At 39.6% G+C, this 111,554-nt stretch overlaps 2 protein-coding genes across 4 annotated transcripts; one reads left to right on the top strand and one right to left on the bottom strand.

Moving 5' to 3' along the window:
* Nucleotides 1-20,592: 20,592 nt before the first annotated feature.
* LOC134287788 (protein YIF1B-A) lies at nucleotides 20,593-69,209 on the bottom strand. Of its 2 annotated transcripts, none has more exons than XM_062850701.1 (5): nucleotides 69,006-69,209; nucleotides 63,290-63,762; nucleotides 63,104-63,227; nucleotides 54,988-55,250; nucleotides 20,593-20,947 (listed from the first exon to the last, which is right to left on the bottom strand). In XM_062850701.1, exons 1-5 carry the CDS (start codon nucleotides 69,049-69,051, stop codon nucleotides 20,723-20,725), a joined length of 1,131 nt encoding a protein of 376 aa, XP_062706685.1. In that variant the 5' UTR covers nucleotides 69,052-69,209; the 3' UTR covers nucleotides 20,593-20,722. The 2 variants fall into 2 exon arrangements, with proteins under 2 accessions (XP_062706685.1, XP_062706717.1); XM_062850733.1 differs by having other exon boundaries at nucleotides 69,018-69,208.
* Nucleotides 69,210-86,522: 17,313 nt separating this feature from the next.
* On the top strand, nucleotides 86,523-109,153 carry LOC134285296 (uncharacterized). Of its 2 annotated transcripts, XR_009996275.1 has the most exons (3): nucleotides 86,523-86,627; nucleotides 86,700-93,523; nucleotides 102,624-109,153. XR_009996275.1 is itself a non-coding variant. In XM_062845846.1 (2 exons), the coding sequence occupies exon 2, from the start codon at nucleotides 93,857-93,859 to the stop codon at nucleotides 95,144-95,146; it is 1,290 nt and encodes a 429-aa protein (XP_062701830.1). In that variant the 5' UTR covers nucleotides 86,523-86,627; nucleotides 86,700-93,856; the 3' UTR covers nucleotides 95,147-96,972. The 2 variants fall into 2 exon arrangements, 1 of the variants encoding a protein (XP_062701830.1); XM_062845846.1 differs by lacking the exon at nucleotides 102,624-109,153 and having other exon boundaries at nucleotides 86,700-96,972.
* The last annotated feature ends 2,401 nt before the right edge of the window (nucleotides 109,154-111,554 follow it).

Raw genomic sequence — 111,554 nt, 5'->3', positions numbered from 1 at the left:
CGTGACAGGACGTTAGTTGGTTTTGCAGACGAGGCAAACTTGCTTCACTTACGGTTCGTGCGGCCTGGCACAGTCGGTCGTAGTATCCTGACCGTCCACGTGTCACCCCTTTGTGCTCGGGTGTGCTCCCGCAGAATTCGTGCTTGCCGGCTTGGTGTTATTATTTGCTGTGGAAGATGCAACTGATAATCAGCATCGTTTTCGGCTTATCGCACGGAGTCATTGCACTTACAAACTTCGGAACCGACGGATTGTGCACTTCTCGTTTTGTGCTGTTCTGCGCGCACTTGTACGAAAAGCTGCTCCGACCGTTCACTTCGGCAACTGGCACACAATGAACGTTGTGGCCTTTTGTGAGCAGCTAGGCGGAAGTTAGCCTGACATGGCAGCGCTGGACAGTGACAGTTTGTGTTGTCGGCATAGTAGGCGCTCGGGACGAGGGGTATTTTGGCTTTTAAGGTGATAACATACTGCTCGCTTCGCTTAAACTAATTTACATTGGTTTTTATTATCCGCGTACAGCCTTACTATAACAAAATTACATAAATCTAGACGTAATCGTAACACAACCCTACCGAATGGGCTGAATTTTTCGTGAATCACGACAGAGATTCACGAAAAATTCATCAAAACTTTCACTTCCTCAAGAAGTGTGTTGGAGACTAAACCTGATCATGCTGACAAACTCAAACCAAAGACTAAAGTGCGAGAACCGTACGTTCTCCAGAGGTAGCGCTCAAACGTTTTAACTAAGCGAACATAATGCAGCAGCCAAATCTGCTAAAATAATATGATCAGGACGCCAACGCAACTTGGCCAGAACATCTCCAACTCAGTTCTTGTTTGCTGACCCAGCCGTTACCTATTGCGGTAAACATTCAAATGATCATTCTCAGAGTTGCTAATGGAGAGCTCTGCAAGATCTTACATGTAACAGTAACTATGGCTCAGTTTGAAATTGTCCATATCAGAATAGTTGATACGGCACGCAAAAAACTCTCAGCTGACGATGGTCAGTTGGGAGGTGGTCGTTTGTGTAAGAGGAAAGAGCGGATTTGGTCGCTCCAATCACCACGAGCCCATACAAGGGTTTTACCGCGCCCTTGGGTCGCGTTATTTAGGATCCGAAGATCGGGTAGATTTCATGGGATGCCTCTACGACCTAGAAGACTTATGGCTAATGATGGATATACACGCTTTGGGAGCTGACATTGAGACAACGTTTCACTCCTTTTGGATTCTCCGTTTGAGATTGGCGAGGTTTCGTGGAAAGCGTTGTGGGGCCTCAAGCCGAATCTCAGCTACGTGTTTGTGTTGCTTGCGCTTATAGTTGACAACTGCGTGATGTTGCGTACATGGCTCTTGTGGTTCGTTGCTCCTTACTCGGAATCGTGTTGCTGTCGTAGCGTGGTCTCTGGAGCCTCCCTACTGAACTTCGGGGTCCCAGTCTCCCTTGCCTGACGTAGGCTGTATTGTCGAAGTGAGATGAGCTGTTAAGTATAGTGTTACGTATAAGTACAGTTTAGTTAAGGTTGAACACTGAATAGGTCAAAGTAATTTAAAAGTGTACAGTACATGCACTGACATAAAGAGGTCGCCAAGCACGCCACCATCAGCGCGCCCCTCAGGGGATTCCGACAAACATCGACGCCAACCTCTAAACGTCACCAAGCAGCACACCTCTACATAGGAGACAGACGTCACCGCTTCGGTAATTCTCACGAGGCTACGCCAACTGAAAAGCACGACACGGGAAGACAAAAGCCGGGAAAACAAAAGCCACTTCGACCGCGTGACCGATCGGACGAAGTTGTCCGTGCTAGAAACCACCAAATACGACGCAGCAGTCGCACGACCATCTTTCCCATCGGTGCGGAGGAACAACGTTCCGGCGAAGATAGCGGAGGATTAACGTTCCGGCGAAGCTAGGTCCGGAAATCCGAGAATAGCGTAGGGCCGGAAACAAGGTAAGCAACTTATTGTCGTCAGAGGACCCCACTGTTTTAATATTGACCCGTACATACAGTTCCGACATTGTCTCCCACGTGCCGATAACGAAATTTGGAGAATAGAAGACCCCTGTCGATCTAGCAGATTAGCACGAAAAGCATCATCCCCGGTAGCGGAACGCTGAACCAGGAAGAAGGCTAGACAGGACGGAATACACAATATCCTGCCTGGGCGGTAAGTCAAAGGCGATCTAGAAGGGAACAATCAATCACTCGAGTTTTGATCCGCAGGCTAGGAATGCGGCGCGGAGCCTCGTGCGGAAGTGGAAGATCAGTCCCGTCCGTTAGGACTCAGCGAGCTTCAGCAACCCTTGAGCTTCGAAAGGCCTTCTACGAGAAGTAGGTTACGAAAGCGAGATAACAACATTCAGAGGCTAACGGTACATCGCATCAGGGCCTTTATTTCCAGGTTCCAAATAGCTAAGAAAACAAGCTCGCGGCTCGAGTTGAGGCTTCCGGTGTTCAGAGGCGAGAGGCTTGGCCACGGAACTGACGGCCAGTAAGGCGGAAGCTGCGAGGTCTGTAGGCTCTTCATCCTGCCAAGCTCCATCGATCACGGACGATTGCCATCGTTCGCGGAAAGGACGATTCGGTCGTAGGACGAACGGAGAGGAGAGCAGAGGCCGGTGCGTTTGTCTCGTCGACTGCATCGCCAACAAGATCGGGTGCGGAGCATCCATAAGCCGATGGTATCCACGACTGGATGGGTTCGGACCAAGGATCGGCGGGCCCAGTAAAGGCGCAATTTTTGGTGGCGCTGAACCGGAGCGAGGAGACCGGGGCGAAACGGTGGCGGCCGAAGAATGGGTGCACCCAAGGAAAAGCGTGAGTAGGCTAAGAAAATCATGTAAGAGTAGGAAAGAAAAGCGCGCACAGATAGAAGATCTTGTCAGTAGGTTGTAGGAAGACAATATGTCTAATAAATACTGTACGTTATAAAGCCTTAAAATTCGGATTTTGATCAGTTTTGTGTGCCCTATCTTTGTTGAGCTATCCGGGGCTGATCGAGGGCTTCTATTCCCACCCCCTCGACAGTTACCTGCAACAATAGTCGGGTGTATTTGGAACGCTTCCTAGTGTACTGTTCCGCGTAGCTGCCATAGCTTGGTCTCTGGTGTCGCCCTACTGTGCTTCGGGGTCCAGTCTCCCTTGCCTGACGCAGACTGTATTCTCGAAGTGAGATGAGCTGATCAGTATAGTCGGGCGTAGTTGGAACGCTTCCTGGTGTACTGTTCCGCGTAGCTGCCATAGCTTGATCTCTGGTGTCACCCTACTGTGCTTCGGGGTCCAGTCTCCCTGTGGATGCCACTTCCGAGGTTGACTACAGTTCCACGCCCTCTTCCTCTGGTTTTTGATGTTGAAGACGACGCGATGGGCAACCCGACGAGTCCCGGTGAAATTCCTTGCGGCTGGTCTTCTTTGTTTCGTGTCACTGGTGTTTCAGCTAAACCTGTAACTCCTAGGAAATCTATCAAACTTCGGCGCACCGAGCTGGCAATAGCTGCTCCACTCTCTACATCGCTACGCCTTAGAGTTTGTTGTAGTGTTGTCTCTGTGGTGATGGATGCTTGTCGGTTTGAAGGGTTTGGATGTGTTCTGCGCACGGCACCTGTGTTCACTTCCACTGTGGTCAATGTCGTTGGCATTCTTGATGCACTTAAAGACACTATATGCTTATAGTATCTTTAGTTGCACTGTTGTTGTTCACTTCACTCGCGGAGTTGACAGACCTTGGATCTAGCGCGTTCAGAACATCTGACAGTGTGGAACCAATTAACACGTTGAGCACCCGGTTCGTTTCTTGTAGGTGTTGCGGAGGAGACTTAATTCGTGCTAATCGGTTCAAATAATGTTGTAATTGTGAGACAGCGTGTTTGAGAAAGCCCACGTCTTTCTTTTTCTTTGCCGTTTCCAAAGCTGGGAGAAGAAGTTTGATTCGCGACTGACAAGTTTCAATATTCGTAACATCATCCATCACATGTGATGAGGCTGGATATGTACGTCCCAAATTCGTGTCTTCTGCCATGACTTCCCGTAACCGAATGCATTTGTTACGGCGGGTAGTTAGACCTAGACCCGTAATATGTCTCAAAGCCAACTCAAAATTGAGTTCCTCTTCACTTAAATGCACCGGATCAAAATCCATCATTAAAGTCTTCTAAATGAGCCAAATAATACGCAAACAAGAACTAATATAACTTTAGCCACAAACGGTTTACAAATTACTAATGGGTTTTTTAGTTGGGCGCCAAATTTCTGCCAGAAGTTCATCCCTAGTATTATACAACTTGGCATTGAAGGTGCCAACAACATTGGCAGGGTCTCATTCCGTCCATTATAAGCGATTGGTTAGTTGACGAATTCCGTGATGTCGTGTCTAGTTCCATCCGCCGTTTGCACCCCTCCTTTGACTGCTCCTTTCCGTAAATGTAGATCGGCGATGATTTTCAGATGTTGTCCTCCCAACAGCGAGCAGTTGGTGCCGCTGTCTAGTAGTCCGGTCAATTGCTTCCCGAGAATTGTTATTACTGCGTGCGGCCTATTGTCGTTTTCGGTGTTTATGATTATCGAATTTATTTGGTTGAGTTCCGGAAAGTCCGAGGCATCATAGAGATTTGGCGAGGGAACTTGCTTCTCGGCTATTGCTGGTTCCCCGCCTGACCGTTTCCCTGATTTGGTGCGCATGTGGGACAATTCCGCAAAGAGTAACCTTTCTGGCCGCAGCGATAACAGAAGAACATGGCTTGCGGTTTATCACAGTCTATGAACCTGTGACCTTCTGCATCGCAATTCCAGCATGACAAAGCTCGTCGTTGTTCTCCTTCTAAGGATCGTTCAATTGCCAATTTCACCTGTTCCTGCTGTTGTTGATATTTTTGTTGGATTGGCTGACCCGCTTGTAAATTCGACGGTTCTGATGAAGGACGTGATGGTTGAGGACGACGAAGCTGCTCTTTACGATCGAAACGTACTTTCAATGCATTGGCCTGCTGTATTAGGTTCTCCATTTGCTGGATGCAGCTATCTTCTTCCAGTTGTGAGCATCCTGGACGTTCTTGACCTCCATCTGGTACTAGGCTTTCCTGATAGCTCTCCAGCGCGTGAACCCGCCCAAATCTCGTGGGCTGTTGTGTCTGTCGCTGGATTGCGCTGGGTGTCGCGTAATTCGGTTCCAGTAGTGCATTTTGTGGCAACGGTAATCTGCGCTGACGATTCAACAACATTCTAGTTTCGTCAAACCCGTTACAGACTTCCACCATTTCTTGTAAGGATCGTGGACGGGCGGCTGCCACAATAGAAGCGTATTCCGTGTTCATATTCTTCTTTACTATGAAGTATCGTTCCTCCTCGGACATTGGAGGCGTTACAAACTGAAATAGTGCCGATATGTCTCGATAGAATTTTGCAAAGGATTCAGCAGCACCTTGAAAGCGAAAACACGCCTCTACTCGTAACATCTGTGCATAGCTGCAGATTCCATTTTGTTGTTCGTATCTAAGTTCCCAGACGTGGGGCCCGATACGGAAAATAAAATGTGCATTTATGAGGTTCCAGTGTACTATTCGTTACACAAGGTTTTAGCCAGTTTTATATTTTTTACAGTTATGTTCTCACATTTCAAACAGTTCATGAAAGTTTCATGATGATCGCAGATGTTTTCATTTCGTGATGATTTTTTGAAGTTTTACATAGAAATCGATTTTGAAACCTTCAGAGTCCATTTTCTCAATGCCTACTTTTTACATATGGGACTGACTTGCGATTCACGGCAGTACAGCAATTATAACTGAAACATGCAATGAAATCTGTTTTACTTGTGGTCATCTAAATTATGGATTGATAATGTGGATAATAATACTTCCCTTTCATCATGAATACCATCAAACACAATCACGAGATTTTGGGGTCCTTAATTCTCGTCGCCAATGTAACATTGATGAAAACTGTTCCGGATAGCTCACATGCGGACTGTATTTTCACGAATTCTCGTAGAGACGATAAAATGAAACACGCGATCGTACTCTTACAACTCGAATGAATATTTATTTGCGGAAATCAGTCGGTACAGTTGGTACCACCGCTGATGCGAGGTGGTATAGAAAAACAATGAACTGAAATTATACATACACTGCACTAAATCATATGCTTTTGTTTTTCGTTTTGCAGTAACATCCACCCCCGTTGAGCTTGGCTCAATTCTGGATCCATAGCTACACCTGCTTATCGTTGTCCAAAATGGGAAGTACTGCAATCTGCGTTGTTGGTCTACGATATTCGCCTGCACTAGTCCGAACCGTAACGACACGGACTACGCCGTCCTTTCCTGGATGCGTGTCAACGATTCGACCCAGACTCCACAGCAGTGGCGTAACGTTGTCCTGCTTCAAAACAACCAGCATACCCTTCCGAATGACCGCTGCTTCCTTGTTCCACTTAGCACGTTGTTGTAATTCGGTAAGGTATTCGTTGCTCCATCGACGAACGAAATCTTGCTTCCTCTTCTGAATGAGTTGATACCTGGACAATCGATTCTCCTTCACTCCGTCGTATGGCGGTTCTGGTATGGCAGTCAGCTCACGACCCACCAGGAAATGTCCTGGACTGAGTGTCTGGTAGTCAAGAGGATCATTGGATTGTTGGCAAAGCGGACGTGAATTTAATATTGCCTCTATTTGTATGAGCGAAGTGTTCATCTCTTCATAGGTGAGATGAGACTCGCCCAACACTCGGTGGAGGTGATATTTCCTTGACTTCCTTGGGCATAGAGTATCTTCGTGCCTGCCACACGATATACACATGCAAAATGGTCATTGGCAGAGGAAGCTCTCAGTTAATAACTGTGGAAGTGCTCATAGAACACTAAGTTGAGAAGCAGGCTTTGTCCCAGTGAGGACGTTACGCCAAGAAGAGAGAGAGAGGTGATATTTTGCGCTCTTCACGCCTGCCTCCCATAGCCCACCTTAGGAGGATTGAAACTCCAAACAATACTACGCGCCTGACAAAATTCAGCCATCTTCCTGTCCAGCATCTGTGACTGTAGCATCTCCTTCGCTTCAAGTCGTTCAATTCACGGTGAGCCCCAATAAAGTTCGTGCCATTATCGGATCGCAGCTCGCTCACGTTTCCTCGTCTGCCTACAAAGCGATGTAGTGCAGCTATGAACGAATCAGTTGACAATGATGTAACCAGCTCAAGATGTATTGCCTTGGACCAGAGACAAACAAAAACAGCTATGTACCCCTTGACTGGTGCTTTAAGACGTCCTTGCTTCAAGAATATTGGTCCAGCATAATCTACGCCAGTTTTTTTCGAACGGTTCAGCAACTGCAACACGGCACCTGGGGAGATCACCCATCAGTTGTTCTGTGTCTTTAGGTTTAACCCGGAAGCACCTAACGCAGCGACGCAGCACTCGGTTTATCGCTCTTCTTGCATTCAGGGGCCAAAAACTTCTCCTCAACGCTGCTAGCAGACCGTTCTGTCCTACGTGTAAATTCTCGCGGTGTAGTGCTTCGATGATTATTTCTGTTAGATGATGCTGCTCTGGAAGAATCATCGGATGACGTTGGTTGAATGGTAAATCAGAGTTACGCAATCGGCCGCCGACGCGCAACAGGCCACTCTCCTCCAACAATGGTTTCAATTTGTTGAGTTTACCCTTGATAATCTTGTCGGCCTTCAGACATTTGATTTCTTCATCGAATTTTTCCTTCTGTACAGCCTTCACCATAACTTGCACAGCAGCTTTGAAGTCGCACCTGTTCAGCCTGCCACTACGTCGTTCATCAACCTTTGCTCTACAGTTTTCCACGAATCTCGTAACGTAGCCAAAGATGCGTTCTAGCTTCCGGAAATCGCTGAATTTCTTGATTGTACACATTACTTGGTCGTCGTCGGGTATAATCTTCTCGCACAGCATCACTACTGAGCCGATGCCAGCGGCTCGCAAGAACGATGGACCCTTCCACCATAGCTCACATTGTTTCAGCACCTTCGGTTGCAGGCCTCGAGAAATCTTGTCTGCTGGATTACTCTTAGTAGGCACATATTTCCATTCGAATTTATTTGTCAGTTCACGAATTTGTGTCACCCGATTGGTAACAAATATTGGAGTGTCTGGTTTCATGAACTGCAGCCAGCTCAGGACGATTTGTGAATCGGACCACAGTACAACTCGATTAACTGGAATGTCCAGTGCCTTATTCACTTTTGTCGTTTGTTCTGCCAGAAGCCTTGCAGCGCAAAGCTCAAGTCTGGGCATTGTCATCTCAGCTGGGTTCTGATCATCCTTACGTTCAGCTTCCTTGATTGGAGTGACTCGCGATTTGCCGCACAACAGGAACATCTCAGCAGTACCATCTTGCTTAACGCTTCGAAGATAGATACAGCAGCCATAAGCTTTGGCTGACGCATCCGCGAAGCCATGAATCTCCCAGTTCACGACTTCATTGATTGTCACTCGCCTTGGAACCTGGACGTCCGCTAGTTCGTAGAACTCATTCCGCAATTTCGTCCACTGCGACATCAGGTGTGGTGGCAGCTCGTCGTTCCACCCTATGCCGCTCTTCCACAGTTCTTGCATTATGATTTTTGCCAGTACTACCGTCGGTCCCAGCAAGCCAAGTGGGTCAAAGAGCTTAGCTATCTCCGACAGTACCTTCTGTTTCGTCCAACGGTCATTATCATTCTTGAACGGCTTCACACTGAAGAAAAAGTTATCATCAACTGGATTCCAGAGTAGACCGAGAGTTTTAACTGCATCCTTGCCACCATGGATCTGAAAATCGATCTGCTTCTCCTGTTTATCGATAGGGATTCCTTCCAATAGTGCTGCATCATTTGCACACCACTTGTGCAAGCTGAACCCACCTTTTGCTAGCAGGGTCACTAGATCTTCTTGCAGTTCCTTCGCCTTCTCGATTGTGTTAGCACCCGAAAGTACATCATCAACATTTTTTTTTTATTCCTGTTTGGGTTTGTCATACAACATCATCAACATATACACCTTTCAATTGGGGCAGCAGGGACGGATGTCCTGGGGCCTGACGCACCCCCCCGCTTGCGAGTCAGCCGCGTAGTTGCCGGCTAAGAATAGGACTACTAACCCCAATTCAAGGTGTCAAGCGACCCGTGCCGAGGAATGAGTGATCGAGGGGGTGAAAAAGATGCTCGATCTTTAACGGAGCCTGTGGGGCACCTGGGCACCCCCCACAGTAAGCTGTCCCTTACCGCGTTAATGCAGAGCTCTGGCGTGGTGGACATTCTTTCTCGTGCGACTCGTGGGAATCAAATATGAGTAAACAAATTTCGAAATCAAGTGCAACAGGTAGTAGTGGTGCGATCAACCCCTTCGCAAGAAGCGGGTTGATGCGGTCTCCAACAAGGAGAAGCGAGGAGTCAGGTGCTGGAAGCTGCTTACGCAGCTCAAGCGTGGGAGCTCCTGTCCACTCCACGGCAAGCCAGCCGGCGGAGGTTATGGACGGAGCATGGTTGCTGAGGGCCATCAGCCAAGTAGCAGGAAAAGGACGGCCCGCATTGGAGGTAGCTGAGCAGCAGCTTGGCAAAATTATTGACTTCGCGACAACTAAGTCGAATATAAGTAAGGACCTGAAAACGGCCTTGCTTCGGCTTAGAGCGTCAGTTGATGAGGCCAAGCAGGAGCACGCGGTCGCGTTGCTGGCTGCGGCAGCGGCGGAACCCGCAAAGGAGAAAGCGTCTAAGCTTACGCAAACGGAGGCCTTCTCCTTCGCGGGTAGTCCGAAGAGTGTGGAAGCGAATGCTCGTGACAAACGTGACAAGCATTCGCAGAAGCGGGCGAGGCAGCCGTCAGGTGAGGAGCTGTCTGGCGGTGCCCGCAAGGCCAGGCGTATAATAACCCCGAAAGCCGGTGGTTATGCCGGAAAGTCGGACCCCAGCCAGGGTTCCCGGAAAGCTGGGAAGGGTGGGCCTGAAAAGGCCGGCCCGTCCCGGAATGATGGGAACAAGGGGTTGCGACCAATGGTGGGCCCTCAGCAGCCACAGAGCAGGGCGATCCAAGGAGAGGACCCTCCTTGGACAAAGGTAGAGCGGAAGAGGAAGAAGAAGGGGAATCCGCAGGCAGAAGTGCAGGTCGCCAAGCCAAGGCGTAGGAAGGCAGGTGCCAGGCGCGAAAAAGGTGACGCTATCGTCATCAAGACCGAACAGTCGAAATACTCGGACGTCTTGAAGGCGATGAGGTGCGACGCCAAGCTTGAGGGTCTTGGAGCCGACGTACGCAGTATCAGACGTACTCGTACGGGCGAAATGATCCTGGAGCTTAAGCGCGAGAAGGATCACAAGGGCGCCGCCTACAAGAGGCTGGCAGAAGAGGTCCTTGGTGATGGAGTGGAGGTGAGGGCTCTTACGCATGAGGCGACTCTGAAGGTCAAAGACCTAGACGAGATCACCGAAGCGGAAGAGCTCGTCACGGCACTGCGGCAACAGTGCGATGTTCAGGTGGCCGCCACAGCCGTCAGGCTGCGGAAGGGGCCAGCAGGGACACAGATAGCTCTGGTTCAGCTACCTGTGGCGGACGTTAAAAAGTCCGTTAAAGTAGGGCGGATAAAGGTGGGCTGGTGTGTATGTCACCTGACATTCCACGAGCCACCAGAGGTTTGCTTCAGGTGTCTGGAACCAGGACACAAGTCGTGGGACTGCAAAGGCCCCGACAGGCGCAAACTGTGTAGGCGATGCGGCGCTGAAGGTCATAAGGCCCAAAGCTGCACGAGTCCGCCCATCTGCATGATCTGTACCGGGAAAACCTCGAAAAACAGACATGCGATGGGTGGTCCAGGGTGCCCGGCCTTTAGGAAAGCCGCAGTGAACAACAAATCACAGTGCAGGTAACGCAGCTGAACCTGAACCACTGTGATGCGGCTCAGCAACTGCTTTGTCAGGCAGTTTCTGAGTGGGAGACGGATATCGCCATCATATCGGACCCATACCGAGTACCCGCCGGCAACGGCAACTGGGTCGCGGATGGGACCAGAAAAATGGCGGCGATATGGACGACGGGTAAATACCCCGTTCAGGAGTTGGTGTCTACTACCTATGAGGGCTTCGTGGTCGCCAAAGTAAACGGGGTCTTCTTCTGTAGCTGTTATGCGCCTCCGCGGTGGCCGATCGAGCAGTTCACGCAAATGCTGGACCGCTTAACGACCGTGCTAACAGGGCGAAGGCCGGTGGTAATAGCGGGCGACTTTAATGCCTGGGCCGTGGAATGAGGAAGCCGTTTCACGAACCAGCGGGGTCAGATCCTGCTAGAAACACTGGCCATCTTAGATGTCGACTTGGCTAATGTCGGTACCAAGAGTACCTTTAGTCGAAACGGAGCGGAGTCAATTATTGACGTGACCTTTTGTAGTCCTGGCCTAACAAGTAGTTCGAACTGGAGAGTAGATGATGGCTACACTCACAGCGACCACCTGGCGGTTCGCTACAGTATCGACTACAATAACAGCAGACAGCGGATAGAAGAAGAGGCGGCTAGGCCAAGGCCAAGCCCTCGCAGGTGGAAGACATCATACTTCGACGAAGGGGTATTTAGGGAGGCGCTCCGCCGTGAGCGAAACTTAATCGGTTTAGACGGCGACGAGCTGGTAGCGGTGCTCTCACGTGCGTGTGATGCGACCATGCCTAGGCGAGTCCACCCTAGAGATGGGAGGCCACCGGCTTACTGGTGGACCGACGCGATTGCGGACCTGCGCCGCGCCTGCCTACGGGCTAGGCGGCGGATGCAGCGAGCACGATCAGAGGAAGAGCGAAACGAACGGCGGGTGGTGTTCGCCGCTGCAAAAGCCGCGCTTAAGACCGAGATAAGAGCAAGCAAAAAGGCCTGCTTTGAGGGTCTCTGTCAAAGTGCCAATACGAACCCGTGGGGTGACGCCTACAGGATCGTTATGGCCAAGACGAGAGGTGTGATGGCTCCTACAGAGCAATCTCCAGAGATGTTGGAGGGGATCATTGGAGGACTTTTTCCGCGTCATGATCCTAGTCCTTGGCCTCCTTTCGTAGGACAGCCGGGGACTGGGGCTGGCGATGAGGAGAGGGTCACCGATGTGGAACTTGCGGGGATAGCTAAGTCCCTTAGCGTAGGTAAGGCCCCAGGTCCGGACGGAGTTCCGAACCTGGCCTTAAAAGTAGCTATTGCAGAGGCTCCCGAGATGTTCAGGTCTGCTATGCAGAAATGCCTGGACGAGGGAGTTTTCCCAGAAGCTTGGAAGAGGCAGAGCCTGGTACTATTGCCAAAGGCGGGGAAACCACCCGGAGACCCGTCGGCATATAGACCAATATGCTTGATTGACACGGCGGGGAAGGTGCTCGAAAAGATCATCCTCAATAGAATGTTGCGGTTCACCGAGGGCGAAAATGGTCTTTCGAGTAACCAGTACGGCTTCCGGAAGGGGAGGTCCACCGTAGACGCTATCTTGTCGGTTACAAAAACCGCCGAGAAAGCACTCGAGCCTAAGAGGAGGGGAATTCGCTTTTGCGCGGTAGTGACTCTGGATGTAAGGAATGCGTTTAATAGCGCTAGCTGGTCTGCTATTGCCGATGCGCTCTTGCGTCTGGGGATACCGGAGTACCTGTACAAGATTCTCGGAAGTTACTTTCAGAATCGTGTACTAGTCTACGACACGGAGGTGGGTCGGAAGTGCTTTCACATAACCTCAGGAGTCCCGCAAGGTTCCATCCTGGGTCCGGTGTTATGGAATGTCATGTACGACGAGGTGTTGAGGTTAGAGTATCCAGTGGGAGTGGTGATTGTCGGATTTGCCGACGACATTACGCTCGAAGTCTACGGTGAAACGATCGAGGAGGTAAAGTTGACTACCAACCACTCGATCAAGGTTGTGGAGGCGTGGATGCGGTCCAGGAAACTGGAGCTGGCTCACCACAAGACAGAGGTGACGGTTGTTAACAACCTGAAGTCGGAGCAGCAGACGGAGATCAGTGTAGGAGACTGTACTATCCTGTCAAAGCGCTCCGTCAAACACTTGGGCGTGATGATCGACGATAAGCTTACCTTCGGTAGCCACGTCGATTATGCCTGTAAAAGAGCCTCCACAGCTATTGCGGCACTGTCCCGGATGATGTCCAATAGCTCTGCGGTGTACGCCAGTAAGCGCAAGCTTCTGGCTAGTGTTGCTACATCCATACTTAGGTATGGCGGCCCGGCGTGGGGCACCGCGCTAAGTACTAAATGCTACCGACGGAAGCTGGAAAGTACTTACAGGCTTATGTGCCTGAGGGTTGCGAGCGCGTACCGTACCGTGTCACACGACGCTCTCTGCGTCATTACTGGTATGGTGCCTATCAGCATTCTTATCAGTGAGGACATGGAGTGCTTCGAAATGCGCGGCACAAGAGGCATACGCAGGACTGTCAGGATGGCCTCTATGGTCAAATGGCAGCGCGCGTGGGACAGTTCCACCAAAGGAAGGTGGACCTATAGGTTGATACCGAGGGTAGATAGTTGGATTAATAGGCGCCATGGGGAAGTCACATTCCACCTGACACAGGTCCTTACAGGTCATGGTTGCTTCCGACAGTATCTACACCGTTTCGGGCATGCGGATTCTCCCGAATGCCCAGTGTGCAATGGTTTAGAGGAAACGGCGGAACACGTTTTGTTCGTGTGCCCGCGTTTTCGCACAATGCGTGACCGCATGCTTGCCACATGCGGGGAGGACACAACTCCGGACAACTTGGTCCAGAGGATGTGTAGGGATGAGTTTGGCTGGAACGCCGTTTCAACGGCTATTACCCACATCGTCTGGGAGCTACAGAGGAGGTGGCGCGTGGACTCGGAGAATGGCTAGTCCAGATGCAGTACAAGAGGTGGTCCAGGGGTTCGGAGTCGGCTTCGTAGGTCATACCGGTGCCCTGCGGTCGAGATCGACCCTTACAACGATTAAGTGGCCGCGGAGAGGAAGTCCCGGTAGCGGTGCTGTCGTGGCGTCGGTCTACTGGGTTGGATCCAAGCCCGCGGTTGGAAAGGGGCCCCCGGCAAGGGTCGGGGCAGGTGGAGACCCTGCCGTCAGCAACCTACGGATGCATCTGATAGGACCTGAAGGGTAGTGATACCCTTCCTTTGCGGGCAGGTCAGATCGGGTTGCATGTGGGCATCAGTTCTTGATGTCCGCTCAGCAGTAGGGCGCGGGCGGGGTTGACTCTGCCCGCCTTCCGAGGACAAAGGGAGTGGCGAGGACCACTCGGGAAACTGGCTAAGCGCCAGCATGCTACCGTGATGGACTCTCCAAAGCGAGTCATCGATGTTCGTTGCTGCAGGCTACGCAGCTAACCTTGTGGGTGCGATGTGCACTAGCCCCTCTCTGAAGCAATACCTTCTTGGTGGTTCCGGAGAGACGTAGGGATTGGCGACCATAGGAATGGTTTAGTGGGTACGAGGAGAGAGTAGTCCTGGATTTTACTTTTGTTGTAGAAGACGGCCTGTCAGACCTACACTACCCTAACCTTCTGTTAGGGTGTCTGTTGAGCAGATTATCCCCCTATGGTTTAGAAGGAAAAAAAAAAAAAAAAAATACACCTTTCAATACCAATCTGCTCACCTGTGAGTGATTCTCCTGCTCGTCGAACGCCAACTGATTTAATGCACGTGTGGCGAGAAACGGAGCTGCTGCTGTCCCGTAGGTTACCGTCATCAACTCGATCTCTTGCAATGGCTTAGATCGATCGTCACGCCACAGTATTCTCTGGAACTTGGTGTCATGTTGGTTCATTCGTACCTGCCGGTACATCTTAGGTACGTCAGCAGTGAATGCATATTTATGCAGTCGAAAACGCAATAGAATCTCAAACAACGTGTCTTGTACAGGAGGACCAATCATCATCAAATCATTGAGTGAATGTCCAGAAGTCGTCTTGGAAGAACCATCGAAGACGACTCGAAGTTTTGTCGTAGAGCTTTCTGGACGGAATACGCAATGATGCGGTAGATAGTAGGCGTCGATGTTCTCCATTTCATTGCGTTCCAAAACCCTTGCATGACCCAGATCGATGTACTGTTGGATGAACTCAGCATATTGTTTCTTCTTTTCAGGGTCCTGATCCAACCGTCGCTCAAGTTGATAGAAGCGCTTTTCAGTTTGCGGGCGAGATGCTCCTAATTCACCAACCTCCTTGCGGAACGGCAGTTGTACCACGTAACGACCATCAGCATCACGCTCAAAAGTTTCCAAAAAATGCTTCTCGCAGTTGTCGTCACCATGTTCCGGCTCGGTGGTTTGGCCGTCAATTGACCAGAACTGCTTCATGATGTTCGTCAGCTCTGCATCTACCATGGGTTCTATCATCGCTTGGCAAGCACGAACTGTCGCCACTGCTGGCGAGTCCGCCACGCGGCCAGACACAAGCCAACCGAGCACGCTTTGTTGAAACACAGGAAGTTCATTGGAAAGTTTGATCTTACCTGAGAGCAGTATGTCGAAAAAGCTTTAGCGCCAACCAACATATCGATGCGCGATGGTTCGAAAAACGTTGGATCAGCAAAAATGATTCCGGGCGGTATTGACCAGCTGTCGATATCCTCCTTTCGTGCCGGAAGCGTTCCTGTAACGCGAGGGACCACCAGATAGTCTAGACAGAATTCATCTTCCGAGACTCTGGACCTCGCCTTCAGATGCACTTGAAACTTCACCGACGTACGTATTCCGTTGTATACCACCGCCGTCGCAAGCAGCACCTGCGCCGGATAATCTGCAGCTCTACATGGCAATATGCACTTCGCCACTGTCGTCGGAACCTTTTCCTTAGGAGCTTCGTCGGTCTTCATTGGCGCTACCGGTGGTTCTGCCTTCTCTGGAACACGCTTCTCTTCGGGATGTAGCATTACGTTGTGTCGCTTAGAACACTTGGGACACTTCACTTTTGCTGAGCACTCACTTGTTCTATGTCCTTTCTTCAAACAGCCAAAGCACAGTCCATGCTGTTTGGCCCTTTCATATCGTTCTTTAATGTCACTTCGTTTGAAAGAGTCACACTTTTCCACACTGTGTTTCTCCTCGCAGATAGGACAGGATTCGTTTTTCTGGATCACTGATGTATGCGCCTTGCTTGTCGCCGTTTGAGTAGTGCGAGAGGCAGGTTGCATACTACGGGTCTTCTGTGTAGGTTTTGCGTTTTCGCAGCGTTCGAGGACGTGCTGCTGGTTGCGCAAAACAGAAATAAGTTGCTTGTATTTGGGCAGCTGCTTTCGTTTCACATTCGACTCCCACACTTTTCGAGTGTCTGTGTCGATTTTCGAAGAAATCAAATTGATCATAATTGCTTCCGAAAGATCATCTAGCTTCAGATTGTGGAATTCCAGCGAACTGATACATTTTTCCACATCGTCCACTAATCTTTTGAGTTGCTGGTAGGATTCATTTGCCATCGCTTTTAAATTCAGCAGTTTGGAAATGGTGTCATTGATTAGCACCGGCAGATTCTCGAACTGTTCCGTCAAGCTACGCCAAGCTCCTTCGTAATCATTGTCACGAATAATTTGGGGGTCGATTGCTCCGTAGGCCTTTCCTACGAGCGCTTTGTCAAGATAGTGGAGCTTGGTAGCGGCCGAATCGGTGATGCACTTGTCTGCAATATCGCGGAACATCTGCTGAAACTTAAACCAATTCTCGTACTTGCCATCAAAACTCGGTAAAGCTGACTGCTGCAAGACTATTGTAGGTGCGAATTGCAACGCAGTTCCTCCACCACTTCCACTAGGTTGGTCCTGTTGAGCCGGTGCCTGCCCGACGGCCGCCTGAGTGGCAGCTAACTGAATCGCCGTCTTGGACTCCTCATGCTCTTCAATCATTTGGCAGACACCAATTCTGACAAATTCATACAGCTCCTCAAAGCTAACGAATTGCGGTTCAAATTCTGCCTTTTTGGACGGGTCGGTCAAATAAATTTTGTTTTGGTACTCATTGTACTCATCGTCCACTGTTTTGAGGTAGGTTCTCAAGGCGTGTAAGTAGTGGCTAGCTCAGGGAGGCTCTTACCTCGAGTCGGCGCTTACGCAAACTTTGGAATGACTCACTACACTCAAAGTGGACAACATCGGACAATATCGGACAACAACAGACAGTGGACAAACTATACACCTAAGGCTCAGCGTGAAAGAAATTACAAAACGTTCAGAAATTCATGTTTATAGTCTTAATTTTTATTTAACATAATAGGGAAAGGGACAATACTGGGGAAAAGGAGGGGGGGGAAGAAGAAAGGAGGGGTACCCGTTGCGGCCGTGCTGCTTTCGTTGGGGCCCTTTAACGTTTACGTTCATGCGGAGAGAGAGCTATTGCGAGGCATACCTGGTACACTGCAGACGACGATTCGACGTTTTCAATGGACGTAGGAGGGATTCGCGCTCCCGGGGAGGCACAGGCACGTTGACCTCGACGAGGAAAGATCTTGGCGGGGAAATCCGGTACGCCCTGTTGGTCACCGTGATCGAATACCGTTGAATGGAGCCCCTGGCCGCATCTGGACGTTGTCGCCTGGTCTTCTTGCTGCCTGTCGTCGTACTTCTGGGGGTGTATCGTCGTTCGCCCCCGGGTAATATGCTTCTGGTGCTTACGGCGGGGGTAGGACCACATCGGCCAGATCCTCAACGAGCGGAGGCGTACCTACCGGGCCCCGCTGGGTCTAGGCCTCAATAACTTCCGGTCGTACACTCCACAGCCGCTGGTGGCATGCGAAATGGCTTTGGGGCTCGCAAACTACCGGCACCTGGTCTCCACGTGGGCTGGTTAACGGGCGATTTCTTGGTATTAGCCGCTCGAGTATCCTTTGGACGTCGCACCGAGAAGGTTCGCTGGCACGATCCGGCCTTGGTTGATCAATTGGGGTTTGGCCACACTCCTTTTCGGGGATTACCACGTGGCCGGGGAAAACCAGATCCTTCGTCCCGGACCAGATGGGGTCGTTCCGAGGCGTCGTCTGGCCGGCTGGGGTGATTCCTTAACGGCGGCTTCCCCGGAATCGTTCCGGAAACGTGGCCCCTGCTACCAGGTCGGAAAGCGACTTCGATCCGGCAGGGGATGGGGTTAACTCTTCCGTATTGATAGACCTCTACGGGAATTCCACCTACTACCAGCGAAGCTGGAGAATTTTCACTCGCGGAACGGGCCCAGCAAAACTGCCCGGGTGGACTACCGTTCTCTATTTTATATCGGAACTTGTCCCGTATTCGTTTGGGGGGGAATCGGCAAAAACTGCGCGTGAGAATCACTGTAACGTTCGTTCTCTTCAAAAGTCCCGTAGCAACTGACTCGCAGACGATCTCCCAGGCTCGCACTACCCTCCGATCTTCCTGCTCTCTCCCGACGCTCTCGCTCATCTCCCGGAAATGGGAGAACGTAAACGCATAGTTCTCCGATGAGATGTGAATGGTGATGATTAGGTTAGTAAATTTAGTAAGCTTTGTACAATAATTTTAAGTGTAAATTGTGAATAGTGTTTTAAATGCCTATCTGTTGGTAATATTAATAATAATTATATAATTCAAAGGCCTTGTGCATGTTTGTGTTTTTGTGTATGGAGCCATCCTATTTTAAATATCTGAATTAAGAAAAACTAGCTTTCCCTACCAAAAATTAATCAAATTTTATTGGTTTAAGTAATTTATTTTCATTATTTAATTTAATTTAATTTATGTACAATTTGGAACCAAAGTTCCATTGTTGCCGAGTATTATCCGGTAACAGGCGTGAATGCTGAATTTGGTGTGATCCAGGTTGGCTGCTGCAATGGCCGCTCTAATTCGATCAATTTTTCCCCTGGCTGTTTCGCAACACTGTCCGTAAGCAGCGATGGATTCCGCCATATTGCTTTTTTCGCGCACCTCCACCTGCTCTTTTTTCTGCTGACTAATGGACGCAATCGGGGTCGACTTAGGGGTCGAAAACTTGTTTTGAGGTGTTTGATATTTAAGGCGTTTTCGAAGCCCTGATCGTGGCATTTTACATTTCTTTCCTCTTCAACTTCAGCTTTTCACACGATTCTTCACTCACTGTTCTCGCGGCGTTTCTTGGAATCAAAGAATCAGTTCGTTCTTGTACAGTATTTTTCAAAATGGCGTCGAATAATTTCCAAGAAACACGACAGAACTCGATCCAACTCGTTTCATGGGGCACGCGCCGCACGTTCTGAATCACTTTTTCGCCGAGGCGTTTCCACTCTGCGGCTCCGGAATCGACTTCTTCTTTCAACTGCGACCAGTCGAAATCACTATCCGGACACTCCGGAGTCTTTTTTCGGCAAGCCAAATTATATTCGGACGCTCCGAAATCACTTTCTTCCCAACCTGCTTTTTGCAAATCAGGATCACGTTTTCGCCGACTCGCTTCGCACGAATCGAACCACAATCACAAAATTCACTGTTTTTACGCGGTCATGCTAATCCGGATCGAATCCGACCAAAATGTTCCGGATAGCTCACATGCGGACTGTATTTTCACGAATTCTCGTAGAGACGATAAAATGAAACACGCGATCGTACTCTTACAACTCGAATGAATATTTATTTGCGGAAATCAGTCGGTACAGTTGGTACCACCGCTGATGCGAGGTGGTATAGAAAAACAATGAACTGAAATTATACATACACTGCACTGCTTTTGTTTTTCGTTTTGCAGTAACAAAACAGTGTTAGTAGTTTGAGGTCTGGACCAGAAGTGATGTTTATTTTTCTGTTTACCTAATGTCACCCTCCGCACAGCCTACTACATACAGTATCTACTCTAAGCAAAAACTCAAATCAATCGGTTTGAAATTGACTTAGTTATAGCGACAAGTGCCCAAAATAGGTACACCTGCCTAAACGGTACAAGACTTTACAAAAACTTTAAAGGAACCGAACTAACTTTATCATACAGGGATGATCAAACAAGCAATCCTTGAAAAGATTAAGGTGTTTTAACAAGAAATTCAAACATCATCATACCCGTTACTGCAGGTAAAGAAGCATATTCTAAGCAGCAAAACAAAACAAAAAATGCATTGAAAAGATTAAGGTGTTTTAACAAGAAATTCAAACATCATCATATCCGTTACTGCAGGTAAAGAAGCATATTCTAAGCAGCAAAACAAAACAAAAAATGCATTGAATGTTTTATTCGACATTGGAAAGAATAATAATGGCTTGATAGATAATAGAAATGTATTCAGGCGCTGTTCATAAGCTCATTTTTGGCCGAACTAAGGTCCGACGCGTGGATTTAGAGAAAAATCGATTTGCGATCGCTACGAATTCCCAGTTTAGACTGAATTGATAATAGGGGGATTCACTTAACAGCGTAAACTGATTAAACTGATTAAACGTCGCGATCACAAAGGCAATCTCTGATTATTTCATTCGCAAAATCATGAAACATTTCAAATAAGCAGAAAATCATGGCTTATGCAGGAATTTAATCTGTTTAGTGAGTACCCCTAATATGAATTAGTAACTTTAAATTCAATAGGCTATCTGACGACCTGACGATCTGAAAACTATGTTTTATCATATTTATCAGTATGGTTTGGAACAAGGCTGTGACACATCAATAAAATGCTCAAAAAATAAGAAAGTTAAAATAATCAGATTGTTATATTTACCAATATTAAATCGAGCAATTACATATTTGACTGATTTTTAATTTTGTTTATTGAACTGTGATATCTTTTATAAAAAGCGTTTGACTTACAAAATTCTACGCTGTTGAAGCTGTTACGGTTGGATCATTAGGAATAAGATGCATTGATAGCCAGAAAGCCAAAACTGGTTGAAGACCGGTAACCAAGAACAGGAAATACAACTTCCGTTTACGGCCGACAGTGTGCTCGAATTGCTGCTGTTGCTGGCGATAGGGGTCATAAGTAGGCGGATCCTGTGCCTGCACGGGTTCCGACAAAACTTTAGCCTTCAATGTGCGAAGCTGAAAATATAACGATAAAATTTATTTTGATGAATCATTACAATCCACTAATTTTCTCCCCTTTTGAGCCTTATGTTTGCTTCAATTCTGTCCACTTTGGCAATTAAAGCTTTACAGCAGGTAGATGCATATTTGTTCCATGTGACTTTTTGGCAATTGTAAGTTTTTTTTTTGCAGTTAATGCACTAGAATTATATTGAATTTTAGGACAGGATTGTAACACCGGATTGTAATATTCAGAAAAAAAAGTCGTCATATTCCATGGAAAAACTAATGGAACTTCAAAACCGCAACAAAAAAAAACCGAGTGTAAAACTACACTGAGGATACTGTTCGTATGTTTTTCATAGTTTACATCTTATGAATCAGTTATTGTCATTTTTTTCATCATTTCATAGTTCCCGTATGATTTTCATACATTGAAAAGCGAAATCCATAAGACTTGTCGTCAGACGCGCCAACTTGGTCAAATTATTGGGGGGCAAATCCTGGTTTTTGGGATTTTTTGTATGGGAAAATCGAAAAATCAATAAAAATCGTCAAATATTGGGGGGGCAAAACCATGCTTGCCCCCCCTAAGTTGGCGCCTATGCTTGTCGTATGAAAAATCTCATAAGAAGCATCGTATGAAAATCATAAGATATGTTATGAAACACCATTGCCAAAAAACAACAAAACCTTTTATTGGCTTCTAACCACTTCAACTTCCGAAGCGTCGATGGGCGTATGAGTAAAGCACGCACTCGCTAATCTTGACGTTCCCGGTTCGATTCCAGATTGCGATTTTTTTTAAATTTGTGCAAAATATTTCATAAAAATATGTATAATGGATCACTGAAATAACTAAAACGGCCGCTATGAAATGAACAGATAGCGCCACCGTAGCCTTGTGTGTTTGACGTAACTCGACTGCTGTCACTGTGTTACCGCCCATATACGGTGGCGCTTTTGTTTTGATACGGTGAGTAGCGGAAAAGACGGCTTCAATGATCCATTGTCATAAGACATAGTTTCACTTTTTAAACGTTATCGGTATGATTTTCATACGTAAGTGTTATGAAATTTATACAGTAACAGTATGACAATAATAGTTGGCGCTTTGAATTCAAAATCATAGTTCGTAACTATGATTTTCGCAAGAAATTCTTGAGGCAATAAATCATAGTTGATTCGTATGATTTTCGGAGTTGCAGTATCCTCAGTGTAGCTTAAGTTTAAATAAACAAAAAACAAAAAACGGCATTAGGATGATCCACCAATTGTTGAAAACTACCCAAATATGAATTGAATTCTGAAAATTCTATTATAAATCTTACTTTAGTAATTCGCGCTCTATGTCAACGTATACATGTGTGCCACGATATTTATTGCACCAATTTAGTTACAAAATTATACATACAGGGGATAGACAAAATGATCGGGACAGGCAAAATTTTCACTTTTCAAAAAATGTTCAACTAGCTGTAACTTTTCGTAAGGTGCATCAAATATTCTCAAATTTTTACTGTAAGTTCATCAACTAGTTGTGTATCAGTAGTCAAAATTTGGGAAAGATCGGGCCATTTTCCACGACGTTAAAAAGATTCTTGAAAAAGGTAAAATTATCCGATAGTCAACTTTGAGCTATTATATCTCCGGATTTAATAAACCGATTGCAATGAAATTTTGACCATACATGACTTATATAATGAACTCAAGAAAACTTTTGACTTAACTTGAAATTTTCAACAAGAGAAAAAAATATAGCGATTTTATTTTTTTCACGATTTTTTAGGAAATTGGTCTATTTTTAATATGTACAATCCACTAATTTTCTCCCCTTTTGAGCCTTATGTTTGCTTCAATTCTGTCCACTTTGGCAATTAAAGCTTTACAGCAGGTAGATGCATATTTGTTCCATGTGACTTTTTGGCAATTGTAAGTTTTTTTTTTGCAGTTAATGCACTAGAATTATATTGAATTTTAGGACAGGATTGTAACACCGGATTGTAATATTCAGAAAAAAAAGTCGTCATATTCCATGGAAAAACTAATGGAACTTCAAAACCGCAACAAAAAAACCGAGTGTAAAACTACACTGAGGATACTGTTCGTATGTTTTTCATAGTTTACATCTTATGAATCAGTTATTGTCATTTTTTTCATCATTTCATAGTTCCCGTATGATTTTCATACATTGAAAAGCGAAATCCATAAGACTTGTCTTGTCGTATGAAAAATCTCATAAGAAGCATCGTATGAAAATCATAAGATATGTTATGAAACACCATTGCTAAAAAACAACAAAACCTTTTATTGGCTTCTAACCACTTCAACTTCCGAAGCGTCGATGGGCGTATGAGTAAAGCACGCACTCGCTAATCTTGACGTTCCCGGTTCGATTCCAGATTGCGATTTTTTTTAAATTTGTGCAAAATATTTCATAAAAATATGTATAATGGATCACTGAAATAACTAAAACGGCCGCTATGAAATGAACAGATAGCGCCACCGTAGCCTTGTGTGTTTGACGTAACTCGACTGCTGTCACTGTGTTACCGCCCATATACGGTGGCGCTTTTGTTTTGATACGGTGAGTAGCGGAAAAGACGGCTTCAATGATCCATTGTCATAAGACATAGTTTCACTTTTTAAACGTTATCGGTATGATTTTCATACGTAAGTGTTATGAAATTTATACAGTAACAGTATGACAATAATAGTTGGCGCTTTGAATTCAAAATCATAGTTCGTAACTATGATTTTCGCAAGAAATTCTTGAGGCAATAAATCATAGTTGATTCGTATGATTTTCGGAGTTGCAGTATCCTCAGTGTAGCTTAAGTTTAAATAAACAAAAAACAAAAAACGGCATTAGGATGATCCACCAATTGTTGAAAACTACCCAAATATGAATTGAATTCTGAAAATTCTATTATAAATCTTACTTTAGTAATTCGCGCTCTATGTCAACGTATACATGTGTGCCACGATATTTATTGCACCAATTTAGTTACAAAATTATACATACAGGGGATAGACAAAATGATCGGGACAGGCAAAATTTTCACTTTTCAAAAAATGTTCAACTAGCTGTAACTTTTCGTAAGGTGCATCAAATATTCTCAAATTTTTACTGTAAGTTCATCAACTAGTTATGTATCAGTAGTCAAAATTTGGGAAAGATCGGGCCATTTTCCACGACGTTAAAAAGATTCTTGAGAAAGGTAAAATTATCCGATAGTCAACTTTGAGCTATTATATCTCCGGATTTAATAAACCGATTGCAATGAAATTTTGACCATACATGACTTATATAATGAACTCAAGAAAACTTTTGACTTAACTTGAAATTTTCAACAAGAGAAAAAAATATAGCGATTTTATTTTTTTCACGATTTTTTAGGAAATTGGTCTATTTTTAATATGTATTCCATTACTTTTTCAAGTTGTTGGCGGTTAATTTGTTACTTTCCTTCAAAACACGGCTATATATAAGTCAATTAGAGGGAAATTAAATGAACTATAATTTGCATCTTGAATTTTGAAACGATGTTGAAGTTTTTGATAATTTGGTGTTTTATTAGAAAAATAATCTTATCGTTATAATTTTCTTCCGTGTCAAGAATTTCAAGTTAGGTCAACGGTTTTCCATAGCTCATTATATAAGTCATAAATGGTCAAAATTTCATTGCATTCGGTTCATTAAATCCGGAGATATAACAGCTCAATTTTGGCTATCGAATAATTTTACCTTTTCCAAGAATTGTTATAACTTCGTGGAGATTCGATCTTTCCCAAATTTTGACCACTGATACACAACTAGTTGATGAACTTACAGTAAAAATTTGAGAATATTTGATGCACTTTACGAAAAGTTACAGCTAGTTGAACATTTTTTGAAAAGTGAAAATTTTGCCTGTCCCGATCATTTTGTCTATCCCCTGTATTTAACGCTTAAAAAATGATTGAAAATTGCGTACCGCTGATGACACGAAAACTGCATAATTGTTTAATTTGAAGAAATTACTGTTACGAAATAAGATTTGCTGGCAAATCGACCTCAAATATTAAAATCACATCATAGTTACCAGAACTATAAGAAATGGTTTAAAATAACAATGACATTGTTATTTCATTTATTAAAAAAAAACTAGCTATCCTCGGCAAACTTCGTATTGCCTATTGCATTTTTTGACGTTCCAAGTTCAGGTCCCTGTCGAGTCCCCGCTCAAAATGTATGAAAAATCGATTTCCAAAAACTCTCAATTTTTCCATGCCTCATAAACCTTCCTTGGGTGAAAACTAACAGAATAAAACTAAGACGACCAAATCGTACCTTCCGTTCGCAAGTTATGCGCGGTCCCACGTATGTCACTGGATTTTTATATATCAAGACCAACAATTGAAAAGGCCACATCAACATTTTGTAAACAAACATGTTTCTGTCTTTTGAACTCCACCCACACACATCACCACCACTAACAGAAAGCGCAAACATCAAGCTTTCTGTTAATGGTGGTGAGATGCGTGGGTGGATTCCAGAAGTCCCTAAGGGTCGATTTCTTCACCTCGGCTTAACCGGTAAGCCAGGCTTACCCATATAGTTAAACAAGGTTTAACGCTTAAGCAGGCTTAAGCCAGGGTGAAGAAATCGGCTCTATAAGTCGACAGAAACGTGTTACGCAATGTTGATGCGGCCTTTTCAATTGTTGGTCTTGATATATGTTGGCGGACGACCGGCAGAGACTCGGAAATCGGAATACACCAGGGAACCGGATAAAACGCAAAGAGAAAACCGCACCGGAGAATCACGTTTTAATGTTTTATTCGAATCAACTTTTTAATGAATACAAAGAAGAATGTAGACCTGTCACTTACATGTCATTGTCAATAATGTTGTTCAACTTTAGAAAAGAGTGTATTCGCGCATCCGACAGGGCTGTGCTGCCAACACTCCTCCTCGCGAATTCAGGCTTTATCTCCTTCATCTGCTCCGCCGATCAGACCCAGCTCCGCGGTAAATTTCTTGACTTTGGTTGCACCCAATGGTTTTGTCAAGACGTCCGCCACCATCTCCTCTGACGGACAGTACCTCAACTCGATCACTCCCGACGCTGAAAGCTCACGAGTGTAGTGATACCGCGTATCTATATTTGTGTTGGTCCTCTTCTTGTGTTGGTCACGAAATCGAGGCAGCTTCTGTTATCCTCGAATACCACAGTTGGCTTGGCCTGCTCCTCGTTCAGCTCCTTCAAGAGACTCCGCAGCCAACGACCTCATGCGACGCTTCAGAGAGCGCAACGTACTCCGCCTCCATTGTAGATGTCGCCACGCAACTCTGCTTTCTACTGACCAACTGATGGTAGCTCCTCGTAAAGGAGGAGCACGTATCCGCTGCAAGATCTTCTGTCACTGCTGTCTCCGCCCAGTCGGCGTCGCTGTAGCCGACCAGCTCGAACTTCTCTTCCGCTTTGCCTAACTTCAGCTTGTAATCCATCGTATGTACCAGGTAGCGTATGATTCTCTGACTCTCAGTCCAATCAACGTCAGACGGATGACTGATCTTACGACTTAGAATCCCGACGCAAGCCGCAATATCCGGTCGACTGTTAGTGGCAAGGTACAACAGCGAATCGATCAGACTATGATATTCTTCGTTGTCGCTAAGTTTCGTTCCGTTTAGGCTCAGCTTGAAGTAGCTCGGGTCCATGGGGTATTTGGATCCCTTCGCTCCTTCCTTTCTGTAACGCTTCACCAGTTTCCTGATGAAATTCTCCTGACTAAGACTGTAGATGCCGTTCTCGTCCGTGCGTACTCGGATTCCCAGAAAACAAGTAATTTCGCCCAGCCTCGTTATCTGTATCTTCTTCTGCAACGCTCTCTCGATTATGGTAATCTCCTCCTCTTGCACACAGGTCACCAGGATATCGTCGACATAAAGCAAAAGGTAAATCCATCCGCCGCTGGCCAATCGCTTCCGGTACAGACACGAATCGCTCCCGCACTGGTCGAATCCCAGTTCCTTCAAGATTTGGGTAATCGTCTGATGCCAAACCCTGGCGGCCTGCTTCAGGCCATATATGCTCTTTCGTAATCGGCAAACTTGGTATGCACGCTCCTTGGTCACTAACCCTGGCGGTTGCCGCATATAAATTTCTTCGCTTAGGGTCCCGTATAGGTAAGCTGACTTCACGTCTAGATGCTTGACTAACATTCTCTGTTGTCCTGCCCCAGCCAACAGTACGCGTTCGACTGCATGGCAACCGGGGCAAAAATCTCCTCATAGTCGGAACCGAAGCACTGGGTGAACCCCTGCGCCACTAGACGAGCTTTGAACCTCTCAACTTCACCGTCGGCGTTCAGTTTCTTCCGATAGACCCACTTGCTACTAACTATGTTACGGTTGGCTGGCGGATCTACTAACTCCCAGGTACCATTTGAGATCAAGGACTGGTACTCTTCTTTCATGGCTGTGAGCCACTCCTCCTTTTCGGGACCACCAATTGCTTCCTTAAACGTAGCGGGCTCGTTCTGTTCAATCGCTGCAAGACCTAACTCCTGTATCGCACTGGTAACACATTTCGCGTCGACCTCTGTCGCGCTCCTGATTGCTCTTCTCTATTCACATTACTTCCAAGCACTAGTTCTTCTTCGGGTTCGTCTTCCTCGGAATTCAATTCTTCGGCACTTTCATACTCCAGCATATCGTTTTCTTGATCAGGTGCTTCGTCGTTCTTCACTAGCGGTTCCAGTTCCACACTAGACTCAGTCTCGGACTCGACCGGTCCACTGTCATTTTTACAAATCACTTTTTCGTCCAAGTTCTTGTTTACACTCATGTCCTAGCTCATGTCCTCCACAAATTTCATATCGCGACTTATTGTGATACGGTCACTAACCGTATCAAGCAAACGACACGCTTTATGTTGGTTCAAGTAATCAACAAATACCATTTTTCGGGACTTCACTTCCATTTTTTTCCTTTTCTCCGCGGTAATCTGCACCCACGCTTCGCATCCGAAGATCCTGAAGTGCTCCAACGATGGCTTCCTGTTGTACCAGCACTCGAACGGACTCATGCCAATGGACTTGGATGGCACATGGTTTTGGATGTAGGTCGCTGTTAAAACTGCTTCACCCCAGAATCGCTGATCTAGGCCCGCATCCAATAGCATACACATTGTCATCTCCTTCAAGTGGCGGTTTTTTATTTATTTATTTATTGTGGTCAATCAAACGTAGACCAATTTCAACATATTTCATGCTTAATATCTATTTATACGTATTTTATATTTATAATTGTTATTAGTTCATTTTTTTTTATCATTCTACATATAAAGGCTACATCTATCTGCTATTTTATTTAGCTTCTACAATTTCGAATGTTTTGAAAATGTTTCTTCAACTGCGTTCTAGTCATATTTAGGTCAATCATTTCACAATGCCGATTATAGGTGTACAACATTTGATTTAACGGTCCATATTTTGCATAATCAGCATGATGACGTTCCGCTGTAAACAAATTTCTCTCACGTAGATGTCGGCTGGGAGCATAAAAATTTAATTTGGACAGTAATTCAGGTGAATCAGTACGCTGTGAGACAATATCAGTAACAAACGATACCATAGCGTAGTCACGTCGTTCTGTCAATGTCTGAATGTTGATCAGCAAACAACGTGCTTCGTATGAAGGCAGAGGAATCCTAATTTACGTAGTGCGTACAATAGAAACTGCTTCTGAATTGACTCTATGCGTTCTTCATGTTTTTACATGTAAGGAGACCAAACAAGGCTGCAATACTCTAATATTGATCTCACATACGCAATGTAGGGAGTTGTGGGGCAAGATGGTTATATGGGGCAAGATGGCCACCCTGTGTTTTAAGCATTAATTCGCAACACAAAAATATTTTCTGCATATATATATATAGGGTGGAGCGGGGCAAGATGGGTCACCTAAGGATGGATCACCATAACTTTGTAAATACAAATCGTATTGGTTTGTATCCGTCCGCTACTCTTTAATACACTAGTTAGCTATGCTAAAAGTAGATAAAAAGTTCATTAAATACAAAATATGATGTTAAACAAGCAGTTTTAAAAAGTGATCGATTTTGCGCCGTGAAAAAAGTGCGGGGCAAGATGGGTCACCTTTTATGTAATTCACATTTTCTCAACGATAAACGTCAAAATACAAGATTTGTTCCGCATTCATATATGCTCCATACCCATACTGAGTAATCAAGAGCTACTAGTAAATATTTTATAAATTTATTTGGAATATAAAAAACTTTACGATTTGAGTGGTCCTAAGACGACTTGAAAATCGATGTTTTCACTAAAAAATTATCATAATTTTATGTTATAACTTTGAGCGTTCATTCCGCTTGATAAAAGTAGTTTATGAGATAGTCTTGTAATAAAAAATAAATAGTTTTTGAATGCTCCAAAAATACGTTCAAAATTGAAGGTGACCCATCTTGCCCCGCGGCCGTTTATATGGAGATTATATGGAATGTATCGCATAAGAAAAATAGCTAAAAACCATTTTATTTTTTATTTCCAAGGAGAGTGAATAATTTTTCAATCAATGCTCCAAACTTTTGTATATTCTTGCCGGTCATCTAACAAAATTATTAACATAATCAAAACATGAGTAATGCGCCCAAAAATGGCACTGACCCATCTTGCCCCGCGACCCATCTTGCCCCGCCCCACCCTATATAAAAAATGATAAACGTATCGTAATCATTCGGGGCAAGATGGCCACCTGTGGTAAAGCCTATGTCGCCATCCAAAAACCATCCAAAAGCCATCCAAAAACCAATCTAAAACTGTTATTGATGTTTAGATATACTGAAAAACCACAGAAAAATGCTTTTTAATATTAGTTGGAGCAGTTAAAATTAACTGCGATGGTGATGATACCTCAGAATAACTTTGAAGTTATTTGCTGTTGAACGGTGATTGGTTTCATTGAATATTTTGGCGCAGGGATGGAAAATCATAACTAAAACCGCCATAAGAGGGTTTGTTACAAGATGTTGAATTACAGTATAATGCATGAAAAGAGTAGTAATGTATCTGCAGATAAATCGTTTCGAGATAAACAACTTTGCTGAAAAAATAGACCAAATCATAGAACGTTTTCAAAGAAATTTCCATCAATTTTATTTCAAATATTATCATAAAGAAAATGATGGCAAACACCACACCATCTGTAGGCAAAGCGTTGCGGATGATTCGACCTTGATTTAATGAACGTTGCTTAGCTAGTTGCTTAATGATTAAAGCACACTAATTGTAAAAAAAAATTAGCTCTGTGGCCGTCTTGCCCCGATGGGGTGGCCATCTTGCCCCATATGGCAAAAATTCTATGTCAAAAGTAGTATTTTTGAAATGAATTTATTTTGCATTCGTAGTGCAAAATGAAATGCTTTTTTGTGTTAGGAAGATAGAAAAGACATGAAACAAAGGGGATTAGTGTTAAATAGCCATATTCTAATGAAAGTATATGCTCCCAAGGCGCTTAACCTTAAGGTGGCCATCTTGCCCCACAACCCCCTATAATGTTTTTATAGTGTATGGATCCTGAAAGTTATAACCAAAACGTTTTATAAACGATAACATATTATATGCTCTATGGATAATTGTATTAGGGTAGGAAATCAAACTTTGAACTAGTCAAATTGTAATCTTAATTTGAACCATTTCGAAATTCATTAAAACAACGTACTTTATAGGCAAGATGTTAAACAGCTTTCCGTAATATAAACTGATAACATGGACTTTGAAAGCATTGAAAAAAGCGTTTTTGTCATGGAAAACAGGTAATTGAAAAATCACTGTGATTGTGATCACCCATTTCCCCCCAGAGAAAGCACATTTTCGGTGCACTCGTACAGCTCATGCATTGTATCACACGCAATATGTGAACACGTCAAATGAAAACTTATTTATCGTAGAATCGACCAACCGAATAATATTCCACATTATTTGTCATAAAATTATCAAATTTATGTAATTCTTACTTGTAGAATGTTATCTTAAGTTGAACCATTTGTAATCTAAATTTGAACTAGTAAACGGGGGCGAGCTTCCAGTGTTAGCCTGCAGACTGCGCTAGTGGTTGTTTTGTTTACTCTTGGGGGATGAAAAATTCCAAATTTAATTTCCAAGTTCCTGAAGAGTTTAGAACATTCTTAGTTGAAATTCCACTGCCTAATGAAAAATAGTTATGGGAATTAGCAGATCCATATGTTTTGCTATTGTTCAGCACGAAATTGGCTGTTTTGGGAGATGCTCGAGCTGCTGCCGCTAGTAGTTCAAATTAAAATCAAATTGGTTCAAATTATGATTACGATGGTTCAAATTAAGATTAAAATCATTATTGACGAATAATCGAATTATTCAATGAAATTCGGTGCAAATACAAACTTTTTACCACTTAACAGAAAGCTTATACCCGTGGCTTTCGTGTACCGTCAAGGCACCATTCACCGTGGATCTAAGAGGATTCGGGGCAAATAAGGGCTGTCATTTGACACCAGTCTTATAAACATTGTTGGTGCCGCTTTTAATTGCCTTCATTATAGGTTAAAATTAAAGCAATATCCACAGAAGTAGAATATTTTTTACAAAATTTGGTGATATAGTAAAATTAGTAAAGGGTAGTAGGGTCGCCTAATTCCGTGGTAGGTCACCATTCATTGTGGTAGTAGGGACCCATTCACCGTGTATGAGAAATTTTATTCTACTTTGTTTAAAAATGATCAAAAGAACCCAGCCAAGGGAATTTTCTTCGTTTAAATTCATTTCAAGTAATAACTTGCAAGATTTTATTAGAAAAACGAATGTTCATATTTTCGATTTTTTCTAGATATATAGGACAATATGGGGCACGGTGAATGAAGACCATTGATTTTTAGGGTACCCATTTACCGTGCCCTTTTGTTTCAATTAAAAAGTACGAGTAATCGTACTTTCTTGTTAAACTTACTTCGGTTATGCAAAATACATACCTGATATGAGAATTTAATTGCTTCTTGATGGAATAAAAACGTTACTACATTTAGTTTATCGCTTAAATCACCTTAGCGCAGTTTTCGTTTTTTCACTATGAATGCAGTGAACGAGCAGAAACCCGCTTCATGTAAACACACTTTAGTGTCAAAATGATACTTTTAAATGTTTCCAGTGAGCGTTTTTACATGGTAACAATACATTAGTGTTGTATTGGTGAAATTGAAGGGAAATTGTCATATCATTCAATCATAATATGGAAATAATGAAGAAATATTCAAAGGCACACGGTGAATGGAGCCCCCACGGTGAATGGCGCCTTGACGGTACAAAAGATTTTGCCGCAGTAAATCATTTCCATGTGGGAGAAAAAATCACTCAAAATTTGCGCTACTTCAGAAAGCCGCAATTTGGTTCAACTTTTGATTATCTACCCTATAATGTTCTACAAACGTTAATTTTGTGTCTAAAATTATACCCAAATCTCTTATTTTTTCACATTTTTCAAAAATTTGATTGCCTAGCTTTATTGAGACATCTGATGGACATCGTTTTCTACTGTACTTTATATGATTGCACTTTTTTACATTTAGTTCCAATAAACTTTTAGAGCACCATACATGGAAAATTTGAATTTCATTCTCAAGTACATTGGCGTCATCTTTATTTCTAATTTCTAGGAACAGCTTCATGTCATCAGCATATATAAGAACATTCAGTTTTTACCCTTCTTACACCCATAAGAAGGGTATAAATACCGCTTGGAAAACCGACTTTCGACCCGAGGCCCGCAGGGCCAATCAACTCAGCTCGAAGAATTGAGCAAATGTCTGTATGTGCGTGTGTGTGTGTGTGTGTGTGTGTGTGTGTGTGTGTGTGTGTGTGTGTGTGTGTGTGTGTGTGTGTGTGTGTGTGTGTGTGTGTGTGTGTGTGTGTGTGTGTGTGTGTGTGTGTGTGTGTGTGTGTGTTTGCGTGTGTGTGTGTGTTTGCGTGTGTGTGTGTGTGTGTGTGTGTGTGTGTGTGTATGTATGTACGTTACAAAAAACTGTCACTCACGGTTCTCAGCCGTCTGTTGACCGATTTGAGTTCTCTTGGAAGCAAATGAAAGCTACTACATCCTAGTAGAACGCTATTTAATTTTATTTTGATTGGACGTTCGGTTACCGAGATATCTTTCAAAGAGTGCTAGGGAGTAGTACAACTTAATTATTTTAGATATTTTTGACAAAGTGTATCACCATAAATTTCTCAGCCGTCTATCAACCGATTCGGGTTCTTAAGGCCCGAAACGAAAGCTACTGTATCCTAGAAGAACGATTTTGAATTTCATTCCGATTGGACATTTTGTAACCGAGATATCTTTTGGGGAGTACTTTGGAGTAATACAACTTAACTTTTTAAGAGGTCTTTGACAAAATGCTTCATAATAAATGAATCAGCCGTGTGTCAATCGATTTGAGTTCTCTCAGCATCAAATGAAAACTACAGCATCCTAGTAGTATGCTATTAAATTTAATGCCGTTTGGACATTTTGTTTCCGAGATATCTTTCCACGAGTACTAAGGAGTAATGAAATTTACGCTTTTGAGAGATTTTTGATAAAATGTATCATAATAAATTTCTCAGCCGTCTGTCAACAGATTTTTTATGATCATATTTGGTTTCACAAGTTAGTTATACATGAAAATGCAATTGCTACAAAAACATAAAAACTACTATCTCTTTGTAATATTTGAGCTTAATAAACAGTAGCAAAAATATCATGGAATGTATGTAGGAAAAGCCTTTTTACCCTTTTTACCCTTCTTACACCCATAAGAAGGGTATAAATATCGCTCGAAAAACCGACTTTCGATCCGAAGCCCGGAGGGCCGAGTCTCATATACCAATGGACTCAGCTCGACGAACTGAGCAAATGTCTGTATGTGTGTGTGTGTGTATGTGTGTATGTGTCTGTGTATGTGCGTTATAAAAAAAAAGTCACGCACGTTTCTCAGCCGTCTGTCAACCGATTTGAGTTCTCTTGGAAGCAAATGAAAGCTACTACATCCTAGTAGAACGCTATTGAATTTTTTTTCGATTGGACGTTTGGTTACCGAGATATCTCTCGAAGAGTACTTATGAGTCATACATCTAAACTTTTTAAGATGTTTGACCAAGTGTATCATAATAATTTTTTTGACCGCTTGTCGATCGATTTGGGTTCTCTTGGCACCAAATGAAAACTACAGCATCCTAGTAGATCGCCCAGAAATTTTTCCTTTGATTGGACATTTGGTTACAGACATATCTTTCGAAGAGTACTTAGGATTTATACAACTAAACCTTTGGAGATTTTTGACCAAGTGTATCATAATAAATATTCTGGCCGTCTGTCAACCGATTTCGGTTATCCTGGCACCAAATGAAAGCTACAACATTCTAGTAGAACCCTATACAATTTTATTAGGATTGGACATTTGGTTACCGAGATATCTTTCAAAGAGTACTTGGGAGTAAGGTTAACTTTTTGAGAGATTTTTGACCAAGGGTACCATAATAAATATCTCAGCTGTCTGTCAACCGATTTGGGTTCTCATAGCACCAAATGAAAGCTACAATATCCTTGTATAAGACCCTGAAATTTTATTTCGATTCAACATTTGATTACTGAGATATCTAACGAAAAGTATTTCAATAAATTCTTTTTACCCTTCTTACACCCATAAGACCGAAAAACCGACTTTCGATCCGAGGCCCTGAGGGTCGAGTCTCATATACCAATGAACTCAGCTCGACGAACTGAGCAAATGTCTGTATGTGTGTGTGTGTGTGTGTGTGTGTGTGTGTGTGTGTGTGTGTGTGTGTGTGTGTGTGTGTGTGTGTGTGTGTGTGTGTGTGTGTGTGTGTATGTGCGTTACAAAAAAAAGTCACGCACGTTTCTCAGCCGTCTGTCAACCGATTTGAGTTCTCTTGGAAGCAAATAAAAGCTACTACAGCCTAGTCCCAAGTAACATTTTATGTTTTGTTCGGCTCTACAAGAGATCTTCATGACCAATTTTTTAAAACTTGCAATAAAACTGATTTATACATCAAAACCTCTTGATAACCTCTTTAACAGAATCTTCCGGCTAAGTGGACCACTCTCGGAGAGGTTTTGCAAACCGCATTAGAAGTAGCAATAAACCCGTTTTAAAACCTAGTTGAGAAGTTTCCCATTCTCGATTGTTATTGTTTTTTTATCAACAAAACTATGACAGCTCAAGATGCAGAAAAGCTTCTTCGATGGCACGTAAAGTTCAGGAGGATGCATCATTCGTAAGTAGAAAGCGATCATTTTAAAGCAATATTTTAGTAGTTATTGTGTTGGTAGGCTTATGCGCATTCAATTTTACCGTGAATATTGGGGTTGCAGAACCATAAAATTATTGCGCTTCGAAAATAGTAAAAATCATCATCTTGGAATGATATAAATCAATTGATTGATTTAGTAAAACTATCGCGAATCACAAGAAAACTCAGCAGAGATAGTTTATTCATGTGAGCACGTTATGGAAATTATGGCAAACTATAAATTCATTGCTAATTTGAGCAAAAATAACTATTTTCCATTCACGTTAGCTAATTCTTCAATATGGCGACGACCATAATCAGCGAAAATAACACGAAAGAAAGTTTACTTTTATGATGACCGCAATAAACCTAGCAGTGTCGTTGTTTCGGCTTTTCCACCAACAGATGTCGTTCTTAATCGAACGGATCGCCATCTGTTGAGAGTTTTAACAGTTTTATTGTGGTAATAATGATTGCCAGAAGGTTTACATATCGGAGGGTTTTGTTTACTCTTAAAATCTGTCTTTATGCATATCTTCAAGTATACTATAAAACATTTCATCAATGGTTTTCATAAAAACAGTCATAAAACTGTGAGTTTTAATTATTGCTGTGATAAAACCCTAATAAAAATCAAACAAAACCAACCAGCAATGGAATTGTTACTTGGGAGTAGAACGCTTTTGAATTTTTTTTCGATTGGACGTTTGGTTAATGAGATATCTCTCGAAGAGTACTTATGAGTCATACATCTAAACTTTTTAAGATTTTTGACCAAGTGTATCATAATAATTTTTTTGGCCGTTTGTCAATCGATTTGGGTTCTCTTGGCACCAAATGAAAGCTACAGCATCCTAGTAGATCGCCCAGAAATTTTACTTTGATTGGACATTTGGTTACAGAGATATCTTTCGAAGAGTAGGGGGATTAGGGGCATAATGGACACCCGGGGCGAAATGGACACCCCTGTTTTTGCCGAAACCGTTGACTTTTATGTAAAACTTTCAATGCATAAGTGTAAAGGAACAAGACATTGTTCTATTTTTCAAAAATACCATTTATATTCCTTTAAAATAACCAAAATAACATTGAAATTGAAGTATGTTTTTCATATGATGGATTTCTTATAATTTCGAAGCAGCAGCAAATAAGGTATTACGAGTGATTGAGTGTGTCCACCATACAAACAAGTGAATTGTTAGCTTATCTACATGTACACGTAGATTTAGCAATGGATGAAGTATTATATTTTTGATCAGAACACACTGAAAATAGCAATTTTAATGTTGTAGTCTATTCGGGGCGAAATGAACACTGGCAATTAAGAATGGATGTACGCGCGTTGCCTACTGTTAGGCGTTTTAGAGAGTTTGAAAAAAATTCAATCCGATTATTTTAGCCCAAAATTTATTTAATTAACTTTGAAGTTATGTAAACTCGTCTAAGATGGAGTATTATATCTGTGGTATTGATCTGCGTTGGCAAATTACTTAACTGGTCAATATTCTCAAAGATACAGCATAAAATATGCAGGGGTGTCCATTTCGCCCCGTACCTTTGCTGCCAGCCCCTAAAACACACGGTTTTCAATTCATTATTTCTTCACAATAATGGCATTCTACCAGTTGTAAATGATTGAAATACGTAGGAAACAAGTTAAAGTTGTAAGCCAACTGATAATATGTCAAGTTTTTGTCTGTTATACAGGCCTAACATACTCATTTGCTTAGGGTGTCCATTATGCCCCTAATACCCCTACTTAGGATTTATACAACTAAACCTTTTGAGATTTTTGACCAAGTGTATCATAATAAATATTCTGGCCGTCTGTCAACCGATTTCGGTTATCCTGGCACCAAATGAAAGCTACAACATTCTAGTAGAACCCTATACAATTTTATTAGGATTGGACATTTGGTTACCGAGATATCTTTCAAAGAATACTTGGGAGTAAGGTTAACTTTTTGAGAGATTTTTGACCAAGGGTACCATAATAAATATATTTTTTTTTTATCTGTATTAACGAGATTTTTAGCCCTAGGCTAGTTCATCTCGGGATCCACGCTTTACTTCCCTTCCGAAGGAAGAACTCACATTTTGCGAGTTTTGTCGGGAGTGGGATTCGATCTCATGTCCTCGGCGTGATAGTCAACTGTTCTAACCATCACACCAGGTCCGCTCCACCCATAATAAATATCTCAGCTGTCTGTCAACCGATTTGGGTTCTCATAGCACCAAATGAAAGCTACAATATCCTTGTATAAGGCCCTGAAATTTTATTTCGATTCGACATTTGATTACTGAGATATCTTACGAAGAGTATCTCAATAAATTCTTTTTTATTAATCTATTCACTTACTTGTTATCTTGCATTAGTTTTTGACCAGTCTATGGGAAATTATTTTTCAATAAATAATGCTGACAAAGTGTATTGTTGTTTTCAATAAAATTATAAATAACAAATTACAAATACACAGGAATTTTATGAAAACTAACTATTGTTAAATGAAAGCTTAGAATTTATATATTGTGGGAAAAATGCATGACATGGCTTAATGTTAGATCACGGTCGTCTCTAAACACGTTATAATCGCTACCAAAAGCTTCTTCGTTTTTGACACTGTCACTCTAGCTAGTTTCAGTGCCCAGAATAACTGAATAATTTGAACTCAATATATTTTATGGATTGCATTCAACTTTGATGCGCTACTCATACGATTAAAGTTCTGGCAATAGATAACTATTTCAGTAGCAGGTGAGTTCTTAGTAAACAATGATAGCTTGTCAATTTCAGAAATTACATGATCATTTTTATTATTATTAATTATTGGTAATTGTTCATTAACAGTTAAAATACCATAAATATTCATTTCACTATCGTCATTATGTAAATTAGTAACAATACATCTGCTACATGTAAATATACTATTGTTACCTTCATCTAGGGAATGCGTCAAATCTAGTGAAAACACTGACAGCAGCAGGGTCTGTTCACTCGTGGTTCTGGATGATCGTCGGTGGTGCGGATACCGTTAACATGCACTGGTGTGGCTGCAGCATTTCTATAAGGTCTTTGGACTGTTTCTATGGGTCATTGAATTTGTTCCATTCCTAGAGGTTTGTCCATCCGAGAGGTAAGGGTTCCGTTCGTCAGCAGAGTACGGGTTCAGCACTTCTCCTCTTTGAAATCTTATAGTTGGTCTATATGGTGCAGGTGTAGGCCCCAAAAATGGCTCCTTTGCGGCGGCCAATAGTTCTTTATCCAATGCACAGTGGATTTTTTCTAAGAAAATGTCGTAAAATTGAATATCTCTGGACGCCGCTGGAATATCGTCGATCTTTTTTCGTTGAAATGAAGATTTTTCATGGGCAATTTGATGGTAGGGTATTCGTTCACAGCACGCGACGACGAAAGCCACTCCCCACTTGCTCCCACGTTTCAAGGTGGGCTTCGACCTGATAACGTGTTAAAAACCGACCATGAAATAGAGTACTTCACACCAACATTTGCCAAAAGTCTTACCTGATCAGATCTTTTTCTCGGTTACTAATAACTACCGTTTGGGCTCCAGCATGTGATCGGAATAACGTCTACTTGAAACAATTAGGTTTAGATTTTGATATAGACGGTAATTTTGCTAATAAAAATCTTACTATCACACTGCACTCCTTTCTATCCTGGCTTGAGCGTTATTGCTGGATTCCACTATTGTATTAGGTTAATACACTGGGCAAGATAGGTTTTCGACTGCACTTAAAATGCTTCTTAACAAGCTGACGGTTTCCACCAAAGTAAAATGAAAAGCCCGGAGTAGATCACACGATATCTATTTTTTACCGCTTCAAACAATACTGCATTGTATTGGCTGCTGCGAAAGAAGAATTTCATCTCATTTTTGCCTGACTCTCTTTGAGGCTTTCTTTCTCACCCCTCCAGATTATATGGGGGAGTCATTTTTTTTTTCATTTTTTATGGGGGAGTGGTGTCCTTGATTTTTTTTTGACGGCCTATCTTTCCCGAGCAGGAACGAATAACTAACACATAACTGAAGCATACCAAAGTCAGGTATCATACCAAGACAAGGTATTGGTCAGTTATCCAGGTATTGAAAATAACTTATTTTGGTATTTTGTAGGTATTGATACAATACCTCAATGAGTTATTGGTTTAGAGTTGAGGACTGCTTGAGGTATTATTCAATTATGGAAAATCGTTATTTGTATAGAAAAATCGCCGATTATTATTTAGGTATTGCAATCCTGATATCATTATTCACTAGTTATGCACAGAATACACTCCAGTTATTATTTGAGGTATTTTACCTCTTATGCAGGGCTAATTAATAACTCATTCAGGTTGCAGGTATTGGGTTTTCCATACCTGAGTTTGTTATTCTTCAGCTATTTTCTCCTGCTCGGGTTTCCCCAAATTTCCAACCATCGATGTGGGCATGTTTAAATGAGATCTGTAGGTGGAACTCACAAGTATTATTTTTTTCGCGTGCAACACAGTGTCACATTTCACATCGAGATGGCGCATTCAGCATTTTGAAATAAATGAAGCTTCATTTGCACGTAAAGCTTCAATACTTATGCTGGGCTTACAATTCGTTTTACAAGCTCGACACCAAACCCCCGCGTGTTCATATAGGAAACGGTTCGTGTCTGCGCTGATTTGACAGAAGCGATCGCTCGCTTCGCTGGTCGACCGTTAAATTAGGGAGGGACAGTTTTGGATCGCCACTGTCACGTCGGTTCGTCGGTGATCAAACCACTGGTCAATTTTGGAACACAAAGCATGTCGCGCATCTCGATATCGACACGCTCATCCTTGTCGTTCACGCCAACGATCGATCCATGGCCGATTCCGGTAGCATTGACCTTTTCTCCATCTGCCAACATCACGCTCACGCCTTTTGTTCCACTGAACTCTCGAAAAAATCTTCCATCGCCAGTCATGTGACGGGACGCTCCACTGTCGATAAACCACCACGACGGCTCGCCGTGGCCGACCATCCAGGCAACGGGTCCATCGCTGACACTTACTTGCTTCGCTTTCGCTTCAATCCTTTCTTCGATTGACTCGGTCCATCGTGCTTCTTCGAGGAGCTCTCGGCAACTTCCTTCTTCCAAACACGACAATTTCGCTTTAGGTGGCCACTTTTCTTGCAATGAAAACAGGAACGTGTTTTCTTATCGTCGTTCGAGCCGCCGCGGTGCTTGCGAAAATCCGTACGCAAAGCCTTTTCAACGCCACGTCCACCTGCTGTAGATCCGCTTTTTCCCTCCGCTTTTCAGCCTCCGAGAGAAGCTTTGATTTCACCAAGTCGAGAGTCAGTTAATTCGCCGGCTGCTGCTCGACTGTTGTCGCTAGTGGGTCGTACGAATCGAGTAGCGAACACAGCAGCATCGCCACCTGCCACTTCTTGGGGATTTCTTCACCGGTATCCGCAATGCGCTGAATCAAGTCGGTAAACTTCTGGAGATGCTGCTCCATATCGCCTTCTTCTCCAAGCTCCAATCGTGTTAGCTTTTTGAGAAGGTACACCTCCGATCCCTTGTCGTGATAATCCTTTAAACGCATTCCACGCATCCTGCGCACTGGTGCAGTTTCGGACAATACTGGTCTGACTGTCCTCGATACATAAACAAATTGTGGCTCGGGTTTTCATGTCTGCTTTGATCCAATCCGATGTCACGGGTTGAGGTTTTCGATCCGAAATGACATGCCACAGCTCATCTCTAATGAGCATCATCTCGATCTTGAACTTCCAGGATTGATAATTCTGGTTGTTCAACCTCGGAAGCGAGAATCGCGGCTGCTCCGCCATCTTCACAAAGTTCTTTCGCTCACGGAATCACACCGACAAAACACTTTTTCAAACGATCACGAAACACTTTCCGGTACAACGAAATCGAAATCTTTCTTCGCGCTTATCACACCGAGCCAATAACCTGTTGGCAGATGACCGGCAGAGACTCGGAATACGCCAGGGAATCGGATAAAACGCAAAGAGAAAACCGCACCGGAGAATCACGTTTTAATGTTTTATTCGAATCAACATTTTAATGAATACAAAGAAGAATGTAGATCTGTCACTTACATGTCATTGTCAATAATGTTGCTCAACTTTAGAAAAGGGTGTATTCGCGCATCAGACAGGGCTGTGCTGCCAACAATATATAGATATTGTTTTCATCACACTATAATTATGCATCCATAACCCAATTGTTGAACACTGGCATAACCTAAACTGTTGGCATGACTGCCAGATTTTTTTTAACTTTTCCTAATCAATGGCGTTCCAGGGAGTTGAAGAGAGTCCCAGAGGTTTCCAGGATTCAGGGGTCTTTTTCAGTTATTTTTGCTTGTATGTAGTCAAATCTTTTGAGTCATGTTTACTTCTGGTCATGTTCTGTGAAGAGAATTGTCAGACAAAGAAGGCACAAAACAAGCAACAAAGAAGATGCGACGATTACTCTTTATTCCAACTGGTAGGGGGCGTCCACAAATGACGTAGCTTTTTTAAGCGATTTTAATACCCCCCTCCTCCCTCGTAGCATTTCGTCACAAATTCGGATACCAACCGTTGAACGGATTTGGATGAAAATGCATCACGCTATTGACAACCACTGAACAATTAGCGTGATGCATTTTCATCCAAATCCGTTCAACGGTTCTAAAAAACGGTGCTCTAGAAATTTTGAGCAATGTACTCCAAATACCTTGTCCTTAAGCGATTTTTAATACCCCCCTCCTCCCTCGTAGCATTTCGTCACAAATTCGGATACCCCCTATAAATGACGTAGCTTGTTAAACCCCCCCTCTCAACCAAATTATCATGGTAAAAACGTAAAAAAACGAAACTTTGTTTTTATATCAATTTTTACTTGTATGTTTAACGAATACTTATGTATTATGAAAAAAAAAACAACGCCGACATCAAGACCATAGAGCAACCAGTGGAGATTATCACCAAATCACTAAACCGCCCATCGTTCTGCTTGATGCCGAAGAACAGCAAGTTGAAACTCCCAATATAGTTAATCTTTATTGCAATCTACAAACTGTAATCTGTTATTCTGTAATTGCTTCAGCACTTCCTTCAGAGATCCCTCCAAGAATTCCTTCCGGAATTTCTTCTTAGATTCCACCAAAAGATCCTTCTGAGATTTCTCTGGGAGTTTTTTTTCTAAGGTTTTTTTTTAAGTTTATCCATGGTTTCCTTCAGGAGTTATTTTAAGGTTTTCTTCTCCACTCTTTCACCTGCAGTTTCTTCGAACATCTGTTCAGGGATTTGTACCGGAATTTATTTTGAGATTCCATCAGAATTTCTTCCTGGGTTTCCTAAAGATGGTTCCTTCTGGATTCCTTCAGGAGTTCCTTCAGGGTTTCTTTCAGGAATTCCTTCCGGAATTCACTCAGATATTCATTCCGAAATTTTTGCTAGAATTTCTTCCAACATTCTTTTTTTAAACCCCTCCAGGAGTTCTTTTTGGATTTCTTCAGGAATTCCTTCCTGGATTCTTCTGGGTGTTTCTTCTGGGATTCCTCGAAAACTAGTCCTCCAGTATTTTTTTCCCGGTATCCCTCCGTACACTCCTTCCAATATTCCTCTAGGATCTCTTAGAGTTCCGCGAGGAATCCCTTCACGGATTTCTCCCATAGCTCCTTCTGGAATTCTTCCTGGATTTTCTTTCTTAGATTTCACCAGGAGTTCTATCCGGATATCTTTTGGGATTTCTCCAAAAAATTGGGATTCCCTCAGAATTCCTTTCGGGACTCCAACAAAATTTCTTCCGTGTTTTCTACAAAAATTGAACCAGAAGCTCCTTCTGAGACTCTACAAATAGCTCCTTCTGAGATTCTTTCATGAGTTTATTCAAGATTTCTCCAAAAGTTTCATCTAGAATTGCTCCAGGAACTCCTCGCGAGATTTCTTTTGGAATTTGTCTATGATTTCTTTTCAAAATTTCTTTCAGGGATTCCTTCTGAGATTCCTCCAAATCCTTTTGGAATGTTTTCAGAAGTTTTCTCCTTCTCCTGTTGGGAAAACCTACAAAGAACACCATGAGAAATTCCTTACAAGCAGCTTTGTTAGAGGAGCTCCTTAAGAAATTGCTGTAGGAATTATTCGAGGAAGTCCTGTAGAAACTATATAAGGAACTCCTCGAATAATGCCATAATTCCAAAAACTTATTTTTTTTCCTTTGCAGCCTTGGTGGTGTACCGTGCCTTATAGCAAGCAGCAAACTATTGGTCGTGAGAAGCATTTGAGCGAAATTGTAATTTTTCTGCATACACAATACATTATTCTTTAAGTAGGATTTTAAACCATTTTCTCAGATACAGTTGTTGCGTCCGATAGCTGCATGTATTATGAACAGAAGACGGCGTTTATGTCCATTATTTGTTGTTTACATCAATGTGAATAAAAAAAATCATGCAATATATGTTTTCTTCGATTTTCTAATATTTAACGCAGGTAAAGTTTTTAATAATTTTTAAATACTGTTTTTCAAAAGGCTTAGTAGAAAGCTACGTATCATATCATAAACCCCTACCCCCCTATCGTCACACTTCGTCACAAAATCACCAACACCCACCCCCCCCCCCCCCAAAAAGCTACGTCATTTATGGACGACCCCTAACAGGTAATAGTCCTGTTCACAGGTTGAACTTGCTCGAAGTTGCTGCGTCTTCACACTACACACTAACTTTTGTTTACCGAACCCAGTTATATTTTTGACGAGATTATATTGTCGGGCCGCCACCAAACCGGACTTCGCACAATTAAGTCGCGACGCGACCCAACTCGCGACGTTTTTTTAATCATGTCAAAAGTAGTGCGCATCCTTCCCGTTGTTGTCAGCAACACAGCGCACTAGATGCGAAACAGTTGCGACACTTGTGGACCAAGAAAATGGTAATTTTTGATTGAATGTCTGTCTTGATTCCAACTGGATAGACAATAACAGCTGAGCTCTCGATGATCAGTTCGGTAATTAATTCCATTACTGAGCACTCAGTAATCCCGGAGTTTCAAAGAACTGTCAAAAATAACCGAAATGATTGTTATGCTATGACGGCGGCTCAGCATTTCTTTTTGAAAACCGTTCAGTAAAACCCCTCGCATTTAGCAGGTTGATTGCTGGGGAGCCCAGTATTTTTTTTATGAATTTCGGCTGCATTGAGACTGTTTTTCCTCTACAAATAGCTAACTATCCGAGTGTTTCTTGGCAATCTTCATCAATCAGGACATGTTTTCATTTCATAAAACGCTGAAACCAACTTTTTATTCCATACAATAAAAAAATCAACAAAATAAAAAAAAATGGTTCGGTTCGGTGGAGCAAAAATTGGCCGCCTGGACTTTTCCTTTTTGAATCGCATATACACTAGCTGGCTTTTCTACAAAAACATAAAATTAGTTAAAATTTTAAAAACACACAGTTTTTCGTTTACACCTACCTCACAATGTAGTATTTTCAAAAATTGTACATATTTTCGTTTTTACAGCCTTAAATCTATCAACTTTCACTGCGGCAGAGACAACTAAGATGGCGCGTACGTTGAAACTGTTTGACAGCTCTGCTACGAGGCACCAGAGTTTGTTCAGCACTTTTGAACAGTCGTCCGGTAATCAAATGACGACCGTTCAGTAAAAATTCAAAAGATTGCTGACTGATCAGTAATGATTTTTACCGAACGTTTTCACTGCAGGGGAAAAGTCAGATGTGCTGAACATATCAGCAATAAATTTTACCGTAGACAGCATATTACATATTTTAAAAAGTGATGTAAAAAGTAATGTTTGTTACTGATTTCAGTATAGGCTCAAGAAAAATACCGAGTGCTCAGCAATTTCGTTGTTTTGACGAATATATCCGCTAAAAAAAGTACCTAACATCGAGTATAGGATTAAGTGTGTAAGATCAGCTCGGTATTTTCCCCATCTTTTTACTGAGTTCTCAACAGCAGATTTAACTCGGTACGCTCGGTTGTTTATAATGAATTAGTCTGAGCGTTTGAATAGAACGTCTTTATTATACAGAGGTTAACAACGGAATGAAAATTTTCTAACTTGTTGATAGGTAACAGGTTGCTAAGCACATGTTGCAGCACTGGGTTGCTCGGTTGCTACTCCAACATCCCCGCTCAACCGAACAATCCTAGTTTTGTTCGAAGTAGTGTAAAAGATCCATTTGGCAACGCCTTCGTGAATATATCAGCGGTTTGTTCATTGCTGGGTACATACACGATTTTGAAAATACCTTCTTGAATCTTCTCACGCATAAAATTGTATCGAATGTCCACATGCTTCATACGCCTGTGGTCTCGGGGCTCCTCTGCTATCCGAAAGAAGGTACTCCGCGAGATGAAAGCTGCTGGTGTGAAGACTGAGGAAGAAGACGTCGTGTGTCAACTGCTGTTAGCCTTGCCGAAATCCTACGAAGCTCTGATAACTGCCTTGGAAACCATTCAACCCGATCAACTAACCCTCGAATACGTGAAGAAGCGACTATTGGATGAACAGGTGAAGCGGTCCGGTAAGTGTTCGACAAACTCGGAAGATACTGGAGAATCTGCCTTCGCCGGGAGAAAAGTCGGCTTCAAGTGTTACGGATGCGGACGTTTTGGACATAAGCGAGCAGATTGCCCCGAAACTCGTCAGGCCGAGAGGAAGGATCGAGAGAAGAATTGGAAGTCCGGCGGTAAACAAGGCTGCAGACAGAAGGCTGGAGCGAACGTAACAAGCGAGAATGAGGTGGCGTTTATTGCGACGACGAGTATCACTAACGGAAGCAGCGGAGCGTTAGTAGCAGCAGAGATTCGGAAGATTGAATGGTTCCTGGACTCAGGCGCCACAGACCACATGTTGAAGGACAAATCGTTATTTGAAGAATTACATCCATTGAAGCGAAAAGTCAATATTGCTGTAGCGAAGTCTGGCCAAGTGATCGTAGCAGAAACTGCAGGTACCGTAAGAGTGGATATGCTGTTCAACGGGAAAAAGCAGCCGGCCGTAGTAAACGAGGTGCTCTACGTACCGGAATTACAGTGCAACCTGTTTTCGGTGCGACGATTGGAAGACAGCGGAATGGCGGTGAAGATCGTCGGCGGTAAAGTGACAATAGAGAAGGATGGACGAATCGTGGGCACCGGTCGTCGAGCTGGTCAGCTGTATGCATTGGATGTATCCCTACGTTATGGTAACACAGCAGCGAATGCAAGTGCGATGGCGTCCAAACGCGACGGATTCGAATTGTGGCATAGAAGATTTGGACATCTAGGCACCACGAACTTGAAGAGTCTTTGGAAACACGAGATGGTAGAAACTACATCGAAGATTGAAGACTGGCCGAGTAGCTGCATATGCGAAGTTTGTTTGGCCGGACAGCAGACTAGACAAGTTTTCGAAGAGTCAACGAGTCCACGTTCAAGCAGATTGCTGGAAATGGTCCATTCGGATGTGTGCGGACCGTTCACCCCGGCTACTTGGAATGGAAAGCGGTATTACGTGACATTTATTGATGATTTTAGTCACTTCACCGCAGTCTACTTGCTGGAGTCCAAAGATGAAGTACAGGAGATGTTCCAACGTTACCATGCCCAGGTGACAGCATTTTTCGGTGTGAAAATTTCGAAGCTCAGATGCGATAACGGCGGAGAATACACGAGCAAATCGTTCCGTGATTTTTGTCGGGCCGAAGGAGTTCAATTGGAGTTTACCGTGCCGTACAGTCCTCAACAGAATGGAGTTGCAGAAAGGATGAATCGTACGCTGTCGGAGAAGGCGAGGTCGATGCTTCAAGATGCTGGATTATCGAAGTCAATGTGGGGCGAAGCTGTACAGACTGCTACATACACGTTAAACCGAAGTCCGACGTCGGCAGTTCAAGAAAAGAAAACTCCGTATGAAATCTGGTACGGCCGAAAACCAAACGTGGACAAGATGCGAGTTTTCGGATCAGTAGTGTATACGTGGGTACCTAAAGAAAAGCGAGACAAGTTGGATTCGAAGACTTCGAAGAATTTGATCGTTGGATACACAACGAATGGGTATCGCATTATGGACCCCAGAACAAGGAAGATCTTCACGTCAAGGGATGTAGTGTTCGATGAGCGGAAAGCTGTTGATGATACAGTGAAAGTTGTACAACCGATAATGATGTCGTACGAAACGAACGGAGAGGATTTGGAGGACGTGACGGAGGTTGAGGAAACGACAGAGATTCCTGTTCCAGAAGCTCCACAATTCGATGAACAACCCGTGAATGAAGAAGCTGAAGCAATTGATAAGGCTAACGAACCGACCGGCGCGCTCCCTTCGCAAATAGAACGTGGCAGCTGTCCTGCAGAAGTGTCCACGAGGCATAGCGGACGGGAGCGCAGAATCCCCGGTAAGTTCCTAGATTTTATTACTAGTTTTGGAACAAACTCTGGCGATCAAAGTTTCGCAGGTACCACCGAGACGACTGATGATTCCGTGATGGCGTATGCACTAAATGCTGAAGCGTACGTGGACAGCCTACCATCAACCATAGCTGGACTGCGAGAACGTAGTGACTGGACGTACTGGAAAGATGCCATCGACAGTGAGCTTGATTCTTTACGGCAAAATGACAACTGGGAGTTGGTGCCGAAGCCGTCCGGAAGGAACATTATCGACAACAAGTGGGTGTTCAAGATCAAGCGCGATGAATACGGAAATGTGGATCGTTACAAGGCACGTCTCGTAGCAAAAGGGTATTCCCAGAGGAGAGGATTTGACTTCGACAAAACCTACGCACCTGTGGCGAAATTTACGACGGTTCGAGTATTACTAGCAGTGGCGAATCAAGAGCAGTACCATATACATCAGATGGACGTGAAAACTGCATTCCTCAACGGCCTCCTCAAAGAAGACATCTACATGCGTCAACCTGAGGGACTACCGAGCACGAATCCGGACCTGGTCTGCCGATTGAAGAAATCGTTGTATGGCTTGAAGCAGGCGCCAAGAAGTTGGAACGAGCAGTTCAACTCGTACGTGTTGGATCTTGGATTTCGACGATCAAACCTGGACAGCTGTTTATACTGGAAGCGAGAAGGAGAAATCGTGATGTATGTTTTACTGTGCGTTGACGACATCATTGTTGTTTCAAACTCACTGGATTATGTAGCGAAGATCAAAAGGATGTTGACGAAACGTTTCGAGATGACGGACATGGGCGAACTAAAGCATTATCTGGGATTGAAGGTAGAACGAAATTTCGAGAAGGGTAGAATGAAGATCAGCCAACCGAAGTACGTGGAAGATATGCTGAGACGTTTTGGTATGGATGATTGCAAACCTGTGAATATCCCGATGGACCCAAATTTGAAGCTGGAAACCAATAAGAGCGACTCCCGAACAACACAACCGTATCGTGAGCTAGTTGGATGCCTAACCTACCTTGCGTTATCATCGAGACCGGACATAAGCGCAGCTGTAAGTTATTTTAGCAGATTTCAAGCAGCTCCGACGGACAACCATTGGAACCACCTGAAAAGGCTACTACGGTATTTGAAGGGAACAATCAGTTTTGGACTAGTCTATCAACGGCGAGAAGGCGCAACTCCATTAGTTGGTTATGCTGATGCTGACTGGGGAAACGACAGAGAAGACCGCAAATCAATATCCGGAAGCGTTTTTCAAGTATTTGGATCGACAGTGTCATGGAACACAAAGAAGCAAGCCACAGTATTGCTGACTGCACCCCAAATTGGACTGACACAATAGTGTGCACAGACCTTCAAAGTGTGATTGCAGCGCAGGACCACGTCGGATCGAGTTGAGGTCTTCGGTGCACTTATTCCTTGTGAATAGAGGAATAAGTGCACCGAAGACGTCGAGACGATCCGAGGCAAATGTGCACTTTTATCACACTTTTTAGGCGTATCAAAAAAAGTGTGATAGTCCAATTTGGGATGTAGTCTGCAATAGCTTTATCCTCCATCAGCACTTCGATTCTGAACTTCCAGTTCCCGAAGTTTTCTCCATTGAACAGCCAGAGTTTTTCGTCACTCATCTTGAACACTCGCGATACTATTTCGATAGTTTTCAATTCACGCTGGGCTCATAACCTAATGAATTAGTCTGAGCGTTTGAATAGAACGTCTTTATTATACAGAGGTTAACAACGGAATGAAAATTTTCTAACTTGTTGATAGGTAACAGGTTGCTAAGCACATGTTGCAGCACTGGGTTGCTCGGTTGCTACTCCAACAGTTTATTATGCGGAAATTCTGTAAATGAGTTACCGAGCTCAGCTAATAAACTGTCAAAAGTTACTGATGCACTGTAAGTATTGTTACTGGTGAACGGTAAATACGATTACTGAGTGTACCGTGATAAATCTGCTGTTGAAAACTCAGTGAAAAGATGAAAAAATGCTGAACTCAGTGAAAAAATTACTGAGCTGGAACATCTGAATCTTAGTGTGTTGCTCTTACCCATTTGTCATCAAACGGAAAGAGCGGGGTTCAGCAACTTCGCGCAAGTTCAATCTACGTCGTTGAACAGGACTAATGACATGATTGCGAACATTTTTGTTGGAGACAAAACGGAAACTGAATTTGTTGCGTACGTTTCAACTCTTGAATAATCCATTATTACTAACCTAAAATCGAATCTGTTATGATAGATCTTCAGTAGCGTTGCAATGTTTACCGACTCGAAGTTACCGCTCGAAAATCACAAGGCTTAAAAATCTCTAAACTCGTGGTGCATGATCTTTACCTTATTGGTGATTTGATGTTGCATGAAGAAGAAGAAGAAGAAGAAGAACGATGGTGTTTTGAAAAAATCCTATCCCTATTGTTGATTTGATGTTGCATGAAGAAGAAGAAGAAGAAGAAGAAGAAGAAGAACGATGGTGTTTTCAAAAAATCCTATCCCTATAACACAGAGAAAGTTTTTAAAATGCCTCTATCAAATGTAAAACAAAATCTAATTAAAAACGGTTTGATGTACGGTGTTAGACTTTGGACGGACTACATATTGAACGTATAAATTTAAATATAACAATTTTTTTCTTGTACCTTATACTTAATTTGTAGTCCGTTCAAAGTCTAACAACGATTGATGTACCGTTTTTAATTAGGTTTTGTTTTAGATTTTATAGAGGCATTTTAAAAACCTCCCCTGTGTTATAGAGATAGGTTTTTTTTTTCAAAACACCATCGTTCTTCTTCTTCTTCCTCATGCAACATCAAATCACCAATTCTGTTCATGTTGGGACAAACTTATGCCGCATTGGGTGGATTGTCGCAACAAATGCAGGTGGCGACATTGTCATTATTGTTGCGGGATGGTTGAATTTTGATTCAGTGGTCATGTTTATTGTGGATTTAGCACTAAATTGGTGTCGGAAGTAACTTCATTGACTTCCGCTGCCTTTCCTATGCGTTAAACATAACGTCGGAAGTAGTGCGCTGTAAAGAGCATCAGATTTACTAGGGTAATTCGCCAATTGTTGGACACTACCCAAATGTTGAACAGTTTTTAAAAATGTTATTATAAATTTAACTTAAGTAATTTTCCATCAACGTAAACGTATGATCTAGATGCGTATACATGTGTGTCATGATATTGCTCCAATAAAGTTATAAAATTATACATATTTTACGTCAAAAATATCGAATGAAAGTTTTGTACCACTGATGACACGAAAACTGCACAATTCTTAAGATTAATTTTAAGAAATTGCTGTTACGAAATAAGCTTTGCTGGCAAATCGACCACAAATATCAAAGTCACACCATAGTTACAATAACTGGAAGAATGTCCTTAACAGTTTAACATTTCATTGTAATTTCATTAGAAAAAAATATTTTTCTTATCACACTATCATTATGCAGCTAAGATCCAATTGTTGAACACTAGCATAACCTACGATGTTAGCATGACTGCCAGATATTTATTTTCACTTCACCTTTCTCAGGAGCGATCCACGGGTTTTCAATGTATTTCAGGGTCGTTCCAGGGGTATTCTAGGGAGTTGGCTGGGTCCCATGGGTTTCCAGGGGTATTTCAGGGGCTTTCGAAGGCGTTCTTTTCTTCTGTCATTTTCGCTTGTAGTTAAATCTTTTCAGCCTTTTTTGCATTTGGTTCTGTTTAAAACGATTTTCAGTCCACTAGAGCTCTCTTCAAATGGGAAGCGATTCCTTGGGAACGTCCATAAATTACGTCACGCGTGGGGGGAGAGGTGAGAGGAGTTCAGCAAAGTGTGACGTCCCGTACAAAAAATCAGAGGTCCCATACAAAAAGTGTGACATAGGAGGAGGGGGGGTCAAAATGGACAATTATTGCGTGACGTATTTTATGAACGCTCCCTCATTTGAATAAATTGTCACTCAAATGACTAACTGGGTGCAAAACACGAAAAACACGGAAAAAATCCACCAGAGTGAAAAAATATTGGATGTCAGGTCAAAGTCGGATCAAATTTTATCAAATGTTGGACCACTGTTGGACCCACATCGGACAAGGACAACTGTTGAGTCTATGTTGGGTTTGGTGCCCAAAATAAAATCAAGTGAATGATAGGTTTATGTCGGGTTATACGTCATCAATTACGGGCAAAGCTTCAACCGTTCAACAATTAGCGAGAACCGTCCAACATTAGAATGAGCAAGCTTTAGGAAGCGTTCAACATTTGGGTTACAGACTTCCCATACAAATGTTCTATTTTCTCTTAGAATTTTTTTTTTTTTTTTTTATCTTTTTTTATTCTGGGATTTTCTGCCGTAGGCAGGTTCATCCCGGGTCGTGAAAAACAGGACGAGCCAGAGGGGTTCGCCTGGGAAAGCTACAGAGGTGGTTCTTAAAACTACTTCACATGACGTTATTCGAACAGAGTATCATTAACAGAGTATGGTTATGGACTACACAGAGACAGCTTAAAAAGAAACTAAAAGACGAAAAAAAGGTTTCCATATAGTGACGGTTGTGGAACTACAAAAAGAAACTCAGAACGCACAAAATCCGAAAATTCACAGAGTAATTAACTAACAAGTGCACAGATTGGGGACTATTAAAACTAAACATGGAATATTGCACACTTAAATTTTAAAATAAAGGCCGGCGTCTTTGATGAAACATAGCAACGCCGCGAGTGTTGATGGATCATCGCCAAGGGCCTCGCGGATACTACTCGAAATCCCGTACAGCTGCCTGGGGCCCTCGTATGCAGGGCAGACGCAAATAAAATGCTCCACTGAGTTGTCTATACCGCAGATCTCACAGGTCCGGTGAAAGCGAGCTCCTCCGAAGTCATGAGACATCCTAGAGTGCCCGGTCCGTAGCCGAGAGATGATTGTCTGGTCTCTCATGGACTTGAGATCGGTCCACGAGTCTATGCTTTGTTTCACTTTCCTCAGATATGATCTACTGGATTGCGACCATTCCTTTTGCCAGTTTTCGTGCAACACCGACTGAATCCAGCGCTTGGCGTCCTGAGAAGGCACTGTGCGAGTGTAGCGATCGCCAGATGGGCCGGACCCCGCTAGGTGATCGGCGGTTTCATTGCCAGGGATACCGCAGTGTCCTGGAACCCAAAGGAGTGTTACACCAGGTGGTGCGCGCTTTATTATCCCCTGAATCCATGGATTTTCTCTTAGAAAATGGAATTTAAGGGAATACAAATCCAATGGGCAGTATGAGGAATAAGTAGATCTAAACGTTCACTGGATATTTTTCAACTAAAGTGGAATTATGCACGGAAAAACAATAGAGGTAATAAACTATAGAGGGAGAATGTCGCTGGCGTCGCCGCCGCAACATCTCTTGCTGGCGAAGATAGGGAGGGATATAAGTGTCAAAGCGAAAAAGTATGCAGTTTGACAGATAGATACCCGGTATGTTTGCGAACGAGAACAAAGGGAACAGCAGCGACATTCGTCCTCTATAGTTTATTAACTCTATTGGAAAAACAAACGAAAACAAAAATGCCAGTACTAATTGTTCAACAACTGGCGAATTACCCTATGTCTAAGATTTAAAAATAAATTGCAAATGTATGCGAAAAAGCAGATGCCATAATCAGAGATACGAGAAAATCAACACTCACGGAAATGAACAAGTATTTCGATCTCTAGCAAAAGTAAATATTCCAATTTATGTTTGATTATTTCAATTCAACATGTTTTATTATAATACGCAATAAAATTACTTAAAAATGTTGTTTTCTTATTTTGTTATGTTGTTGGCGAAATTAGGAACCCACAATTTGTATGGGTCCCTAATTTCGTGCTTTTTTTATACCTTTGTTTTAGAGGTTCATGAGTACTTGTAGCCATCGCATGATTCGGTTATTATTAATAGTGCTAATAACTATTTTAATTGGTTTAAAATTAGCTAGGGACTGCTAATAAACTACGTAGAGAGTGACAAAATAATAAACAAATTTATAAAAGTATTTAAGCTCGGGATGTCTTTTTTATCCAAACATTGGGAGTAGTAGCTAACAGTCGCTAGTTTCATTCAAGCAAATTATTGCCGTAAGCCTTATTGCCAGAACACGAATTTGGAAGACGACACTTTACGAGAACTAACCTCCCGAGGAATGTGCCTATTAATGGCACATACATTATGTGACATAATAGAAAAGTAAAAAAGCTACAATTAGGTACAAAAATGAATTGATTCACATTACTGATTATCAGTAAAGTTAGTGAACATTTGATTCAAATTGTAAACAAGAGCAAAACAAACGTCAAAAATAATAGCCTACAGAAAGATTTTTGGAAATCCTAATGTTTCTTAATATTTCGTTACACACATCGATTTTATCTACACGTTATGGTTTCATGGATATTATACGAGTATGCTACGTTTTGAAAATTAACATATTAACCCTCTACTTCCCATGGTTGCTCTAGAGCACCATCGATTCTCGGCGAACTCGGGACAAATGGAATTAGATGAATATGATGAAATAATTTCATAAATATGATTGTAACCTCATAAGGTTGATCCAACTACTAACTACTTGTTTCAATAGTGGAACTATTGATAAACAATCAAAAACCTATTGATTTACAACCAAATTTTTTTTGATAGATTTCGAAAAATTTAGCCAATTTGCAATAACTTTTGTTCAAGCACTTTTTTCGGAAACGCTTTTTAGCATAGATATAGTCGTTCAAAGTCGTGGGAAGGAAAGGGTTAAGGCGAATTTTACGTCTTTTAGAGTGAACGAAACTTGGACCCATTTTAAACGAAATTTGGAACCCGCGCACGAAATTTGGCACTTTCAAACAAATCGAAACTAACGATGTAACTATCTTGTATAATGTGAAGTTGCCTAATTTATATTTTTTTTGGGAGCTACACTAAATATTAATGAAGCAAAAAAATCTGATAGGCTCTTTGGTAGAATTTCAGTAGTTTATCAAACTTTGAGAATTCCTAAGTGCACGAAATATGGGCACCTCACGGTAAATGTCCAAATTGAGAGTCAATTGTGTAATGTTGATCTGTTCTGCCATATCAGTTTTACACTACGAAAATAAATCATCACACATGCAAACGTTTACATCGATTTTTTCAGATTCAAATAACTAAAAATATACGATTTCCATACGAAAAAGGTCAAAGGGTAAATGCATTTTGCCCCCACTTGCTCATTATGCTCCGTTTACCCATAAGTTGCATTTATTGATAGTTCCATGATTCCACAAGATTTAAAATACTTACCAAGAAAAATCCCAGCGATGCACTAGCATATAACCAAGATATGTAATATCCTGCTTTTCGAAGGAAAATGCTGCACAGCAAAATTGACACGATGGATGCGTATTTATAACCAGTGAGTGCCAACAAATCTAGGGTTTTCAGCGTCGTAGGAATATTGGCTATGTACAATGCTAATGTGTAGATGACCAGCTCAAAAATGCTGTAGGCGAGTGCACTTGACGCTTGAATTCCCAGCTGTTCTGGAGAAAAACGATTTTGAAAACCTGAAAAGACAAAAAAATGATTAGATATCATTTCACTGAATATGAAAAAGCCATACCGTGCTTTCGCCACTTCGGCTATATAATCCTATAGTATTGAAAACGCTTGTATGAAAAAAAAAATCTTCGCTCAAGTCCACTTTTCGAGCACCATTTAGGTGCCGTATGGATTGTGCAAAATTTCATCGCAATACACTTACAGAAAAAAAAATTGGCAACATTGTATGGATGTGTGGTTCTTGTAAGCACTCGATTGAAAACGGATGCTATCGAAGACCTTAATCTGAATCGCAAGCAAAAGAATTAGCAACGAAGAGTGACGTCAAGTGAACGTATCAGAAAATAGTTTCTCACTCAGTGCTTCAATATATTATAATCGGTGACATCGGATGAATGCATGCCACATCCTAATACCTAGTTTAGACTGTTCATGTTCAATCTAATGGAATGGCGTGTTTAGACTGAGCAAATGACTTGGGTGTCCACCTTATGCCTGACTTAGGCAGTGCAAGTGACTTGATCCAAGTCAATGGAAAATGCCCAATTGAATGCGAATTGAACGTGTAAACAACACCATTCATCTCACATGATCAACTCACTTGACTTGAACATGTTGAACTTTTTCATTCAAGTCAAACGAAATCGTCTCACTCGCCCCGCCTAAATCCGCGATTCATGTGAGCTGAATTCAAGTCATCTGTCAGTGAGATGAATTCAACTGAGATGCATTCAAGAGCATTCAAGTGAACACTCAAGTCATTTGTTCAGTAGAGTGGGTCATCGTTTATATGGAAAAGTGAAAAATTCAATGGTATCCCATCAGATCAAAGTTTTTTTGATCCCATTTCAGGACCCAAATAAGTGTGCAAAATTTGGGCACGATCGATTATGTCTACGTTTTGCGCATCGCGTTTGAAGTTTGTATGGGGTTTTACATGGGAAAACACACTTTTTTGCATTTCTCTCATAACAAGCTCGAATTTTTCTAAAACCGTGTAACCGTTAAATTGAAAACATAGCCTAGGGTGTCCTGAAAAACTTTGTCGAACACCGCGAAGTGATCGGATGCTTATGAAAAAAGTTATAGCGTTGGCGTTGCTTGGTGAAACATCATGATTTTGTTGCTATTGTTATTCCTTTACATGTTAAAACATAAACACATGCATGCGGTTCGTTGGTTATAACTATTTTCTCAAGCATCGGATCGCTTTGCGGTCTTCGACAAAGTTCTTCAGAACATCCTAGGCTATCATTTTACAGTATCGGTTAAAAAGTTTTAGACAAAAATTTTCAACTTATGGCTAAAATGCAGAAAAGCATGTTTTCCCATACAAAATCCCATACAAATTTCAATTGCAATGCGCAAAGTGTAGACGCAACCGATCGTGCTCAAATTTTGCACAGATACTCAGGACCCGAAACGGAATCAAAAAAGCTTTGATCTGAGAAAACGCTTCCGATGACCCACACTATTGTTCAGTCTAAACACATCATTCCATTGGATTGAACATCTTTGAGAAGTTAGCAAGTGGAATGTTCGTTTCAGTTGAACAATGTAAACCAGGCATTACATGCTCTTCAATGCATCTCAATTGAAGCAAGTGTTTACATTCTTCAACTCGTGCAGTGCGTAAGAAAACTGAATTGAATTCAGCTCATATTTGACAGATGACATGAATTCAACTCACATGAATCGCGTGTTCAGACGGGGCAAGTGAGATGATTTCGTTTGACTTGAACAAAAAAGTTGAACATGTTCAACTTTCGTTCAAGTCAAGTCAGTTGCTCAACTGAGATGAACGGTGGTGTTTACACGTTCAATTGGGTTTTTAAATTTTGAAAAATGTATTGATTTTTTGTTTTTATACGAAAGAGCAACTTTTTCTGAGCCACTATGATTTTTTTCAGATTTTTACTTTATGTTGGTACCTAAAATCAATTTCAAAGAGATTTTTCAAAATTACCTTTTGACAGCTGAGCAACTGCTTGACAGCTCCGCTCAGTACAAAATGCGACGAGGGGTGATTCGACAAATCGCTCCCATACAAACTTCAAAGTGATTTTTAAATTGGTTCTCAGGCACCAAAATTCATGAAAATTTGGATTTCGGCTCAGTTTGGCATGCAGATTCAGAATATGGGACACCGCTAAAGAAGCCAATTCGCATTCAATTGGACATTTTTCATTTACTTTACTCAAGTCACTTGCTCCATGTAAACCAGGCATAATGCTACAAATACAGCAGCTGTTTCGACTCCTTATCCACTATTCTCCTCAACAATAACCGATTAACACTCTGATGCTGTAAACGACTCTGATGTACAATTATTTATATCGAATACAGCGAATAACGTCACCTAGAATGAAATCCGAAAGATGGTCTGCGAAACGATACACTGAAAAAAATATAATAGTAACATTGACTATTCAACCATTTTTAATTTTACCATGCCGGAAAAAAGTAATCGTAAACATGTTTTCAGTGATAAATACTATGTTTCTGTTGAAATTACTATTGGTGTGATGACCAACTGAATAGTAAAAAATACTATCGAATGTGGTTAACTTGATAATACCATTCATGGTTGTCTGGACAATTTTCATGTATCCCTATTACTATTCCCATGTTTAATCAGAACAAATACCGTTGCCATATTGTTTTGGAAGTTTCTTTGCCAAAATTTGCTCAGGTTTAATATTTTGCTTGAGGAATTCGCCATTGTTTAGTGAAGTTAATGGACGATTTGGTGGAAAGTGAGTGCATCGACGACTCGATCGTCAATTTAATCGAATAATGCTTATTAATTCTCTCCATCAGAACCCGCAGCACCTTGCCGCTGCCAATTTTGAGGCTGCTGGTATTTCCGGAAGCCTTTTCCATCATCCTTATGGCGGACTGTTTTACCGATAGAAAATGAAATTAATATCCAGCACCTCTTTGAGTTTCCGGTGGCATCGTGGCATCCTCCAGAAACCCCTTCCTGAACCGATTCCGAATGCCATACTACCAAACCGATTCAACCGAACAAGTAGAATTCCCAGCTCTAGTAACTGTTGTACCGGTCATTCCGGTTCACAAACCGAAAAATTGTGAAATACCTACAGAAAAGGATTGAAGCAAACACCATCGCAAAAATCTCCGCTTCCAACCATGGCACCCAATCCAAGTATAAACATGTAAGCAATTCCCTCTCCACTAAAATATCATTTCGCGGTCTCGGAATATCCCAAAGTCCCAACCTGAAGCACACGGAATTAAGCCAAAAGCAAATCGACAAGCAGCAACACTTCCAGGAACATCCCTTGAATGTCCAGGGCAGAATGGCAATTCCCTGCGTCAAGAAGCCTCGGCCAGGATTCTCAATTGCCACATTTCACCACGCACAACAACCTCAATCGGAACAGCACAAGCAGGTTTGACTCCCAAGCAACGTAGCCCTTGGCCTATAGATGATTGACGGGTTCAATTGATTCTCCGGCGCCGGATCTGTTCTTAGTTCCACAGAATTCCACCAATGCATGTTTCTCCCGATTACCAAAACTTCCGGTCTCCAAAATACATACGCCACAGGTGTTTCATAAGATAGTTATTATATTTATTGTATGAATGTATAGGATCATTTAATAGTTGCTATAAATAAAATAAAATTAAATCGCCAGCTTTTTTTTATTGTAAACAAAAACAGATGACAGTACCACCACCACTAGCCAAACCATATGAATAGTAACTGCAACTATTTCACTATGGTTGAACTTACTATGTTCTTGCATACCGTTTAGCATGCGCATGGTAAAATGAACTACGTGAATTTATTTGAAAATACCATAAAATGTAAACATTAGGCGGCATGGTAAACTAAACCCAGCACATGGTAGTTTCAAGAATGAATCATGGTCTACCAAAATCAAGTAGTAAAAGTTTTTAAGTTCACCCTCGATACGGTCAAAATTACCATGTCCCTTTTTTCAGTGTAGGCGCCGAACGAGTAGAAGTGAAATGCCTAATATTGTCGAGCCGCCATCAAACCGGACGTCGCACAATCAAGTCGCGACGCGACCCAACTCGCGACGTTTTGAAATCAAGTCAAAAATAAATAGTGTGCATCCTTCCCGTTATTATCAGCAACACAGCGCACTAGATGCGAAACAGTTGCGACACTTTTGGACCAAGAAAATGACAATTGTTGATTGAATGTCTGTCTTGATTCCAACATGATTCCAAATCCACGTACAATATAAATATTTAGTGAATATACCGCATTTAGTTTACCACTGGACTGCGCACTGAGTCTTCATAAGTGCGAAAACGCAAATAAAACTGCGCGATTGCATCAAATTAAATTGATGTCTTCGGCGCACTAATTCTTCGATGTATGCTGAATAAGTGCTCTGAAGACATCGAGTCGATTGGATGCAATCGCGCACTTTTATTAGCGTTTTCGCACTCTTGAAAACTACTCTAATAAACCAACACCATATACGCACCGTGATACAAACGGTTCAACAATACTGCATACTGTTCGAACTGTATCCCGAATGGGTGGTTAAGCACATCTTATGGTTATCGTTTATGCGGGTAGTGCCATAGTCCAGTAGTGAACTAAATGCGCTATAAAAACAGTAATGCGCTCGAAAATTGCACTGACCCAGTGGAACAGTAATGGTCCACTGCACGAATTTGTGCTGGCCTGCTTACTCTCACAGAAAATTTGACGTTTGAGCGGTGCCGACACCTCTCAAACGTCAAATTTCGTGTGAGAGTAAGCAGGCCAGTATACATTCGTGCAGTAATCCATCGGGGGTAAAATTTTGTATGATGAAATTTTCGACACTTTCGCTTAACTTCATCCATTAGAGCTTGAAAATTTTGGTATCCCGCACCTTTTCAATATTTTTCGATTTTTTATTATTTCCCGCGCTTGTGCTCCAAAGTAAACAAATCTTTGGACTTCTTTTCCAATTTTGAGACGGTTGAATAATTATTACAATCTCGCAGCATATTTCGTTTCAAAGCAAGTTGATACAGCTCTGGAGTTTCCTTAGTGTAAAAAAATCACTCATTTTCACTAATCGCTTCTATCTTGACCGCAACAAACCACACGATTAAGGACAAACGTCTTGAAATCCCGCTTCAATGGTGCATGAGAACTTAAAACGCACAAATCTCAAGAAGCAATCTTCAAACAACAGTGCATTTCATTATTCTATTCTTGCTCACTTGTAATATGCTTAAAATAAGAATATCAAATGTGCTGCTTTTGTTTACGAAGAGATTTGTGCCCTCGAAATCGTGAGTAGGTGCCAAAGTCGGCCATTGTGGCGGCCATCTTGGGATTCTAACAAGTCTGTCCTTAAGCAATTTCCAGAATGTAAACTATATACATACTTCAAAGAGTACTGTACAAAATGAGATTAATTTCTGTCCACTGGGAAAAAAGTTACAGCCAGTTGTAAGGTCCCAGGTTTAGGGGTGTGCCGATATCGATAAATCCGATATTATCGATAATTATCGGGTTCAAATTATCGATACGATATCCGATAATTTAAAATCCGATATCGACGATATTCTCCGCGCGATATCGGACAGTCCATCAGTGCTATTTAGCCAACTAAGTTTGCAGCAAGAGAAAATTTTCAAGTCTCGCTGATTTAGGAAATCAGCTGACGTTTCAGTGGAGTTATTACGAATGGATAGTTCAACGTAAGGTTTAACGGCATATTGTCTATCCGGTTGGAATCAAGAAAGACAATCAATCAAAAATTGCATGTTTCTTGGTCCAAAAGGGTCGCCACTTTTTTGGGACTCCTGCGCTTTGTTGCTGATGACAAGGAGAGGAGATAGATGCACACTACTTCCAAAAACGTCGCGAATTGTGCGACGTTCGATATAGTGGCGAAGTGACAATATTATTTACTTAAGGGTCAACAAGGGAAGAGTAGAGCAATTAAGAAATCTGTATTGAGAGTATTAACCTTCCGTAACTTGCGCGGTTGGCTACCTGCGTCAGCACCACGCTAACGCTGAGTACAAAAAGCGAGATTTTTTCAACGTGTTGTACAAAATACAACAGCGCGATCGCTCGAGGGTTAATAAACATGGCTTCCCGCTGTTGCATCAAGGCTGCAAGAAAATTAATAACTGGAAATGCCATGTCAGTCTCTTCTCAGCATTTGTCTTTGAAATGGCTTCAAAAGTTAATATTTTCACTTTAAAAAGTCATCAGCGAAACAGAAACCGTTAAATGTATATAATTACTACATTTTAGAATAAAATGTCATATTTCATTCATTATCGGATATCGGATTCGATATCGATAATTGGAAACCGATATCGTTTCGATATCGATAATTGGGTAAACCGATATCGATAATATCGATAAATCTGGTCTCGGCACACCACTACCCAGGTTTATGTGACTGCACTCTCACCGACGCGTATGAAAATGTTCGCACTTTTTTCGGGCTCGAGTGCGGCGATGTGGTTGAAGAATACTAGTTGTCTCTATTATTTGCTTGCGTTTGTAATGGTTACTTATTTCGCTTTCTCGCTCTGTTTAAAAAAATATGATGAATGTAAACAACGATATCACAGGCATATGCTACACACTGAAAATAAAAACCTAATTTCCCAAAAAAGTTGAAAAAAAGTGACTTTTTAGGTGAAAATAGATGGTTACATTCTATTCTCCCGCAGGTGTCGAAGAAACCATGGCTTAAGGGGTTGGACATAGGTCGAGACTTTATCAAGGTAATGTGTTGGCTTATGTCCAATCACTATTCTCTTGGCTCGCATTTCTATCGAATAGGGCTCACAGATAGCAATCGTTGTAGCTGTGGTGCAGGCTATCGAAATATCAACCGTGTGGTGTGAGAGTGTCCCGAATACGGTTTTGCCAGGTCCGATCTATGTGCGTCCCTGAGGGCCCGAGGAAAACCAGAGAAGGAAGACCTTAGAGATGTTTTGGGTAAGCTGGACTTAGAATACATGAAGCTCTTTTACGAGTGCTTACGGAAAATTGATTTAGTTGTTTGATCCCCTCTTGTCGTGTTGGATGTCCACCTAGTTCCCCCTCCGAATCCCGTTTGTTTGTATCGTTACAGGTCGTTTGTCCACTCTACGTTTGACCAGCAGCGAAACGCCAAAACTCTACTCGACGCTGCTGAAGGTCAACGGAAAGTCCCCATAATCCCATCCCTGTCTAAAACAATTTTTGTTCTCCCTAACCTCGATCAAACCGCGAGTTTTACGGTTCCCCAAAACTAACATAGTGTTTAAGAAATCAACATGCAATTGTAAAATAATAGTTTTAAATGAACTTGGCTCCGTTATGCCTGATGGCGCATTTGTAGGCTCATAAATGATTACGCAAAAAAAATCTCATTTACATTACATTTTGATAATGTATGGAAAAAATAATAGAATATCTGTTCTCACGTAGTAGGTATTAATCGAAAGAGAACGGGAGAAAAGAGAATCTCTTAATGTTAGATAGATCATTTTGAAAAGCCAAGTGAGAATTGTGGCGAAGCTGAAATATGGATGGAGCTGAGCAGAGATTGTATTTCATAGTTAACTAGCTGTACCCGGCAAACTTTGTCTTACCTACTGCGTTTTTTGACGTTTCAAGTTTCTATCCCAGACAAAGTCCCCGGTCACAAAATGTATGGAAGATCGATTTTCAAAAACTCTCAATTTTTTCATGTTTTTTGCCTCATAAACCTTCCTTGGGTGGAAACTAACAGAACAAAACTAAGGTGATCAAAATCGGACCTTCCGTTCGAAAGTTATGCGCGGTCCCACGTATGCCACTGCATTTTTATATATATAGATAGATAATAATGATAGTTCGTCTTACCTAATACCATTCCGGCTAGTACCACATATGTTATATAAGCCATGGTAGGGATGTACAAATCCGGTGCGTTTATATCGTAACGAGGTTGTACCGGATTGTCATGATCGTATTTTAAGGACCAATCCTAAAAAAGCAAAGAAAATTAATGAAATGCAAATACATATCTATTGCAATAATTGGATTTACCCTTTGAGTGAAGGGAAAGAAAATCAATCGTAACTTATTCATCACGTATCGGTTATCTACAGCGAAATAATATTTCAATTTTGTCACTGGGATGTACTTTTCGAAATGAGTGTGTACAATTTCCTTTCCCTGGTCAGCCAACTTTTGTCCATATTGTAGTGCCATATCTTGCACAATCGGTTGTTGAAAAACGGAAAATTGAGGTGGGAAACTGGCACCTGGTTGCTGTGTTGGTCCAGGCGGATTCATTGGCATGTTTGGTTGCGGTTGTGGTACATTAGCAAAGTTGCTATATTGATTGAAGCCTGGCCCATAAGCATTGGGTGCAGATGTTGGTACACCATATGCAGTGTTGTTCGTCATTGGTGGTGCGCTTTGTTCGAATGCACTGAACTGCGGGGCGGATGCAGCTGGAGCGCCCATTGCGTTGATGTCACTCACACGTTTCGGCTTTTTCGGCCCTCCCCCGGAAGCTGAAATCAATTACAGATATTGGTAAATATTAAAAACTATATTCAACATTCAAATCTATCATTGAAAAACAACTACAAGCTAACGTTTTCTCTTCAATTAACCCTCTAGCAGTCGGCGACTACCTGCAGCGATGCCGCGCTCACGCGGTGTACCACAAGCGTGCATTTTTCATGGTGCGTGTACTCAGTACACGACGCGACCGCTCCCGGGTTCATTTTCACGTCCGATCTACATGAAATACCACGTAGCTCGTCCTTATTCTCAAAATCTCAAAAGTTACTTCACGGGATTTTTTTTATTGAAAGCGGTTGAACTCAGAGTTTAAATCCACGTAGGTACGTCCAAATTTCAGCAAAAAAAAAAACCCTCATGACGAAAAGAATAAACCTGCCGATAATGAGCCTCTGCACGAATCTGGCGTACTGCTCACTCCCACAGAAAATTTAAAAACAGCGCGCACAGTAAAAGTCAAATTTGACTTTTACTGTGCGCGCTGTTTTCAAATGTTCTGTGGGAGTGAGCAGGACAGGGCAAATTCGTGCAGAGGCTCATACCCTACTAACAGATGTTTATAGGTAAGGGTAAAGTTCAATGAGGCTGGACATTCACGGCCTATATCTTTCTGTTGAGCATCAAGTTAAGCATGAAATTGGTTTATTTTGCTCGTGAACCGAGCATTTTTAATGCCTGGCTAAGAGTAGGATGCAGCAACATCGACAATTGTAATTGTAATTTATTAGCAATACGATAGCCTATTAGCTTTACATCGGGTCAAGGAAAAATATTCAACCTAAAGTGTCTTGGGTATACCGAAGTGCGAAACCTTATCGTTTTGACAGGTTTTCTGTTTGATTGGAACTATGGCAGAAAATCAGGGGCTTGTTAGTTCAACCCACTATTGTAAACATAATTCAACTGGTGAACTGGTTCTTTTTCTTTTGGCCAACTAGCACCATTTGGCGCAAGTTGTGTTTTACGTCGGCTGGGTCTAGGAGCTAAGCCTTAAATTCCGACGCCCAGGGAGACAGCCAACAGGTGTGGACCATACATATCGAACCCATCAACACATGGGCCGGGACCTACGGCTTTACTTCCTATCCGAGGGAAGACGTGATCACGGATTTTTTGTAGGTAGGGTGGGACGGGGCAAGATGGGTCGCGGGGCAAGATGGGTCAGTGCCATTTTTGGGCGCATTACTCATGTTTTGTTAAATATTAATAATTTTGTTAGATGTCCAGCATGAATATACAAAAGTTTGGGACATTGATTGAAAAATTATTCACTCTCATTGGAAAAAAAAAAAATAAAATGGCTTTTAGCCATTTTTCTTATGCGAATGCGATACATTCCATATAATCTCCATATAAACGGCCGCGGGGCAAGATGGGTCACCTTCAATTTTGAGCGTATTTTTGGAGCATTCAAAAGTTATTTATTTTTTATTACAAGACTATCTCATAAATGACTTCAATCAAGCGGAATGAACACTCAAAATTGTAATTGTAATTTTGTAATTGTAATTGCTCAGTCCACACCCAGGCCGACAACTGTCAGCCCATCTGCTTGTGGGCAGATGTGGACCTACTAAGCCTCCCCCGTTAACATGTCCTACACCGAATTAGCACACCGGGATCTTCCACAGGCAGGCGCTGGCGTTACCAGTCCCAACAAGTGTCAGATACATTAAATAGATGGGGTAGAGGATATAAGAAGATGTGGGAATAGGATGGGAATAGGCAGAAAATGAAGAGATAGTAGAGAGGTTTCGATTTTGTTGCTGAAACGAGAAAAAGAAAGAATGATAAAGAACATTAGCGATATGTTCATAGATTTTGATTTGGTCGATAATTTCTCATCTATTTTGTTTCCATATCGTTGCATCGGTGACCATTTTCATCGCATTTCTAGTTTTTGTTAGGGCCAGCTCGCGTTTTTTCGTCATGTCCTCTTTGCCGGTTGGCGACGTTCGGGATGTAAGTAGAAAAGCATGCATTTCATATGATTAGTACGACAGTAATTGTGATTGCTCAGTGCTTCCAGACCATTTGTCCGCAGTACATATCAGGCATCCCGTTTTAACAAGTCCTACACAGAATTAGAAACCCGGATCTTCCACAGACAGTCCTAACTAGTGTCAGATAAGTTCAATTGAGGATAGGAAGCGGCAAAATGAGAAGACAGTAGAGAAGGTTTGGTTCATTGGTAGCTGTGTTCAGTGGTGCGAAGTGTCAGTATCAACCTACATTTAAAGCTGAAATTGAGAATGGTATCCACTCATTTTTCCATTTACTATCGGAATATCAATTGAATAGCCTCTGATCATTCAATTGACATCAGCTCCAGCCTCAGTCAAGGTACATATCATTCAATTGAGCCCCAGCTAGGAAGCATAAATGTGTGGTGTTGTAGGTTCAAAGCTTTTACCATCGTTGATGACGTCAAACCCGACATCAACCTATCATTCACCTATTTTTATTTTGGCCACCAAACCCAACTTAGACCCAATAGTTGATCGATGTTGGTCCAACAGTGGCCCAACATTCGATAAAAATTGACCCAACTTTGACCCGACATTCGACATTTTTTCAGTGTGGCGGAATTTTTCGGGGTTTTTCGTGTTTCCAGTTAAGCTACTCATTCGAGTGACAGTTTATTCAATTGACAAGGATTCGCTTCTCATTTGATAGGTGCTCTGATTGAATGAAATCGTTTTGAACATAACTAGAAGGAAAAATGATTGAACAGATTGGTTGGTTAGTGTTCAAATGAATGAATTGAATTTTTGCAACACTGGCTGTGTTCATGTGATGTTTGTCTGACATTTAAAAACTATTTTCCGTAAGTGTTTAACTCTCCACCCCCAATTTAATACCGGAAAAATATCTGATCAGATGTATAGTTTGGCAATTCTTTGTCCACATTGAAATGCTTTTGTTAATACATCTTTTATCAAGAAGGAATAAAGTTGTTTACTGTTATAAAATAATTCAGTTAAAGGACAGCTAATGTATTGTAATCCATAATAAACCTACAGAAAATGTCTCAATAAAAAGTTAACTCTAGTTCAACTAACTACACAAACTAAAAAGTGTTATTATATTTTACCAATGATTTCATCCTAATCTTGACCCTAACATAGTTATGCGCTTAGAGTAAGTAGACGCCGCTTATGATTTTGGTTGGACAATGACCAAAAATAGTGTTGTTTCGACAATAGTCACATACTATGCCCTACGACATTGACGATTCTATTGTCTATGGCTCACCTATTTCGTGCCACCCAGCAGGGACTTGGTCTGGTACCCAATTCAGTACATCCGCTCCACGTAATGTACCGCACCTCTTTTGATTTGTGATATATTACGCGGAACATTACTCTCTTCATTCGGATAGCGGCTATGTAACCCATTGAATTAAAAGCCTCTATCAAACATGAAGCGATTAATCGGAGACTGAAGACTCTATACCAAATTTGGCTCAGAGACAGGTAATCAGTGAGGTCAGTTTTTCTCGTTTGTCAGAGACGATTGATACGTATTAAGACAAACTTTCCACTGCATCTGCCAGCAATAATCGGTGATCGATCAACATTCCGAGTACCCCAATTTACACAAGAATGCCAAGGATCACCGCTCATGCTTTACAATACAGCTGGAAAAACTAGAACAACACCTGGCCACAATGATGCATAAAGCACTAAAGCGGACCGGAAGTTTTGGTGAGCCAGCCCCCACCAAGCGGAATGAACACTCAAAATTATAACATAAAATTATGATATTTTTTTTAGTGAAAACATCGATTTTCAAGTCGCCTTAGGACCACTCAAATCGTAAAGTTTTTTATATTCCAAATATATAAAAATGAGTTTGAAGTTCCTTTGAGGCAACAAAACTCAAGAACGGGTGAACCGATCAGAATAACTCTTGCACGGTTCAGTTCGTATTCGTGGTGGCTGTGTTTAAATGTACAGAAAGTTACGAAAATCAACTAGAAAAGTAACAACATTGATAAAGTACTGATTTTCCATTAGCTAGGAAGGAAACCAACACGGCCAAAATAAAATCAATCTAGAGTGCGGTGCTATTTTGAGCTCAACAGTTGTCAAACCACCACAAGACGGCAAGACAAAGTTTGCCGGGACAGCTAGTTCCAAATAAATCTATAAAATGTTTACTAGTAGCTCTTGTTTACTCAATGGAGCGTATATGAATGCGGAACAAATCATATATTTTGACGTTTTTCGTTGAGAAAATGTGATTACTTAAAAGGTGACCCATCTTGCCCCGCACTTTTTTCACGGTGCAAAATCGATCACTTTTCAAAACTGCTCGTTTACATCATCTTTTGTATTTAATGAACTTTTTATCGACTTTTAGCATAGCTAACTAGTGTATTAAAGAGTACCGGACGAATACAAACCAATACGATTTGTATTTACAAAGTTATGGTGATCCATCCTTATGCGACCCATCTTGCCCCGCCCCACCCTAATTGTAATTTTTTTTTAAAACGGTAGCCTGTTAGTTATGAGCCATTTTACGAGACGTTTCGGATCAGCTGATCGCTCATTTCAAGAATGAAAATTTGACAGGAGGTTGCGCCCGAGCCCGTGAGTGTTAATATCAATATCAATATCGATTCCTTGACCTGATTTAAAGTTTGTACACTGACAGGCTATCGTAGAAATAAACTTACAAATTACAAATTACAAAAAAATTACAAATATCAACTGTCACAATGTTTAACATCCAAACTGCAATTTCCTTGACCTTATATATGGTACATCCAATAGGTTATCGTTATGAATAAATAAAACAATTACAATCAACACTGTTGTCGTTTCGTAAAATAGACTATGGTCCACTGCACGAATTTATTCTGGCCTGCTTACTCTCACACGAAATTTGACGTTTGAGCGGTGTCGGCACCTCTCAAACGTCAAATTTCGTGTGAGAGCAGGCCAGAATAAATTCGTGCAGTGGACCATTAATACAACTTTTGCTAAGGTCAGTGGTCCTAGCAGTCCGAAAGACAACGCAAAACAAATAATACACAATTAAATATCAAGTAAACGCAGTATGTAGTATTGTAGTATTTATATATGCATAATGTTATTTATTAGAAATTGAAACACATTTTATTTATAAGTCGGATGTCAGTATCAAATTTTAGCATTATTTGAATGATTAGCGAGCTAGCGAAATAAAAGATGCACCACACGAAAAAAAATGTTTTTACAACCTTCAAACTTACGGTGACGGGTACCGCTACTCGCATTATAATTCATTCTTCTAGTCGTCAATCACAAACACCAGAATTTTTGCTATCAAATTCACAATTTCATGAAGTATTTTTATTGAGAATCACAAATATATTTTTTGTTCATTTACACATCATCACGATCATCACCGATCAACGCCAAAGAAAAACTGCAAAATGTCAGGAGTCGCAAAACAAAAGGGCTGTACCGCAAACGCAATCACCCGCAGTACACGCCTAACCCCAGCTACCCAGATTGGCGTCAAAGTGACCCAGATTGAGCAAAACTGCAGTAGGGTAAGACATCAAACTTTGAACCAGGGAGAATAACCGGGAGGGAACACCGGCGAACAAACGCGCTGAAAAAAGTGTTTCGCGAAGTACCCCAGTACGGAGGGTTAGCCTAACATTAGCCTAATGTGAGACTAACTGGCCAGCATGTTAGGCTAACTTTTTGTCTCACTTTTGGCTAATGTTAGTCTAAAATTAGACAGATATGACACACTTTTGTTAGACATGTTGCAAATTCGAAACATGTTTGTTAGTCTAACATTAGACTAACGTTAGACATGTTTTACTATGGGCTCATAGACAAATGTTAGGCATAAATTTTATGCTGCTTGTTTTCATTCCAGCTGTCATCCGAGCAAGAAGTATGATTGTAGTAGTGAACTTTTGTCGACGTTCACTACTACAACCGTACTCTTGCCACCTCTTGCTTCGAATGAAAGCTGGACGAAACAAATTCAATAAGAAAAAAACTCGGAGCCTGTTCAATTTCAATTTTAATTTTAACTTTAATTTCAATTTTAACTTTAATTTAAACTTAAATTAAAAGTATATTAAAATTAAATTAAAATTAAATTAAAATTAAATTAAAATTAAATTAAAATTAAATTAAAATTAAATTAAAATTAAATTAAAATTAAATTAAAATTAAATTAAAATTAAATTAAAATTAAATTAAAATTAAATTAAAATTAAATTAAAATTAAATTAAAATTAAATTAAAATTAAATTAAAATTAAATTAAAATTAAATTAAAATTAAATTAAAATTAAATTAAAATTAAATTAAAATTAAATTAAAATTAAATTAAATTTAAATTAAAATTAAATTAAAATTAAATTAAAATTAAATTAAAATTAAATTAAAATTAAATTAAAATTATTGTCGCGCTTATCTTTTATTAGAGTCCTGCGGCGGTCGTACGCTCGCAAGGCATATCGCCGCATGACAGTCGCAAGGCAAAACAAAAGAAAAACTGATCCCGCCAAAAACAAAAGCACGTGGGTTTCGCGAAGTGACAGATGTTTTTGAATGTGTTTGTGACGAACGGCAAGAGTAGCTCAGTGGAATGAGTGTTCTTGCTGTCAAACTCCATATAGTGGAATTATATACTTTTAAATCTGGTGACGCTGTTATGATTAGTGACTGTCGCGCTAATATCAGAAGCCAGAGGCAGATAATCGCCATATTCTGATTTTTCTTGAAAGGCATAATAAATTAAAATTAAATTAAAATTAAATTAAAATTAAATTAAAATTAAATTAAAATTAAATTAAAATTAAATTAAAATTAAATTAAAATTAAATTAAAATTAAATTAAAATTAAATTAAAATTAAATTAAAATTAAATTAAAATTAAATTAAAATTAAATTAAAATTAAATTAAAATTAAATTAAAATTAAATTAAAATTAAATTAAAATTAAATTAAAATTAAATTAAAATTAAATTAAAATTAAATTAAAATTAAATTAAAATTAAATTAAAATTAAATTAAAATTAAATTAAAATTAAATTAAAATTAATTTAAATTAAATTAAAATTAAATTAAAATTAAATTAAAATTAAATTAAAATTAAATTAAAATTAAATTAAAATTAAATTAAAATTAAATTAAAATTAAATTAAAATTAAATTAAAATTAAATTAAAATTAAATTAAAATTAAATTAAAATTAAATTAAAATTAAATTAAAATTAAATTAAAATTAAATTAAAATTAAATTAAAATTAAATTAAAATTAAATTAAAATTAAATTAAAATTAAATTAAAATTAAATTAAAATTAAATTAAAATTAAATTAAAATTAAATTAAAATTAAATTAAAATTAAATTAAAATTAAATTAAAATTAAATTAAAATTAAATTAAAATTAAATTAAAATTAAATTAAAATTAAATTAAAATTAAATTAAAATTAAATTAAAATTAAATTAAAATTAAATTAAAATTAAATTAAAATTAAATTAAAATTAAATTAAAATTAAATTAAAATTGAATTAAAATTAAATTAAAATTAAATTAAAATTAAATTAAAATTAAATTAAAATTAAATTAAAATTAAATTAAAATTAAATTAAAATTAAATTAAAATTAAATTAAAATTAAATTAAAATTAAATTAAAATTAAATTAAAATTAAATTAAAATTAAATTAAAATTAAATTAAAATTAAATTAAAATTAAATTAAAATTAAATTAAAATTAAATTAAAATTAAATTAAAATTAAATTAAAATTAAATTAAAATTAAATTAAAATTAAATTAAAATTAAATTAAAATTAAATTAAAATTAAATTAAAATTAAATTAAAATTAAATTAAAATTAAATTAAAATTAAATTAAAATTAAATTAAAATTAAATTAAAATTAAATTAAAATTAAATTAAAATTAAATTAAAATTAAATTAAAATTAAATTAAAATTAAATTAAAATTAAATTAAAATTAAATTAAAATTAAATTAAAATTAAATTAAAATTAAATTAAAATTAAATTAAAATTAAATTAAAATTAAATTAAAATTAAATTAAAATTAAATTAAAATTAAATTAAAATTAAATTAAAATTAAATTAAAATTAAATTAAAATTAAATTAAAATTAAATTAAAATTAAATTAAAATTAAATTAAAATTAAATTAAAATTAAATTAAAATTAAATTAAAATTAAATTAAAATTAAATTAAAATTAAATTAAAATTAAATTAAAATTAAATTAAAATTAAATTAAAATTAAATTAAAATTAAATTAAAATTAAATTAAAATTAAATTAAAATTAAATTAAAATTAAATTAAAATTAAATTAAAATTAAATTAAAATTAAATTAAAATTAAATTAAAATTAAATTAAAATTAAATTAAAATTAAATTAAAATTAAATTAAAATTAAATTAAAATTAAATTAAAATTAAATTAAAATTAAATTAAAATTAAATTAAAATTAAATTAAAATTAAATTAAAATTAAATTAAAATTAAATTAAAATTAAATTAAAATTAAATTAAAATTAAATTAAAATTAAATTAAAATTAAATTAAAATTAAATTAAAATTAAATTAAAATTAAATTAAAATTAAATTAAAATTAAATTAAAATTAAATTAAAATTAAATTAAAATTAAATTAAAATTAAATTAAAATTAAATTAAAATTAAATTAAAATTAAATTAAAATTAAATTAAAATTAAATTAAAATTAAATTAAAATTAAATTAAAATTAAATTAAAATTAAATTAAAATTAAATTAAAATTAAATTAAAATTAAATTAAAATTAAATTAAAATTAAATTAAAATTAAATTAAAATTAAATTAAAATTAAATTAAAATTAAATTAAAATTAAATTAAAATTAAATTAAAATTAAATTAAAATTAAATTAAAATTAAATTAAAATTAAATTAAAATTAAATTAAAATTAAATTAAAATTAAATTAAAATTAAATTAAAATTAAATTAAAATTAAATTAAAATTAAATTAAAATTAAATTAAAATTAAATTAAAATTAAATTAAAATTAAATTAAAATTATTTTTTTTTTTTTTTTGTCTTTATTATAGAGACTTTCAGCCTGGGGCTGGTTCGTCTCTTTGATTATAGAGGCGCAATAGAGGGCCACCTTGGCAAAGCATTTAACATAGTTACAGAGTTAAATAATTACAGAGTTTGATATTATTTTGTTACAAATATTGGTAGCGAATCATGTCCTTCATACGTGCGTTTTTCATCATTGGTTAAGGGCTGTTGTTGTTCTGTAAATCATTGTCGTAGTCCTATAGTCGTGGCTTGTGTCTTCAACTTTAAGTAGTTATTAGCTAAATTTGCTCGTAGAGTTTCGAATCTTTTAAGAAAAGTAACAGGGCTGCTTCTGCGGATGGGTCGTTTGCAAGGATGTCTCTAATTCCAGTGTCTAGTCCGTATGTAGTTCTGTAGGATTGGTATTGAGGACAAACTGCAAGTATGTGTTCAATGGTCTGTCGAATTCCACATACATCACAGATAACATGATGATATCGTCCAGACGGCATATGACTAATACGTGTGTGACCAGTTCGCAGTCTTGATAGGATTCGTTGATCTCTCCAGTTGGTTCGGTCGATCCATTTCTTCGTCTCGCCCTTCACCTTGCAAAGAAAGAGATGACGTTCTTGTTGCCATGTTGCTCCCCATGCTTCCATAATTATATTTTTGACCCAAGTTTTCGCGTCTTGGGAGGGGACTTGTCTTGTGAGTTGCTGTGAGTTACGACCTGAGGCCGCAAGCCGATCAGCACTTTCGTTGCCGGATATGCCGCAGTGGCCAGGAATCCAAACGAAGAGGATACCAGGATTCATTGCCGCACGAATTGCTTGTACCCATGGCTTTGAGAACACTTGCAGAGTCAGATAGTATCGCTGTATGAGTTGCCGTTGCATTTGTGACCGCTAGGTGAATGGCTGCAGCCTCAGCGGAGAAAACTGAACACATGTCTGGCAGTCGTTTATGAAAGTCTCGTTCCATTCCTGACACCCCAACACCAACTCTATCATCAGCCTTTGATCCATCGGTATAGATTATATCATATCCGGCTAATGTTGTCGCTTTCACACGGTTGAAGGTACTTAGGACTCCAGCCGAACTTTCACCGACTTTGTAGTGCCGTTGGAAGACCCAGTTGACTTTTGGTTTAGGCGAGTCCCACCTTTGGTCTCCAATCCGGTCCAATTCCGCTACCGGGGGGAGTTCCTGATGGGCTATTTCCTGAAGGAGTTTGTTAGCCTCCCCAAGGAGAAACACTCCCTCTACATCTCCATACGTCCTTTCAAGAAAGCTCAATGCTCTTGTGCATATGGCAGTGGCGATAACGTAGTAGAATGGCAATACTCCAGCTTCGACACATGCAGACGACGCCGGGGTGGATGGAAGTAAACCGGAGGCTATTCTTACACAGCGATTGTATACTGGCCCTAATATCTGTAGCATTTCTTCGGATGACCGACAAGTTAGCTCTATCCCGTATAGAAGTTTGCTAGTTACGATCGCGGATGATATCCGCAACGCAGTTTCACGGTTATTGTGGTTGTGACGACTCGTTATTGATCGTAGTAGACGGACCCTGGATTCACATTCTTTTTTGGTCATGTTGAAATGTTTTTGAAACTTGAGATGACGATCTAAATGGACACCGAGAATGCGGCAATAGATCTTGTAAGGCACAACCTTGTTTTCAATTTTTATGGGTTTTAAATCCGCTCGGTGCCGGTTATTGCAGATGTGTGTGACGGTACCAGCGGCGTCATGGTCGCAAATTTTTCCGCAGTCAAGTTCGCAGATTGTGAACAATCCTCGGTACTCACTTTGCGTAATTTATGTTTAGTCCCTTACTGTCAGAGCTGTCAGATCAGTGTAACACGCTAAATAAAATTTACACAAAAGGCAATTTACACGGAAAAAAATACACGGTTATGAATATTTATTGGGTACCGGACTGGTCACCGAAAATTTGATCGTTTTCTTTGGTACATCGAGGTCTTGAAATTAGTCTATGACGGTACTTTTAGTTGCAGATAGTTCAAATCCTACCGATTTGGCCCATTTGCTGACGGCCGTGACTGATGCTTGGAGTTTTCTTCGAAGTAGAACTGGCTTATGTCCGACAACAACGATAACAATATCGTCAGCATAAACGAAGATGTATATGTCTTTGGGGAGCGCCTCGAATACTCCGTTCATAGCCACTAGAAACAGTGTCACTGCGAGAACGGAGCCCTGGGGAACTCCGGTCTCTTCCATAGTCAACCTGTGACTCCCGATGAAGACCTGAAAGGTCCTGTCCAGAAGAAAATTTCTTATAAAATGGAGAATGTGCCCGGCTAGGCCCCATGCAGACAATTGTTTCAGGACAAATGGTGTCCAGGTTCTGTTGTATGCTTTGGAAATGTCCAAAGCTGCTATGTCTACGTGCTGATCGGTTCGGAGAGCGTCATCTAGAACTTGACCGAGGGAGGCAAAGTAGGTTCCTGTTCCGAAACCTTTTCGGAAGGCGTGCTGTCGTTGATCCAGCAAGTTTTTGTCTTGCAGGAAATCGGTAAGCCTGCGGTTGACCATTCGTTCGAAGACTTTACAGACACAGCTCGTTAGTGAAATAGGTCGATAGTCCTTTGGTTCAGTCGAAAAAGCACCGTTCTTTGGTATAGGAGTTACCAGGCTATGTCTCCATTGTTTTGGGAAAAGGTCATCGGTCCAATTTTGGTTCAGTAGATTTAGTAGAGTCTGCTTTGCCCTTCGCGGTAGGTGCTTCAGTAGGGGGTACCTAATATCATCGGGACCGGCAGATTTACCTTTACCACTAGCTAAGGCAAAAGTAAGTTCCTTCATGGTGAAGGGTTGATTTATCGTCAGAGAGGAGGTATCATGAGGAATGGTCACTGCTTCCAAAGATGTTGATGAAGCATTGTTTCGTCTGATGAAATGATGATCGTAGCCACTGATTGAAGAGAGACTAGCAAAGTGTTCCGCGAGCTTATTCGTTACCACCGTAGGGTCCCTGGAGATTGTGTTGTCATGACGGATGCCTATTCCTTTGGTTCTCCTCTTCCCACAAAGAGAGTTCACTCTGGACCACAATTCCGTAGTAGTCTGGTTGCTGTTGATTCCGTCGATGAACTCTTCCCAATTTCTGCATTTGGCGTCTCTGATTATCTGCCGGCATTCGTTTCTCTTTAAGCGGTATTCCAAAATGATTCTATCTTTGTCTGGGTGATCAGCTGGAAGCCTCTTTACCGCTCTCATTGCTTTTCTTCTCGCTTTGACGGCAGAACGAGTTTCTGCAGACCACCAGTGTAGAGCTTTACGCCCAGGAGTAGCACTCGTCCTAGGTATAGAACTTTTAGCAGCATCTAAGATTGTTGTAGTGAGCTGACCGATAGTAGATGGGTTTTTGTTATCCATATTTTCCTCTATGGCTAATTCGAATGCGGCCCAATCCACTTGGTCATAACACCAACGAGGACGTCGAGATGTCTCGGGTGGTTTATCATTTACACTAATGAGTATGGGCCGGTGATCGCTTCCCATGGGATCCTCAAGGCAGGACCACAGCAGTCGATTGGTAATTCCTCTACTGGCCAATGACACATCGATCGCAGTGTCCGTTCGACCTCGCGTAAAAGTCGGAGTTCCGTCATTCAGTACGACTAGGTCACAATCTTCAGCGATTTCTGCGCAGATTGTACCTCTACCATCGGGGATGCAGGAGCCCCAAAGAGGATGGTGGCTGTTGAAATCACCTAGTATTAGTCGAGGTTCATCAATTTGTCCAAGGAGGGCCCGAAGTTCTGTCTCCAAGTCCGGTAGATTGTGACATTGTATGTAGATGCTAACCACTGATAGTGGGAAAGGTTCCTCGATGCGTGCAGCTGTAGCCACTAAATTGGAGTCCAATCGAATCGGTGAGAAGCGTACAGATGAATGTATGCCGAGTGCTACCGATTGGTACACATTATTACCAAACTTCGATAACCATGTGAACTGTCCTCGGAGGCATCGGTTCATCATTTCTACGTTGGTTTTGTGTGTTTCTTGGATAGCAAGGACGAAGGGGGAGTTTGTGTTGACAAGCAATTCAAGATCTGCCAAATTGTTACAAAATCCGTTCATATTCCATTGGATAGCGATCGTTGTTGATGTTCTCGTTGATGGAAAGGATCTATTAATCTCCGAAGAGAATTCGGTGGACACTGCTGAGAAGCGTTGTGGCGCGATCGTGTGGCCATTTATTGAGTGACTTGGTACGTTAGACCAGTTCGGGCCGTAGGTACATTGTTGGAGCCTGTCATACTCTTCAGCGTTGGTTAAAGCACTCGAAGGCAAGGCCGAACGAGCGGTGTTTCGCTCTAGCTGTACCTCGTGTTTAGTGACGGTGGTTGGCGATGTTGCAGAGTCGTTGTGTTTGCGGTTCGGAATTTCTGCGTGTTTCTCGGTGTTTTTAATGTTTGCAGCGGCAGGCATTCCTAGTTTAGTATTTCCTATCCATCCAGGGGAATAGGTGCGAGCACCCTTGTCCGTTCCTCTTCTGCCATCCCTGGGTCGCCGAGGGTTGTCCGTAAGATCCGGTGAAGCAGTGACGTCCGCACAGACGGGGCCCCGACTACCCTTAGGGAAGGGCAGGAAAAGACCCGGGGAACGAGGTGGATACCTCTTGTGCGTCCCGGAGACGAGAGAATCCACTGAGCGCCGAGGGTTGTCCACTGGTTCCGGTGGTGGTATAACTTCCGCACCAGAGGTGCCCCGACTACTCAGGGCTTCTAACGTCCGCTTCATCCTGTTTCCGTTGTTGTTGTTCCACATTGTTCGAGAGAGAGTGTTTGCGTATGGTGTAGCTGAATTATTCGTCTCTTGATTCATATTACATATGTTCTCGTTGTCAGTGTTGTTCGTCAAAACGTTTGGTGTGTAGTTAGCCATTGAGTCGTGTTGGAGATATGAGGTCTAATTTGAGCTGAGTAAACGACGAGCGAGGTAACGAGCTGACAACTACCTAGGATTCCATTGTCAGGTCATCGCCCGACGGATTGTCGGGGATGTCTAGTGGTAGATAGCGATCTGTAGTTCTCATCTTGACGGGTTGATTTGATGTCGGATCGATCGGAGATCGTAGCCGTTTGGACGATCTGCTTCTCGGCTTGTCCTTACCCCTGGAACCACGGTTGCGACTGCGACTGCGACTGCGACTCTTACGGGGTTTCTGCTTCTGTTGTTGAAAGTTTTGGCTGCCGGTGTTGCTTGTGCCACTTGATTCTTCTGGGGACTTTGGAGCTGGGAGGTCCGTCGGCGTGATGTCTGTTTCGGTTTTCTTGAGTAGAGCGTTGTACCGCTGAGTGACTTCGTTGAGTTGGCTCTTCGTAGTTCGATAGAGATTTTTGTACATGTTGAGATCATGCTGCAGTTTGTCCACGACAACTTGTTGGTCCTGGAATTTCCTGTCCCATTCGTTCTTCTGCAGTTCCATTTCCTCATCTTTCTTGTTCAACCGTTCCTCCATTTCTGACAAACGTTTAAGAATTTCCACATTGTTGTGAGCGTTACTGGAGTTTCCGGTTTGCCCGGATTGTGACCCACTTCGGTTTTGCTGATGGAATTTCTTAGCTGCTTCGTATGTCATATTCAGGTTCACTCGTATTTTGGCGATTTCGTTTTCGGTCAAATAAAGTGGACATTTTTTACTTGACGCGGGGTGTTCCGATGACTTACATTTGACGCAGTAAGCCATGAGGAGGCATCTTGTTCCTTGAAAGACTTCGTGAGTGCCAGCGCAGGTGCCACAAATTTCGGTATTCTTGCAACGCAGCTTTGTGTGACCAAACTCCCAGCATTTGTAGCACTGCATGGGAGCGGGGTAATACGGCCTTGTCGCAGAACGGATGAAGCCGAGATAGACGGTTTGTGGAATCGATGTACCGGATACGGTGAGAATTAGCATCGATGTGTTGATCCTCGTATTTCCATCACCTTTCCGAGTGATTCTCCTGACCGACGTTACGCCTTGCTCTGTTAAAATGTCTTGTATTTCCGGTTCCGTCAGATCTTGCACCTCGTGACTGAAAATTACACACTTCACGTAGTTGTGAATGGGATGCTCAACGATGCTTACTGGGGTATGATCGAACAGTTCTGTCAAAGCTTTCAGTTTTGATACTTGTTCCGGTTTCCTAACTTTCAGAGCATAGCAGGTTCCACGATTTTCGGGAAAGGCTCCCTCAATCGGTCCGCAACATTCTTTCACGGATATGTTAACAACTGTTGGATTTTTCGGTAGGACTGCTGGGGCGACTGGTTGCAATCGAAGGATTGTAAAAAAAGCGACCGTCCGAAGCAAAAGCTTGCGATTGACGAGTAAAATTAAATTAAAATTAAATTAAAATTAAATTAAAATTAAATTAAAATTAAATTAAAATTAAATTAAAATTAAATTAAAATTAAATTAAAATTAAATTAAAATTAAATTAAAATTAAATTAAAATTAAATTAAAATTAAATTAAAATTAAATTAAAATTAAATTAAAATTAAATTAAAATTAAATTAAAATTAAATTAAAATTAAATTAAAATTAAATTAAAATTAAATTAAAATTAAATTAAAATTAAATTAAAATTAAATTAAAATTAAATTAAAATTAAATTAAAATTAAATTAAAATTAAATTAAAATTAAATTAAAATTAAATTAAAATTAAATTAAAATTAAATTAAAATTAAATTAAAATTAAATTAAAATTAAATTAAAATTAAATTAAAATTAAATTAAAATTAAATTAAAATTAAATTAAAATTAAATTAAAATTAAATTAAAATTAAATTAAAATTAAATTAAATTTTTTTTTTTTTTTTTCATAGTGATTACGGCGGTAGCACACTGTGCTTATGTTCTAACACCGCACCCTTTCCCTACGTTTGCTTCTATGAGCCTCTATTTTTGTTTCAACACACAGAAGTACGTAGGCATATCGTGGCCCAAGTCGACACTGTTTTGGCCTGCGTTGAACAAAAATAGTTTTAATAAAAGTTTCCCCTTTTTCTTTTTGTCAATTGTTTTTTTTTGTAGTATGGTCCATGTATTTAGTTAGGTTCTTGTCAGTTTGTCAGTTATTCGAAGTAGATCTCCAATATGTAGTCAATAGGTCAATTAAGTCATTCTGATCTGTTCTATCATAGCAGCTTTAGTCTTTGCTTTATTGAAGTGTAGTTTTATTGGAAATATGCTGAATGTCGTTATTAAAAAGAGACGTCTGGAACTGTGTCCTGCTAGTTGTTTCGTCATGCACATACGTCATGTCTTAATAATGCCTAGGAGATTAACGAAAACACGTGTGTTTGGTCGGATGTCCATTGCGTAGAAAGTCAAGGAAAATAGGTTTCTTTATTGTCAGTTGTTATGTAAGCAAGCCTCTCCAAGTTGGTCAGTTGATTGTAATAAAACAAAAATTGCTTGTCAACTATTATGTATTCATCCCCCTACAAATACTATGAAAAATATTCAAATTCGTTCTGTCCTTTCGGTCCTACCTCGATAAACCATGTCATTTTCTCATGCGTGGCCTAGAAATGTCAACCTAGTCATACAAAAGTAACGTTGTTCAGTTAATAAAAAGCAGTCAGCTTTTGTCCGAAATGTCACGTCGAACGCATTGTTGTTAACAATGCGTTTAAATGTTCGCACGTTAGCTTCGAATCTATCAGCACAATTAAGTGCTGCAAAACTCCTTCCCACTATTAATTCGTCGGTTGATTTTAATTGCATTATTTAAAGAAAATATAACTAACATGGTAAAAAATCGACAAAGCGACTATTACATTAATAAATTACTAATCAAAATCAACCGAGAAACGTGGGAAATAGAGCCCAAACAACATTTTGAAGTCAGCTGGCTGTTAAAGGTTCCAAAACCTGTCACAAATCCTATATTACTTTTATTAGGATTTGTAACCATCATCAAAACCTTCTCAAATCCAACCGACTTGGAACTATTGCTTGGGAATAGACTCTACTGAGCCCTGGCGGATCCTCCGTGTTTATCGAGCATGTCTGATACATATGATCAGCCATACTCCATCTGCAGCAGCCGGTTCGTGATGAACCGTTGGAGGCGCATTAAAGTGTTATAAAGGTGATATGTTTCACTAAAGAACACTACATTACAATAATCAAAATGAAACTCCTTCACTTTAATACCGTCAACCCCTGCGAACTTGGCCAGGGAAATTAAAATTAAATTAAAATTAAATTAAAATTAAATTAAAATTAAATTAAAATTAAATTAAAATTAAATTAAAATTAAATTAAAATTAAATTAAAATTAAATTAAAATTAAATTAAAATTAAATTAAAATTAAATTAAAATTAAATTAAAATTAAATTAAAATTAAATTAAAATTAAATTAAAATTAAATTAAAATTAAATTAAAATTAAATTAAAATTAAATTAAAATTAAATTAAAATTAAATTAAAATTAAATTAAAATTAAATTAAAATTAAATTAAAATTAAATTAAAATTAAATTAAAATTAAATTAAAATTAAATTAAAATTAAATTAAAATTAAATTAAAATTAAATTAAAATTAAATTAAAATTAAATTAAAATTAAATTAAAATTAAATTAAAATTAAATTAAAATTAAATTAAAATTAAATTAAAATTAAATTAAAATTAAATTAAAATTAAATTAAAATTAAATTAAAATTAAATTAAAATTAAATTAAAATTAAATTAAAATTAAATTAAAATTAAATTAAAATTGAATTAAAATTAAATTAAAATTAAATTAAAATTAAATTAAAATTGAATTAAAATTAAATTAAAATTAAATTAAAATTAAATTAAAATTAAATTAAAATTAAATTAAAATTAAATTAAAATTAAATTAAAATTAAATTAAAATTAAATTAAAATTAAATTAAAATTAAATTAAAATTAAATTAAAATTAAATTAAAATTAAATTAAAATTAAATTAAAATTAAATTAAAATTAAATTAAAATTAAATTAAAATTAAATTAAAATTAAATTAAAATTAAATTAAAATTAAATTAAAATTAAATTAAAATTAAATTAAAATTAAATTAAAATTAAATTAAAATTAAATTAAAATTAAATTAAAATTAAATTAAAATTAAATTAAAATTAAATTAAAATTAAATTAAAATTAAATTAAAATTAAATTAAAATTAAATTAAAATTAAATTAAAATTAAATTAAAATTAAATTAAAATTAAATTAAAATTAAATTAAAATTAAATTAAAATTAAATTAAAATTAAATTAAAATTAAATTAAAATTAAATTAAAATTAAATTAAAATTAAATTAAAATTAAATTAAAATTAAATTAAAATTAAATTAAAATTAAATTAAAATTAAATTAAAATTAAATTAAAATTAAATTAAAATTAAATTAAAATTAAATTAAAATTAAATTAAAATTAAATTAAAATTAAATTTAAATTAAATTTAAATTAAATTAAAATTAAATTAAAATTAAATTTAAATTAAATTTAAATTAAATTTAAATTAAATTTAAATTAAATTTAAATTAAATTAAAATTAAATTAAAATTAAATTAAAATTAAATTAAAATTAAATTAAAATTAAATTAAAATTAAATTAAAATTAAATTAAAATTAAATTAAAATTAAATTAAAATTAAATTAAAATTAAATTAAAATTAAATTAAAATTAAATTAAAATTAAATTAAAATTAAATTAAAATTAAATTAAAATTAAATTAAAATTAAATTAAAATTAAATTAAAATTAAATTAAAATTAAATTAAAATTAAATTAAAATTAAATTAAAATTAAATTAAAATTAAATTAAAATTAAATTAAAATTAAATTAAAATTAAATTAAAATTTAATTAAAATTAAATTAAAATTTAATTAAAATTTAATTAAAATTTAATTAAAATTTAATTAAAATTTAATTTAAATTTAATTAAAATTTAATTAAAATTTAATTAAAATTTAATTAAAATTTAATTTTAAAATTAAATTAAAATTAAATTAAAATTAAATTAAAATTAAATTAAAATTAAATTAAAATTAAATTAAAATTAAATTAAAATTAAATTAAAATTAAATTAAAATTAAATTAAAATTAAATTAAAATTAAATTAAAATTAAATTAAAATTAAAATTAAATTAAAATTAAATTAAAATTAAATTAAAATTAAATTAAAATTAAATTAAAATTAAATTAAAATTAAATTAAAATTAAATTAAAATTAAATTAAAATTAAATTAAAATTAAATTAAAATTAAATTAAAATTAAATTAAAATTAAATTAAAATTAAATTAAAATTAAATTAAAATTAAATTAAAATTAAATTAAAATTAAATTAAAATTAAATTAAAATTAAATTAAAATTAAATTAAAATTAAATTAAAATTAAATTAAAATTAAATTAAAATTAAATTAAAATTAAATTAAAATTAAATTAAAATTAAATTAAAATTAAATTAAAATTAAATTAAAATTAAATTAAAATTAAATTAAAATTAAATTAAAATTAAATTAAAATTAAATTAAAATTAAATTAAAATTAAATTAAAATTAAATTAAAATTAAATTAAAATTAAATTAAAATTAAATTAAAATTAAATTAAAATTAAATTAAAATTAAATTAAAATTAAATTAAAATTAAATTAAAATTAAATTAAAATTAAATTAAAATTAAATTAAAATTAAATTAAAATTAAATTAAAATTAAATTAAAATTAAATTAAAATTAAATTAAAATTAAATTAAAATTAAATTAAAATTAAATTAAAATTAAATTAAAATTAAATTAAAATTAAATTAAAATCAAATTAAAATTAAATTAAAATTAAATTAAAATTAAATTAAAATTAAATTAAAATTAAATTAAAATTAAATTAAAATTAAATTAAAATTAAATTAAAATTAAATTAAAATTAAATTAAAATTAAATTAAAATTAAATTAAAATTAAATTAAAATTAAATTAAAATTAAATTAAAATTAAATTAAAATTAAATTAAAATTAAATTAAAATTAAATTAAAATTAAATTAAAATTAAATTAAAATTAAATTAAAATTAAATTAAAATTAAATTAAAATTAAATTAAAATTAAATTAAAATTAAATTAAAATTAAATTAAAATTAAATTAAAATTAAATTAAAATTAAATTAAAATTAAATTAAAATTAAATTAAAATTAAATTAAAATTAAATTAAAATTAAATTAAAATTAAATTAAAATTAAATTAAAATTAAATTAAAATTAAATTAAAATTAAATTAAAATTAAATTAAAATTAAATTAAAATTAAATTAAAATTAAATTAAAATTAAATTAAAATTAAATTAAAATTAAATTAAAATTAAATTAAAATTAAATTAAAATTAAATTAAAATTAAATTAAAATTAAATTAAAATTAAATTAAAATTAAATTAAAATTAAATTAAAATTAAATTAAAATTAAATTAAAATTAAATTAAAATTAAATTAAAATTAAATTAAAATTAAATTAAAATTAAATTAAAATTAAATTAAAATTAAATTAAAATTAAATTAAAATTAAATTAAAATTAAATTAAAATTAAATTAAAATTAAATTAAAATTAAATTAAAATTAAATTAAAATTAAATTAAAATTAAATTAAAATTAAATTAAAATTAAATTAAAATTAAACTAAAATTAAATTAAAATTAAATTAAAATTAAATTAAAATTAAATTAAAATTTAATTAAAATTAAATTAAAATTAAATTAAAATTAAATTAAAATTAAATGAAAATTAAATGAAAATTAAATTAAAATTAAATTAAAATTAAATTAAAATTAAATTAAAATTAAATTAAAATTAAATTAAAATTAAATTAAAATTAAATTAAAATTAAATTAAAATTAAATTAAAATTAAATTAAAATTAAATTAAAATTAAATTAAAATTAAATTAAAATTAAATTAAAATTAAATTAAAATTAAATTAAAATTAAATTAAAATTAAATTAAAATTAAATTAAAATTAAATTAAAATTAAATTAAAATTAAATTAAAATTAAATTAAAATTAAATTAAAATTAAATTAAAATTAAATTAAAATTAAATTAAAATTAAATTAAAATTAAATTAAAATTGAATTAAAATTAAATTAAAATTAAATTAAAATTAAATTAAAATTAAATTAAAATTAAATTAAAATTAAATTAAAATTAAATTAAAATTAAATTAAAATTAAATTAAAATTAAATTAAAATTAAATTAAAATTAAATTAAAATTAAATTAAAATTAAATTAAAATTAAATTAAAATTAAATTAAAATTAAATTAAAATTAAATTAAAATTGAATTAAAATTAAATTAAAATTAAATTAAAATTAAATTAAAATTAAATTAAAATTAAATTAAAATTAAATTAAAATTAAATTAAAATTAAATTAAAATTAAATTAAAATTAAATTAAAATTAAATAAAATCAAAACAAAATTGAATTAAAATTAAATTAAAATTTAATTAAAATTTTAATTGAAATTTAATTAAAATTTAATTAACATTTATTTAAAATTTAATTAAAATTTAATTAAAATTAGATTAAAATTGAATTCAAATTAAATTAAAATTTTATTCAAATTTTTTTTAAATTTTATTGAAATTTTATTAAAATTTTATTCAATTTTTTTTTTTTAAATTTTATTAAAATTTTATAAAAATTTTATTAGAATTTTATTAAAGTTTTATTAAAATTTTGTTAAAATTTTATTTAAATTTTATTACAATTTTATTATAAATTTATTAAAGTTTTATTAAAATTTTATTAAAATTTAAAAAAAATGAAAATTTAATTAAAATTTAATTGAAAATTAATTAAAATTTTATTTAAATTTTCTTTAAATTTTATTAAAGTTTTATTAAAATTTTATTAAAATTTTGTTAAAATTTCAACAAAATTTAATTAAAATTTTATTAAAATTTGATTAAAATTTATTTAAAATTAAATAAAAATTAAATGAAAAATAAATCAAATTAAAATGAAAATGACTCACCGACACGATGAGGCCAAACTTAAGGTGAATATATAACGAAGCCACCCCTCGAATTTTCAAGAGCACAAATCTGAAGAACCAATTGATGGATTGTGCTGAAAAGTTGATCGATTGGTCACCACCAGCGGGTGACCAATCGATCAACTTTTCAGCGTGGTGAGACATTTGGTTCTTCAGATTTGTGCTCATGAAAATTCGAGGAGTGGCTTCGTTATATATTCACCTTAACGGAATCGGACACTGTTTTGCAGATGACTGGTTCCGGCAACGGTACGACGAGAACGAACCGGACTTATTGGCCAGTAGCAGCGGCGAGGAGCTGATGGGTCGGACGACGGAACGACTGAAATGCTTCTTACCAGGTTGTTACGGTTTTAACTAATTGAAACGCGCAATTTTTATCATTTTCCCGACCGACGAACGCTGCCGCAATCAACAAAGTTATTTTTTTAACTGCCGTTCAGGCAACTGTCAACAATGCGCGAAAGAATCGAACACTGAGCATAATTTCGGGGTTATGATTTATGCTCTCCAGAAATTTTCGATGAGCAACATATCTAACAAATGCCTAACAGTGTCGAACGCCTAACTTCCTCCGTGCTGGGCTGGGACTAGACGGGGTGCAGCCACCGCCAGGGGCGCTAGTGTTGTTTACCGATTATGTGGCAAATTCGTTTTGGAGTGTAGGCTTCACGATGCTGGCAGTTTTGACGTTGGCACGGATCATCAACAAAAACAAACCATCACGACGGACGATCCAGGCAGAACCGCACACCAGGTACCAATTTTGTAATTTATTATCATTTAATCAATATAATCATTCTAATTATTTATTCTCCCTCATTTTCAGCTTGCGGTAGGATCGTCATGAATAATAAATATTGAAAATTGATACCTTTTTCTTGAAAAGGGTATGCAATCATGCGAATCGCTCCTGCCTCGACTGAAAATGCCGTCGCTGACATGGTCCGCCCTCAACAGTGGCCAGAAGCGAGTTCTGCTGCGTTATGGATAATGTTTCAAAAGCAGAGTAAGAACGCCACCAAAACTTCAATTTGAATCCAGTCGGGTCTCTATTGTCCCCTGAATTCCACCATCAGCCTCTACCTCAATGAGAAGGGACCCACTTCGCTGCGACTATTCTGACAACACCGGGAAAAGACACTCCTGAGAAAGATTATTCCCCTCGCTAGGTCCTATTTGGAGTATTGTGGTTCAACTCAGTGAACCAAAATAACCTGTGAATCAAAACGAACCTGCGAACGTGGAGCATCTCACGTTCGGAAATACCTGGACGAAGCAATCGAAAAGGGTGCCGAAATGGATGCAGTGATACGGTAGAGAAGGAATATGCCAACAGATTGTCGGAGTTGACCAACGTGGTTGCGATCGGGTTAGTCTCAGACGTTTTCGTCGGTGACGATTTGGACTACACCCGGAAAGATAAACCGATTCAGCGATCGATTGACCCGCAGGATATGGTGACGAAATTCGAGAATGCAGTTAAGTCAAAGCGATTGGTTTTAGTATAAAAAGAACTTGTATTGCTGTAAAGGTAGTACCGAAAATGCAGGAAACTCCCTCACATTTAATCTTTAATTCTGGAAATCCCCTAGAACTTCTTTCTTAGATAACTCCAGGAGTTCCTCCTGAGATTCCCCTAGAGGTTTCTTCTAGGATTTCTTAAGGTATCCATTCTGGGATATATTTGAGTGATCTATCTGAAATTTCTACAGGAATTTCTACCGGGATTCCTCAAGGATTTCCTTCCCCCAGTTTTCTTCAGGAGTTCATTCTAAGATTTCTTCGATCATTATGGATCAATTCGGCGGATAGTTTTTTTTTGCAACTGCCTTTTTTTCAATTATTAATTTTCTATCGTGATGTTACCAGTGGGACGAAAAAAAAATAATCCAAAGTCCGCGGACTTTTACATTCGACCGATAAGGTGGTGATGCGGCTGGTTTGGTGCCTTCAGATCACGCCGGGAAAGCGGTTTGATGAAGTAATTCTGCCGGAAATGCTGTGAGAAGATTCTAGGAAGTGGCCAGCAAGGGATGAAATGTTTTGCGGAGGATTCGGTCAATGGAATATGTTGATTAGAAGTGAATGAAGAGTGAAGTGGGAAGGGAATTTAAGTGAAGTGGTTATTGTTGTAGAAGTTGTGATGTCGAAAATTGCATTTGCGTTGAAAACATACGTGTATCTGCGTGAATGTGTGGAAATAATTTGTATGAAAATTCAAGTGTTTATGCATGAAAAGTCTGAAGGACAGTGCAAAGGATCGCAATAGTCTGAATGCGCGCGACGTGTTAGCATTTCCTGCAGTATTTTTTTCACTCCGGATATTTTTTTCCTTGTTTTTGTTTTTATGGGTTTAAATATTTACCGAAGATCGCGGGCTAGGAAAACACAAACCGTTAAAGTAAAAGCACTGAGAAATTACACCGAAACCTTTTGGAACCTGACATGCCTGCCGAAGATGCTGTTGGTAGCGGATGAATGCAGCATTTTCTCAGCTTCTTTTGAAGAAAAATAGTTTGGCTGATCAGAAGAAAATGAAATCCGTTTCTGTAGCTAATGAACGACGCACTCTAATTGATGAATTTGGTGAGTTCGTTCTAATTTAAATCATGTTGTTGTCACAATTATCAGATGCATTACCTTTGGGATATAGATAAATATTTTATTAGATGTACATGGGGAAGGGGTCACTCTGCTTTTTTCTCGTTTCAGAGAGCGAGTAATGGCGCTTAAGCCTAGGCTTTCGAGCCTGGACATGAGGGTCAAATTCCTATGTCCCATCCCAGGAGGAAGACCATCGACGGAGTGACATTAACTTTCTTAGCAAAGTCACTCCCAACGAATTTACTTCACGTTTATACTGTATACTATGCTGAGCGGTTGGTACGAGATGTCCCCGTTCTATAGCATTATCGTGGTATCAATATCCACAAAAAAACGCTGCACAGTAGGCCTGGCCGCTTCAATTCTTGTATTACATCCCCGATGTGCTGCAAGCATTGATAATGACAAGAAAAATGATAGAAGTAGTCGATTCTATCATTTTCCAGGATTCTTTCAATGAATGGCTGTGTATGTGTAGACTAGACTAGACTAGACTAGGAGTTCATTCTAAGATTTCTTCTACAGTTTCAAGGAAAGAATAATTGTTAGTTATTCTGGAACTCCGCAATGATTTATTCCTGAAATCAACTAAAAATTTTAATTGCAACGATGAAGCTCGGCGTTTGAGGAATGGATTTTAGATGTGCTTTGCATTTGGAAGAAAATTTTTATTCTAGAAACGTAGCATTATCAGAAGGCTCCAGTTTTTTATGATGCTTCTGGAATTTTTCCAGTAGTTCCTTTTGGAACTCATCTATTCGTTTCTTTAAAGATTTCTACAACAGTTCCTTTTAAGATTCTTCCAGAAACACTTTCTGGGTATCCTGCTGGAGTTCTCCCAGAATTCGTTCTGTGGTACTTTCTCAGAATTGATTCTAAAATTTTCTCAATCAGTTCCCCAAAAAATCATAAAAGTTTTCCAGAAATTTCACCAAAATAACCCTGATAATTTGTTTACAATCTACACAGAACTTCTTCCAGAAGTACCCCGAGAAGCCCTTCAGGAGTTCCACGAGAACTCCTCTAGGACTTTCTAGGAAATTCCTACATGAGCCCCCGGGAATACCTCCATGGCTTCCCCCGGAATACTTCCAAGAATCAAACGGGATATTTCTAGAAATACCCCAAGAATTCCTCCAGCATTTTTCAGGGAATTTTTCTATGGAAATTCCTCCACAAATGATCCAAAGTTCTCTCTAGGATTTCCACGAAATTTGTTTCAGAAGTTCACGAGAATTAATCCAAGATTTCCTCAAGAAGTCCTCTAGAAAATATGAGCATGAGCATAGATGAGAAGTCCTCTAGTAATTATGCCCGGAATTTCATCCAGCAGTTTCTGGAAATATTTGCATAAGTTTCTCACAAAAAAAAACTTCAGGAATTTCCCGGAATTCCTTCAAGATGTTAAAATGTACCTAACTTTATTACTCATGAAAACTACATTGTAAAGACGCGACACGTGTACGGTTGGACGGCTAAAAACTTAAGTCTGCTTTTGTGCATCAACCGATCGCATATTGAAATGCTATCGACGAGCAAGCAGAGCGGCGAGAGTTCAGAGATTGTTCAGTAGTTCTTAATAGGTTCTCGTTTACACCTGGAGTTGTTCTTACACTGCCATGTGTCTCGGCTACCCCGAACACCAGGTTGTAACATAGGAATTGCTCTAGGAGTTCCGCAAGAAATCCTTCAGGAGATGCCCGGGAACTCCTCCAGGAGTTCCTCAGGAATTCCTCTTGGAGTTCCCAAGAAATTCTTGAAGAAGTTCCCCGGGGATACCTCCGTTAGTTCTTCAGCAATTCCTCCCGGAGCTCCCTGGGAAATCCTCCAAAAGTTCTCCGAGAATTCCTTTAAGAAGGCACCGAAAATTCCTACGGGAATTCGATCAGGAGTTCCTCGGAAATTTCTCTAGGAATTCCTCGGGATTTCTCCAGGATTTCCTCGGAAATTCTGCCAGGAGTGCCTTTGGAATCTCTCCAGGAATTCCTCTGGAATTCCTCCAGGAGGTCCTGGAAAAATTCTTCAGGAGTTTTTTAAGAATTCTTCCTAGAGTTCCTCGGGAATTCCTCCAGGAGGATTTCGGGATTTTTTTTCCAAAAACTCATCGGGAATTTTTCCAACAACTCTTCGAGAATTTCTCCAGGAAATTCTCGAGAATTTCGCCAGGAACTCATCAAAAATTTATCTAGGATTTCCTCGGGAATTATGCCAGGAGTTCCTCGGGAATTCCTCCTCGTAAATTCCTGCAGGAGTTCTTTGTGAATTATTCCTAGAGTTTCTCGAGAATTCCTCCTGAAGGATCTCGGGAATTTCTCCTGGAACTCCTCGGGAATTTTTCCAACAACTCTTCGGGAATTTCTCCAAGAACTCCTCGGAATTTTCTTTAGGATTTCCTCGGGAATTCTGCCAGGAGTTCCTCTGGAATCCCTCCAGGAGTTCCTCTGGAAGTTCTCCAGTAGTTCCTTTCAAGGGCGTAGCCAGAGGGGGTCAGGGGGGGGGGACATCTCCAGAAACTCCTTCAGGTATTTATTCAGGAACTTCTCCAAGGATTCTTTCAGAAATTCCTCAAGGGACATGTCCAGGAGTTTCTCTTTCGTGAATTCTTCCATGGACATCTTACAGGGTTCAGTATTTTTAGGGTTTGTTCCAAGAAATGATTCAAGAATTCCTCCCACGATTCCTTCAGTTTTTTTACAGATACTTCTGCAAAGATACATCTATGAATTACTTCAGGAATTTTTCATAGCTTCCTCTGAAATTGCTCCAGAGAGTTTTTCAAAAATTCCTTTATGGGTTTCGCCAGACATTCCTCCGGGAATTTCTCCTGGGATATCTTTAGAAGTTCCTTCAGTGATTGTTCCAGTGCTTTTTTCGATGATTCCTCCAGGAATTTCCAGGAGTTCCTTAAATCATTGTACAAAACATTCTTTTGGGAATCCATCCAAAAATTCCAACAATAATTCGTTCAAAAATTATTGCAGACATGGATGCCTTCATTTTTTTCCTACAGAAATTCTTCCAGGAATTTGTTAAGAAAGCTTTCCTGACATTTCCTAAGGAATTCATCATGGGATTGCTTCCGTGATTATCCAGGTTTTCCTTCAAGTATTCCTCCAAGGATTCACTCGGAAATATCTTCTGTGTTTCTCACAGAAACAACTCCAGGAATTATTTTAAAAAAATCCTCCAAGGGTTCCCCAGGAACACTTTTTAGAATTCCTTCAGGTGTTTTTCTTGGAATTCTTTCAGGAACTACTCCAAAATATAATCCAATACTTTCTGCTGGAACTGTAGACCTGTTCACTTTTTTTGACCTACCCGTGTCACATCAAATTATCAATCCACATGCAAAAACAAGTCTTCAGTCCAAAATTGAGCCAAATTGATAAAGGTTTAGAGGTGTATCAAATCGATTTTGTGGTTTTTTGAGCATTTTCACGAAAATGTACTCCAATATCCAGAAAATTGCACCGAAAAGGTACAGAAAACACCGTTAAAATATAGTTGGAACAATACTCTACAACTTTGCCGAAGACACTACGGTGTTTAAATTGCTTATTTCAAAGTTATTCAACAATTTTCGTTAAAAAATCGCGAGGGTTCCTCCAGCAATTCGTGTTTGTATTTTTATGGAACTTTTCTAGGAATTGATTCAGTACTTCCTCCAGGAACTGCTTAGGGATTCTCTTAGTCAGGCCCGGATTAAGGATTGTGGGGTCCCGGGGCCCGAGCGGATGTGGAGGCCCCTCGGAGGGATGACCAAAAATGGTTTTCCTTATTTTCGAACAGTACTTGAGCAATGAAGCTAATGTTAGCAACCAAAAATAGTTTTGTGGGGGCCCCTAAAATGTGGGGGCCCGGGGCCCGGGCCCCCCCTTAGATCCGGCCCTGCTCTTAGTAATTCCTCTTGAAATTTCTTCCGGGTTTCCTTCTGGAGTTTCTTCAGAAACTCTTCTAAAGATTCCTCCCGAATTTGTTCAAGAACTCCATCTGCGATTTCCTAAGGAATTATTTCTGGTATTCCTATACGAATTCCTCAAGAGATTCATCCACGAGTTTCTTCAGGAATTCCTCTAGGAATTACTCCAGGAAATCCTTCAGGGATTCCTTCAGAAATTCTTCCAGGATTTTTTCTAGGAATACCTTCTGGAATTTTTCCAGAAATTCCGCCAAGAAATCTTCCAGTATTCTCTCCAGGAATTTCTACAGGCATTTCTCCAGGACTTGCACTAAAAACTCCTCCAGAAACTTTTTTAGTGATTTTTCCAGGAATTTCTTCAGAAATTCGTTCGAGGATTTCTCCAGAAATTCCTCCACAGTTTTCTCTAGACATCCCTCTGGGAATTTCTCAGGCGATTTTTTCAGAAATTTCTCCCAGAGCTCCTCTAGAGATTCCCCCAGAAATTCATCCATAAATTGTTGATGGAATTCCTACAGAGATTCCTCCTAGAATTCCTTCAAGGATTCCGCCAAAGGAGAACTTCCAGCAATTCCTCCAGGATTTTATTTAGGAATTTCTCCAAGAACTATTCTAGGAAATTCTCCAGAAATTATCCCAAGAATTTCTTAAGGAATATCTCCCGCAATTTCTCTAGGAATTGATTCAGGAATTGCTCCTGGTCATCCTTTAGAAGTTATGTCAACAATTTCTCCAGGATTTTTTCCAGAAATTCTTCTGGATATTTTTTTTAGAAATTTTTGCAGGAAATTCTCCAGGAATATCCTCAGGTATTTTTTAGGGATTCCTCCAGGAAATCCTCCGAAGATTCCTCCAGGAAATCCCACAGAAGTTCCTCTAAAGATTCTTCCTGAAAATGCTCTGGGGATTCCTTCATAAATTCTTGCAGGAAATTCCTGGAGGAATACCATCAGTATTTTTTTCAAGGATAATCCCCAAGGACTTCTTTACAAACTTCTTCTTTGATTCCTCCAAGGATTTCTTCAGGAATTCCTTCGAGGACTTATCCAAGAGTTCATCCAGAAATTCCGCTAGAAATTTCTCCAGGATTTTCTAAAGGGATTTTTTCAGAAATAGAAAAATAATATGTAATGTGTGTTGCTGCGATCCCCAGCAAATTGGCAACACTGCTAAAACGCAAAGCATAAACGTCAAACAACCGTTGTGTTATTCAGATTCCTGTTCCTGTTTCCGCTATTGCATTCGTCTTGTATGTGTGAGAGAGTGTTTGAGTGAGTGATCGGATGGCTTCAGCAGTCTTCAGTGAACCACCGCGGCGACTAGTTGTCTGAAACCAACTTCCGAAGAATAAATTAAAAAAGTGTATCGTGGTGTTTTATTAAACGGTCAATAGCAATCAGAAGTGGGATCGAAACCGATTCAGTTCGCGATTATCGGGAAAAATTGCTGTTGAACGAAGGATGGCCGAACGAATGAACAAATCCGAACTAATGGTTTGGCTCAGAGAACACAACGTCGAATTTCCTATTTCGGCGACGGTGCGCCATTTGCGAGCGCTGTACGAAAGCCAACCGCGTGGAAAAGAGGTTCCGGAATGTTCCAACGATGGAGACTCGACAACGGACGAGGAGGAAGAGCAGTTGGACGCCGAAATTCGTGTTTTGGAGAAGCGGAAGAGGATTGCCGACCTTCGTAGGGAATTGGCCGAAACCGAAGTACTGCCGAATAAGCAACCGGATTTTCAGGACGTTAAGCACACCGTACCCAAGTTCGCCAACAGTGATTTCTACAACGCAAATAAATGGATTACCGATTTCGAACGAGCTTGCGATGCAATTAACGGGGACGACTTGTTCAAGCTGAAGTGCATTCGCCGAATGATGGAGCCGGGGACCGAAGCTGAGTGGGTTTTGCGAATCGACAAGTCGACGACGTACAAGCAGTTCCGTGATCATTTTTTGGAAAACTTCGGCCACGTGTACTCGGTTGCCGAAGTGATTGACAAACTGAGGAAGACACCGTTCGTTCCGGGAAAAAGTTCAGTTATGGGCTACATATTGCAGATGCAGGAGATTGCTTCCAGAGCAAACATTGACGAAGCTCAGACAGTGCAGTTGATCATCGATGGATTCCGTGACCGTTCCGCCAATATCGCCGTGTTGTACCCAGCCAACAACATTGGGCAGCTCAAACAACTGGCCCGACGTTATTCACACCTCCGTGAAGTTAATTCCGTTCCGTCTCCGACCGCAAGTGCCAAGACGAAGATCACCAGGGCCACAGCGCTTCCGGTGAAACCGTCGGATTACGTTCTGCGATGCTACAATTGTTCCGGCACCGGGCATCTTTCCGTCGATTGTCTCAAACCACGACGTGAAATTGGATCGTGCTTCCGGTGTGGCTCCATGCAGCACAAACTCAAGGATTGTCCGAAGCCAGCACCTCGCAATCAGGACCGGGTAGCACTGGTTGAGGAATTCGTACGCCGTCAACCAAAGGAACCTACAGTTGAAGACGACCTGGCCGGAGCTCTTTCGGAAATTAATATGGTAAGTGTTGCATTCTTATCAGACGAAAATGTGCAGCCATTTATCAAGTTTCTTTCTGTTTTCGATACGGGCAGTCCGATTAATTTGATTCAAAGATCGTCGGTCCCTACAACCTTACTACCGACGCGAGAAGTATTTTCTGGAAACAGAAGTGTAGGTGGATTTCCGTTATGTTGTTACGGTATTGTTTATGTACCGTGACCGAGCACACATGTTGAAGATATACGTCGTTCCTGATCATTTTATTTCTTTCCCGTTATTGCTGGGACGTGAATTTTTGAAAACATTTGGAATAGTTTTGTTTGACACTTATGTCGCAGAGTCATCGAAAGTTATAAAACCGAAAATTGAAATCACAGATACAAATAAAATAAAAATTTCAGGCAAAGAATTGCATTGTGTGTTTCGATCACATCAAACCAAATGTTTTGATTGTACATCTACCTGTATCCAATGCCATCACGGTGAGTTGAGTGAATTTGATAACAGTGGCTCTGATCAGAGTAGCCTTCCTGATATTTTCGCAATCGAAAATGACGAGTCTTCCGAACGCTACGACATAAACCCTTGTTTGGACCTAAACACCCAGATAGCTATCCACGACATTATTAATGAAGACTATTTGAATCTTGCAAACATTCCTGCTAAACCGCACAGTTATGAAATGAAGCTTAAGTTAACTTCTGATACACCTATCAGCTTTGCTCCGCGTAGGCTTTCATATTCTGACAAAAAGGAAGTTGATCGTATTATAGATCAGCTGTTAACAGAGAACATAATTAAACCTAGCAGCTCACCGTATTCATTTCCTATTGTGCTGAGAACCAAGAAATCAGGAGAAAAACGTATGTGTGTCGATTATCGTTCTTTGAATAAGATCACGGTGCGTGACAGTTACCCCATTCCTTTGATCGACGATTGCTTGGAACGTCTTGAAGGCAAGCGGTATTTTACAGTGCTTGACTTGAGGAACGGGTTTCATCAGGTTAATGTGGCTCCTGAATCTATTCTCTACACGTCTTTCGTTACACCTAATGGGCAGTTTGAGTACGTTAAAATGCCGTTCGGATTGCGAAATGCGCCCGCTGTCTTCCAGCGCTTCATAAACATGGTTCTCGCTCCATTTCTTAAGGAAGGTACAGTCATAGTTTATATGGATGATGTTACTTTGGCGACAGACACCATAGAAGAACATTTGGTACTGTTGAGGCGAGTATTGCGATGTCTGGCTGAATATCGATTGGAAATCAAATTCAAGAAATGTTCGTTTTGTTACACACAAGTGGATCTGCTGGGGTTCTCGGTAAGCGATAAAGGCATTAAGCCAAACAACTCGCACATGGAGGCTATCAGAAGCATGCCTTTTCCCACAAACAGTAGGGAGGTGAGTAAATGCATTGGTTTGTTTTCTTACTTCCGTCGTTTTATTCCGTCATTCTCTACCATCTCTCAGCCATTGCGAGCGTTGACTAAGCCAAATGCTAAGTTCGAGTTCGATGAACGTTGTAAACATGCATTCACAGAGCTACGGGATAAGTTAGTATCTTCTCCAATATTGGCGTTGTACAATCCTGAAAGGGAGACCGAGTTGCACTGTGATGCGAGTTCTGAAGGTTTCGGAGGTATTCTGTTCCAGAAACAGGTTGATGGTAAATTTCACCCGATTGCGTATTTCTCACGTCCAACAACATCGGCAGAGTCAAAGTATCACAGCTTTGAGTTAGAAACTCTGGCTATTATATATTCACTGCGAAAGTTCCGTATATATCTGGAAGGAATCCCGTTCCGAATTATAACCGACTGTAATTCTTTAACTATGACTCTCAACCGGAAAAGTGTCAATCATAGAATTGCTCGGTGGGCTTTGGAGCTGGAGAACTATCATTACACCATTCAGCACCGCAGCAGTAAATTGATGAACCATGTTGATGCTTTGAGCCGATATTATCCTTCAGTTTCCATTCAGACGATCAGCAATTCGGAACAGTTGGTTTCTGCTGTGAGTCCAGACGATATTGTCACAAGGACACAAGTCGTGGGACTGCAAAGGCCCCGACAGGCGCAAACTGTGTAGGCGATGCGGCGCTGAAGGTCATAAGGCCCAAAGCTGCACGAGTCCGCCCATCTGCATGATCTGTACCGGGAAAACCTCGAAAAACAGACATGCGATGGGTGGTCCAGGGTGCCCGGCCTTTAAGAAAGCCGCAGTGAGCAACAAATCACAGTGCAGGTAACGCAGCTGAACCTGAACCACTGTGATGCGGCTCAGCAACTGCTTTGTCAGGCGGTTTCTGAGTGGGAGACGGATATCGCCATCATTTCGGATCCATACCGAGTACCCGCCGGCAACGGCAACTGGGCCTCGGATGGGACCAGGAAAATGGCGGCGATATGGACGACGGGTAAATACCCCGTGCAGGAGTTGGTGTCTACTACCTATGAGGGCTTCGTGGTCGCTAAAGTAAACGGGGTCTTCTTCTGTAGCTGTTATGCGCCTCCGCGGTGGCCGATCGAGCGGTTCACGCAAATGCTGGACCGCTTAACGACCGTGCTAACAGGGCGAAGGCCGGTGGTAATAGCGGGTGACTTTAATGCCTGGGCTGTGGAATGGGGAAGCCGTTTCACGAACCAGCGGGGTCAGATCCTGCTAGAAACACTGGCCATCTTAGATGTCGACTTGGCTAACGTCGGTACCAAGAGTACCTATAGTCGAAATGGAGCGGAGTCAATTATTGACGTGACCTTTTGTAGTCCTGGCCTAACAAGTAGTTCGAACTGGAGAGTAGATGATGGCTACACTCACAGCGACCACCTGGCGGTTCGCTACAGTATCGACTACAACAACAGCAGACAGCGGATAGAAGAAGAGGCGGCTAGGCCAAGGCCAAGCCCTCGTAGGTGGAAGACATCATACTTCGACGAAGAGGTATTTAGGGAAGCGCTCCGCCGTGAGCGAAACTTACTCGGTTTAGACGGCGACGAGCTGGTAGCGGTGCTCTCACGTGCGTGTGATGCGACCATGCCTAGGAGAGTCCACCCTAGAAATGGGAGGCCACCGGCTTACTGGTGGACCGACGCGATTGCGGACCTGCGCCGCGCCTGCCTACGGGCTAGGCGGCGGATGCAGCGAGCACGATCAGAGGAAGAGCGAAACGAACGGCGGGTGGTGTTCGCCGCTGCAAAAGCCGCGCTCAAGACCGAGATAAGAGCAAGCAAGAAGGCCTGCTTTGAGGGTCTCTGTCAGAGGGCCAATACGACCCCGTGGGGTGATGCCTACAGGATCGTTATGGCCAAGACGAGAGGTGTGATGGCTCCTACAGAGCAATCTCCAGAGATGTTGGAGGGGATCATTGGAGGACTTTTTCCGCGTCATGATCCTAGTCCTTGGCCTCCTTTCGTAGGACAGCCGGGGACTGGGGCTGGCGATGAGGAAAGGGTCACCGATGTGGAACTTGCGGGGATAGCTAAGTCCCTTAGTGTAGGTAAGGCCCCAGGTCCGGACGGAGTTCCGAACCTGGCCTTAAAAGTAGCTATTGCAGAAGCTCCCGAGATGTTCAGGTCTGCTATGCAGAAATGCCTGGACGAGGGAGTTTTCCCAGAAGCTTGGAAGAGGCAGAGCCTGGTACTATTGCCAAAGGCGGGGAAACCACCCGGAGACCCGTCGGCATATAGACCAATATGCTTGATTGACACGGCGGGGAAGGTGCTCGAAAAGATCATCCTCAATCGAATGTTGAAGTTCACTGAGGGCGTAAATGGTCTCTCGAGCAACCAGTATGGCTTCCGGAAGGGGAGGTCCACCGTAGACGCTATCTTGTCGGTTACAAAAACCGCCGAGAAAGCACTCGAGCCTAAGAGGAGGGGAATTCGCTTCTGCGGGGTAGTGACTCTGGATGTAAGGAATGCATTTAATAGCGCCAGTTGGGCTGCTATTGCCGATGCGCTCTTGCGTCTGGGGATACCGGAGTACTTGTACAAGAATCTCGGAAGCTACTTCCAGAATCGCGTACTAGTATACGACACGGAGGTGGGTCGGAAGTGCTTTCACATAACCTCAGGAGTCCCGCAAGGTTCCATCCTGGGTCCGGTGTTATGGAATGTCATGTACGACGAGGTGTTGAGGTTAGAGTACCCAGTGGGAGTGGTGATTGTCGGATTTGCCGACGATATTACGCTCGAAGTCTACGGTGAAACGATCGAGGAGGTGAAGTTGACTACCGACCACTCGATCAAGGTTGTGGAGGCGTGGATGCGGTCCAGAAAACTGGAGCTGGCTCACCACAAGACAGAGGTGACGGTTGTTAACAACATGCAGTCGGCGCAGCAGACGGAGATCAGTGTAGGAGAATGCACTATCCTGTCGAAGCGCTCTGTCAAGCACTTGGGCGTGATGATCGACGATAAGCTTACCTTCGGTAGCCACGTCGATTATGCCTGTAAAAGAGCCTCCACAGCTATTGCGGCACTGTCCCGGATGATGTCCAATAGCTCAGCGGTGTACGCCAGTAAGCGCAAGCTTCTGGCTAGTGTTGCTACGTCCATACTTAGGTATGGCGGCCCGGCGTGGGGTACCGCGCTAAGTACTGAATGCTACCGACGGAAGCTGGAAAGTACTTACAGGCTTATGTGTCTGAGGGTTGCAAGCGCGTACCGTACCGTGTCACACGACGCTCTCTGTGTCATTACTGGTATGGTGCCTATCAGCATTCTTATCAGTGAGGACATGGAGTGCTTCGAAATGCGCGGCACAAGAGGCATACGCAAAACTGTCAGGATGGCCTCTATGGTCAAATGGCAGCGCGCGTGGGACAGTTCCACCAAAGGAAGGTGGACCCATAGGTTGATACCGAGGGTAGATAGTTGGATTAATAGGCGCCATGGGGAAGTTTCATTCCACCTGACACAGGTCCTTACAGGGCATGGTTGCTTCCGACAGTATCTACACCGTTTCGGGCATGCGGATTCTCCCGAATGCCCAGTGTGCAATGGTTTAGAGGAAACGGCGGAACACGTTTTGTTCGTGTGCCCGCGTTTTCGCACAATGCGTGACCGCATGCTTGCCACATGCGGGGAGGACACAACTCCGGACAACTTGGTCCAGAGAATGTGTAGGGATGAGATTAGCTGGAATGCCGTTTCAACGGCTATCACCCATATCGTCTGGGAGCTACAAAGGAGGTGGCGCGTGGACTCGGAGAATGGCTAGTCCAGATGCAGTACAAGAGGTGGTCCAGGGGTTCGAAGTCGGCTTCGTAGGTCATACCGGTGCCCTGCGGTCGAGATCGACCCTTACAGCGATTAAGTGGCCGCGGAGAGGAAGTCCCGGTAGCGGGGCTGTCGTGGCGTCGGTCTACTGGGTTGGATCTGAGCCCGCGGTTGGAATGGGGTCCCCGGCAAGGGTCGGGGTAGGTGAGACCCTGCTGTCTGCAACCTACGGATGCAGCTGATAAGGCCTGAAGGGTAGTGATACCCTTGCCTTCAGCAGGTCAGATCGGGTTGCATGTGGGCATCAGTTCTTGATGTCCGCTCAGCAGTAGGGCGCGGGCGGGGTTGACCCTGCCCGCCTTCCGTGGACAAAGGGAGTGGCGAGGACCACTCGGGAAACTGGCTAAGCGCCAGCATGCTATCGTGATGGACTCTCCAGTGCGAGTCATCGATGTTCGTTGCTGCTAGGCTACGGCAGCTAACCTTGAGGGTGCGATATGCACTAGCCCCTCTCTGAAGCAATACCTTCTTGGTGGTTCCGGAGAGACGTAGGGTTTGGCGACCATAGGAATGTGTTTTAGTGGGTCGAGGAGAGAGTAGTCCTGGCTTCTACCGGCATTGTAGAAGACGGCCTCATCCCCACACTACCCTAACCTTCCTGTTAGGGTGTCTGATGAGCAGATTTATCCCCCTATGGTTTAGAAGGAAAAAAAAAAAAAAAGACGATATTGTCTTCCAGCTGCAAGTAACCCAAAACAGAGATGAGAATATTGTGAAGATTAGAGAGGATTTGAGTAAAGGTCCAGTCAAGCATTTTTGTTTAGAGGATGGTTTGGTTTATCGGCGATCTGCTGAAGATACGTTGTTATTGTACGTCCCCAAGGAAATGGAAGTGAATGTCATCAGGCAGGCTCATGAGAAAATGTGTCACCTTGGAGTAACAAAATGTGTCGATGATATCAAACTACACTACTGGTTTCCAAATATGCAGGCCAAAGTCGAGAAGTATGTCCAGAACTGCATCCGTTGTATCATGTTCTCAACTCCGTCGAATAGTTCTTCCCGGAATCTGCATAATATCCCTAAGAATCCAGTTCCTTTCGACACTATCCATGTGGATCATTTTGGACCCTTGCCATCGATAATTTCGAAAAGAAAGCACGTATTTGCCATTGTCGACGCTTTTACAAAATACGTGAAGCTCTTTGCGGTGAATTCGACCAGTACAAAAGAGGTATGTGCTTGTCTTGACAAATATTTTGAGTATTACAGTCGCCCTCGAAGGATCATCAGTGACCGTGGGACTTGTTTCACCTCCATGGAGTTCAGTTCTTATCTTCTAGATAACAATATTGATCACGTAAAAGTAGCTACTGCTTCCGCTCAAGCCAATGGACAGGTTGAACGTGTCAACAGGGTTTTGAAATCAATGTTAGCAAAAGTCTCCGAACCTGTGCAACATTCTGACTGGTCGAAAATGTTAAAAGACATAGAATACGCTCTCAACAACTCTATCCACTCAACTACTCGTAATTCGCCCAGTATGCTGTTATTCGGAGTAAATCAACGCAGTCGGAATGTAGATCCACTTACAGAGTTTTTAGAGGAGAAAGCCACTGTCGATTCACCCAGAATCGATTCACCTGTTGTCGTTGCGGGATGTTGCTGCAGAGAATATCAGAGGGTCGCAAGCAAGAAACCTCGCTGCGTTCGAGAAGAAGCATAGGCCTCCCACAGTGTATTCTGAAGGAGAATTTGTTGTAATCAGAAATGTCGACAATACGGTTGGTACTAACAAAAAGCTCATTCCTAAATTCAAAGGGCCGTATAGAATCCATAAAGTCCTACCCAATGACCGATATGTGATCAGAGATATTGAAAATGGTCAAATTTCTCAACTACCATATGATGGCATAATCGAGGCTGCCCGTTTAAAACGTTGGGCCGACTGGCGTGATTCAAATCAAACAGAATTGAAAGATACAGAGCTGCGATCATTAGATGAAGATGGAAAATGATAAGTAATGCAACACTTTTTTGGCATTGAATTGTACGACTTTACTAATCACAAACTGGTTGTGACACTATTGGATGTTTACTAACACTTAGGATAAGTTGAGATAGATAAGTGCCGCTTAATGATTCGTATTTGTATGATATGCGTAAGAGTGATCGGGACGATCAATAGTCAGGAATGGCCGAGTTGTAATGTGTGTTGCTGCGATCCCCAGCAAATTGGCAACACTGCTAAAACGCAAAGCATAAACGTCAAACAACCGTTGCGTTATTCAGATTCCTGTTCCTGTTTCCGCTATTGCATTCGTCTTGTATGTGTGAGAGTGTTTGAGTGAGTGATCGGATGGCTTCAGCAGTCTTCAGTGAACCACCGCGGCGACTAGTTGTCTGAAACCAACTTCCGAAGAATAAATTAAAAAAGTGTATCGTGGTGTTTTATTAAACGGTCTATAAATAGAATAGAAATAGAAAATTCCCAGAATTGGCTTCTTTAGCGAGAATCCCATATTCTGAATCTCCATGTCAAACTGAGCCGAAATCCAAATTTTCATGAATTTTGGTGCTCGGGAACCTATTTAAAAATCAGTTTGAAGTTTGTATGGGAGTGATTTGTCGAATCACCCTTCGTCGCATTTTGTACTGGGCAGAGCTGTCAAACAATTGCCCAGCTGTCAAAAGGTGGTTTTAAAAAATCTCTTTGAAATTCATTTTAGGTACCAAAGTAATGTTCTAAAAATCTGAAAAAAATCATAGCGGCTCAGAAAAAGGTGCTCTTTCGTATAAAATCAAAAAAATAATACATTTTTCTTAATTTAAAAACCCAATTCTTCTAGAAATTCATCCAGTAATTCTTCCAAGAATTCTTCTGGAGATTCCTCCAGAAATTCCCAAAGGAATACCTCTAGGAATTTCTCCAGGCATTCCTCCAGGATTTTATCCAGGAATTTCTCCAGGAACTTCTCTAGGAATTACCCCAGGAATGTCTACATGAATTCCCCCAGGAATTTCTCTAGGAATTGCTCTTGGACATCATGCAGAAATTGTGTCAGCAATTCCTCTAGCTATTTCTCCAGGAATATCTCCCGAGATTCGATCAGGAATTGCTTAAGGGATTCCTCCAGAGATTTCTCCATGGAATCTCTTCAGGAAATTCTTTGAAGATTCCACCAGGAAATCCTGCAGAAGTTTCTCCAAGGATTCTTCCAGGAAACCCCCTAGGGATTTCTCCAGAAATTCTTCAAGAATATTCTCCAGGAATACCTTCAGGAATTTTTCAGGGATTCCTCCAGGAATTAATCAAGGAACTCCATCATACATTATGTCAGCAATTCATCAAGGAGTTACTCCAGGAAATCCTTCAGGGATCCCTTCAGAAATTCTTCCAGGATTTTTTCTAGGAATACCTTCTGCAAATTTTCCAGAAATTCCACCATGAAATCTTCGAGTTTTCTCTCCAGGAATCGCAACAGATATTTATCTAGGAATTCCGCTAAAAACTCGTCCAGGAACTTTTTCAGGAATTTTTACAGGGATTTCTCCAGGAATTTCTCCAGAGATTTCTCTTGAAATCCCTCCGGGAATTTCTCAGGGGATTTTTTCAGAAATTTCTCCCAGAGCTCCTCTATAGATTCCCCCAGAAATTCATCCAGAAGTTGTTGAAGGAATTCCTCCAGAGATTCCTTCAAGGATTCCGCCTGCAATTCCCAAAGGAGAACTTCCAACAATTTCTTCAGGAATTCCTCCAGGAATTTCCCCAAGAACTATTCCAGGAAATTCTTCAGGAATTACCCCAAGAATTTCTTAAGGAATATCTCCAGCAATTTCTCTAGGAATTGATCCAGGAATTACTCCTGGACATCCTTCAGAAATTCTACAGACATTCTTCTGGTGATTTTTTTCAGAAATTCTTACAGGAAATTCTCCAGGAATACCCTCAGGTATTTTTCAGGGATTCCTCCAGGAAATCCTCCAGAAGGATTCTTCCTGGAAATTCTCTAGGGATTCCTTCATAAATTCTTCCAGGAAATTCCTGGAGGAATACCATCAGTAATTTTTCAGGGATTCCCCCAGGGACTTCTTAACAAACTTCTTCTAGGATTCCCCCAGAGATTCCTTCAGGCATTCCTTCAAAGATTTATCCAAGAATTCATGATTGATTGATTTGTCTTTATTATAGAGACTTTCAGCCCTTGGCTGGTTCGTCTCTTTTCAAGAATTCATCTAGAAATTCCGGTAGAAATTCCTCCAGGATTTTATCAAGGGATTTTTTTCAGAAATAGAAAAATAATAGAATAGAAATAGAAATCTCTCAGAATTTCAATAGAAATTCATTCAGTAATTCTTCCAAGAGTTTCTCTTACAGATTCCTCCAGAAATTCCCAAAGGAATACTAGTTATTCCTCCAGGTAGTCCTCCAGGATTTTATCCAGGAATTTCTCCAGGAATAACCCCAGTTATTTCATCAGGAACTCACCAGGAAATTCTCCAGGAATTGCTCCTGGACATCTTTCAGAAATTATGTCAGCAATTCATCTAGGTATTTCTCCAGGAATTTCTCCCGAGATTCCATCAGGAATTGCTTAAGGGATTCCTCCAGAGATTTCTCCATGAAAAATATCTTCAGGAAATTCTTTGAAGATTCCTCCAGGAAATCCTCCAGAAGTTTTTCCAAAGATTCTTCCAGGAAATCCTCTAGAGATTTCTTCAGAAATTCTTCAAGAATATTCTCCAGGAATTCCTTTAGGTTTTTTTTTCAGGGATTCCTCCAGGGATTTCTTCACAAATTTATTCAAGGATGACCCCACGGATTCCTTCAGGAATTCCTTCGAGAATTTCTCCAGGAACTGCACTAGCAATTCCGCTAGAAATTCCTCCAGAAATCTCAAGGGGTTCTTTCAGAAATAGAAAAATAACAGAAATCTCTCAGAATTCTTCTGGAGATTCCTTTAGATATTCATCCAGTAATTCTTTCAACAATTCCTCTAGAGATTCCTCCAGAAATTTCCACTGGAATACCACTAGAAGCTCCTCCATTTATTTCTCCGGGATGTTATCTTGGAATTTCCCCAGAAAATTTCTTCAGGAATACACCTCCAGGAAATACGCCAGGATTTTTTTCCGGGATACTCCTGGCATCCTTCAGGAATTATGCCAGCAATTCGTCCAGGAATTTCTCCTGGAAATCCTCTTAGGATTTCTTCAGAGACTCTTCCAGGAAATTCTCCAGGAATACTTTGAGGAAATTTTCAGGGATTCCTCCAGACATTCCTCCAGAGATTCTTCCAGGAATTATTCAGGGATTTCTTCACGAATTTTTCGAAGGATATTCCCAGAGATTCCACCAGGGAATCCTCCAGAAACTCCTCAAAGGGTTCTTAGAGGAAATTCTCCTGGAATTTCTCTAGGGATTTTTTCAGAAATTTTTCAGCAATTCCTCCCAGAATTCCTCTTGAGATTTCTTCAGGAATTTCTCCCGGAATTCTCCTAGGGATTCCAAGAATTCACTCAAAAAATGCCCAAGGAAATTCTCCAGGAATTCCTGCTGGGTCTAATCCAAGAATTCCTCCATGAATTACGCCAGGAATTTGCTCAAAAGTTTCTACAGGCATTCCTCCAAGGATTCCTGCACAAATTTCTCTAAGATTTCCTCTAGGATTTTTTAAAGAGATTTCTTCTGAAATTTTACTAGGGGTTCCGTCCAAAATTCCTCCAGGAATTTCTCCAGAGTTTCCTCCAAGGAATCCTCCAGAAATTTATCTCGGATTTCTTCTAGGATTTCCTCATGAGATTTCTTTAGAAATTTCACTAGGTATTCTTCCCATAATACATCCAGGAATTCGTACGGGTTTGTTTTCTGAAATTCTTACAGAAATTCCTTCTGGAACTCAAAAATTTCTGAAGGAATTTCTCCAACAAATAGTATTGGAAGATAAATAGACGCATACAGGAATCAGGAAATTCTAGGTTTATCCTTAAAAAAATTCGTTATTTCCAAAAGAGTTCAGCAATTATTTCTGATGCATGTTTTGTAGACATTGATAAAAAAAATCAGAGCAAAATAATGCACGAGTAAATAAAAATCCTTAATCTTCCAGAAATTGACCACCGCTACCAGCACCACGTTGATTTGTGTAGATCAGGCGAGCTTTTTTTAACGTATAGTACAAAATACAACAGGGTTAAGGGTTAAATAAAGCTTTTAGAATATAATGATATTATATTCTATTTCATCGTGTTGCGTTTAGTTATAAAAGCTAGTAGGTACATATTTACGAAGGGTGCTTGACCCACCCCCCTCCCCTCCTGACCGAAAAGCTGGCTACGCCCTTGGTTCCTTTGGAGTTCCTCTGGAAGTCCTCCAGTAGTTCCTCTAGAATTCCTCCAGGAGTTCCACGAGAATTCGTGTAGGAGTTCCTCGGGAATTTGTCCAGGATTTCCTCGGGAATTCCTCCAAAATTCTTCCAGGAGTTTTTCGGGTATTCTTCCTGGAGTTCCTCGGGAATTTCTCCTGAAATTCCTCGGGATTTTTTTCAAGAGTTTCTCGATAATTCCCCCAGGAGTTAGTCGGGAATTCCTCCAGAAGTTCCCTAGACGGAAGCTTAAAAAAAACAAACGGCATCCGAAGGCATCCATAAAATTGTACATATTTAGAATCTGGTAAAAATAAAGATAAGCATTTCAACAACCAAAAAACTCCGATATCACATTGTTTTAATAAGATAGTATAATCAGGAAAAATAAACGCCAACACACCCCACCCCACCCCCTCCCCTTTTAGGCAGTTACATTGCTAATTTTGAGAATTCACACATCTTGCACGCCCCTTAGTTCCATAATAACTGATTGATGGATGACCTCTTGGCGAACCGCATCTGTTGTTTCTAGTTCGGAATTTATTAACTACTTCACAATATTCATGTTGAAGTGTGGCTACTAACATACATTCATACATACATTTGTCACAATATTCATGTTGAAGTTAAACTCACTTTTAACAATAATTACCAGCTGACTAACGAGCATTTTAGCTCTGAAGTCTTTTAACTTAAGTACTACTAGCCTTTGAGTCTATCTTGTTGTTCCAATTTTTCAGTTTGCTCGAAATAAATAACTAGGTTAGATATTTGAAACTCACTTTTAATAGTCAAGAGCTTGTTCGCCATGTGCCATCCAGTAGACGTATCGCTCAGCGGAGAGAAAAGCGCAGATATAGGCAAACGGACTAGAGCATGCGTTGCAATAACAGAATAGCAGAAGAAGTTACAACGGTTCATGAATGCTAGTTGCTAGGAATATTTAAGTTAATTAGGTTCACCATGTCCTCTCAAATAAGGTACACCGGGGCAAGTTGAAACGGTTGGGATACAACGCTAAGTTTTGAAAAAGACCTCAATAAAATTTGGAAAGTTATTGTTTTCCGAAAGATTGTTTGATAAAAAAAATTATGTGTTATAGTTTTCAAACCGTTTATCATGATTGAATAATATCACGTTAACCATCTGTTTCATCTTACCCCGCTGTACGTTAGCAAAGGAAGCTATACATAGGTTCATTAAAGTTAGTGAATAATACTCTGCATATAGAGTTGATTAGGAACCATCAAATAGCATGGAAATGCTTATACGCATATTTAGTTTTGATTATCATAACTCCTCTCCGACACGAATGCCTACTATGGTAAAGTGTCGTAAATAAATAATAATAATAATAAAAATAACTCCTCTTATTCTCTTTGCAACAAGGTTGCTCCCTGTTGTTTTTTTTTTGAAATTTGTAAATTCGTTCATTAACCTAAATTAAATTAAGAGATACATAAATGTTAATCTATAATGAAGAATTGCTAAATGATACTGGTTCGTTTTAAAATTTTGTTTAAGTTCTAGGGGAAATTGTGTATTTTCGGCAGATTTGTTCTCTTCGTCATGGGGAGTATTTTGAAAGCTGTTGAACTCGGAGTTGGCCTCAAATCCTACTCTATACCAAGCTGAATTATACGACCAAGTTTTAGGAAATTTGGCCGGCAAAACCCCCACATGACGAAGACAATAAACCTGCCGATAATACCCTTAGTCACCCTATTTGAAAACATAGAAACAACCAGGGTTGTACAGTTTCAGGATGGTCAATGTCGAATGACACTCGCTCTAACCATCACTTCATACGACAAACGCAGTCCATCAAAACATAATCGATTCACGCAAAAGCCATTCAAGCGAACCCTCGTTCAATGCAGAGTCAACCACATCCAACATCAGCGATCGTCTCTTGTTTTCGAACCACACGATGAAACGCCGAAGCGAGTTTTTGTTCTACGCTTTGCATTCTATTCATAGCATTCATAGGGCGTGCTATGTTTGTGTTTTCTGCGCCATGCAATATTACTTAACAAATTGACCATCATCCTGGCATTTTCAGGCGAGAGTCACCCAGCAGTGAGTGACATAGCTCTGCGTCGGAACGACGGTTAAGAAGCGTTCGGCTACTCAAGAGATTTGCAGAGAAAGAGCGTGGCGGCGGCAGCCACCGTATCAATGCGTTCGTCTCGAATGTGTTCGATACCAACATAGAGACGGTCGGCTGTAGCGTTGATGGAGGAAGAAGGGCAATGTTGATGTTGCGGCTTTTTTGTGTTATGATGGTGATAATGCACAAGACTGGAAACAACAACAAAGCAAGATGTGCGTGAACACTTAAATTTCAAAAGTTCCACTGTCGGCGTCGGTGGTGTAGTGGTAAGCGTGGTTGCCTCTCACCCCAGTCGGTCGGGGTTCAATTCCCGTCGACGCCGATGGGATTTTCTGAGACATAAAATCCGTGATCACGCCTTCCCTCGGATAGGAAGTAAAGCCGTAGGTCCCGGCCCATGTGTTGATGGGTTCGATATGTAGGGTCCTCAGGTGTGGTGGCTGTCTCCCTGGGGCGTCGGAATTTAAGGCTTAGCTCCTAGACCCAGCCGACGTAAAATACAACTGGCGCCGAACGGTGCTAGTTGGCCAGAAAAAAGAAGAAGAAGAAGAAGAAAAGTTCCACTACGATGCATCGCATTGATGAATGCATAACATTATGTATGTATGATGTATGTTATTTATAATAATCTAAAGAAAGCTACTCCTTCTCATCCTCCGATTTGAATCCACGTTAGCTCGACCAAATCGTCCAACGTGATGGGTGGCGGCTGAGCTGTCTTGAACAGCGGTCGAGACTGGTCTTGGATGGTCCGCCTCTGGAACGGCTCGTCGTAGATGCGCAAGGACACTAACGGAGGTTGTTCCGGATAGAAATCCTGTGAAGAGTGATTCTCGTGATATTTTCGACCGTTCCGAAATCTGTCTTGGTTGCCATGGCCTACCTACCAGTCACAACGGTTGGTCAAATCTCGTGGGGCCAACGACCAACTCGTCCCAATTGAGGGTTAGCGTGCAGTTACCCAGATTGGTGTCAAAGCGACCCAGACTGAGCAAAACTGCAGTTACTCTAAACTGAGTAAAGGCACCTTTACTCAAATCTGGGTTACCGATGTTGGTGGCAAAATCTGGGTAAACGATACCCAGCTCCTCCGGGGCCTTGATTTTGTTAATTTATTTTCAATTTAGATTTTAAATAAAAAGCTCTTAATTTCCATGTGCTGTTCACTTACCTGATGCTGGAAAACAGTTCCCCGGAATAATTCCACTGTTTTCCCGTCATTTATCGGCATATTTTTCGCGAAAACATTCATACACTGAAAAAAGAGACATGGTAACGGTGACCAAATCGAGGGTGAAATTAAAACATATTTACTACTTGATTTTCGTAGACCATAACTTATATTTGAAACTACCATGTGAAGAGTTCAATTTACCATGTCGTTCTTTATTTACATTTCATGGTAATGTCGAAAATGCTTCCATAGTTCATTTTACTATGTGTGTGACAAGTGGCATAGTACGTTTGACCATCGCAATACGGTTTAAATTACTATGCACATGGTTAAATAAATAGTCTGTAGTGTCAATTCTTCATATTTACGTTTAAAAAAAACTCAGAAAGATAAACAGAATGATTTTATTATTTTTTGATTAAAAAATTGATTGATGCACCAAGCGGTAAGAAGAAGAGTTTTGACATCCAAGCGGTGTGCCGTTTACATCCATCGACCAATCAGCGACGAGGATCTAATCGACGGCACACCGCTTGGATGTCAAAACTTCTTCTTCTTTTCGCTTTGGGCATCAATCAATACTTATTGCAAACATATTATGTTTCCAGTTCAAAACCGAATTAGCGACATTTTTTCTTTTACTTCCGCAGCTTTTGACTTGCGTTAAACACTATGTCGGAAGTGGGGCGCTGTATAGAGCACCACGTGTACAATACAGCGCCCCACTTCCGACATTGTGTTCAACGCAAGGCAAAAGCAGCGGAAGTAAAAGAAAAAATGTCGCTAATTCGGTTTTGAACTAGAAACATAATAACATAAACGTGAATGAATATTTTTCGGCAGGTGTTGAGACGGAGTTTTCTTAATCATCTTCAGCTTGGTTTTTCCGAGGGTTTTTCAGTGACTCAATCTGCGAAGTATCCGCTCCAGGAATAGTTTACCGACTCGGTAATGTTTCTGGAAGAAGCCTGTTGGGATTGGGCGATGCTGTCCGGGAACTTGTGATAGAGCGGATGCGATGTTGACCTGAATGTTGATAGTCCTCTGTGAAGCAATGATGATTGATGCAATCCTGGATAGGGCCGGGTCGGGGAATGTAAGCACGTCCAGAATTTAAGGGTAGGGCCAGTTCAACTTGGAGGACCTGCTGCTTCTGGGAGGTCGGATTTCTCAAACGGTTGTTGGCGTGCTAAGTTGGGGTCAAGGAGACCTGAAAGTATGGATCAGGCGGCTCAGAATAAGGCTGTGGAGTATCTCCAACAAATAATTACCTCTTACTGTTGCCAACGTTCGATCGCGAGACACGATTCCATATTTTCCCCGTACATGCGGCCTTCGCTATTTTTCGGGACTTCACGATCTGCACCAGTGACTAAGTTTTCGGGATTCGTTGACGGCCGAGAATTCGATCCGCAGTCACTTCCGCACACTATTAACTACAACTGCAATTATCCGCTGTTCCGGAGGATTCAGCTAAAAATGAATCTTGATTCCGGAAAACGGTTTCCGAAATGAAATGTATTAAGATGGCGAACACGAACTAAACAATTTAAATAACATCCATATATTTACAACAACTATGATGTTTTGTAAGCTCAAAAATGTTGAATGTTTGGGCTAACATTTTTCGAGTCAATATTACTATATGTGCTTGCCGAATTGTAAACATTGTATAGTACTGCTGAATATGTATATTGTGAAACTCACCATGTTACAGTTATTACGCAACATGGTAATTTTTATTGATTT

This window comes from Aedes albopictus, chromosome 1, assembly GCF_035046485.1.
Source record: "Aedes albopictus strain Foshan chromosome 1, AalbF5, whole genome shotgun sequence".
Taxonomy (NCBI): domain Eukaryota; kingdom Metazoa; phylum Arthropoda; class Insecta; order Diptera; family Culicidae; genus Aedes; species Aedes albopictus.
The sequence above is the reverse complement of the archived record's forward strand: the minus strand, read 5'-3'. Positions and strand labels throughout refer to the sequence as shown.

Excerpts from the sequence above, each read along its gene's own strand:
- LOC134285296 (XM_062845846.1), top strand. The coding sequence starts at position 93,857 with ATGGCCGAACGAATGAACAAATCCGAACTAATGGTTTGGCTCAGAGAA.
- LOC134287788 (XM_062850701.1), bottom strand. The coding sequence starts at position 69,051 with ATGAATTATAATGCGAGTAGCGGTACCCGTCACCGTAAGTTTGAAG. Across the intron at positions 55,251-63,103 it reads ACTAGCCGGAATGGTATTAG|GTTTTCAAAATCGTTTTTCT; the intron begins GTAAGACGAACT and ends TTGTCTTTTCAG. Across the intron at positions 20,948-54,987 it reads CATCGCTGGGATTTTTCTTG|CTTCGCACATTGAAGGCTAA; the intron begins GTAAGTATTTTA and ends TTATATTTTCAG.